The sequence below is a fragment of the Fringilla coelebs genome (genome assembly GCF_963513975.1).
Source record: "Fringilla coelebs genome assembly, chromosome: 22".
In the NCBI taxonomy this organism is placed as follows: domain Eukaryota; kingdom Metazoa; phylum Chordata; class Aves; order Passeriformes; family Fringillidae; genus Fringilla; species Fringilla coelebs.
In genome coordinates, this window is record NC_140048.1 from 5,995,694 (window position 1) to 6,117,589 (window position 121,896).

General features: G+C 48.0%; 1 protein-coding gene across 2 annotated transcripts; it reads left to right on the forward strand.

The window, feature by feature from the left end:
• Positions 1-31,800: 31,800 nt before the first annotated feature.
• KAZN (kazrin, periplakin interacting protein) lies at positions 31,801-121,578 on the forward strand. 2 transcript variants are annotated; one of them, XM_084220145.1, is made up of 8 exons: positions 31,801-31,833; positions 109,579-109,770; positions 117,377-117,513; positions 117,884-118,054; positions 118,338-118,527; positions 119,716-119,846; positions 120,110-120,160; positions 120,769-121,578. In XM_084220145.1, the coding sequence occupies exons 1-8, from the start codon at positions 31,806-31,808 to the stop codon at positions 120,934-120,936; spliced, it is 1,068 nt and encodes a 355-aa protein (XP_084076271.1). In that variant the 5' UTR covers positions 31,801-31,805; the 3' UTR covers positions 120,937-121,578. The 2 variants fall into 2 exon arrangements, with proteins under 2 accessions (XP_084076271.1, XP_084076272.1); XM_084220146.1 differs by lacking the exon at positions 31,801-31,833 and adding an exon at positions 102,421-102,535.
• The last annotated feature ends 318 nt before the right edge of the window (positions 121,579-121,896 follow it).

The following is a 121,896-nucleotide window of genomic DNA, read 5'->3' on the forward strand; positions in this document are numbered from 1 at the left end:
TCACTCTATTCACAGGAGACATTATTACCAGGAATACAAGCAGGTTATTATTACTCATGCTCAGCCTGGGTTTTGATGGGTCTCTCCAGGATCTGTTTCTATTCACTGTTTATTTTCATTAGTGGTTTGAATGATAGAAGTGATGATATGCTTACAGAACCTGCAGCTGATAAGGGTGGGAGCTTTTTCCAGCCCTCTGGAGTGCAGGATTGTGACTCAGGTTGACCTTGGCTCGTGGTACTTCTGCTCTGCACAAGATGAAATTCAGTATCAGGGGGAGCAAAGTCTTTTTCTGAGTAGGGCAAAATCAGCTCTGAAAAGTGGGGGAAAGTGGCCTTGGCAGAAATGTTTGCTCTGGATCATAGTAAATCCACTTTAGCAACCCTCAATAGGTGGTTCAAGGCTGTGGTCAGTCTCTCCTGGGAGCCTTGTAGTTCCTTTGTGGGATCTTTAGCACTGGAATAAAGGAGTTCAATGGAAATTATGAAGGTCCACACACTGAAAAATGGCTGCAAGCTTTTGGGTTGGATTTTAAAGCTGAATTTAGAATTCTTATTTATTATTTAATTGCATTGTTGAGGTATGAAGGCTATTTTCATGAGGTGCACAGTGGGCCAGTGCTTCTCTCAGAATAAAACAGGATTTTACTGCATTTCCTAGCTTCAGCCAGTTAGACAGGGTTTCATTTAATCATGGCAGGACTGACCCTATTATTAGGCAAGTCCATTTTTGTTAGGTTTTCACTGGAATAAAATAATATCTGACCCCATAACAGATTCCCTTTCAATGAACTACTGTCCAAGCTCCTTGTGAAGGCTCTTGTTCGAATAAATTCTTGGCAGAGCTCTGGATAATGAGATTTCCATTGAATAATCTGTTAGCAGAGCACCTTTTAACACAATTCAGAGGGTTAGAGAGCAACCCTGAGAGCCAGGACTGCCCAGTTTGGTCTCTGGCAGAGTCACTGGGTGAGCACTCTGTCCCTGTTCCCAGGAGCAGGACACTGCCACCTCCATGTGAGGCTTGGAAATTCCTCTAAAATCATCAACATATTTTATTGACATGGCTGTTTGAGGACAAATATTCCTGTCCCCATGAGCTGAAGATGGTTCCAGGTTTACTGTCTGAAGTGGGGTGAACTTGAGTATAAATTTTTGGGTAGCATCTCTCTGTATAACTCCTTTAAAACTCTTCTTTCCTGTATTTCTGGAGATACTCAGGATTATTCCCTCATTTGTGTCACACCTGGAGAGGTGGTAGCAAGTGTCCAGGCAGAAAACAGAAAACAGGTGAACAGAAAACACCTCTTCCTCTTCCCAAATATCATTTGTTATTCCAGCTTTCCATCTGAGTTTGGGATTATGAGTGGTCAGCTTTCATGCTACAAATCTTTGTAATGGGATTAAGAGGATAAGGACATGTAGAAAATGATTAGTGCTCTCCTGGGAGCCATTAATGGTTTGTAAAGTTCCTCACAGCAGTAACACCTACTGAGGTGGGTTGTGCAGGAAGAAACTTGCACTTCCTTTAATACTAATTTTAGAGAGGCTGCAGCTCTCTGGGTAATGAGTATTGATTCCTTGGAGATCTGCTGAGAATTGTTAAGCAGATAGATTTAATCAGAAGTGGGATTCTGGTGGTAGTGCAGATAATACAAAGAAAATCACACATTTCATTAAGTTTTTTGGGGATGAAGATAGGCAGGGGAGATGAAAAGCCTCCATTCCCTTCCTTTGGACCCTGTGCTGTCTGCTGCTCTGCAGGACCAGAAGCAGCCTCTTCCAGATAACAGATTTTTGGGATAAAATGGACTCCAATTTCCTTATTTGAGGTCCTTTTCAGCCACACTGAGGGGGCTGCACTGGGGCACCTGCACTGCAGAGCATCATCTGACACGGGTTCAGTGCTCCCAGTGCAAACCAACACAACAGGAATGTGATGGGGGGAAAAGAGCTCCTCCCAAATCCTTGTTGGACAGCCCAGACACTGCAGCAGGAGCCCTTCCTCTGAAGCCATCCTGCTCTGCTGCAGATAAGAGCTGCAGGATTAGCTCCCCCCAGGGCAAACCCTCCTCTTGCTCTGAGGTTTTGGTGTTTGGCACCAGCTGCTGGGTGAGATCCCTGCTCAATCCTGTTTGTGCTGCAGCCAGCAGGGATTTGGGATGCTCGTGGAACATGTCAGGGATCTGTGTCTAGCTGAGTTATGGCTGTGCTGGCTGGGAATTACAGCTCAGGCAGAGGGACAGGGACCCCCTCTCCCTCCCCATCCTGACAACTTCCTCAGGCTTGTGTGAGCTTTTCACAGAGATTCCATGTTCTGCAGGGAAGTCACATTATCCCAATGGAATTTAGATATCTCACAGTTTAAAACTGAATTTGGTTATCTCGAGCTTTACACTTTTTATACTCTTTGCTTTATGGTGAAGGATGGATGCACAGTAACTCATAGAACATCCTGAGTTGGAAAGGACACAGTGAGGACCATCTAGTCCATGTGAGTTGGTGAAGCAGGAAATGCTTTAAAACTCTGAAAAGTTCCCAGTTTGGAAACACTAAACTCAAGTGCAAGGCATGAGAAGAACAACAATGGCCAATGATGAAGAGAAAAAAATAAACATCAGCCCTCCAGGATGGGTCCCTGATGCTGAGAGTAGAGGCTCCTTGAGGAAATTACATGGCTGGCAGCCAAAGGAGCTCTTGCTTCTTCAAATGCTGCCTAATTAAGTTCTGGCTATTAATCTGTATTCCTGGGTCAAAGTTCTTCTATGAAATAACAAATTAATATGAATCATCTTGAGGAAGAGGCAGGAGGTTGGTTTGATTTGAAATCAGGTGTCACCAGCCCACGTGAAGGGGGAATGGGCTGGTTTGTGGCTGAGGCAGAATGAAGGCTTTGGATCTTTTTTTAATTGTGGGCTGTATGGGCTGCCCTGTTCTCCAATGATTAAGGGTGACTATAGAATTATCTGGAATAAAAAAATACAGTTGGATGTCATTGCCATGCAGGGATGCTCCTGTGCTCCTCAGTGCAAGGCTCTAATCCTCAGAGTGGCTCATCCCCTCTGATATTTTTCATAAAGCCACTGCCCTGGCATTATTTACCCCCATAACTCTGCTCATGGCAGAGGAGAACATCTTCTCTACCACCAGCAGTGCCCAGGCAGGAGAGCTTTGGTGAATGCTGGGCTCAGCCTTGTGGCAATCATCATGGCAAAGCTGATGGGTGAAACTCAAGCTTGAAATTAGAGACTTGCTGGAGCTGAGGGTTTGGGACCAGGTCTTTCATCTCCTTTGGTACAGAGTGGAGCAGGATCTTGGAGGTGCCTCCTAGTCACAACCATAATTTGTAAGGGTGTAACGTGACTCCTGCATAATTTGGAGTGAGGGAGGTGGTTAGGAGGGAGTGATTCAAATATCCCAGCCTTTCATGGCTCACCTGATGCTCTCTGCCCTGTTCCAGCACAGCAGCCCCAGCTCTTGTCTGTGTGCCCATCCTCACCTCCCCTCTATCCCAGTGCATGAAAAAAACACCTCCCCAAAGTTAAGGAGGACCTGTGTGAGTGCAATTTTCCCTAAACACCTAATTTCTGAGCAGGCCAATTGCACCTCTCCTCTAATATGCAGCTGTGACACTGTAATGACTTGTAAAGCAGCATTCTGGCTGCCCTCCTGTCTCCATGGGAGCAGCCAGAGCAGCTCACCACTCTGCTCTGCCTCATCTTCCCTGCCCCAAACCTCTCACAAAGTCCAGCTTTATTAGGCCAGAGAACCTTGCAGTTTTTCAGTCAGGTGTTTGTTGTCCATTGTTGTCCACTTCACAGAGCTGAGCTCTGCCTTGCAGAGTGGCTGATCCTTCTGAGCAGTCACTTTGATCAGTCTGAGATTTGACTTGGGGGACTCAGGAGCACCAAAATGGACTTTTTTTCTTAGGGTTGAAAGTATGGATGGAATTCAAAGCAAGTGAGGAAAGACCTTGCTGTTATTCACCTCTATGGGGCAACACACGTGATGAAAATCAGGGAGGAGGAAAATAAATCACTGGTAATTGAGACAAGCTGTGTGAAGAGAGGAACAGACAGAGGCCAAGAGAGATTCTCATGCTGGATTCAAAAAGCAGATAAAAAACACCAGCAGAGAAATGAAATTAGAAGTAGAAGAATGAAGGGTGGAGATTTATACATGTCTCATTAGAAAAAATGAGCATTAAATAAGATATTCTGGGCAAGTAAGCATTGGGACATTTAACAGCAGCTTTGTGGGGTGGTTCATGGAACTCGTGGATCCAGTGACTGTCCAGACTGTGGGACAGAAAGGGGGTTTGTGGCTTCACCAGGTGGAGTTACCAAGGAAATCCCAGCTGGTAACTGAAGAGCTGGCTCTGAAAATCCTGCTTTTGTCTCCTCACCCCTCCAGCCCAGCCCCTAGAAGAGAGGGAACCAGTCCACTTCTCCTCAGCCTCAGAGGTCACTCCACACCAGGGTAATCTCATCTTGGCTGCCCACTGGCACAGCCCCCATTTCTCCTCATTTTTCATGGGCAGGAGTGAGGACATGTGTCCCCAATGCCTGAGTGCCACCTCCCCTTTTTCTCCATCTCCTGCTGCTGCCCCATCCCTGACTGAGATCTGCTGAAGGAGGCACTTTGGGGGAGGTGGGTGGAGATGGTTTTCACCAACACAGCTGTGGAAGGTTCCTTGTGTTCTCCCTAATCCTCTGTTTGCCCTCGTTCTGTATCAACTCTGAACACAAGCCATCAGTTTAATGGGCAGGAAATGGAGGAGCAGCAGCACAGAGCATTGGGGAGCTTCCCCTCCTCGCTCTGAGCAGATCACTCCAGTCTGGAGATGTGCTTTGAACTTTGGAGCAGGTGGTGGGAGATGGGATATAATGCACTTCACAGAATTCACTGAGTGACCAGGTTGGAAGAGACCCTCAAGACCATCGAGTCCAGCCCAGCCCCAGCCCCTCAACCCAACCCTGGCACCCAGAGCCACATCCAGGGATGGTGACACCACCACCTCCCTGGCTCCTGTAATTCCCAAAATTTCCCTAAATTCACAGAATTCCCCCAAATTCTCAGAGTTCCCAGGTTGAGAGAGACCTTCAAGACCATCGAGTCCAACCCAGCCCCAACCCCTCAACCCAACCCAGAGCCACACCAGGCTTTGTTAAACACACCCAGGGATGGGGACTCCACCACCTCCCCAGGCAGAACATTCCAGAACTTTATCACTCTTTCTTTTTCCTGATAGCCAGCCTATATTTCCCTTGGCACACCTTGAGGCTGTGTGCTCTGGTTCTGTCATTCCTGGAGACAGAGCCCAGCCCCAGCTGAGCACAGGCACCTTTCAGGAGCTGTGAGAGTGACAAGGTCACCCCTGAGTCTCCTTTTCTCCAGGCTGAGCCCCCCCAGCTCCCCCAGGGGTTCCCCACAGGGTTTGTGTTCCCAGCCCCTCTCCAGGTTTGTGTTCCCAGCCCCTCTCCAGTCCTGCTATCAGATGCTGCTTTTATTTTCCACAGCAAAGCTGCAGGACTGGAAGGCTTCAACTTGGGCACAGCTGGGGGCATGTGGATGTTCATGATCATTCCCTTCTGCTGGAATTTCATTTTGCAGGATATACCCCAGGAATGTATTGTTGCAGTAAAGGCAAAGGCTTGGGAGCCAAGAGAGGGGATGGGAGTAGTTCAGAAATTCCCTTTATGGCCCCCTGATTTTGGAGTGGAAGGAAAAAGCAGGGAAGGTGGGTGGTGAACCCATGCCCAGTGCACTTCTCCTTCTGCTGCATTGATGTGTAAATAACAGATAAAGGTACTGGGTAGAGTTTTCCTGAGAAAAAGGAACTTTCAAAGTCTGTGGTGTTTGGCTTTGATAACCATTCTTTAGCCTATGCCCAGAGTGTCCAGCACCACAGCATCTCGCCAGCTTTAGCCCAAGGTGTGATTCTGTGATCAAAGTGCAGCCTTTAACCAGCCTGTAGCAGCAAGTTGCTTCTCAGCATCTCAATCCAAGAGCACTGCCCTCCTCAGTGTAGCTTTGTGATTCCATCCATCCTTGCAGCAGGAAAAAACCCAGGTCAAATGAATGCCTTTGACCCCCTGCATTCTCACCAGCAAAAGTCCTGTAAATCTCTTATAAGTAGAGTTTCCTCCTGTTCATTAATCCTATAGTTTAAAATTACTTTGTAATGAAATTTTTAGGATTCAGCTCATCATGATCTTTTGTTAAAGAACCAAACAAACCCCCTCCTAATTGCCCCAGCACGTTCTGACTTGAACCACAGAGGTTCAATCCAATGGGGGAAAAAAATGATTAAAAAATATCCCTAAAGGTGTGTGTGTTAGAGCTCACTTGTGGGTTTGTTCCAACTCAGAATATTCTGGAAATCAAGATTCAATATTTCAAGCTCTGGAGCTGTAATTTTTTCCCCAAGTAAATCATTTGACCAAACACATGTTTCTGGATCTGCTCTGGCACAGAAAGCACGTGGGCAGATGCTTCTTCACAGAGGCTCACGTGGATGGAGAAGGGTTTGTCTCATGAAATCCCACTCTCCTTCAGATGCTGCTCAAATGCCATTACAGACAGCACACAATTAGTGCTCTGACTCTGAGCTGTCTGGGTGCAGCAGGATAATTCCCAGTTGCCAACTTTTTTCTCCAGTTCCAGGCTGGCTTTCAACATCTCTTTGTTTCGTGCAGCACGACTTTCTGAGTAATAAGGGATGATTTACTGGATGTCACATCTAAGCTTTGATGAGCTCTAAGGTGAATCTTCAATAAATTAAATGTTTTTCAAGAGCACAAAGCTACATGCACAACTAAACAACCAAAACCACCCTGGGTTTGCTGCCTGCCAGGCTCTTGACTTCCAGAATGTCAGTCCCTCAGCAAAATGATTTGCACTACACAGTAATGAGCTTAGTTGTTGCTTAGATATCCAGAAATGTTTATTACAGCTAAAATGTTTATTTCTCATAGTTATAAATATGCAATATTTATTTATTTACAATTATAAATATGCAATATTAAATATGCAATGTTCTATTTATTCTATCTAAAACAATACATTGTTCTATGTAGAATTTATCATGGTTATTTAATATAATAAACAATATAAAATATTATTTGTTCAGGGTTGCCTGTCCCTCTTGGAGACACCCAGGAGTGACATTTTGCTCCTTACAGCCAGTGTGGCTTCAGCATCTGCCCACTGGTTTTTCCTATCTCCCTTTTCCTGTCAAAGCCCCTGTGCTCCAGTCACTCCTTGGTCTTTCTGGCATAAATTGAACAAATTAAGTAATTTAAAGTCTGGATGAGCCTTGATTAAGATTTGCAGGATCAGGCCTCAAATATCCTCTCTCTTCCTTCCCAACATACCTGTGCTGGGCACTGTGTGTGGGATATTCAGTTTGTGTAGAAAGGGACCTTCAGCATCCCTTATTTCCAACCCCCAGTTCTGGGTGGGTTAACAGGGTGGCAAATTAAAATAAAGGGATCGATGTGCCGTGTCCATGTGGAAGGATCAGCCTCTTCCCCTCTGTGCTTGCACATACAGATGAGGTGTGCTGCAATAAATCAATGGCCTCGATTCCTGCAGAGGCACTGGAGGAATGGCAGGACTGCAGGGATGGATGAGGCTGGGGTTTTATCACCCTTTCATCAGCAAACATTGCAAGTGATCGATCAGACAGGGAAATGTTCAGGAGAGGTTTTGATTATCAGGTTGTCAGGTTCCTCAGCCTCCCTGGACTGCACTGCCAGGGATGCTCCAGCTGGGAGCACCTCATCCCTTGGCACAGACCAAGGGCTTCCACCCCTCACCATCCCCTGGGCCAAGGCTGGGGTGTTCCTCTCCTTCTGTTGGCATTCAGGAACACACAATCACAGAAGGATTATTGCAGAAGGATTATTTTATTGGAGAGCTCTGGGTGTCAGGGGTGCACAGACCCAAATCTGACCCACCATGGGTTTGGGATGAACATGTTTTATATTCTATCATTATGTAACTTACATATTAATTTTTAAACTTACACTCTTTGGTTGTATACATTGATTTCATCCAAGCATGGATTTCTTGTGATCCCCCTCAAACCCCTAACACAGTTTCTCATGATTCTTTAAACAATAATTGGATCTAATCACATCTAACAATTATATCATTTATCACATGATCTAGCAAACACAAGGCCTAACATTTCCTAACATTTCCCCAGGTCCTACTAAGCCCAGCTTTCTTTCTAACTCCCTGAATTTTTCCATGATTTTAAAAATTTTTACTATCACTCCCATCTATTCTGGGGCACGCCGCAATTATTGAAATCAAACAACTGGCCAATATCTCAGCAAACAGCCCAGATTTGGAATTAATCACAGCTTTAATTTGACAGCAAACCATCCCACTCTGCTCTGCCACGTCTCCCCTCCCCTCCCACCCACGGAGCCGCTGCAGGGTGTCTGAGGGAAATGAGATGTGCAGCCTGCCCTGCCTGGTAAAAGCCTCTTTAAGTGATCAGCCATAGACTTGGTTGGAATATTAGGCAGTAAAACAGGTTTTCTAGAAAATGAGATTGCCCCTGGCACTGGTAAATCCATTCAGGGATTCACGGGAGTCGGGTGGATACGGTGACATTTGGGAGGCAAGAGGTATTGTGTTTTTCTTTCTTAATAATTCTGATATGGAGGGATTAGAAATTAAGTAGTTTTCAAAGGCAGGACCTGATCCTGCTCTTGCTGTCGCTTTCTACCTGTTTTGGTCTCGCTGATTCCATAGATTTTAATACAGGGAAAGAAAGCTGGGGTGTCATTTCTGATTTTAGTAACACTGAAATCCAAGCATCTCTCCTGCTTTCTGGTAGGGTCCATGTACATGGAGAGTGACTGCCTCTGCTCTATCAAAACCCTGATGGTTTTATGGGAGGAAAAAGAACAAATGAGTGTTTTACCCCGGCCAGGGCGTGACAAGGGCGATGCTTTTGGCCTCAGACATCTTTTGGGAAGGATCCTTATCCTGGCAGCACATCTAAGACCCCTGGGATAGGTCTCTATCCAGGCTGGCTGGTTTACCCCAGCACTTATTTCTCTGAATGAAGTGAGATGGGAGATCTGTGCAATGTGTCTTTTTAGTAAATTAAGCGTTACAAACGCTGCTGCCACCCTTCCCCCCTCACATATGTTCTCTCTTTCCCCAGTATTAAAAAAAAACAAATTGTCTACAGAGCAAAACTGAATCTTTTGGCTTCATCCTCTGCTTCCCAGCCCAGGAGAAGTCTTGTGTTGGAGATGCCAGCTCTTGGTGCTGGTGGCACAGAATGGGTCCATAAAAACAAGATTCTGCATGTTTGCTCCTCTTCCTTGCTAGATTTGCTTTTACATGTTGTTGTGTTCCAAGAGGAAGAAACAAATAAATGCAGAGCTTTTCCCCAGGGCTTCAACAACAGTTGGGAGGATTTAGATTATTGTTGGCTGGGATTAAGTGTCTGGTGTGGGGCTTGAAGAGATGAAGCCCAGCAGTGGCAGAGCACGTGGCTCTGGCAGCCTCCTGGCCCTTGGGTGCAGAAGGGATGAGTCTGGGAAAATCTGGGTGTTTCCTTCCTTACATCCAATATTTTATTCAGAACTGGGGATGAAGAAGGTAAAGAGAAAGCTCCAGTGAGACCTTAGAGCCTCTTTCAGTGCCTAAAAGGGCTCCAAAAGAGCTGGAGAGACAGGACAGCAGGGAGTGGCTTCCCGCTGCCAGAGGGCAGGGTTAGGATGGAGATGAGGAAGAAATCCTTCCCTGGGAGGGTGGGGATGCCCTGGCACAGCTGGGGCTGCTCCTGGATCCCTGGCAGTGCCCAAGGCCAGGCTGGGAGCACCTGGGACAGTGGGATGTGTCCCAAGTTGTGGCAGGGTGGAAGGAGATGAGTTTCAAGGTTCCTTCCTTGGTGATTCTGTGGCTATCCAAGCAGGGAGGGAGGAAGGCAGGGAGGAGAGGAAATGGTGCATGGCTGCAGGAGCAGGGCAAAGGAGCCCTCTGGACACGAGGTGGATGCAGAGAAGGTGTGAAAGGCAGCTCAAGGCTCCAGCCTTGCCCAGGGGGAAAAGCAATTCCTTCAGGCATTGCCCCCAGCTGGCTCTGCCTTCCCCACTGGCAAACCCAGGGGAGATTCAGCAGAGAGCAGAATTGGCACCCCTGATGCTCCAACAAAGCTGTCAGAGCACCTGACCTGACTTTTGGGAAGGGCTGAAGCGTTCTCTGGCTTCCAGAGCAATCCATGGGTGTTTGCATCCCTGGGGCTGACAGAGGGAGACCTGCTGGCCCCCTGTGCTTCCTTCCAGAGAGATGAAAAGGCTGCTGTGAAGCAAACTGCTCCAGCATCATCCTTGGGATGTGTGCCAAGGTTCAGCCTGGTGCAGTCTGCAAAGGGAAGATAGAGAACCTGGGGAGTGGAGATCCATCAAGGAAGCACTGACAGTTGCTTAACTGAAATATTTTCAAGCCCTGATGGCAGGATAATTTTGTATATCTGACTTTATTTTTAGAGTTTGATTGATAGTTGCAAAGAGGGAAGAGGAGAGCTGGAATTTTCTTCCAAAGGAGTCTGCAAGCCCAGGTTTCCTGTTGTGCCACGTTACAGTCACTTTCAACACGATCCTTGCTCCTGATTAAAATAATTCACCATGTTTCTGCAGCCAGCAGGAGGCTGGAGCAGTTTGTGCAATGCAAAATGTAATAAATATTTCGGAAGGCAGGGAAAAATATTTAGCAAATCTGGAGTCGAGTCCCATCTCTCTTAATTTGGCTAAACAAGGCAGTAGATAAGGTTTTTGCTTTTGCAGAGCAGGAATTTCAATTACTTGCAGGAAGTTTGCAAATTAAGAAGAAGGAGGTTAACAATGAAAATAATTTCCTTAGGTTTGGAGCTCTGCAACATGATTTAGAAGTGATTAAAATGATAAGCAACTCTGTAGTCTTTGCCAGTGCCTGTGCACTCCAGTTATTTATGGCAGGGAGTGCTGGGGAGCAGGACTCTGTCCTCTCCCAGCAGCTGGTTGCTGCTGTTTTGGTGCCTCATGTAGCCTGAAGGAGTGTGGAAACCCAGGGCACAGGAATATTTCTGTGTCTGCTCTGGGGTGCCCTGACCCCCAGGGCAGCACTGACTCTGACCCTCATCCATGGAGAAAGTTTCCCAGAGTTCAGGATAGACTGGAATCCACAAAAGTGTGAAATAGATTATAGAGAGCAGTGCAGGTGGATCACTGGGTGAGAAATTGAGGGTTTGGGGTTTTTAGGGTGTTGTGGATGGGAGCAAGGTGGAGGGCACAGGGTGCTGTCCTGGGTTTCTTCTTCATGCTTCTTCTTCCTCCTTCTCCATGGGTTTGGGTGGCATTTTGTATTTGGGCAGAAAAGTCTGCACAGGTCCTGGGTTTCTTCTTCATGCTTCTTCTTCCTCCTTCTCCATGGGTTTGGGTGGCATTTTGTCATTGGGCAGAAAAGTCTGCACTGCAGCTCTGTGGGATCAGTTCTTGGGGTAAAAGGGAAAATAATCTGGGTGTCAGCTCTTAATTGGATAGTTTAGTCTGAAAAGCCCTTGTACCAAGAGACTGTTGGCCATTCTGTGCCTTGTAATGAAAATCTGCCAAACTCAGGGTTGTGAGACTGTTTCACTGATAAATAATAAACACCTGAGTGTGAACATGAACTGCTGTCTGCAGTGCCTTCAGTCCAGACCAGAGGAACCCACAGCTGGGACCCCCACAAAGGAGCTGTTGGTTCCCATTAGGATTTGGGCCAGAGCTGGGCAAGCAGAGAGAATATTTTAAAAGCAAAATATTTAGAGATAAAAGCTGCAGGAGTAAGACATGAACCTGTGGGAGCAGGTCTGACCTCCTGCCAACTCCTGCAGGGGCAGGAGCAGCACAGGGCAGCTCAGGGTTGGGGGCAGGATTAGGGAGACAAAGATTAGAAGGCAGGAGGCAGATAATGCTGGAGTTATTTTTCCTCTCCCACATCTTCATTCTTCCTGAGCTCTCACCATTCCTGATGCTCTGCCCAGGGCTGTCCCCATCTCCTGGCAGATTCCTTATGTCCAGTGGCAGAGCTGGGTGGTGCAGATGAAGCCAAGAGAAGCAGGGATCTCAGCTCCAGCGGTGTCTAAAAGCAGGTTTGTTTGCTTTTTCTGGGCTACCACCAAACATGAGAACCCACCTCTGCCTGTGGATTCACTCAGGCACTGGAGGGCAGCCAGGCTCATGCCCTTCCAGGCTCTGGGAGATGTCATCTCCAACTCTTCTGGAGCCTCCTGGACTCACCTGGACATATCCAACACTTTGCTCTTTCCAGGGAAAAACTAAGGACATAAGATGTCAGGGGTGACTGTGTACCAACCTTGCTTTAGTGCCAGGTCAGCCCAGGTGGAGCTGCTGATACCAAAGAGACTCTGGGGGAGCTTGATCCCAGCCTAGATCCAGCCAGGGAGCTCAGATTCTATTTGATCTGGTAAAGAAGCTAAAATAAATATTCTTCCAAAAAGCTAAACATGAGCCATCCCATTTAAGAAAAAAATCACCAAAAAAAAAGGAAAAAATCACCAAAAAAAAAGAGAAAAAATCAGTATTGATTTCCATTGAAATGGAAATAGGTGATGATAGAAATGCTACAGGATGGGGTGCAGGGTGAAAGTGCTTTGTTAGAACCCAAAGGCCAGATTAGTCTACATTTGATTCCTCTGGGTGCTCCCAGCAGCTTTTTACAGGGATGAAGCAATCCAAAGGGGGCTGGGGGTCCAAGAGCTGCCTTGACCCACTGTGGTGACATCTCCAGCAGCAGCAGCAGGATTTTTAGGCATCAGGTTTGTGCATAGAGCTCAGGGATAGAAAGCTCACTGCCAAATTAAATAAAGTTACAGGTGTTTTCAGAGTTGTTTTATTTATTTTCTGTTCTGTTTTTTCTCGCTCTCTCATTAGGCAGCAGCTATTCTGTGGCCACTTTTCTTGTCTTCCCATCAGTTGGTTGCATTGATAATCAATCTTTTGAAGCACAGGGTCTTTTCCAGGTTTGAATCCTTTGGATTTTATTAAATAAATGTGCATTTGTGTAGAATGGAAACTTTGCTCCTTATCAGGATCATCTGTCTTGGTGAAATGACTTGGAACAGCTGTTCCATGAAGCAAAATCTGATAGAAACACAGGGACTGGATATAAACACAAACATTAGTCACTATGGAAACTAAAGTTACTGCAAGATGCCTCCAAAAAGCTGTGTTTCTATATGTTTCTCATCCTCACCAAATATTCCCAGGGGATTTTGCCAGCCACTTCATTTAAAGCCGTCTGGGAATGTTCTGCTTGCTTGCATATGGATCACTTGGGAGCAGCACCACAGCTTTGGGTACCACACAGCTCTGCAGTCAAAATTGATGGGTTATTGATTTATCCCAATTCCTGGAGGCTGGCAAAGGACAGAGCAGCATTTAAAAGCATCAAAGAGCAAAGCTGAATCTAGGGACTTGTGGAAATGAGGGCTCGAGCTTCGGGCTGTGGGTTTAACCCACTTCCAGCCCCATATCCCATATCCCATATCCCATCCCAGCAGGGATCTCTGTGCTATGGAGGGTCTGGGCTGGGCTGTAATCTGGATAATCAGGGGGCTTTGCTCCTCCATCTGCCAGTCCTGTGACTTCTCCATGCATTTAAAAAAGATATTGATGAAGGAAGAAGCTCTCTCCCCTGCCAGAAGGGCTGTAATTAAAAACCAGTTTCTCTGTTGACAGAGGAGCTGCATCTTTAGACAGCCCTTGGAGACTGTAAGAATAAATGGGATTGCTGGATGAGACTGGCACCTTGCAGAGATGAGCCAGCACAAAGTTTGCAAGGACCAGAAATCAACACCAGCTCTGTTTGAAGGGAACAACGTGGGCAGCCATGGGTGGTGTGATGGCCCTGGGGTCTGAACACAGCCCTAAACCCCTGCAAAGGAGACATTTCCCCTCTGCTTTCTTGGGCCTTCTTCTCCTTTTTGCAGGAGTTTTAAGAAAATCCTTGGTCTCCATGGCAACTGCTGGCTCCGTGGCACGTGTGGCTGCTTGTGGGGACTGGGGACCTTCAAGGCCAGGTGTGGGCTCAGCCCCCAGACAGAAACAGAGCCTGGGGTCCTGCCTGCTCCCCCTTTCAGCCTGGGCAGCCACAGGGACTCACCCAGCTGGATCCCCTTCTCCCTCCTGTGAAGGTTTGGGTGCCTGCAGGGAGCAGAGAGGCAGTTCCTCATCATTACCACACTTCATCCACCCAATCCCCATCCTCAGGCCATTGCCTTCCTCCCTAATCATCTGTCTGGGGCAAGGTGGGGAAATTTCTGCATGAAAGGATGCTCAGGCATTAGAAAGGCTGCCCAGGGAAGTGGTGGATTCACCATCCCTTGGAGTGGTAAAAAATGAGTGGATGTCACACTTGGGGACAAGGTTCAAGACACTGCTGGTGGAACTGGGTGATCTTAGAGGGCTTTCCCAACCTGAATGATTATTTGTTGCTGAATTCCTCCAGTGGAGCTGCAAACACACCCCGGCAGAGCAATGGCTCAGGCACTGTGTGTGAAGCTCTTGTGGCTGCCAAAATGCAATTCCCATTGGAAATTAAGATGGTGGGGGTTTTTCTCCCCCTGTAATTCTTCATAATTATCTTATCACTCATTAGCTCTACCCAAAATCCCCTTTTGAACCGAGCCCCTCCTTCGCCGATCACCCACACGATTTAGCGGCGCTCGAGCAAACAGAAAACCCGAGAAGGAAAACAATCCCAAGCTGGCTGAATGGCCAGTTCCTGCTGAATCCAGAGAGATTTGGGTGTCTGATTCACTCAGACTCCTCCTCCTCCCTGCAAACCCCAGCCTGGCAGCTCCTCTGAGCCTATCCCATGCCAGACCGAGCCGCCTTGGCAGGCACTGGGCTCAGCAGAATAAATTATCCTGGTTTGTTCAGCTCCTTCCCCCTCTCCTTGCAGGGATTCATCATTTCTGGGGAGAGGAGGATGCTGTGCTGGTGTAACCACGGTGGGCTTGGCCTGGGGGATGGTGTCACCACCCCCACAGCAAAGATTTTGGATAAATAATCAGTGTGCCACAAAGTGAGCAGCAGCAGAAACCAGGAGTGGCTCCGAGCCAGGGGTGCAGGGGAGGTTTGGGCCATTCAGAGTCAGAATGGCTTTGCTTGGAAGGCACCTCGGAGATCATCTGGTTCCAGCCCAGTGCCAGCCTGGGGAGATGCTTCCTGCATAACTAAACGTGTTCTCTGTGCCTTTGGGATGCCTGAACTGCAGGGACACCGTGTCCATCTCCCCTCCAGCAGCAGTGTGGGATGGGCTGGGAATTCTGCTTCCTTTGCTTTGCCTTCTCTCTCCATTTACTGGCCCTTGGTACCCCCAGAGAGCTTCCTTTACAAAACAAAAAACAAACAAAAAACCAACCAACCAACCAAAAAAAGAAAAAAACCCAAAAACTTAAGCTTACAGTGTAATGATAATTATAATATTATCAAAAATAAGGGTAATTATATTTAAAAAAGGGGTCTTATTCATTGATCTCCCTTTTTTTTTTTTTTTTTTTTGGAACTTGAGGATTTTTATTAAATCCTCAAGCACTGCAGTGCCTATTTCAGTGCATCCCTAAGGGCATGTGCCTGCAGTGAGCTTCCAGGTAGGATCACAGGTAATGAGGCAGAGGTGAGAAACATCCCCTGGTACCTCAGGATAGAAGAAAACCCCACAGGAGAAGGGAATTGCTTCCAAGAAAATGGTTTCACAGTCATGGCTGGTGACCAGCACAGTGGCTGAACTGTCTGGGGGCTCCTGAGTGTGTGATCCCAGGGTTTGTGATGATGGATTCAGGGTGGACAGGAGGCAGCTTCCCCAAATCCAGCATTATTGGGGCTTTAATCTGCTCACGAGATTCCTGAGCTGGATACAGACATTATCTTCTCCTTTGGGTGAGGGATGGTACAAAAAGGAAAAGGAGGGAAAAAGAGGCACATGATGTGAATTTATTTGCATCTTCCAACAATAATCCAGTCATTCTACCCGGGAAATGCCTGTCCTGCTTAATGCCCCTTTATGCAATTTGTTTTTTTTCATGGTGCCCAAGAATTTGTTTATTTATTTATTTATTTACAATTTTCTTTCACTGGAAGATGGAAAATGAGGGGCAGAAAATGCCATTCCAATTTTTTTTATTGGATTTTATTGTGATTTATTTCATAAGCAGTGGGGCTGTCTGAGCCCCCAGGAGGTGGGAAAATTCCAGGTCCTGAAGTCCCAGCTCTGCTGCTGCAGAGATCCATTGGAGCAATTCCCAACAGCTCCAAAGCAATTTCATTTCCTACAGCAAGAAATGGCAGTTGTTGGGGTGGTCACTTCCATCCCACATTTATACCAGCCAAGACTCCAGCCTCAAATGCCCCCAGGCAGAAGAGTGCATGGAACATTTTGCCTCTTTTGCATAAATTTCATCAGGAAAAGGCAGAATTGTGAGGATTTTGGAATGGCAGCCTTATTTCAGCTTGGCTTAGAAACCATCCTGTTGCTCTGAGTAAGTGCATGATAAATTTGTGAGACGTGGTCACTAAACAAACAAACAAACAAACAAATAAATAAATAAATAAATCTAATTAATAAATTATAATAAATTAATAAATTAATTAATAACGAATATATTTTTTGGGGTGGTCACTTCCATCCCACCTTTATACCAGCCAAGACTCCAGCTCCATCCTCAAATGCCCCCCAGACCCCAGGCAGAAAACTGCATGGAACACTTTGCCTCTTTTGCATAAATTTCATCAGGAAAAGGCAGAATTGTTAGGATTTTGGAATGGGAGCCTTATTTCAGCTTGGCTTGCTAGAAACCATCCTGTTGCTGCGAGTAATTACACCATAAATTTGTGAGAGGGATATAAAGCCATAAAAGCAGTGGTAATGGTTTGCAATTTAATAGCTGAATTGTAAATGAATTTTCCTATAGCAGCTTTAATGCAGCGGGCTGCTACAATTAAGAGAACATTCTTTGGGGTGCCTTTAATTTTTTGTTGTTGTTGTGAAGTTCAGTGCCATTAATTCCCTGCTTTAAAGAAACCAAATCTTTAACCACTTCAAACTGTAAAAGCCAACTTTGACTTCCTCTGCAGCCAACAGAATTTCATCTTGGAAAAGGTGTTTTTACCCCATTTGGCTTTGGTTTTTACCCCATTTTACCCCATTTGGTTCTTGGATTTTCTTATAGTGCTGAGTGTGGGGTGTCAGCATTTATTGTGTTTATGCCCTTCATCCTCTATTCATCACCACCCATCTTGCTCCTGTGACATTTGACATCTCCTGCCATTAGGGTGGAAAGATCTGGCCATGCAGGGAGACCCTGCTCCCAGCATTTAGCATCTCTTCTTAATTCATTATTTGATAAATGATTATTTAAATGGGATATGTGTGTATTGCAGTGTGCCCCCCTCTCCAGCTTTAGGGCTCTCTGGGCACTGGGGGTCTGTATTTATATATCTATTTATATCTCTATTTATATCCCTATTTATATCTCTATTTATATCTCTATTTATATCTCTGCCCCCACTGTGAGGATGCTCTGTGCAGCAATGGACCCCTCTTATCCCCTCATGCAAGAGCTCACCCCATATCCAGAATTCCCATTCCTTCCTCTTTCCCTTTCCAACCCTCTGGATTTCAAATGTCATTCCCAAGCAGCCCAAAATTTTGGAAATAACCTCCCTGGGGTAGCACTGCCCCTTCCCACAGCAGTGCCAGTGGCAGCTCTTGGTTTGGCTCCTCTTCTCCTTCTCACACTCCCCTAATTACATCTTTCCCCTTCCATACCAGCATCCCTCTGGTGGCCTGTGTTTGAGGGAAATGCCCTGAAATTCAGCATCTGATCTTGGAGGCATCTTTGGGGCCACTGAAATTGTTGCTAATTAGGGATGGTGTGTAATTACCTTGCCAGTCCACAGAGGAGCAGGGACTGGTGCACCAGGGTGTGTTACCAGTGCAGACTGACACAGGCAGCCCTCACCTGGCTCTGGTGGGTGATAATTAAAAGGCACTTTGTGGGTAAAAAGCTGATGGAGACCTGAACCTGCTCTCAGGGGTGACTCCAAATCCCCTCCTCCCATCCAGATTAAGGAGAATGTGTAAAAACAGTGCATGTCCTGATGTAATTTTCTCTCCTGTGCATCCTTAGTGCCATAATTTGAGCCTCAATTTCACAATTTCAGGGTCTTTTTCATTCCCCAGCCCTTAGATATTTGTGCAAGGAGGAAACTTGTAACTTTGGTTTTTTGAGATTCTTTAAAGCCTTCTGATGTTGACATTCTCGTGGGGAACTTTCTCACACACTTTCTGTAAACAACTCATTGTTTTTGCATTCCTCTATAGAAGAGGAAAGACTTGATGGACTGTTGGTTAAACCAGTGTCATTGGAGAGGTGTCACTGTCCACTCCAATCCACTGTCACCTTTGTAAAACTATAAATGTTGGAGTCAGAAAATAAACTACCTCTTCTCTTCTTCACCCTGAGAGTAGTGTGTGTGTGTGTGTGTGTGTGTTCTTTCATGTCCTACAGCGACAGAAACTCCTGCCCCACTCCCAGCAGGGGTTTCACCTTCAATTATTCCTCCATATCCATAAAAAATCTGCTCCCTCATTGTGCTCCAGTGAGGATTCAGTGAGGATTGCTAATCCTCACTAACAAACCCTGGGAGTGTGACCAGCCAGTGCTGGGGTAGCCTGGCCTTGCTGTGGGGCACAGATTTGTGGGGTGCTAAGAGACACCCCCCAAGCAAATCAGGGTGTCCCTGTGGCAGAAACTGCTGCCCTCCTCTTCCAAAAAACCCCAGGGGTGTCCTTGGGTGAGCAAATCAGGGTGTCCCTATGGCAGAAACTGCTGCCCTCCTCTTCCAAAAAAACCCCAGGGGTGTCCTTGGGTGAGCTGGGAGCTGCACTGCCACGGAGGGTGGGAATGTGTTAACTGCCCTGGGGAGCAGGGATGGGATTCCTGCTGAGGAATGGAATCTGCTGGGGGAGGCAGGGCCGTGGGTGCAGCTCCTGGAGCAGCCAGGGATGCAGAGGAGGAGCAGGGGAAGGCAAGGAGGGAATGAAGGATCCATTGTGAAGCCCCAAGGCGCTGCTGGAATCCGAGCTCTGAGCGAGGGATGGAGCCTGTGCCAGAGGACTGCAGGCAGTGAAAAAGCTTAAAATGATGTTCCTGATGAACTTTAAGCTCTGAACTTTAATTTCTGAACTTTAATTTCTGACTCCATTGCATTTCTGACTCTCCTGTGTGGATACACCCATGGGAGGTGCTGCCATTCAGTGGGTCCACTCAACATGCTACGAAAAATGAAGAGAAACTTTTTGTTTCTGTGCCAGAGGACTGCAGGCAGTGAAAAAGCTTAAAATGATGTTCCTGATGAACTTTAAGCTCTGAACTTTAATTTCTGGACTTTAATTTCTGACTCCATTGCATTTCTGACTCTCCTGTGTGAACACACCTGTGGGAGGTGCTGCCATTCAGTGGGTCCACTTAACATGCTAAGAAAAATGAAGAGAAACTTTTGGTTTCTGTGCCAGAGGACTGCAGGCAGTGGAAAAGCTTAAAGTGATGTTCCTGATGAACTTTTAATTTCTGAACTTTAATTTCTGACTCCATTGCATTTCTGACTCTCCTGTGTGGATACACCCATGGGTGGTGCTGCCATTCAGTGGGTCCACTCAACATGCTAAGAAAAATGAAGAGAAACTTTTGGTTTCTGTGCCAGAGGACTGCAGGCAGTGGAAAGGCTCAAAATGATGTTCCTTAAAATGATGAACTTTAATTTCTCACTCCATCCCAAGCACCCTGTGTGAACACACCCATGGGAGGTGCTGCCATTCAGTGGATCCACTCAACACACTAAGAAAAATGAAGAGAAAATTTTTTTTAATTTTTCACCCAACTCTTGTTGACCTTGAAATTTGCCATCAGCCACATCAGCCAGCCTGGAGAACCCTGTCCCACCTGAGTGTTTGCTGGGGATGGAGGTGATTCCTGTAGCCTGGGACAGTGTTTGAGCATCACAGCCTTTTTATCTAACAAGTGCTTCAAAAATATAAATATTTAAGTACAATAAACAATTATGATCAAGTTTCTTGGGTGACTGCACACAGCAAGTGAATTTTAAATTCATTTCCCATGGGTATTGAGTCTTCACATTCACTTTCTGTGGATGTTCATGCTAATAAAACTTCATTGCACAGAAAGAGAACACAAGAGGGATGCAAATATGACAAGGGCAAATTTGCTTAAGAGTTCAAATGAATATTCACCAAGTTTTTATTATTTTTAAGTATTCATTCCTATTTGCTATAAAAAGATTATTTTATCTTTACTCTCCAAGCTCGGTGAAGCATGTTTGAGGTATAATATGTATTTTCTTGTACTAATGGAAAGTTTTGTTACCAGCAAGAACAGAGTGCATTTCAAATGTGCTTTATCTCCAGGAAATGTCACTACTGAACCCACATGAGTTACCTCTATTCTGATTTAACCTCTATTTCAGCACATCTTGCACCCTAAGGCTGGGATCTCCCTGGTTTTTCCCTCCTTTCAAGCTGCAGCTCTCAGATCCAGATCCTGACACCATTATTTTCCTCTGATTTTTCCTGCTAAACTTTCATCTCGTGCTGCCCTCAGTTTTGAGGATGCTGGAGATGTTTTTCCTTCACACAAACTGAGATCCCCTTTGGAAGGACTTGGGGGTCACCACAGCTCCATTTTGCCTGAGGCAGAGGGAGCACAGTTTTGACATCTTCATTTGATTTCTGTCCTGGAATTGAAAGAGATGCAAATTAGCAATAATGAATATTTTCATTAAAAGTGTCTAGACAGTACATCTGAGAACAGGATAATCATACTTCTGCTGTATATAAAAAATTCTGAAGTAGACCCAGGATGATTTTTTTTTTCTCAGAAAAGATAACATTTATTTTTTAAAAAAAATGTAATTTATTGTAAGTGAAATTAGGGTAATTGCTAATTATGTAACTGCAAATGAGGCAGATCTTTATCTTGAGTCAAGCTGCTCTAGTGCAGATTATGAACTGTTACTTTCATGAGGTGGCATCAGAAGGCAAAAAATATCAGCAAAACAGTCCTAAGTAATTTCTCATGTTTATCAAGAGGGTGTGAGGCATGAGGGATGCAGCACCACCCCCTCTCATTGCAGAGTTTTATCACAGAATGGTTTGGGCTGGAAGGGACCTTAAAGCTCATCCAGTTCCACCCCTGCCATGTCTCAGGATGCTCCAAGCTCCATCCAGCCTGGCCTGGGACACTTCCAGGGATGCAGGGGCAGCCACAGCTGCTCTGAGCACCCTGTGCCAGGGTTTCACCACCCTCACAGCCAGAATTTCTCCTTAATACCTTCCATATAGATTGGTATCTTTTCCCCTTTTCAATTTGTCTTCTGCTGTGTCAGCCCTGCATTCCCCACACTTCAGCTCCATCAGGTTTGAAGCCCCAGATTTTTCCAGGCTTATTGTCCCACCCTGAGCCTCCAGCAGTGTGACAAACTGCACTTAACACCCAACAAAACTTCATCCCAGGGAGTTCAATGGGAACAGGTTTTATTTTCCACGTGAACTGGAAGGAAGTTAATAATACAAAACCCACCCTGGAGTCAAGTGCTGCAGAATGAAGTCAGGAACCTTATAGGATAAACACATTATCCTCATACAAGCTGCAGTAAGTGGGTATTGGAAAAATTAAATGCACTTGAATAGCTCTGCAGATATATCTCTGTCCCCATAAAACCTACTGACAGTGAGCAAACACAAGAGCTTGGCAGTTGTCCTGCTTGGTTTAATTGCCTTTGGTGGGTTTTATATCCATCACCTTCTTCAAATCCCTAAGTCATCAACCCTGGCAGCTTCTTGTCCTGAACACTTTGGGGTGATGGTGATGCTGGTACCCACAGAACCTCCTGCATCCACTGGATTTTCCCAGCATGCTTAGATTTTTATAAGGAATCCATCCAGCTGTGCTTTAAAAAAAAAAAAAAATTAATTTAGCCTTTGGGGGAGGGTGAGGAGGGTGTTACATATCTGCCCTGGCTTTCTCTGAGACCACTCACAGTGATCCCTCTCTCCACCCTTCCCTGGCAGGGTGCTGGGGCCCTGGCACAGGGTACCCCTGGATCCCTGGAAATGTCCAAGGCCAGGTTGGATGGGGGCTTGGAGCAGCCTGGGACAGTGGAAGGTGTCCCTGCCATGGTAAATAAGCTTTAAGATCCCTTTAAAGGACTTTAAGGTCCCTCCAGTCCAAACCACTCTGATTCTATGATAAAAAAAATCATCTTTCCCCTGTTTCCCTGCTGCTCCACCAAGCCATCATTTGAGGGCATCTCCCTGTTCCCTGGAGAAAACTCCCCCATTTTCATGACAAGCCATTAATATAGATAATATGAATAAACCTCACCTGCATTAGCAGAAAATAATGCCCCAAGCCTTCCCTGTGAGAGATCTGAGCTCCTCCTGGCACTGCAGCTGGTGACCAGTGCAGCCCATCTGGGAGCACAGATTGCTCCCAGCAGCAGCTGGGGATCAGCTGGAGGGGTTTGGATCTGCCTGTGGAGCTCCCAGCTGATCAGCCTTTCCTACCATTTCTCCCCAAAGTGCAGGAGGTGAGCAGGGAGCTGTGGCAGCCTGGATTTCCCTCCCAGGCACAGCTGGGGAGTGATGCTGCAGGCTGGGAGGTGGCTGGGATGGAGCCTGGGCCCTTCCCTGGGGCAAAAAGCAGAAAATGCAGGAGTAATGGGAACTATCTGGGATTATTTTAACTGTCAGATATCAGAAGCAAAGTAAAATGCCCAAATGAGTTGACAGCAGCTCAGTTTGATCCCTGCCATGAACTGACTTAGAGCCCAAATTTTTCAGAGGCTGATAATCACCTCGGAATTGATTTTGTACCGAGATACTTTATCACATGGATTTGGTTTGATGGGGTTTTTTAAGAAGTAATATATGTCAAAGTTAAATAGACTTTATTAGAAGACACATGTTCCCTGTCCTTCTCTGGCTGGGTGTTCCTTTAGGGTAAATCATGGTGAGATGAAGGAATTGCTGGGTGTTGTTCCTTTAGGGTAAAATCATGGTGAGATGAAGGAATTGCTGGGTGTTCCTTTAGGGTAAATCATGGTGAGATGAAGGAATTGCTGGGTGTTCTTTTAGGGTAAATCATGGTGAGATGAAGGAATTGCTGGGTGTTCCTTTAGGGTACATCATGGTGAGATGAAGGAATTGCTGGGTGTTCCTTTAGGGGTACATCGTGGTGAGATGAAGGAATTGCTGGGTGTTCCTTTAGGGTAAATCACAGTGAGATGAAGGAATTGCTGGGTGTTGTTCCTTTAAGGTAAATCATGGTGAGATGAAGGAATTGCTGGGTGTTCTTTTAGGGTAAATCACAGTGAGATGAAGGAATTGCTGGGTGTTGTTCCTTTAGGGTAAATCACAGTGAGATGAAGGAATTGCTGGGTGTTGTTCCTTTAGGGTAAATCATGGTGAGATGAAGGAATTGCTGGGTGGTGTTCCTTTAGGGTAAATCATGGTGAGATGAAGGAATTGCTCCTGATTTAAGTGGAAAGCCTTGCTCTGTTTCATGGGTTACAGGTGCCCTGTCCCACTGGACCTTGGTCACACCCTGCTCCAGCCCTGTTGTTCCTCAGTTTCCCCATCTCTGAGGTGACACCTGCAGTATCTTCCTGCCTAACCCAAGAAAAAGAACAATTGTGAATTATCTGATGTAGAATTAGAATCAGAATTATCTGATTTCTCTCACTCCTGGAAAAGTGCTATTTTTCTCAGGGTAGCCAACCTGTGGTACAAACCCTTCAAGAAATGCACATCAGGACACTCCATGCCCCAAATTCACAGAATCAAGGGATCCATACTGACACCTTAAAACAAGACAGTAATTAAAGTAACATGTATATGTAGAAATATAATGCCAAATTTTCAGCTGCCTTCTCAATGCTGACACTATCTAGGTGTATTTTTAGGTCTTTCACAGGTTAGTGGGGAATGTAATTACAGGTTTGTATGCAATACAGGATTAGTCCACCCTGCTGGCAGCATTTTGGCTAAAACCAGGGAAAATGGAGGGGGAGCAGGGGAAGGGAAGGTTGTTTTTATTGTTCCACACTCCCAGCACAGTCTTGTGAAAATATTGTGAGACAGACTGGTTTGGCAGTGGGGTGATCCCCAAACCAGGTGAGACCCAGGGTTGGTGCCACTGACAGACCAAGGGAGGGTGATGGCACTTAGAGCAGAACCTGAGTTCTTTCACCTGAAAGAAAAGGGAAGGGCTAAATGAAGTTTCACTCTTGTCTGGATTGGGCTGTTTTGTCCCTGAAACGCCAGTGGGAATTTTGTGGATGCTCGTGTGCTCCCTGCCTGCTGGGTGTCAATGGGGGACAGTGTGCTGTACATGTTAAAACCCCTCTCTGTTACAATCTGGAGTTCTCCATTGCTGAATTAAGTTTAGGATTATTTTAGAGGGCTGAACCACCCTTGAGGTCTTGTCTTTCGGTTGCTTGATAAATATTGCAATAAAAAAACCACATTTTCTCTGATGCTATTGTATTTGCAGGGTGCCCCAACAATGGAAGGAATTATGAATCTGACTCCATGTTCTCTGAAGGCTAATTTATTATTTTATGATACTATATTATATTAAAGAATACTATACTATACTATACTATACTATACTATACTATACTATACTATACTAAAGAATACGGAAAGGATACTTACACAATGCTAAAAAGATAATAATGAAAACTCCTGACTCTCTCTAGAGTCCTGACACAGTTTGGCCCTGTTTGGCCAAAGAGTGAAAACAACTCACAGAAACCCAGTGAAACAATCACCTGTGGGTAAACAATCTCCAAAAACATTCCACAGGTGAGCACAACACAGGAGAAGCAAATGAGATCAGAATTGTTTTCCTTTTCTCTGAGGCTTCTCAGCTTCCCAGGAGAAAAATCCTGGGCAAAGGGATTGTTTAGAAAATGTGAATGTGACCTGATGCTCCAGCTGACCCTTCCCACGTGCTCTGCCCTGTGGCCCCTGTTCCCAGTTCTGTTTTCTGGGAAGGGAGCTGCTCTTCCACTGGTTCTGCCCGTGGTGTTTATTGCCACAGCTGGGTACAAATATTTATTTCTGCCTCCTGCCCTAATTAGGACAGTGATTCTACCTGTAATCCATCAGGCTAAAGCATTTGTAGAGTAATGAAAATGCAAAAACTCTGAGTTTCACCGTGCTTCTGCTAATGTCAACTCTTCATTGGAATTGGCTTCCCAGGACAAAGGAGCTGTCAGCTGAGTGCTGATGCTCCATTAATGACAGGGTAGGGTGACCCACCCCGGCGTGTCAGCATTGTTGCTGAGGGAAACACGGAGACAAACCCATAATCACCTTTCCTGCATCTCTCCCACTAACACCTCATTTAAGTATATATTTGTCTGCTGATTGATCACAGGATTTTTTTCACGGCACACATTATCCTGCTGAGTGCTTCGCATCCTCACTATTCGTGTGAGTTTCCACATGATGCTCCTCACAGCAGAGCAGGAGGTAAATTGGGGCTGCAAAGATCATATCTCCAGAGAATCCCCATTCCCACCTTCCCAGAGATGTCTTGGGGGATCAGCAGGATCTCCCAAATCAGCCTGGCAGTTCTGAGAAAGCCCAACCAAAGCTCCCTAATTTGTGATGGGGAAAAGAGGGGAAAGTGGAATTTCGTTCAGACTTCACCTGAAATGACAGGACAGGGGGGAATGGCTTCCCACTGACACTGGATATGAGGAAGAAATTCTTGGCTGTGAGGGTGCTGAGGCCCTGGCACTGAGAAGTTGTGGCTGCCCCTGGATCCCTGGAAGTGTCCAAGGCCAGGATGGACAGGGCTTGGAGCAGCCTGGGACAGAGGAAGGTGTCTCTGCCCATGGCAAGGGGTGGAATGAGATGGTCCTTAGGGTCTCTTCCAGCCTGAAGGACTCCAAAACTGCTCCTGGAGTGGAGACCACCATAAATCAGAGGCATTTTGCAGGAAAGCAAAATGATCCCAGCACATCATCACTACTGTTTCTATCTGCCATGAAAGGGAGCACTTCACACATAGTTTGCAGTGGATAACATGTTAAAATAGGAGGGTGAACCAGAGTTAATTTTTTGTCAGGGTTTATAGATTGACTGGTGAGGTGAGAGTGGGGTCATCTTGGAGATGGCTTCAGCACATCAACCTTGCTGGAATGTGTGAGTTTTAATGGCTTAATCCACCCTTCAGTCACAGGGACCAACCCCAGGCAGGGGGGAGATGCACAGCAGTTCATCATCAAGGAGAAAACACCCCAAACTGGCACTGAACCCAAAAGGTTTTGTGTTTAGCAGAGACCCTGAACCTCCTGGGTAATCTTGGATAAGAAAGCAGAACCCAAAAACAATTTTGGGTCCATTGCAGTGAGAGGTCATCACTGAGGCTGATACCTGCTCATGCAGAGCTGGCTGCTGACAATAAACATGTAAAAACAGGCTGAGCACACCCAGATTCATGGACTGCTGTAATTCATTAAACAAATGTTGGGTTTAATAGCCCCGTGTCCAAAGCTGGTGCCATGGATGTGCTCAGCTGTGAAATATGCTGTGGAAGTCATTGGTTTGCAAAGGGGTCTAGAAATCTGCTTTCTATTAACATAAAATGGGTTTACTGCAGAAAAATCTCTGGGATCACATTTTTCTCTCAATTATCCCTTCTCAGTGGGATTCCTTGAGGTTTGTGCCGGGTAACTGAGATGTGTCTAAGCTGGGGGGTTTGGAGCTGGGGTTTGTTTTGATCCATTAAGCTTGTATCTCGCCACAGTGATGTAATTCCCCCAGTCTGAGACACTTTATAAACATTAATGGGTTTGTTTTCATGGTCCCCAGGGATGTGCAGCACAGGAAGGTCGCCAAGACCATTTTACCCTCACAGAGAAAGAGATGGGGAAATGTGGCAAGGGGAGAAACAGAATATTCACTCATATTTTTAACCTGTCCATCTTTAGCTCTGTTTAATTCAGTTTTAATAACTTATAAGTTAGTAACTATAACTTAGTTATAAGTTTTAATAATTTATAAGATATTAGTTTTAATAACTAATAAGTGATTGCAGCAGTACCACATCAGCAAGGCTTGAATAAAGATGCTGCTGAGGAAGCTGAGGAAGGAAAGAGTTGGTGCTCCATATTTTATGAGGGAGAGGGGGGTAAAATGCAGTTATAAATACACCTTTGCAAGGGGGAAAAAAAAAAAGAGTAGATCTTAACAACTGCTGTAGTTTTGATGGGAATTATTTAGTGGAGATGTGCTGGAAGAGACTCTGGAATGTGGGCCAGGCTGTGCTTTTCCTGGGGACTGCTGCTGAATTTGCTGGTCTCTTGGACTGGATTTTCTTGGTGAGAAACAGCCACTGAGATGCCTCTGGTGATATTTGGAAGGGGCCAGTTGGAAGCTGGCCCTACAGCATGCCAGGGCACAACAAACCTGAGGCACAGATCAAAAATCCCACTTGGGAGATCTTTTTCCCATCACAGAGGGTCCATTTTTGAGGATGTACTGAAAGAAGCTGGTGATGCTCACAGCTCTTTCAGCTGGGAATTGTTCCTGCAAACAGAGATACATGGAGCAGATGAGAAATTAATGTAAATATACAGACAGAAGGCAATTTTTTTTGGAGGAAGTGAGGCAGAGGCAGATAAAAAGCGATCAGCAGAATTTACATAAGCCTTCCCCATCACAGAGGTCATCATTCTGCAGGATGACACATGGAAATTCATTTTTATTAAATTCTGGATGATTATTTAATTGGAAAAAGAAGGATTTAATTGAATCAAGTCAAAGGGCCCTATTAGATTACGTTCAACCTTAACACAGAAGGCTTTTCCCATTTAGTTAAACTGGTTCCTTTGCATATTGTACATATTAAACTATAAAAAGTGGTAATCTGAATAGCAAATTAAAGGGTTTGGAAGGCCTGAATGGTACTCATGTGCTTCTCAACCCTTTTTCATCTTCTAAATCTTCTCATATTGCCTTTACTGTGCTCCTTAGGTTGTAACAAGAGCAAAGATGAAGGGTGGAACTCTGAAATCTTCCTCTATCCATGTTTATTCCATGTACACACTCTTGAGGAATGGCCTGCCTGGATGTGATGGCACTGCCAGAACACATTGCCCAAATCTGAGGGTGTTTCCCAGATTTTCAAGGCTCCCCTTGCAGCACCTGAACAGATGCTGAGTGTAGTAAGGTTGAATGAAGATTTGTGACTTACTGGCATTGACTCAGGTTTCCCTTGTGTCCTTAGGAAATATTCCCAATCTCTTCATGCCTCATCTACATGGCCAGGGACTCCCATCCCTTTGGGACACAGACTCCTTGCAGAGCTGTCAACTTCCTGCTAAAAACTGGAATAAATAAAATAAAATTTTAAAAAATCATCAAAGCAATTTTAGGAAATAATATGTTTCTAATTTTGTGTCTTTAATTAGCTTTTAATTTCAATTTTTTTCTTCATTTAAAACTAAAAGGAGTAAGGGATGGAGGCACAATTCATTTCCTAAAGTTTCATTTCATCCCAATTTTGAGGATTCCAGCAAAGGCTTGGCCTTCTGACTGGGAGCTGGCACAACCCAGCTGGGTTGGGAATGCTCCATCCTTGTGCCTTTCCTCTGGCTGATATTGCTGGAATTGCTGGGACACTCTGTGCTCCTTCCAGGAGGAAGCTCAGAGAAATCAAATTCTGCTCTGAGAGACCAAAATCAATTTTAATGGATCCAGCTGTTCCCCAGTAAGGATAGGAGGAGGCACGGGAAAAGGGAGAAAATCTTCCAAGATCTCTTCAGGGGATTTCAGGAAGGCTTGAAAGTAGTAAGGAGAGTTTTTAGAGTGAGGTTTTTAACTTACCCATGAGGCCACAGCCAACTTTAGGACACATTTTTTAAATAACCACGTGCTAATGTAAAAATTCTCTTTGTCAGTAAATTTAAAAAATTCCAGTTCTGACAGTGCAGCAACTTAACCAGTCTATTATTAAAGTTAGATTGAGTAAGAAACATCATTTGGAATTTGCCTTAGCAGCTAAATGGGTTCTTGGAAGGTTCAAATCAGCTTTAACCTGATTTTTTTTAATGATAAAAAAAATGTGCTGGTGCTTTAAAGCCAAGTTCCTTTTTGCTGAAGCTTTGCTTTTATTCAAGTGCAATGAGTAAGTTTTGCATATGCAGTACTGGGATTGCACACTCAGGTTATCTGGTTACATTCATAATTCTCCCATTTGCAAACACAGTTTGCAGCACATGCTCATGCAAATTAGGTATGAAACTGGGCATTTATCTTGATTGGAATTCAGTTGCTTTATGTACATACAGAACTTTATATGATTCAGGGATGGCTGTAGAGATGATGGAGAAAGAATTTCAAAAATTGCATTTATTCTCCTTGTGGGTTGTTTGCTGGCCCTCTGGGAATTCATTAAGGAAAATAGACCTTTCCACTGATATTCTGAGTGCCCTGGTCCAGCACCCAGCTTGGGCTGCAGACACTGCTGGAGACTCCCTGCCAGAAATAATTGTCCCTTGCAAAAGCCACTGTACCATTTCATGGAATAAATGCTAAATTTTCTCTGTTTTACAATATCCAGATGGATTGATCCAGATGGATGTAAGGACTAGATGCCACTTGCCAAGGACTCATTCCTTTTGACTCTTGGAGAGCTGGTGGTACCCAGCATCCAGATCAGACCTGAGGTTTTGGGGGATCCAGGCTGCTCTTGATATTTTTCAGCTCTTGATATTTTTCTGACACAGCAGATTTTCCCCATTTCTGTCCCCAGAAGCTGCCTGGGGACTCTGCACACCAGAGAGCTCCTGCAGAGCCCCATCCCCTCAGTCCCTGGGTGTGTGGGATGGTGATGTGCTCCTGCTTTTCCTCATGTCCAGCCTCTCCTGGAGCCACCCCTGCAGCTCTCAAGAGCAGGAGCCCTTTTCTCTCCTTTTTACTGCATTTTGAATCAGGGCTCTGCAGTGCCAGTGCTGCACAAGGACACCCTGAAGTTCAAAGAAGTGCCCCAAATTCTCAGCTTGTTCAGCCAAAAGCCTGAATTTAGGCAAATATCAGAGGGTTTAGCAAATTGTGCTGGGCTGTTTCTCCCCCTTTACTCACAGATCATGATTTTCTCTGACTTCCCCCTCCTTGCTCAGCATCCTGGCTCTTCACTGTGCTTCCCACACCACTCCTGTTCCTGTCAGGCTGCCACCCCACTGCCATGGGGGCACTGCCTGGTTCCTAAACTCATTTGGGAACTTTTCCAGATACAGGTAACAACTCACAGCACGGCTGCCTGCGGATTTGGGATGCAGGGATGGAGTGGGGAGGTACAGCCACGTGCACCGTGGTCTCCAAAGCATCCCTGTCTGTGGGGCTTGGAGCAACCAGGTGTGGTGGAAGGTGTTGGAATGAGACAATCTTTAAGGTCCTTTCCAACACAAATCATTCTGTGATTCTACAATTTCACTTGAGTGAGGATGAAGCCATCTGCACGGCTGCCAGGGGCAGGGTGGCAGCTCTGCAGGCTTGCTGCAGCCCTGGCAAACACACAAGTGGATCCCTCTGAGGGATGGATAAGGCACAGGGAAACATCCGCGCTCCCTCTAGCAGTCGCCAGCGAATGGATGATACCAATAATTCTCGATTTTTCACCCTGGGTTCGTGCCACGTGAACCGCCGCTGTAAGAGCTCCTGCACTAGTACTGCTGCAGTGGTGACAGCGCTCAGGTGGCTCTTTCCCCCCGCCCCAAAATCCTTCCAGGGCGATTTCTGGAGCCCGTTTTCCTCCACCTGCTGCGGGCGGCTGCCGGGCACGGCCACGCTCGGGGCGAACCGGAGCGCAGTTCGCAGAACGGTTCTTCACTGGTGCCATTGTGAGCTCACGGCGAGCACTGCAGCATCCCCGCAGCACCCCTGAACTTCCCGGGGGGCTGCGGGAAGGGGTCTCGCTCCCGGCACGGTGCGGGCACCGCAGGCTCCCCCCGCACGGGAGGGACCCGCCCGCCGCAGCCGCGCTCCCACCGCGGATGCCCTCGGCCGAGCTGCCACCGCCTCCGTCGCGGCCCTGCCCGGGCTGCCGGGAGGGGCAACAGGTAGGGGGTACCCCCACCCCCAGCACAACCTGTGTCTCTTGTACCCCCTCTGCACAGCCCCTCGCAGAGCCCCTCTCCCCCTTGCGCTCGCCTCGCACAGCCCCCTCCCCTCCCTTTGTCCCCCTTTGCAAAGCCCCCTCCCTTTGCACCCCCTTGCACATATCCCCTTCCACATCCCCCTCTGGGAGTCCCCCTCCCCCGGCACAGAGCCCCCTCCCCTTTGTCCCCCCGGCAGAGCCCCCCTCGCACCCTCCCAGCCCCCTCCCCTCGCGCCGCCCCCTCGCACCGCCCACTCCCCTCTCGCTGCTCCCCTCCAGCAGCCCCTGCCCCCCCTGCCCTGCCCAGCACAGCCCCCTGCCCGCCCCCCCGCCGCTCCCTCTCTCACCTCTCTCTCTCTCTCTCTCCTCCTCTTCCTCCCTCCCCCCAGGCCAAAATCCTGCACATGATGGACGACAACAAGCAGCTGGCGCTGCGCATCGACGGGGCGCTGCAGGCGGCGGGCCAGGAGGTGACGGCGCTGCGCGCCGAGCTGGCGGCCACCGGCCGGCGCCTGGCCGAGCTGGGCAGCGACCCGGCCATGGAGCACGGCCCGCACGGCGCGCAAGGTGGGTCCCGCCGCGGGCAGGGGGCGAGGGGGATCCGGGCGGCCACCGGGGGACACTCCCGGCCGCCGCCTCCGCTCGGTGTTATTGTCCATTGTTTATTTTTGGGGGTGCCCGGCGCGTCCCGTCGGGCCGTGGTTGCGGGCTCCCCGCCGGGTTCGGAGCTCGGTCCTTCCGTGCTGCGGCTGCTGCCGGCGCCGCGCTCGGCTCCAGCAGCCCCGGCATGAGGAGGGACCCCCCGCCCCAAATGCTCAGTGCCCCCGCATCCTCCCGCCGCCGCCGCCACCACCATCACCGCCCCCTCTGTTCCTATCCCCTCGCCGCACCCCGCCCCGAGGTTCCCCCTGGCCGGCTCTCCCCGGTAATCCCGCGCCCTCAGCCGGTTTCGTAATTCGGTAGGAAAGCAGCCATGTTACCGCCGCGATCCGCGATCCGCGCTCCGGCCCCGCACGGAGCCCCGGCCCCGCCGCTCCCCGGCTGCCCCCGGCCCGGGGCTGGGGCTGCGGGGCTCGGACCGGCCCGGGGCTGGGGCTGCGGGGCTCGGACCGGCCCGGGGCTCGGGCTGCGGGGCTCGGACCGGCCCGGGGCTGGGGCTGCGGGGCTCGGACCGGCCCGGGGCTCGGACCGGCCCGGGGCTGGGGCTGCGGGGCTCGGACCGGCCCGGGGCTGGGGCTGCGGGGCTCGGACCGGCCCGGGGCTCGGACCGGCCCGGGGCTGGGGCTGCGGGGCTCGGACCGGCCCGGGGCTGGGGCTGCGGGGCTCGGACCGGCCCGGGGCTGGGGCTGCGGGGCTCGGACCGGCCCGGGGCTGGGGCTGCGGGGCTCGGACCGGCTCGGGCTGCGGGGCTCGGACCGGCGCGGGGCTGGGGCTGCGGGGCTCGGTCCGCGCCCGGAGCCCACCCCGAGCACCGGCACCCACCCCGAGCACCGGCACCCCCGGGTAGGCTCGGACAGCCCCCGTACCAGGCACACCCCCCCTCTGCCCCCCGCATCCCTGAAAAGTTGTCTCCGTGCCTCGGGACCGAGCGTGGAAATCGGGGTGCAAGGGGAGCGGGAAGGGACTTTGTGTGGTGGTTAAGGAACTGAGCCCGAATCGCTCCTGTAGTACTACTCGTGGTGCTCTCGCCAGGCTGAAAATCAGTTTCCTGGTAATCGAAGTGTGTTGCCATCAGTGATACGTTTTTATTTGAATGCTTCTGTATTTTAAGGTTTAAATTTCCCCAATAATTACAGGTTTGCATGACAGTTTACCCCGAGCAGCCTTGATGTCAGAACAAAAATAGTGCGAGCCCTCCCCTTTCCCGATAACCGAATTTACACCTGTGTGATAAAAACGTCAGTAGCTGTTATTTACTCGTTACTTATTTACTGTATCTCTTGGTAGGGTGGTTCGGCGCTATTTTAAATAACAGCATTTCGGTGAAGCTCTTTAAGGGTAGCATCGCGTTTGGCGGGGCATAGTTGCTGCCGGCAGGATGTAATCATGGAATTACAGAATCATAGAACACTTTTGAGTTGTACAGGATCATAAAGATCATCTTGTTTCAACCCCCCTGCCATGGCTGGAACTGATGGGATTGCATTGCCGGTGTGTTGTTGGTGGTGGCAAACTGATTTAGAGGGATTAATTGGTGGTTTTATTCCATCCAGTTTGTGTTTCACTGTTTTGGTAGTGGGGGTGCGGGGTGTGAATTTCACTCACCCAGCTGAGCTCCCTGGTGGCTGTGGGGATGTAGGAAGTGAAGTTACCTGCGTGGCCAGGGATTTTCTGAAATGCTGGCAGAGGTTGGGATAATCTCAGCCACCCTCTGCCATACACCACAGCCAGGCTACTGAGACTCTTTGCTTTTATAAAAATCTGCTGAAAGGGCAGAAGGAGGATGCCAGCCTCCATCCTCCCCTGTGGAGCAGGGGCATCAGGAATGCAGATGGTGACACGATGTACAGGGCATGCATGTGGAAATGCAGGCTTCCAGCCAGGAAAGCAGGTAAAACCCTTCAGCTGCTCGTGCTCACACTGATTTCTGTGTGTGTGTGTGTTCAGTGTTCGGTTTCGTTTCCTCTCCAGGACACTTCTGGGGAGATGCACGTTTCTGCAGCGTGTCCTGGCAAGGGACACAGGGATGTGTTCTCTGAGGTTAGGGCTTTTTTTGTTTTCCTCAGAGATTTTCTAATCTGTTGAGTGATGAGAAAAAACTCCTCTTTGTGTTCCTTTACTATCAGCATGCTGGAAAACAGTTGGTGCCCTGTAAAGGTGCCAAGGAAATGTGCCCTGTTCCCCAAAGCCTGTGTGTTTCTGCTTATAACTCCGATTACACGTGCTTTGGAGTTGTGGGGTCCCTGTGATGGGAGAAGGGGGAAGAGTGGCCCCACCCTCAGCTGGGTGGGAGAGTGGTACCTGCCCTGAAGATGCTGGAGGGTTTGGTCCATCTTCCCTCTCTCTAAGCTGAGAAATTTGGCTGGGCACGCTGATTAGTAGGAGTGAGGAGAAAGGACGCTTCCGCAGCAAGGTGTGACTCCGTGGCCTTGTGGCTGTGAATGAGTCTTTGTCTTTCCCCATGAATTTAATAAGCTGTTATTAACACTGTGATGTATCCAGCCCTGTGCCACCGGTGTTGTAACAGAAGTCAATCATTCAGTGTAAAATTGTATCTAAAGAGTGTTTTGTCTGTCATGCTTAGGAAGGAAAGGGGGGAGAGTACTTGATCTCTGCAAAACCCACCCAGCAGATTCACACTGCTTTGTGTTTCCTCCCTAAGTTTGGTACTATTGTTTATATGCTGCCATAAATGCTCTCCTACATCACTCTGTGTTTGTGTAGACAGGCCCAAGATATCTATAGTGAGCCATATGCTTTTCCTCAAGGATTTTGAGACGACGTTCAGAAGGATGGGGTGAAAACAAGAATCTCTGAATAGCTCTGCTGTTGTGTGTCTCCTGAGTAGGAGGGCTGCCAAGCTGTTTGATTTATGCAAATATATTAAAGGCAGGCAGGAGGATGGGGAATAGGGTGGCAGCCTGCAAGTGCAGATTTGGGGTGTGCTGGTGGATGTGTGGTGGAGTTTGCTTTGGTCCAGGAGGAAAAGCCTGTGGTGAAATCATCAGGTCCCTTAGCTTATAGAATCCCAGAATGGTTTGGCTTGCAAAGAACTTTAAAGATCATCCAGTTCCAGCTCTCTGCCACAGGCAGGGACATCTTCCACTACCCCAGGGTGCTCCAGTCCCCATCCAGCCTGGCCTTGGACACTTGCAGGGCTCATGGGGCAGCCACAGCTTCTCTGTGCCAGGCCTCCCCACCTCACAGGGGAGAATTCCTTCCCTGTGGTGGGAAGGAGCTCACAATCACAGAGCTGCAGGCAGCTGCTCCAGGTCAGTCCCAAGCTGTATGGAAGGAGGTGAATGTGTGTCTCTGTGCCACGCTCAGTCGGTAATTAATACTGAGTATGTCAGATGTGTTATTTGTGTAATTATGGTGCAGCTTGAGACAGCTGGAGGTAATAACTCTGCCCCTTTTGTGCACTCTGAGACTTTTTTCCTGCTACAATGTGCTATTTTTGCCGTGGCAAGGTGTGTTTTGAGGGCCTCTTTTCCTTAATTTTAATCAAAACTGAAAGAATTCTGCGAAGAGGGGGAGCAGGATGGTGGGTGTGCGTAGGTAGGGAGGAATGGAACTTGTACATTGTTCCAGTCCTTAGCCTGAGTGTTAATCATTCAAACCTCTCAGCCCTGACAATCTCTTTTAACCAGTGAGTTAGCTGGGAGAAGTATTTTGGCTGCAGCCTCTGTCTAAACTTGGATGCAGATCAGGGTGGAAATCAATACTTCATGTCCCCAGCTTTTAGCACAGCAATTACAGGCAGCACTCAGTAACATCTCTGCAGCTGTGTGTCAGCACCCTCGTGTTGGAATCCCTGCTTGAATTTGTATTGGTGGAATTGATTGTGAGCAGAGATGTGCCCAGTGCTCCGGGGTGGGATGCTGGTGCTGAGAGGGGGATGCAGCAGAGCATTGCTGTGGTGGGGCCAGGCTTAGCTGTGACCCCTGTCCATGCTGGCTGTGCCTCTGGGCTTTTGGCTTCATGGCTTTGCCCAACCTACAGAACCACTGGGTTGGAAGAGACCTTCAAGATCATCGAGTCCGACCCAGCCCCAACCCCTCAACTCAACCCTGGCACCCAGAGCCACATCCAGGCTTTGTTAAACACACCCAGGGATGGGGAATCCACCTCCTCCCTGGGCAGAACATTCCAGAACTTTATCACCTTTCTGTGAAAAGCTTTTTCCTAATATCCAACCTGTATAATACACCTGTATGTTCAGCAGTTTGGTTTAAAGCAATATCTGTGTGGAAAACTGAAGTTTGGTGATGCCTTGGTCCGTTCAGCCTCGTGTTTTTGCTTTAGTCTCCTTCCTACATTAAATGGAAAACACCTTAATTAATTAATGTTGGTAAAGTGCTTGAAGATGTAACACGCAATCAATGGCTAAGTGTTGTTAATAACACCTCTCTCAGTGTTTGGCTTATCTCATTTCTGATTTCAGAGTGGTGCTGGCGCACTGTGATCACTGTCTCCTGGCCCGTGGTGCTGAGGATTGCTGCTGTTTGCCATGGATGCTGCCAAAATTCAGCTGGGGATGGGGCAGGAGCTGCACCCTGCTCCTGAAATAAATAAAGGCTTGCTCCTTGCTGTGATCTCAGCACGTGCAGCCTAAGAAAGATTTCAGTTGTATCTTGGTATGTGGTGATGCCAAGGGGCTAGGAGGACCTTTCTGCTCATGACAGCCTAAAATAGGGTTTTTTCTTTTTCTCTTTGATCTCAGTATCCTTTCATAGCTACAATGCAAAGACTTTGACTTTTGCCCGGGAGGCAATCAGTTACCTCTGTGCTGTTGCTATTTTGTGAGTAATCATCTCTGGCTGTTGAAAATGTACCATTTTCATCTCTTCAGAAATCTTCCCTGCTATTTGTTCTTCCAGAGCTGGAGAGCTGATACTGTAAAGAAGCCTGAGGAATTTGGATACTGCTGCCCAGTTGGGTATTGGGAGCATTTTTGTACCATGCTTATCACCAGATCAAGGTCTTGCTGTACTATTACTCTTTCTAATAATTTCCTACTTTGTTTCCCTTTGTCCTGCGTAGTTCAGGGAGCAACTTGTTTCATGCTCTAAAACAATTGCCTGTTCTGGGAAATAAATCTGTGCTTAGCAATGTTCCCATGGCTGCTTTAGACACTGGGAACTGCCTGCTGATAACACTTCAGGCCCCTGCTATATCTTGGTCTTTGAAGATGTTAATTTAAGTATCTTTTCTGGAGCTTTCCTATTCAAAAGCCTCATCCAGCATGGTTAGCATAATATTTAGATTATCATTGCTTTAGGCTTTGTCCAGGGGAGTTAAAATGAAGCTTCTAAGGATGAGTAAGCTCAAATAAACTGAAGTTGAAGGAGAAGTTAATCCAGGGCTTTTGACTCACCAGTTTGAAATATAACCATGAAAATGGTGTTGGATTTGCAGGTGGGCAGAGGGACATAGAAATAAATCCCAGTCTTAATTTGGGGAAGATTAGATATGATTTTGTGGGTTGTGTTCAGGCACTCTCAGATATTCACTGGGTGTCATCCAAGAGGACAGTCTGTCCTCTCATGACTTCTTCTTTTTCCTCCAGATACAGCAGTGGACTTTGTGTTCTCTGTCCCTGGGGCTGAATATGGAATTCTCTGAGATGCCAAAAGAGGCTTTTCAGCCTTGAGCAGGAGCTCCTGGCCCAGCCTTGGGGTGCAAACACCTTTCCTTGAGTGCTCCCTGCCCCTCTCTGTGCTCCAAGAATCTCACTGTGCACCAGGTGCTGAGCCCCAGCACCATGTAGAGCAAAACTTCAGCCTCCAGCTTGTTAAAATTCAATCCTCAGGATTCCTCCTTGCCAGCAAAGCATGAGATCAGTGCTCTGCTCCTGACACAGCATCTGCAGAACCCCGTGCTCATAACACAGCAGGCAGGGCAGCAGCTACACAGAAAAACCCAGGGAATCAGTCACCCAGAGGGCTCATTTTTCAGGATACATCCTCACCCTTGGGATACTGAAGGCTCAGGGGGTTGCTGCTTGTTGCTTTGCAATCCCTTCCTGTTTTTCATTTCTGTGTTATTTTACTTGAGCCTTTATGTTTTTGGATGTTTTTGGATATTGAGATGGATTTGGTGGAACCTCCAGCTAGATTATTTTGGTATTTGGAAATGTGTCCTGTGGTAGCAGGAGGTGGGATGTGTTTTGCTTTTTTTTTTAAGTAAGCAGTCCCACTAGAACCTGGGAGTGGAATAAATGCTTCTGAAAGCTCTGAAGCCTTTTCTGCAGTCAGTTTGTCTGCAGGAGTTGCAAAGGTGAGGAAAATCTCTTCCTGAGGTTTTCCTTCTGCACCCATGGCCAAGGTGGGTAATTGGAGGCTTGGAAATGTGATGGGGAGGGTTTGGAGGTGTCTCCCCAGAGCAAGAGGGAGTGATGGGGATGGGTTTGGATCTGAGGGGAGCTGAGGCAGCAGAGGCTCTCCAGGAGGAGGATAATGCATCCCTGCAGAACAGCTCTGCAGTGCTCTTGGTCATGATTGAGCATGACACTGGCTCCCAGGGGTATACTGTACCCCTCAGCCCAGCTCCAGCTTCCATAATCTGATAAATTCCTGATTCCCTAATCTTGTTAGTGCTGTCCTTCCCCAGATCCCTGCAAGGAGCCTCTGGGATGGGGACAGAGCTGACCACAGGTAGTGCAGGCTGCTGCTTCCCACCCAGACTCGCTGTGGGTGGCTCTTGGGTCAGGTTTCTGATTTTCAGCTGGGCTTGATAAAGTGATGTGTCTGTGTCTGAAAATTGCTGAACTGCAAAGACCTCTGCCTTGGAGTGCAGGAGATGAGCTGCAGCAGAGAAATGTTTTTGCACAGAGCAATTAGTGAGAAATGGGTTTTTGTCAGGAGGATTTCTGACACTTGCTTGGTGGGAGAGCTGCAGTGGGCAGGGCTGTGTTTGCACAGAGAAATGGAAAAAGCTCTTTTGCTGTTGCTTTTCAGATATGTGGTCAGCCACAGATTTTAAGTATATGAGGCTGGAATTTGCTTTCAGGTCCCTTGGACAATGGGAAAGGAGCAGAGGTGCCTACAGAAAGGTGAAGGGGAGCATGGTGGCATCCTGGATCTCCTGTGGGCTCCGAGACTCAAGAGTTTGGGAGAGGATCACCCTTCCCATTGAGGAAGGAAGAGGGACTGAGGGATGCTCTGCTATCATATGGTCCAGGTCTGGGCTCATCACAGTCTTGGGGAATCATCCTTGTCCCTTGCTGCTTCTGAAATGTTTTTTCTGAGAGGAGCATCTCTTCTGAGGGCATCCATAAATCCATTTCTCATACTTTTTGGTCCTTACAGAGTCATTCTGACTCACATCTTTTCATGCCACTTCTTCCTGTAAATTAAGATTTCACAGATTTTGGAGGCTGCATCTGGGAACTGAGCCTTTGGGTTTATCTGACAGTGAGCTGATGTGTCACAGCCTCTCCTGCTGCTGTCCTGTGCCATCTCTTCTTTGTTGTCTCACTTTGCTGGGTGGCACCTGGGGGAGAATCCCAAACCTTTCCATCACCACCTTTCTCATAGAAAGTCTGCTCTCCCTCAGTGGGGAGTTAAATCACCTTTCTGCAGAAAGTAGCATCTTTTGGAGGTGGGGGAAATTGTTGTTTGGTGGGAATATGTGGGATGTAAAGAGAATTAGGGAGTACAATAATGTCCTGATGCCTATCTGCAGGTTTTTCTCTGACTCTTTTTTGCAGCAGCAATGAAACCACGAGAGCTGACATGGCAGGGAAATAGTTTTTGCAGGAAAGGGAAGCAGAGTTTGTACCTCTGCTCCAGCAGACTGAGGCCATTGCCCATGTTTGAAACTGAGAACCTGAAACTTGAACCTTTTGAGTTTCCTTTGCCTTTTAATTCTTATCAAATCATGATGTTTGCAGAAGTGGACTCTCATTACTCTTTAATTCCAGCCAGAACATGAACTTGCTAACTATTCCCTCAGTCACTGTACAGCTGGGGAGTTTTCCAGTGGTGAGTGCCTGTGAGAGAGCAGAGCACAGAGAGGATGGAGGCTGGCAGAGCACCCACATTGCTCCAGCCTGTTGCTTTTAACTAAACTGCAGCATCCTCCCTGGAAATCCACTGGGAAAAGCAGCACAGGATCACTGTTGGTCATCATCAGCTGAGTGGGGACCCAGTGCTGGGACTGGGCAGCAGCCATGCCATGGCTAATTCCCCAAAATCAGCTTCCCTGCTTTCTTTTAGCAGTAGAATATCCCAAAATGCTTAGCTTTGGCCTTGCCTGCTTTTTCAGCTGTGCACAGGAGTATCTCATAAACTTAAGGGCTGAGTTAAAAGGTATTTGTAAGATTCTGCTTTTGGTCCTTGAGTGTTTGAGTGGTCTCTGCCCTCCCATCATAAGATGGTATTTTTTTCAGGATATTTCCAAGTGGTGTAAGATGTGGCTGTGGGTCGAAATTTGCTGCAGGCACACAAGCACAGGAAGTGTTTGCCTGTTTTCCAGGGAGATTTGCTCTATTAGGGGTGGAAAGCAAAGCAAATTGATTTGAGGAATAGATTTGAGGGACTTGATTTTGATGCTAAAGATTTAGATGGTCTTGACACTCTTAAGCTGCAGAAGGGGAAAAACAACATGTTAGAAGAAAGCTGGAGGACTGCTGTAAAGGTTTTAGTGGCCCATACTGAGATTTTCAGCAGGAAAATCTCCAAATGCAGCTGCCTCTGATGTGGGAGGCAGGAGGGCACAGGCAGTGATGCTGGAGGAGACCCTGGGGGATCTGTTCCCATCTTGGAGCCCTGTCCACACTCTCCAGTTTCACTGGAGTCACTCCTCAGCAAGGGTGTGAGGATGAGCAGAGCCCTGCTTGGAGTTTCTTGCTGGGCTTTTGATTCTCCCTTGGAGCTGAACAATGTCTTTGTGTGATCTGGTATAACAGCAGCACATTCAGAAAACAGATTCCTCATCCTGTGATGGTAAAATATTCTCTCTCTGTGTGTTCATCATTGTTTGTTCTAGCCTTAAATGCACCCAATTATTTGCTGTTATGTTCATCAATTATTGCATTATCTGCTCCAGCAGAACCTGTTGTTTTATCCACCACAGATTCTTAACATTAATTCCTTGACCTTTTATATCCCCTATAGTATATCCAGAGCTGCTAAATGGCTTTGCCCAAATCTGTTTTTTTTTTTTCTGCTGGAGTGATGGCTCAGGCAGGAGCAGAGGAACCATTTCAGGTGTGCTCCCCACCACATTTGCATTGTGTAATTGAATCTGCAAAGATCGTTTTTGTCATCCTTGGGAAGGGAGCTTGTTTTAAAGCCACACAGGGTTTGCTCAAATGAGCTTCAGTTTCCTGCATGATCTCGTTTCGTGGTCAAGAGAGGTCCAGAACTGACAGCTCAGGGTGAAAGGGCTGATTAATAGGGTTCTTAAATTTCCATGAAAAGCAGAGGGAGGTGGTGAGGCCAAAGCTGTGCAGCTCCTGTCGGGGAGGGAGGAGCTTTGAAGACATAAAGCTCACAGTGAAACCACAGAAATGCCACATATTTAGTGAAAAAGCCATATTTAATACCAAAAACTTCTGGCTTGAGGTAGCACATTGTAATATAAGCAGAAACTTGGCAAGATTTATTAACTACAAAGTGCCCAGGCGGCTGTGTTGGCTTCAGGATGGATTCCTGCAAGGTGTCCTGATGCTGCTGGGCATGGATGCTGTGGGTGGGTGAGGCAGAAGTGGGACTGGGAACAGAGCAGCTGAGTGCATTGTCACCAGCTGGTCCTGAGGGTCCCCTGGTGGGATGTCCCCAGCTCACTGCCCCAGTTTAGGAGCAGCTGAGGCATCCAAGGGAGGGACTGGGGTGAGCAGGGCGTGCTGGAACAGGGCTGACTTGCTGCCACCTTGCCTGCTGGCCCATGTTCTCATGCCCTTGTCAGTGCCTGGCTTGGCTCCAGCTCTGGGACTCCTTACTCACACTCCCAGAAGTTGCTCAGGAGTTGTTTGAGGCTCGCTGGAGTTGTGGGAAGGTCTGCAGGCAGCTGCCACGGGTGCTCTGAGAGTGGCACCGACAACAATCTGCTTCTCAAAGAAAGCACTTTGCCTTTTGCCACCTTTGCAGAGGTCCTTTTTATGTGCTTCTCCTCCTTGGACATGCATCATTTCCAGCGGATTTGGGTAAATGATGTCATTTAACACATCTCCTGTGCCCTGCTTATCGCTGTCATTGCTGAGTGCACTCATTAGGGAGCAGTTTGATTTTGGGTGTAATTCCTCTGACAGGCACATTTACTGAACATCTTTGATTCAGCATTTCACGTGTGGCAGGATTAATGGAAAGCACTTTACTAAAGAGGTTTGAATACCTTGTAGGTTCCTTGAAGATTTTTTTTTTTTTTCATTTAAATGGAGCTGTATTATCTTGGGCTGGGTTTTTTTTTTTTGTGGTTTGTGGACTGAAGTGTTTCCTCTGCTGCCATGGACACCCCAGTCCCAGACACTGTAGGTCCTGGAAACAGGATGCAAAAATCTGAATGTATGATGACAATTATATTTGTTTTATTTTGGTTGCATAAAAAAAAGCCTTGAGAGCTCTACCTGTTAATTAGCATGACAACACCGTGGCAACGACCACTTTGCAGGATTAAAACCCCATATTCAGATAAGCACTAACTGTGCTTGTTGGCAGATGAACAATGCAGATAATTCCAGAGGAGCAGTGACAGCCTGTCCATACTGTGATGTCAGCACAGGTGCTTTTGACCTCATCACAATGTTCACTCAAACCTGGCTTTGCACAGACACGTTTCCCAGTGGATTGGAATATTGTGCAGGGAGAAATCAAGTAAATCCTCCATGGTGAGACCCTTTAAGGGTAGCCTTGGGAGCAGAAAAAGCAGCATTTGCACCCTTGAGATGTAAATTTGCAGGGCTGTGCCTATTTTAGGGCCCTTATCAACCTGCTGATACACCTGGTCCCTTGTCAAATAAGGGGCTTTGGCTGTTGGTTTGGGATTCCTGCTGCAAGAACCTGCCCAGAGTCACCTCAGCTGCGTGCTGGAAGTCACCCAGGTACTTTCAAAACTGCTGGTGTTGGATCCTCCAGTGTGCTCCAAGCTGGGAGCAGCTGAACTTTTGGATTCTCTCAAAGGAAGAAAATTATCCAGGCCTTGAAGACTTGCTGTGATTTATTCCGCTTCCTTTTAGTTGCAGCTGTGCATAAGGACTCCAAATTGGGGGATATTTTGCTGAACTGCAGTTTTTTGTGAGGTTAGCTCTCATTTGTTAATTCTTTTTTGGTTGTTTCTGCCGATGTAAGTACACAAGCTTATTCTGCAGAGATGTTTTTCATCTTTCCTGGACTTGAATCAGCCAAGGAGTGCTGATATCCTTGTGACAATCTGGTGAGGAGAGGGGAAGCAACAAAAACAAAGTGATGCTCTGAAGATAATTTTGCTCATGGTTTTTTATATCAATGGCCAAAGCCACTTAGCAAACTGAGTATCCTGAGGAGAGATGGATATTGTTGGCTTCAGGTAGAAGGATGTTGTGCTGGAGGTAACTGGTAGGAATTATTAAATATACTCTGGTTGCTTTGCAGCACTTTTTCAGCTTATCTTAAATTTATTTAAGTGTGTGTGCACAGTTTAGAAGGTAATACCATTAATTAGAACAACAGGAAAGACTAATGTAAGAGTATAACCCTCTTTAGTACACTGGGTTTATCCCTGATTAGCAGAGCTGCTCTGATCTTATGGAAATCTTGTGTACATGTCATTAGGAAAGTAGGATTAAGTGGGTAATTAATGACACCAAAAAGTTGAAAATGAGTAGAAAATTTTAAGGAAAATAAACTTGGATTATGGATAAAAACATGAAGTTTTTTCTTTATTCCAGTTTGACAGGGAACAAGGGTGGGAAGGGGAGGCATAAGTTACCACATGTGAAAAATGCCAATCACTTGTTTTTAAAATTATAAGTGTTTAATAGTATAAAAATAGTAATATAATTAGAGGAATAAAAATTTGGACAGTTAGGATTTAAGGCAGTATGAGACAATAGAAACAAAGAGTTAGGGACAGTCCAGGTACCTCTTTCAAAGGCCCCACATTAACAGAGGATTAACCCTTAAAACAACAGCCTGTTGCATATTCATACACCTCATCCATGATGCATCAATTCCATTCACACACAGGATTCTGTCTGGGCAGTGTCAGCTTCTTCCTCTGAGTCCTGACGGCGTCTGCAGGGCTGAGTGAGGCAGGAAGAAGTTCATTTCTCCTGATAATGGGGCAATAAATTCTCTTTCTCTGAAAGATTTGGGTGTCCTGTGGCTGCTGTTGCTCTGCAAGTCCATTCTTTAGCAAAAAAGTATCTTACATAGCATAATTTCTATTTTAACCTTATGTTAAAACCTTAACTATATTTAACACACTAATTAAGAAAATGAATACAGCATAACTTTCTAACATAACACATATAATATCCATTTTAATAGTCGTGAAAAGCCATTCATAAAACACACATCTTTCACACACAGATGCTATAGCTGAGGCTCAGAGTAAGCTGAGGAGGATGCCAAAGTATTGTCCTGGGCAGGATAAAGCCAATTCTTTCAGAATTTTGCCCAAAATTTGTTCTGGGTGAAGCTGAGGCCAGCGTGTGTGCACTGGGCTCCCCGGGGAGAGGAGGGGCTTGGGAGAGTGGTGTGACCTCAGGAGAGTTGTTCTGGGTGTTATTAAAAGTATTCTCACCATGAGGTGCTGGTCAGGCACTGAACTCTGCAGGCACAAGCACGGTGTCCGTCTGTCTGTCTGTCTGTCTGTCTGTCTGTCTGTGTGACAAGTGCTGCTGCCAGCAGAGAATCCTGATGAGGATCCTGCCTGGCTGGGAGCTGCACACAGCAATTTCCTTCCTGCCTGTTTATTCAGGCAAGCCCGGGCTTGTTTTGGGACTTATTTCACCTCTTGTAACTGATGGCTGGCAGGGAGGATCTTGTGATGAAATCTTTAATGTACACCCATATTTTATAGTTTTAATTTTTTTTTTAATTTATTTTTTTTTGTGATAGAGAACAGCACAACCAGGGCTTGTCTTGGTAGTTATTGCACCTCTTGTAACTGATGGCTGGCAGGATCAGCTACTTTGTGATGAAATTTTTAATGTACACATGTATTTTATAAATTTAGCTTTTTATATTTATTTTTATGATGGAGAACAGCACAACCAGGTTTTTGCAGAGGATGGTACCTGTGCAGGAGTTTTAATCTTTGCTCTTCAGCATTTCTTTCAAGCTTCCTTGCACAAAGGTGGCACTTCTAACCTGTTGCACAGCTACCCTGTGCCTCTCCCTGCTCTCCTGCTGTGAAAATGAAGGTGGATAACTGGGAGCTCCTGTGGAAATGAAGGTGTGAAAAATGCCAATCACTTGTTTTTAAAATTTTAAAAGTTTAATAGTAATAAAATGGTCACAAAAATAGTAATATAATTAGAGTAATAGAAATTTGGACAATTTGGATTAGGACAATATGAGAGAATAGAAACAAAGAGTTAGGGACAGTCCAGGTGCCTCTTTCTGGGCAAAATAAGCCCCAAAAGGACCCACGTTAACAGAGGATTAACCCTTAAAACAACAGCCTGTTGCATATTCATACACCTCATCCATGATGCATCAATTCCATTCACACACAGGATTCTGTCTGGGCAGAGTCAACTTTTTCTTCTGAATCTTAACGGTGTCTTCAGGGCTGATCAAGAGGGAAGAACTCGATAATCATAAATAAATAGCTATAGATTGAATAGAGAGCAATAAATTATTTTTTTCTGAAAGATTTCGGTGTCCTGTGGCTGCTATCTCAGTGCAAGTCCTTTCTTAAAAAAAGTATCCTACATAGCACAGTTTCTATCTTAACATTATGTTATAATCTAACACTCTATTTAACACACTACTTAAGAAAATTAATACAGCATAACTTCCTAACATAACACATACAACATTCATTTTAATATTTGCAAAAAGCCAATCATAAAACCCACATTTTTCACAGACACAAAGCAGCAAGGTCCTTATCAGCGCCTCGCCGATAAACCCGGGCACAAAAGCCTTGGCGGGCACCCACATCTCCTACTTATTTGGAGATTAAAAGCTCTTGAGGCTTTGGGTTTGTTGTGAAAGTTAATTGCGAAGCCCTCGAAGCTTGGCAGGGCTCCCGCGGCGAGACTCATCACGCCGGAGCCCCGGGCAGGTGCGGGGCCGGTCCGGGCCGGTCCGTGCGGGCTGGGCAGGGACCGGCTCTGCCCGAGGGCTTTTCCTGGACCTCAGACCCGGCAGAGGCGATGCTTGGAGCTGGGGTGATAGAATCTGTCCACGGGCAGAGGAGATGCTTGGAGCTGGGGTGCTGGTATCTCTGCACGGGCAGAGGAGATGCTCAGGACTGGGGTGCTTGAATCTCTCCATGGGAGAGGAGATGCTCGGGACTGGGGTGCTGGAATCTCTCCATGGGCAGAGGAGATGCACAGAACTGGGGTGCTGGAATCTCTTCACAGGCAGAGGAGATGCTCGGGACTGGGGGTGCTGGAATCTCTCCATGGGCAGAGGAGATGCTCGGAGCTGGGGTGATAGAATCTCTGCACAGGCAGCAGGAGATGCACGGGACTGGGGTGCTGGAATCTGTCCATGGGCAGAGGAGATGCTCGGGACTGGGGTGCTGGAATTTCTCCACGGGCAGAGGAGATGCTCGGGACTGGAGTGCTGGAATCTGTCCATGGGCAGAGGAGATGCACAGGACTGGGGTGCTGGAATTCTCTCCACAGACAGCAGGAGATGCTCGGGACTGGAGTGCTGGAATCTGTCCACGGGCAGAGGAGATGCTCAGGACTGGGGTGGTGAACTCTCCCCAGCGCCAGAGGAAGTGCGCGGTACTCAGCCCCTGCCCTATAAAACAGCACGAGGTGGGGAGGGAGGTGAGGGACACTCATCAAACCTCTCCCTCAGTGCTTGTGGTGTCCAGCTCTTCATCCCATGCACAATGAGGCATTTCCCCATCCCAGGGCTACTCAAACCAATGCTTTTGGTGAAACGCACCCTGGAGTGCTGGAATCTCCCCCCAGGCAGCAGGAGATGCTCGGCACTCCGGGTGCTGCCGGTACCGGGTGCTGCTCTCTCCCCCCGGCTGTGCCTGAGCCAGGGCAGCGATCCCGCCCCATTCCCGCCGCTTCAGGGCCATTCCGGCTGTGTTTGGGAAGGGCTGCCCTGCTGTGCTGGCATCAAATCCCATCTGGAGGTGCCTGCAGGCGGGCTTGGTTCCTCTGGGATGTTCCAGCACTGCTCCTTGCCCAGTGCCCCTCCCTGGCAGGCTCAGGGAGCCTCTGCTGCCAAGCCCTGGTGTCCCACCACGACCTCCTTGGGGTTTTGGGGTTGTGACCTACACCCAGAGCCTGATCTTTGAGGTGCTCCAGGTGAAGGAGGTGAGTGCTGGCGGGTGTCTGAGCCCAGCCTGGCTCTGTTCATTAGCATTTCAATCAGCTCACCATGGGAACCTTCCACAGGGCTGCTGCTCTCAGAGCAGCACCTTCTCCTCAGCCACAGCCTGCTCAGCACAACCCAGAGAGAAAGGCAGAAATAAAAGTCAAGCCACGTGATTGCAGAGGGACAAGGTTTGTCGTTTTTATTTATTTATTAACTCCCAAGACGCTTTCTCATAGCTGCTACCTGTGCAAAGCCTTGCACCAGGCAGCTGAGGGACCTGGTGGAGCACAGATGGTCTCAGGTCCCAAATGTCCATGCTGGACATCTCTGGAGGACACCAAGGCTCACTGTGGTGGGGCTGGTTTGGACAGGTTGGTCCAAAGTGGACAGTAGCTATCTGTTGCTTTGGGTTTTAGTTTTCATCCCAACTTTATGATACTTTTCTTTTGTTGATGATTTTGTTAATGAGGCTGTGTGTGATGTGTATTGGGAACCACATGGGGACCAGCTCAACCACAGAATCAGAGATTGGTTGGGGTTTTAAGAGACCTTAAAAATCATCCCATTCCAATCCCCTGCTGTGGGCAGGGATACAGCTTCCACTAGACCAGGCTGCTCCAAACCCCATCCAGCCAATTCACATAAGAGGGGCCAAAAGATCCCAAACAGTCTCAAGGACAACAAACAAACAGAGCATTCCCTATTTTAATCTCCCTTCTTCATTTAAAATCAATAACAATACTGCCCTGGTGGTATTTTTCTACCCAAGCTCTGGTGAAACAAAAGTAAATATTACTGACCTGCCAGCACAAATGAAAGGAGAATGAGAAGCAGTGTATGAAATGAGTTGTCAGCCAGTTTTTGTTTTTCTGTATGGGTCTTGTGGCATTTCTGTGGAAGAGGCCAGACACAAAGTTCTCTTGCATAATGCTCACATCACTGGAGTCTGATTGTATCCGACTGTCACAGATGAGGATGCTATATTTATGTCTCAGTGAATTTCATCCCTCAGTTTGTGTGTCCTCTGACCTCTGGGGAATATCACAAATCCACTGTTATGGAGTACAGTGGCACATTTGATATATCAACTCCATTTAATGATCTGGTTGAAGGGAGAAACAACACATTAATTAAATTCACAACTGGTGATAACCTGGTGTTGCAAACATCAGGCAGGACAGTGATTTAGGATAGAAAGGCAGGCAAGGGATGGCAAACTGGGAAGAAAATGCCACCATGCTTGTGGCAGCTGGCAAAAATGTGGAGTATTGTATTTGTGGGGTGCTTTGATGATGAATCTGACTCCATGTTCTCAGAAGGCTGATTTATTATTTATGATACTATATTATATTAAAGAATCTCAACCTATATTATACTAAAGAATGCAGAAAGGATAATTACAGAAGGCTAAAAAGATAATAATGAAAACTCCTGACTCTTTCCAGAGCCCTGACACAGCTTGGCCCTGATTGGCCAATAAGTCAAAATAATTCACAGTAGAAACCAACCAAACAATCACCTGTGGATAAACAATCTCCAAGTCACACTCCAAAGCAGCAAAACACAGGAGAAGCAAATGAGATAATATTGTTTTCCTTTTTCTCTGAGGCTTCTCAGCTTCCCAGGAGAGAAATCCTGGGCAAAGGGATTTTTCAGAGAATGTGAATGCCACAGCAAAAATCTGGAGATTGGGGATTTAGTGAGAAAATAATTCTTAGAATAAATGAGGGTGTTGAGTTGTCTGCAGTCTCCACGGATTGTGGCCAAAATCAGTGTTAGTGTAGGTGCTGCAGACTTTATTTACCCTGGTGTGCAGTGTGAAAGGGGCAGTGCTGGTTCAGGACAAATTAATAGCTGTAAAAAACCCCTTACCCACAGGTTGTCAGGCACTGAGTATTTTGGCACTGCTCTGTTGATGGTATTAACATAAATTCAAGCTGACCTAAGTGCACTGGGATAAAAACAAACATTTACCCTTAGAAAATCCTCGGACTGAATGTGAATTTCACCGTTGGCTTTGGGCTCTTTGGTGTTTTGCATTTCTTTGCTGTGGGTTTTAGTAATGAAAACAAACCACTTGGCTTCACCTTGGCTTGGAGCTAACTTCTTCTGCAGTCATTTTCTCTTTCCCATGCTTTGACACACTCGGTGGTAGAGCTGCAAGTAGGCAAGAAGTTGTTCATTTTCAGCTTGGATAGAAAATGCTCATTTTCTACTATAGTGCAAAATGCCTGAATTAAAGGCTGACTCATTTCTCTGGAAGGATCCACACATCCAAGCATTCCTACATCAAATTCTAAGTGCCCCACCAGTTGCAGGCTTTGGTGTGAGCAGCCACATGCTCCAAATTAAATTAATGTATGGTGGGGTCTCAGCCCCTGCCCATGCATCACCCCCTCCCCTCTGCTCTTTGGGTTGTGTTCCTGACCTTCTGAATTGTCTCCAGCTGAAATTCTCCCTTCAAAGTGAGCTCAGATGAAAAATATTTTTGTGTGAAGTGTTAACACATTCTTTTGAGGGAAAAACCTCTTGTGAAAGGTGGAGCAAGCTAGGACATTAAATTAAAAAAATGCTTTATTTTAATAAAGGTACCCGTTGATTTCCTGTGAGGAGAAAAATTCTGTAAACTCAGCTGTGAGTTCCAGTGTATTGACCACTACAAGGGACTTTTAACCAAAAGCCTCTTTTTCTTCACTTAAGTTGGTGCAGGTTATTGGAGGGAGACATTTGGGGATGTGTTTACAAGGAATGGCATTAGTTATTGAGGGCTGAGCTAAATAAAATTAATTTTGAGCAGGAAGTGAGTTACTCTGTCCTTGTCATAACCTCTAGTCCACATGAACAGCACTCAAGTTATTAAAAGGCTGTTTTAAGCTGAAGAAGAATTTAATCATCTTTCTTCTGGGTTGGAAGGAAGATGTTATTTTAAAGATCAATGACCTTTGTTCAGGTGCTATAATACCATCTCAAAGACATGTAGAGTTTGGGATTTCTTTTATTTATTTAAAAAATATTTTGCAATCAACAATTTGGGTGTTTTTTTTTCCCTCTAAAGCTTTTGGTTTCTTTTTGTGCTACATCTTTTCTTCTGTGCTATACCTTGGGGTACAATTAGGAGTGTGTTCTGCAGCTGAGTGGTGTCAGGACTGCAGCAAGCATTAAAGCCTTAGAAAGGTAAATATTGCAGAGGATGGAACAGCAGTAGTCCTGGTGAAACGAAGAAAGCCAGCAGCATTTTTGGGATTTATTCACCCCTTGGTGTTTGAGGACTGCAGGGGGAGGTTGAGGACTTGGAGAATCTTGTGGATATCTGTTGGAGAATCTCTGCAAAGATCCCAGGATCTCAGAGTGGTGTGGGTTGGAAGGAACCTGAGAGCTCAGCCCTGCCATGGCAGGGACACCTCCCACTGTCCCAGCTGCTCCCAGCCCTGTCCAGCCTGGCCTGGGAGACACTTCCAGGGATCCAGGGGCAGCCACAGCTGCTCTGGGCACCCTGGCCCTGCCAGCCAAGAATTCCTCCCCCACAGCCCATCCAACCCTGCCCTCTGTCAGGCTGGAGCCCAGGATCCCTGTGTGGTGTTGGTGATGATGGCAGGGCAGTAAGCAAAGGGCTGAACGAGGCACCAGGGTGTGTTTCACCAAAATCAGAGGTTTGAGCAGCCCTGGGGTGGGGAAATGCCTCCTTGTGCATGGGATGGAGAGGTTTGATGAGTGTCCCTCACCTCCCTCCCCACCTTGTGCTGTTTTATAGGGTGAGTCTGGGTAATGTGCAGCACCAAGGGGCCTGGTGATATTAAAGGAAAGCTGATAATGCTTCCTGTGTGGAGTGCTTGGAGGCATCCCACGTTCCCCTGGCTGTTATCTGTGCAGCATCCCTGTCCCCCACCCCTCCTCCTCTCAACAAAGGGGTGGGCTCTCTCCCAGTAATGTCCAAAGCAACTCTCAGCAGCAAAGACAATGTCTTCATATGAATTTCCAGCAATTTTAAGGTGAATTGCATTGGCTGGTATTGTGATAGGCTTCAAAAGTTCCTGTTGTTTGATGAGTTGAAGGAGATCAGTCGCTATTTTGGAGCATTAATTTATACAATTCAGATCACACTTGTAGGGTTTTTTTGTTTCCCAGCGTTTCTTGTTTTACTAATTGCAATTGTTTCACATCCTCTAATCTATTATACTTTTTAATAAGGCATATAATTCATTATTTAGGTGGTAGTGTTCTGATAATTAGATGGGTTATTTTTGTCAGTGCTGATTAGTTGGTAAGTACAGATTAATATTTGAAGACTTGATGTGGTCTCTTGCTATTTGAGTTTCAAAGAGGTGATGTGCCACTTGTTTCATGATGTTCCCAACAACTCCATCCCTTCCAGCCTGAGGAAGGTGCTGACAAATTGTAAAGAGGCTTTGAAAGCCTTTGGATCTTGTTTCCCCTGTAAAACTCATATTAGAAAAACACCAGTGAGTGTCAGCTGGGGGTGAGACACAGAAAGTGCAGCTCCCTGAGCAGACAGCAGCACCAGGAGCCACTGGGGTCTGTACCCTAAACGATTTTAGGGGTGCACAAGCAATATCCTGCACACTGCAGGGCAGGGACCTGCTCTTTGCTGGGTATGTCCTAGAAAAGCCTTGCCCCTTCACAAATAGAAAGCCTTGGCCTTTTTTTTTTTTTGCCTGGAGTTAATTGCAGTGTGGGACAATGTGGCCTTTGTGTGACTGTCCCTGTGCTGGGGACGGTTTCTCCTCTCCCCCACCCCTGGCAGGGATTCCAGTCTCTCCCTCACACAGAAGCTGTTTGCAGGATTGAGGATTTTTGAGGGTTGACAGACTGGTTAGTGAAGGGTTGGGGGGACAGAGGGGGCACCTGCAGGCTGTGAGGGGCTGGGTGGGGATGTCTGGGGGTGAAACACCCCAGGATTCCTGCACCCCATGGACCAGACTGAGGGAGGCTGCAGTGTAATTGTGTGTGCTCTGGAGCTGCAGCCTTCTGCCTTGGCCAAGGCAGCATGAACCACACTGCTGGGAGAGGTGATGCTGTTGGAGCTGAGCCACTGCATTATCTGATACCACATCTCTGGGAAGAGGGGATAAACTGAATGCTTTTTAGTCACTTGGTCACCCCTAGCAAGGGAACCACAGCTCTCTTTGGTGGCTCCTTGCTGTGGGCTCCTCCAGCCCTCCCTGCTTCAGCAGATGGCTGCAAACACAAAAAAGCCTCAGGGATGCCTGTCACTGCCTGTGACCCTGGGGAAAGCAGAAACCACATCGGAAATGAGCAGGGATAAGGAGATGCCAAACATTTTTCTTGAGCAAATAAATGTGGCAGAGGGAATGTCAGGATAAGCTCTGTGCATTTATCAGTGCTGTGAGCACACCTCAGGCAATCCCTCTGCACCACCCCACCACATCAGGGGGGTTCCTGCTCCTTGGTGGTTCAAGGACACTTGTGCTGATGGATGATCCCCATATCCACAGGGATGTTGGGGGGTTTGCATGCATTTCCAGAGCCCCTCTGCCTGAGGGTGGGAGCTGAAGTGATGGAGATGCTGCCCCTTGAGCTTGGCACTCCCTGTGCCTTTCACGTGGACATCTGTGAGCAGTGGTTGTATGGATTTGGTGATGAGTTCACAGCCTGGTGAAAGAGCAGGGCAAGGAAAGGATTTACTGAAGTACAAACAGAGGAGGGATGCTGAGAGCTTCCACTCTGCCCCTGGTTTCGAGTCTGTCAGGCTGTGGAAATAAATGAGGGGCTCAGCAACTGAGAGTGGGGGGCAGCAGGGTCTGCCAGGAGGGCAGAGCTGGAGCAAGGAACACTACTGATGTCTCCATTGCCCCACTGCAGCTCTGTCAGCCTGGGAATTCCTGCCCCAATTCACTTGGGCTGTGGTGCTGGAGTTGGCACATCCCAGGAGAAATGCCTTGTGTTCCTGCAGGACCTCCCTGCTGCTGCTGGGGAGGAGGGTCAGAGTGTAAGTTGGTTAAGCAGCTGGATTGCCCTGGTGTGTTTGCCACAGGATAATGGAAAATTCCTGTGAGGAGCTTGTGCTTGATCTGGGGCCAGAGGGAAGAGGATGAAGTCGATTCCACCAGAGAAATTATAGAAGGCTGCACTGTGCATCTTCCGGCGCCTGCTGCCAATGTTTTTATAGGCTTGAGATTTTCCTTTGGAGAAGAAGAGTCTCTGCATGCAAGGCCAGCCTGCAGCCATGCCAGCTCCTTGCTGTGTGTCCTCTCACCCTGCCTGGGAGCCATTCCCCTGGACACTTCTGCAGATCCACATGCAAAGAGCCCGTGACAGTTTCATTTTCTGCTCCCCAGGAGGACGGGAGGAATTCAGAGCTGTGGGGTCCCCGTGGTCCTGACACAGCACAGGAGCTCTGCCAACACACACAAGAGCTGCAGTAGCCTTCACACCCTCCTGCTTTCCCTCTGTGAGTTTGGGTCCATCCTGCTGCATGAGTGTTACTAATTACCATCAGAATTTGTAGAGTTAAAGGGAATCTTAGAAAATTGGTATCTGGCAAAAGCCTATGCAAGGGAGGTTTAACATCTCTTAGGACTTAGTGGCATCTTTGTGTTACAAACCCATTTGTGCTGCAAGGCTTTAGGCTGAAGGATTCAACTTGCTGTTCTTAGACTGTTATCACTAATAAAATGACTTTGCACTTTGATATCCTTTCACTACAGGATCTAAAAGTACTTTAAAAATGCTAATGAATTAAGCTTCTTGATAGCTCTTGAGTGCAGCTCTTTGTCCAGCGTTTGGTCCAAAGCCTAGTGAAGTCAGTGGAGAGCTGTCTGTGTCATTAGCTCTGGCAAATCCCTAAATTTTTCTGTCCCTGCTTGTCCCATCCTCATCCAGAGCTGATGGCACAGAATCCTCTCATGCCAGTAGCCCTCATCCTTTCCTCATTGTGATTTTTTTATTGTTTTTCTGCCTGGTTCCACTGCTGAGGAGCATGTGGGGTAGCAGTACTTTGAAGGTAAGGGAGGGTGGCATACAGACTTAGGGTTACCTGCTGTGCCTGATGTTGTGCTCAGAGATTTAGGAGCAATCTAGGTTGGAAATAACATAAAATAATTCTGTAAGAGAAGCCCTGTTATCCCAGCAGCAATGCACAGCTCTGTGCTCTTCATTTCCATTGTGTGCCTGCCCAGGGAGTGGTGCTTTCATACAGGGGAAGATTTCCAGTCCAAGACCTTCCAGTGGGCTTCATCCATTCACCCATTTTTAGTTTGTTGGAGGTTTGCATTGGTGTAAAATTTGGGGATCCTGCTTTGGAGAAGATGCTCCTTCTGCTGTGGGACATAGCAGGTGACAGGAGCAGGGGAGGGCTGGGCTGTGGGGAGGAGTGGAGTGGTGCTGGTGGAAGCTCTTTTGATCCCATTCATGGCTGTCAACTGATCTAGCAGGGGAATTCTACTTATTGCTGTATTAAAGAAGATAAAAGCAGTTCTGCCCCTGGCAGAGCCACAGACACAAGGCACTGTGAACATCTTGGCTCCCTTTCCTCTTCCAGACGTGTGATGGGTCGTGTAATGGCCTTATGTCTGATCAGCCATGACAATCTGTATTTTGTGGATTTTCACTCCTTGTCACCCTGCTACAATCTCCCCTCTCCCCTACCTTTCATTAATTGTCTCTCAGAACTATCTTGTCACTGCTCTGATGATTTTTTCCAGTGGATAAGCCTGTTAGAGATAATCTGGTTTGCTGAATTTCCTTTTTGCTGGGCAATCTCCTTAATAGCTGCCTCAGAGGATTTCATCCTGTTTGGTTCAAGGATGTGGCTTCAGATAAATATTCTGTTTCTCCATGGTTCTTCTGCTGATTAAGGTCTGTTCTTTCTCCTGAAATACTTCTGAGCAGGAAGAGTTTCATGGAGACTTAGTGTGTGTTTGGTACTTCTGAGCAAACTGTGTTGGCCAAGATGGTCAAAATTCACTGTTGATTTTGGATGTGTCAACTTGGACAGTTCAGGGGCCAAAACAAAGGGAAGAAGAAAGATGAGAGAGAGAAAAGAGTTTTAATCCTTAAATGTGACATTGCTTGTGCAACAAAGTATGTGATTGTTGGGGTTTCTCCCTGGGGTATTCCAGAGGGGATAAGAAAGTGGTCAAAAGGCACATGCATCCTCTGTTTATCCATTCCCCACCTACACAATAATTAACAGCACCATTTAATCTCTTTCAGAATTTTGTCATGCTTCAGACATTTGCTATGACTGCTCCTTTTGGAAAAGCTCATCTTCCAAAAGCAAACCCTTTTCATGCCTGCTTCAAGGGTGCTTTTTCTTTTCCCTGTCCAAATCAGCTCTGGATGGAGGGTCAGGAGATTACAGTTCTTTTCCCAGAGTTGCTGAATGATCTTCAGCAATTTGTTTGATCTTTCTGTGCCTCATTCTCACAAATAAGGATGCTGGTAATAACTTTCTATTGTTAAAGCTCTGGTAATAACTTCCCATTGTTAAAGCTCTTAAAGCTCTCCTATGGAAAATGCTGTATGGGGACTTGGAGTAATTATTGTCATAATTTGCAAGTGAAGGTGCTGGAAATAATAGTTTTTGCAGTAGAGGACCTTGGTTCTTGTTGGAGGGAATTATTAGAATAATTTGGGCTGGAATGACCAATGAAATGTGAATCAGGCAAGTGCCTTTATTGATTTAATAGTTGAGCTGCTGGGGAGTGTGTGGGTTTCTATTTGAGGCATCCTGGGAATAAAGGAAAGCCTGTGCTGACCCCAGCTGAATTTGGTCTTGCCTACCCTCTAAACAGTGCATGAGTTCCTTGCACACAATGTCACTGTGCCATTATGGCCATTATTAATGAAAACAAACCAAACACAGCTCCAGCAACAACTCCAAAACCCCAGCAAACAAACCCAAACCCAGGGGGGTTTCCCCCACCACTTCTCCTTTGTGGTTCTGTGTGACCTCATGTGTGAAGGCACCTTGCAGGAGAGGCAAATATAACCCTGCCAGGGACTGTGCCTGTGGTATTCAGCAGTCAAAGGTGCATTAGGATAATGAAGATGTAGGTAAGTTTGCTCTGCACGTTTCTCAATGCCTGGCTCCCCACCCTGTCCCTCATTGCCTCTAATTTTTACAGCTTGCTAAAAATAGGTCTTGGAGAAGACTTGGAGCTGTTGAGATGGAGACAAAGCAAGACCATAAATCACTTGACAGCTCATTTCCTTACAGCAAATATCCCACTCTTACAACTTTATGTTTAGATTCACGAATTAATAAAATGGAGGGAGAACCTGGTTTGGTTACTCTAAGTTTCACTTGTGTTTCTTTTTCCTTTAATAACAGCAGAAGAAGATACTAGTGGCACAAATCTTCCTGGAAAGGGCTGGATTGGCATCTGTTTTTATCTTTTAAAAATGCCAGAGCAGGGTGTTTTGGGTGCTGCTGTGGGGGTTGGGGTTGGGTTTGTGCACAGCTCTGTGTGAGGAGCAGATGCCACACTGAGTGCCACAAACAGGACTGGGTGGATGTGCCTCATCTTGTGTCTGCCAAGTCCTTTTACCCTTTGTTGTCACTGATTCTGGGCTCTGAAACCTTTTCAGTCCTATTCCTGCAGCCAGTGGGAACTTTGCCAGTAATTCCAGTAAGGAGAGGACTGAGGCTCTGAGGGTCATTTCCTGTCCTCCTGCACACAAGGCTTTCCCCAGCTCTGCAGTGCCCCCTGATCTGAGGTGCTCTCATTATCCAGTGGCCAGGTTGGGTTTATTCCCTTGGGATATTTGCTTTGCACTCTGGCTGGGGATGAGAGCACAGCTGGGGCTGCATTTTTGGGAGGCATGGGCAGCTGTTTCACAAGACCTACATGTCTACCTCAGTCCTCTGCAAAAGCTGTGTTTCAGAGGGATCTGGTGGAGGTTATCCCTGTTTTTCTTTGTGCTGAAATTCCCCAGCACTGCCCTCTGCTCTCTGCTGTTCCCATTCTCCATCCCCACAGCCTCCAGCCAGACCAGCACAGATTGTGCCAAAGCTCCATCCTGCAAATACAAGTCACAGGATCAAGGCTGTAATAGAAGACTGCATCTTCTGCTGTGGCAGTCTGTGGTTCAGTTCTGTGAAATCAGAGCTCTGCCTTGCTGGATGCAGCTCTGCATAATCAGATCCATTATCCAAAGGTTGTGCTCGTTGATCAGAGCAAATATTTTGGTGGTGTTATGCAGGGCTGGGTATTAGCAATGTTTAATGGCAGCTTGGGAGGGATGAGTCCTGACAAGAGCATGGACAATGCTCTTCTTTCACCTGAGCTGCTGTTTCCCAACCTCAACACCTTTGCACGAAAAAATGCTCTGTGGCAGCCAGGGGTTAGAACGTTGCCTTAGAGTTGTTCTATCTATTTGGCACAACAAAAAGAAAAAGGAGTCATCATTGTCCCAGGAGGCAGAGAACAAATTTAGGTCCTGGTCTTGCATATGCTTATCCAGCTAATTAGCTTTACTCAATGGAGCCCATTCAGCCTGTAGCACTTGTCCTTCATCTGTTCAGGACCGTGTGTGTGAATGCTCATTGAAACACACGGTCAATTGTGGCATTGTTGCACGTACATTATTGCTTATGTTCTTGTTGGAAGCCAGGAACAGTCTCTCCATTATTGTAGAAACGTTTTTTTTTCATGTAATACAGCTCTTGCTGTGAAATGATGGGCTCAGGTAAATTTATTCTTTTCAGTTCCTGGGTCTGAAATTGCTGAGCTGTGCTGTTTAAACAGGAAACAATATTTGTCATCGCTTGGGTTGATGTGGCTCCAGATTTGGGTGCTGTGCCAGTTCCAGGACTTTGAGTAATGCACACATAATGAGTGATTACCTGATTGTTGTCAGGTGGTTGTGTATCAGGACCTTTCTGTCTTGGCAATTAATCTGCTCGTTGATGAACGCTCGACCAGCTCCTGGCGGGGTCTCTTGTCATTTCAGTCACTTGGCAGCAAAAATTGCAATGAGACTTGTGTCACATCTTGAGCTGGATTTTTGATGATGCTGTTTAAGGATATAGGGGCACATAAAAACGAGCAAATCTTCCATTCAGTGGCAGAGAATGAGTGCTGAGTGTGCCGAGCCCGGGTCAGTGCACCAGCTGCTTTTAGTTTGCTTCCAGATTAAAACTAACTTGTGATAGCGACAACTGAGCTTAAAAACCAGAATTTACATAATGATTCTGTGTTAATGATATTAAACATAATGGCACTAACAACAGCCTGTTAAAGGCAAATCCACAGAGATTCCTTTTTCCATTTGACCTTGAGTGCTGACGTTGGACTGGCTCGGCATCACATTTTTTTCCCCATGTTTGAACTTGAAAGGTTCTTTAATACTCAGCTCAACGTTCCTGTTTTGCTTTTTAAATTCCTTATTATTTCCCATGGCTGCAGTGCAAACTGATACCCCGTGCCAGGTCATTTCCAGGACTTGGACCTGAATTAGATTCAGTAGCTGGAAGGAGCTGGGCCTCAGAAATGTTTGTACATGATTCAGTTCCTGGAGGACAAAGACTCATCCTTGGCCGTGGAGCATCCTCCACTCCTTGTGCTTGCAGGCACTGTGAGAAGAGAATTGTGGAGGCACGCTGTTCCCAGGATAGTCCTGCTTAAAATTTCCCGCCTGCATGGCTAATTTCGAGTTTTGTCTCCTTTCCCAGCCAGTTTCTCTCTCTGAATCTTTATCAGATGCTAATTAGCATTCATTCCCACCCAGCCCCAGGATGTTTATTAAGGTTTTGGGGAAAGCTTTGCTCCTGGCGCTGTTGCAACCCTGTCAATGAAATCTCCCATAACCTCTTCACACCTCAGCTCCACCCCTTGTGTCCAGGCACCCTGAATTATTGAATTTCAGCCTTGCTTAGCTCAGGCTGTGATGAGTAAGACTTTAGGATCAATAGGGGCATGGCAGGATCTGCAGCACTGGCAGAACTTCCAGCTGGAGATGCTGCAGGTCGTGCAGAGCCCAGGAGCCACCAGTGGTGCTTGCAGACCAATTTCATCCTGTAGTTTGAAGCTCCACCATAAGCTGCTGCCTGCAGGGTCTGTTCTGTGTGTTACCCAAGCCAGCAGAAGCCAACAGGCACTTACTGGCTGTTGCTCCCCAACTATTTTTTATTTGCATGCCTGGAATTCCTGCTTTCAGCTCGGCAGCAATAAATGAGCCATTTGCATAATGAATGGTTTAAAAATCTGCATCCCTGCAGTGGCTTGAGCCTTGCCCTTCAGAAGGGCTTGTTTGCTGGGAGAAGGTGGCATAATTTAAAAAGCTAAACTCCTCTGGGAAATGAATGTTTGGATGGGCAATAGTAATTTCTTTAGTGGCTGCATAGTTTGAAGCAAGCAGAGAAAAGGCAGCGTGTTGCCCTCTGATACTGGAGCAGTTGGGTGGTGTGCAGGTGAATGTGAAAGGGGCAGGTGGGAAGAAGATTTGGGCTAAAAAGGTGCAAATAGTGCACCTGCAGAATGGTGGGGGAACACCAGGGGCACATGTGCTGTACTGGGGCCTCCTTGGCAACTTTTTCATCTAGTCTGCTGGTGTCCAGGAGCACAGTAATGCACTGATCTTCAGTGTTTGGGAGGTGTCAGTCCCTTCTGATTGCAAAAGGAGGAACACCCCTTGCTCTGAAATAATCCAGATGTGGTGTGAGCTCAATGGTCCTGTGGATCATTTTGGGATGACCCCACCAAGTGTCCAAGACCTCCATGTCCCCCACCTGAAACTGGGGCATCTCCCAAACACAGTCAGGTGCTTCACTCCTCCCCTTCACTGCGATTATGGAGCAGGAAATGGGATTAGGAAACCCCCCAAAGAAGCAGAAACCCTTTTGCACAAGGAGTTTTCTGCTGTGTTAGTGCTGCCAAGAAGCCCTGCAGCTCTCTGGGTGATGGGTTTCCTAATAATTCCTAATAAATACAAACCAGGAGGATGAATAATGCACAGCAATAACTCTCCTGCAAACATTAGCATCCCACTCCTGGTGATAAGAACGTCGCTCTCTTTCAACTCCCTTAAAATGCTTTGCATGTTTCCAGGACTCTTGTTGCAAAAATTCTGCAAGGCATCAGTTTCTGTTTGTTTTCCTTTAAACTGCTTTCAAATTCTTATTTGCCGAGCACGCAGCGAGCTTCACGGGAGGAGGAAGAGGAGATGAGTGGAGCCGAGTCCTTAATGGAAAATAAATGTGAATCAAAATCCAGCCCAAACCCTGTAATCTCTGCCCCACACAAGAAAGCTCCACTTCAAGGAATAGAAGCAGGAAAAAAATAGGTTGGATTTAATTGCTTTGGATGCTGTGGAACAGCAGAAGTGCGAGAAGGCGATAAAAGCTGCAATTTAGAGCTCGGCAGCGGCGGGTTGGAAACGCTGGAGCTGGTGTGCAGGGAGATGGATACTTTATCCCTGGCACATCTCTGCTGAGTTAAGATAAATGTTGAGCTATTAAGTTCCTGAGAGCATTAAGAGGCTGGGAGAAGGTCACGTACTGCTTCCTCTGGTTTGGCTTCGCCTCTGCGCTGCTCCCGTTGCTGATCTACGAGGAGGATTCCTTTCTCCTCTGAGGTTCTCCCAAACGAGCCCCCCAAAAATGCAGGGGAGCTCAGCCAGCCCATATCAGGGCTCACAAAATTCCTTCCTCCCATAAAAGCTCACAAAATTCCAGCTGGAGCCACGTGGGTAAAAGTGGGGTAACAGCTGGGATCTGTCTGTGCTTGGTAGGTGCTTTTGAAGGGGTTCAAAACTTCTGTTCAGCTTCTCTGAGCAACTCCTGGTAGAGTCATGATGGTCAATGTGGTCCAGCCAGGAGGAAACAGAGTGTGAAGTGCCAACAGCATCCAAAAATCCTTTGGGTGTCCCCATTTCCTTGCTGTCTTGTCCCTGGAGGTGGAAGGAGGCAGAACGGCGCAGAAGTAAGACAGGAGGAAATGACAGGATGTGAGGAAATGGCCTCAAATTGCACTGGGGAGGTTTAGGATAAATATTTTGAAAAATTTCTTCACCAGAAGGGTTGTTCAGCCCTGGCACAGCTGCCCAGGGTAGTGGTGGAGTCCCCATCTCTGGAGGGAATGAAGAGACGTGTACATGTGGCACTCGGGGACATGGGCTCGTGGTGACCATGGCAGTGCTGGGTTCATAGCCAGACTGGAGGATTTTGGAGGGTTTTTCCAACTCAAATGATTCTGTGACTCTCAGAGTCCATGGAAAATGCATAGAGGCCAAAAGCTCTGCTCTGTCTTCCTGCTCAAATCCTGATTTCTCTGTCCTTGGGAGGTTGGGCCAGATAAAAGACTGAAGTGAGGGAGGACAGAGGAGGGGAAGAAGATGAATCTCCTGCATTCGTTATTCTGTGTGCAAAGAACATCAAAAGCACTAATGGAAAAGCCTTTTTATATTTTTCATCAAAGCAGTGGTTCAGATTTGGCAGGCTGAGTTGGGATTGGTGAAATATTTATGAATGGAGCAGCTGCTGGGCACTGCTTGAGGAGGACAGTCCCCCCCTCCTCCTTCCCTCCCTCTTCCCTAAATATGTTTTTCCACTTGGTCCTTTTTTCTCCCCATCTCCTTTAGCTGTGTTACTCCCATTAGAGGAACTTGTAGATGAGTCAGGACTGAGTTTGCACACAGGAGAAAAAAGGGGAAAGGGATAAACCAAACCCTAGGAGTGGATGGGGAACAGCAGTGGAGGTTGGTCTCTGGTTTCCCTCTGCTGCTTCTTGCATGGCAAACCTGAAAACCTTTTGAGTTATTTCTATAGCTAATAATTCATCATGGTTTGTTGTTTTTTTCCTGCTAAGAAAGACAGTTGCACTGACCCAAATGAGTTTTATCTTTTATTCTTCCCTAGTAATTACACCCATCCACATGTAAGGAGCATGACCTTATTCATGAAGATGTTTTAATCCCAGTTTATTAACTCCTAATCTAGATTTATGATTATTCTTCCTAATTTTGCATCATCACTTGTTGAGTAAGGTAGTTCAGAAACCACAGAAGAAGAGCTAATACCAAGTTTGTATTGAAATATCAGGTAGTTGGAAATAGCAGGATCACAGAGGGAAACCTGGAGCAGTCCTGTCCATCCAAGGGGGTGGGAGAGCAGCAGCTGGGGTTGGTGTACACCAGTGTGTCCATCTCACAGGCAGTTTAATAAAAATAAACTGCTTTTCCTTCTGGCTTTGTCCAGAAGCTGGTAAACCCAGGGCTGTTATAAATCTGTGTTTTTCACTGCTGGAGATGGTGGGCAGGTAGCCAGGTGTCACCAAGGATGCTCAGTTTGAGATGCAGGATGCTGAGGTGGAGTGGTGGCCAGGAGCTGCTGTGGTTTTGAGGAGAATATGGGAATTCTGGAGGACCTCTAGTGACTCTGTGTGTGTGTAATGTGTGGGGAGGAACAGCTATTTAAAATTTAAAGTTGCATTTCCATCAGGGTATTGTGTTCTTTAAATATAGATCCTTTGAAATGTGATAACTTTGGTCATTGAAGGATAGTAGCAGTAATTGTATAAATATTTATGTCATGTAAAACAGCACAAATCAGTGGTGCAGAACTGGGATAGCTCTTTGCAATTTTGAAAAGTTGGCTTGAAAATCTCATGTTGTGACCAGATGTGTAGGTGATTCAGCCCATAAAAATAGGAACCATTGTCTGAGCTCACTTCTATTCAAAAAAGTGCATTAATGCACTTGAAGAGTGTGAAGTTCCAAGCCTGCAGAGTTGCAGGCTGAGGTTCACATGGGGACAGTGCTCCCCAGTATTCAGAGTGGGCACCTGAAGCATTCTCTGTGTGTGAGTGGAAAGCCCTGTCTGGTGTCCTGAGGTGCCACAAAGCCCCATCTCTGCATGGCAAACAGGGGAAACATAATGGCACTTTCTGTTTGTTTGCTCTTTTAAGGTTTCTTTTTCCTTTTCTGTTGTATCCTAATATTGCAAAGCCTCCTAGCAGACTTGCTTATTCTGTTCTTGTGTTGATTTGTCATCTGGTCCAATCTCAGCATCTCTGGCTGCTCACAGTGACCCCGAGATTTGTCACAAAGTCTCTTTTCCCAGCCTGGAGTCGAAGGAGGAGTCAGAGCTCTTCAGTTCTCAGTCTCAAGGTTGTTTATTGTTCCTTATCTATAAAATTCTTTCTCCTGTCCAGCTGAGGTCCGTTCAGCAGGACACTCTGCCTGCCCCCAGGGCAGTGTTATCTTTTTATACTAAAAACTACATGTACAATATTTACAGTAACTTCCCAATACCCATCACCTATGTTAGCTTCTACACTAAACCAATCCAAAAGCCAACATCACCCAGAAGATGGAGGCCAAGAAGAAGAAGGAGAAAGGCTGGACATGCCCAGATTCCTCCATCTTGCCCCCAGAACCCCCATTCTAAGAACCCCAAAAATCTATTTTTCACTTTGTGATAAATTCACTATCATTCTACTTAAACTTTTGTGGCTTGTAATTCTTCATATAAGGTTGGTAATTGTTTTTTCCAAGGGCTAAATCAAAGGCACAGGGGTCTGGGGCTCTGTGCCAAGGTCTCTGAGCCCCCTGACAGGGTGTCACATCCTCCAGGGCAGCCAGAGGAATTTCCTGGGTTCCCACAGTCAAACACCCTGTAACCACTTGCCCCTGTCCAAATCTGCTTTGTTAGGATGAGTTCTCCTCTGAGGGGCTTCCTCTGGCCTCAGTGACACCATCAGACCTGTTTGGTTCCCTCAGTCATGGTTAAAATTATTCTTGGTGATCCTTTCCCAGGTGTGAGGTACCAAAGGGGGATCACAGGTGGTCATCCCATTCCCAGCCTCTCCTGGTGTGAGTTGGAGCCACCCCTGGTGTCACCACCGTGGTCATGGAGAGCAGAAATCCTTCCCCCAGCAGCCCAGCAGTGGCTGGTGCTTAATGAAGATGTAAAACCTCACACTCTGAGCACTCTGAGCGCTCTGAGCATCGACTCTCCAGTCCCAACACGGCTCCAGCGGGAAGGAGCAGGGCTGTTAATCCTCCTGACATCCCCTTTGAACACCATCATATTTCAGCCCTGTTAAGCTGTTGGGCCATTGTTTATGGGCTTCGTGCTGAAAGGAAGAGCTGTGCTGAGCCTGCAGAACGCTGCTCTGCTTCTGGAATGCTCGTCCTCACCGCGGCAGCCCGATCCCAAATCCTGCCCCGTGGCCCATGCAAATCCTCACGTGGTAAAGCGAGGAAATAATCAAAACTTCACACAGATCTGCTTGCTTGAGGGAAACACCAGTTTGTCAGGGGTAACCCTGTTTCCCCTTCCTTTTTGGGCTGAAAAAGCCAAGCCAGTGTGATCTCTGCCTTCTTTCTCCCAGCTATTGTCTCGCTGTGTGTCCTTCAGGAAGAGATTGATTGAATTTGATTTTCTGTGGAGTCGTGGGTTGGTGTGTTCATTAACCTGCACGCTGCTCTTCTCCCTACCCTTGCACCCTTTGCATCCATAACATCTTCCACAGCCTGGGCTTTATTAGTCAAGTTTTATTTCTTCCAGTTGGCATTCCAAACCCCAGGGCTTTCCCATCTTGCTTGCACATGTTTTCCTTACCCTCTGGAGAGGAAAAATACCTGTCTGCTGGTCTCTGCCCTGTCTCACTGCCAGCTTGGACATCTGTGCCAGGGAAACCAGGGCATGGTGATGCTGGTAGGTGGAAGGTGCTGCATGGGCAGTTGTGTTACCAGAGCAAAAGTTGCATTTAGCTCAAAACCAGATTTTTCAGCTGGGACCCAATGACCCAGCTGGCAGGGTCTGGAGTCACCAAGGTGCAGCCACATTCAAGTCACATTTTTGGCAAGAATTTTGCAGTGACTTTGAGATATTGCCCACATAAAAGGTGGGAGAGGTGAATCCCAGTCATGGCAAAGTCCTGCCTGCTGAATTTGAGGGTCCCTCCCCAGGCTGCAGCTCAAGCTGCTGACAGGAGCTGCTGGCAGTGATTTGTGGGGCAGGGAATTTTCCTCCTCCCCCCTGCACAGTCTGTAATTCCCTGGTATTATAACATGACATTTTCCTAGCATACCTGAGGAGCCAGGAAATAATATCCAAGCCTAGAGGGACAGCACTGATAGAACCTCCAAAGATGGAGAGATTAGAGCAAGAAACAAAGCTTGTAATTTATTTCCCTTCTTAGCCTGAAAAAGTGGCCGCATTCCTGGCGATCCCTTTATTTTACAGCTTTGAGCTTGTGGGTTTTTTTTGGTTTTTTTTTCAAAAGGCAGAGGATGCTGCCAGTTCCCATCACCTAATCAAAGCTGCTGTGTGGAGGGGCTGCCTCGTTATTCCATCCCATTATAGCCTCGGGCAGCGGCTGCACTTCATAACAGCCCAGGAAAGCTGACAGGTAACCAATGAGATGCATATTCCAGTGACATCCTCCTGCCCCCAGGGAGCCAGGACCCTCTTCTGCACCAGAGCTGGGCTCTTTGTGGCTGGGTGCTTCCCCTGGAGCAGCTGGGATTATTGTCTGCCAGGCCATGGAGCAGCGAGGTTTGCTCTTTTGTTCCTTTCTAATTTCATTGTCCTTGGGGTAGGGATTGCCATGAAATGCCTCTGTGTGATGGGAAAGAGGAGATTCACCCAGGGATGGGGGGATGGCTGAGCCAGAGAGGTGGAGAAGGAGGTGGGGGGAGCTGGGAGTCTGGGGAGGGATTGGGGTGGGGGGGACTGGCTAAATAATTTTAATAATTTTATCATTGTAGGTTGGTTAGTGCTATTGTAGTGTAGGTAGTGCTAGAACTTAAACACCTTTAATCAACAAAAGACAAATTAGGTGTGATCAGTACCTGGACTTAAGAATTTCATTATTAATTGGAAAATACTTCTGGTGGATCACAGCATATCGCTCTCAATCATTTATTTCTCATACCATTCTCTCTCTCTCTGCTATTCCCATATAATTACAATATTTCAGGTCAATTTGTTTTGATTTTTAAGGCATACTTTCATATAGGTATTCATATATAAGGATTCATCATCTCTTGTAAAACACCAGGATGGGGTTGTTGGTGTGGGTGTCCTCCAAGCCCCACTATTTTCATAGGTGGAAGAGTATTAATTCCTACTTCATTTCACTGATGGGTCCTGCCTGCAGCATTCTGAGCCCACTTTTAAATCCATATAAGCCAATGCATGCCAGGCCTTGGGCACCAAAGGAAAAGGAATTGTGCTGGTTTGGAATCAGTGTCTTCCCTGTGTTTGTTTCTTGTGTTTTATTGCCTGTCATGAATTATGGAGAAACTGAATTATTTGGGTGGTTTTTATTTTTGGGGCTCATGTCAGGGGCAGGGTGAGAGTGTAGTCTGGATGTAGAGGGATGAGGGATAAACTGGGATTGGAAGGGATTTTGGAGTTGGCTGGAGTGGACTGTGGCATCTGTGACAACTCAGTGGATTTGAGTCATTTTTTGATTTATTACTGACTGACTTATTGGTTGTTTTTCTACTTATTTTTTTCTATTGCAAAAAATCCAAGCAATGCTGAGCGTGGCTGGTTCAGGTCTGGAGGCAGGTGCTGGTACATCCAAGGATGGTCCAGGCCTGGGGGGCAAATTGGCTGTGGCACCTCATTCTGCAGGGAACTGAGATGTCATGATAGCAGCCCAAATAACTCTTGGTGAGCCCTGGGCAACCTCAGATGAGACCTGTGCATCTGTCTTGGGTGGTTTTGAGCATCCTTTGGTCTGTGTGGAGGGCTGGGAGTGTGTGGATAAGAGGAGTCTTTCTGCCATGGAAGTGAATTTTGCCTTCTCTGTCATCCTCTGTCTCTGGTGGATGTGACAGCTGCTAAATCACCTGTTATTATGCAGAGAACAAAGCTGTCCTCCAGGAACAAAGAAAGGAGAATGGTTTGTGACTGAGGGGAAGGCAGAGCATGGCTGTGGGGAGGAGATGAAGCCAAGGGACACCAGCAAAGCTGCCAGGACCCAATGGGTGGGCAAACCTCCCAGTGTGGTAAATAAAACCCCAGCTGATGGTTGAAACAATGGCTGGATCCATCAGCACTGCTCCAAACGTTGCCTGGCCATGTGCTGCAGCATCTGAAGACCAAGGAGGAGCCACATCCAGGCTTGGCTGCAATTGCTCATCTTCTTCAAGCCCACCCTGTGTGGCAGGAAGGAAAAATGGGGCTTAGACCTGGATTTCCAGCTGTTGTGCCTGGCTTTGCTGGGCTGTCCTTCAGGGCTTTGCTCACAGCCTCAGCTCTCAGCAGATTGACCCAGACAGAACCCAGCCCTGATTTCCCCCAGCAGCAGGTTTGGTACCAGAGGCTCCTCTGCCAGCTCAGCAGCAAAGCAGGGGATGCCTTTTGATGCTGGGAGGTGAATCCCTGCTCCCAGGCTGGCATGGACACGAGCACAGAGCCCAGCAGCAGTGCAGGAGCTGCTCCAGGCCACAGGGCTTGAGGCTTTCTGTCTCACTTCTGCACGTGCTGTCTAAATATTATTAATAATTAAGGGCTCAAGCTGGGCTGGATTTGCTCGATTTGTGGGGGCTGCACTTAAGCAACTGCACCCAAGCTGGCAGGTGCCACCTGCTCTGCTTGATGGCCTTGGCCATCCCCAGCAGTGGCACGTGGGCTGAGAGGAGCAGTGGTGGCAGCAGGAGCCCTCCTCAATATTTAAAGATTATTGATGGGCCGGTCGGGCTGGGGTGGTACAAACACAAGTGTCTAGACATAGCAGAGAGCAGAGAGGCTGCTCTCCTTCGGTGCAGGAAGTCCAGCAGGAGGAAACAAGCTGCTTTATTAAATTCTTCCTTTCTTTTTCCATGAAAAACGTTGTGGGTTTGCTGTTGATGCTGGGGGAAGGGCGTTATTTTGCAGGAAAACCTGGCTGGTGACTCCAGGTGCCTTCAAATCCCCATCTTCCCCCACCCCAGCAGCAGTGGGACATCTATCCAAAGATAGAGAGGGGAGCACTTCACATTTTGCTGTTTTGTCAGTAATAATTAACTGAGGTGTAGGAGGAAGACTTGCAAAATAGTTCTGGAAGCTGAGCTCTTGAAGGAATTAAATGCATTGATGGAAAGAGAGAATCATTAGTCTGGAATAAAAATAAACGTCTCTTCCTGTAAATCTACATTTCAGGGGCAAAGGCAGATTGTAAATTCTTCTGCCACTACTGGAGCAGACAGTGTTCTGAAATAAAGCTCTTGCAAGGGAAATACTGTTTGTGACCACTGTAATTTAGATTATATATGTTAGGGAGGAGAGGGAGGCAGCTGCTGAAAACCTGGTCTAAAAGTCACTGCTGAGTATTCTCTGAAGAAGAGGCTTTTTAAAGTTGCTGTAAAACATAAGGATAAAAGCAATTGAGCTCATTTTTCTCCAAGGACCATAACATCCTTTAAGGCTTAATTCTGCTTAATATTTTGTCTGTCCTCTCTGGGCTGTGTTGTTATGGTTTAATCTGTTGCAGTGCAGTTTGGTGAATTCAGAGACATTTTGAGATAAATTTCCTTTCTTGTTGCTGGAGGTTTTTTTTCCTTTTGGTGCAGCAGCAAGAGGCAGGATTTTAGTGTAAATATTAAATGATGAGTGGTGTGTCCTGCTTGGGTGACTCCTGCCTGCCCCGAGTGGCCCCTTGGCTTTGATTACCTGCTCAGTTATCCTGCTTTATTCCCTTCTCCTCTCCCCCTGTTCAGATGGTGCTTGACTCTCCCTGCTATCAGGGCAGGGAAATGAATAAATTTTATGTATCTGTCTCTGCTGTCAATATTTGTGTCAGGAAAGCACTTGTGGCATTTCTGAGAGAAGTCACTGTCTCTCTTCACTGACCTTTTATTTCTTCTGTCGGTGGAGAGTTTCTTCTCAAATATCCTCTGCAATCTCTGGTTCAATCCCTGCTTGCTCTCTTATCACTTTTAATACACTCACTATCAATCTCCCCACTTTGCACCCACAAGAGCCTCCCTGCTCTTTAACCCTTGAGGGGCTGCCCGTGGTTCCTCTTGGGGATGGTAATAGGGCACTTCTGCTGGAGGGCATCATTAACACCTCGCAATATTCATTTATTTTAAAACTGTTTCACTGCCTAATTGCACTTGGAGCAAGGTGTGTCCTGCCTGAGAGCAGCCTGGGGAGGTGAGAGGACACCCTGCTTTATATGATGTGGAATCTTGCCCATCCCTGAGTCACTTGGAGCTGCTGAAATTGCCAGGCTGGGGTGGTGGAGTGGCTGGGGCAGGACCACGGTGTCTGTGCAGCGCTGCAAACCCGGTGGCACTGCTGCCCTGGAGCCTGGTGGGACACACCTGTGCCTAAAGGACACACCTGAGCTGTGTCCTCAACTCTCAGAGCAGCAATTTCCTTGTAGGTATTTTTGTTTCATTCTCTGGTCTTTTTTCTCAATTATTTTATTCACTTTATCCCTGCCCTTCACTACCAAGTTGGTACTGAAGTACCCCAAGTTGGGGTTTTTTTTGTAAACACTGAAGAAAGAAGGCATGAGAGATTGTACACAACATTTTTGGCAGAGAAATGTTTGAGGTCTCCTTTGGTTTGTCTTTTTATTTCCAGAAAAAGAGAAATGATTGGCTCTTCATTGGAATTTCAGAGCAGCAATAAGGGTCAGCTGCTCTGGTGGCCATCCACAGGAACCAAGTTTTCCTGCATCTGGGATGGCCCTTTCTGCCCCCTGCATGCCACACATTCCTGGTGTCCAGATGAGATGGGCTCTGGGAAGTCTCATTAGTTCCTCGTGACCCCCCCTGGCTTTCTGCCACTTTCCCAATACTCCTGACCTTGGAAAAAAATCCCCTTTTCTCTCAGATTCCTCTGCTCAGCTTTCAGTTTAGGGAGACATGTCCTGACACGGGGCAATGGGAATAACTTTCTTGACTTCACTGGAATTTGAGGAGCTGACAGGGAGTTTCCTGGGCTGCTGATGGGAACAGATCACTCCCTTCTCACTCAGAACCCTGACTGAACCCACCCCCAGTGACCACTGCAAGGGTAATGTCCTCTCTGGGGTTTTGTGAGCAGCCTTTGAGGTGGTTCAGGTGGCAGAGAAGCACCAAGGGAAGATGATTTGTCCTTGAGAGGCTCCGTGGGCGGCTCGTGAGGAAAGGGGAGATGCATTGACTCGGACAGCTGCTTATAGAAAACAGATGTGCAAGTTAGGAAACACAAGTGATAAATCTGAGCAGCTCTCTCACAGGCATTTAGAGGCACAGCAGCCACGAGGGCCACTCAGTTCCTCTCCTGAAAGAAGAATTTGGCATCTCCTTGGGGTGGGTGTCCTCCAAGCCCCACTTCTGCTGGAGAGCTGCACCCTGTGCTGGGTGGGGAAGGAGGAGCAGGGATGTAAATCACAGGCTGATGTTGTTTCCTTGCCAAATGCCAGGACTGAAGGCACAAACAAGGACCTGTGCTGGTTTGTGTAGCTGCCAGGTGCTTTCAGCACCACTCACAGGTTGGATTTTAAGTCTAGTTTCTCGAGTTTCCTTCTAGTTTCCTTCAAAAGAAGGAATCTCTTGCTGTCTCAGGGCCCTCCAGAGGTTCTCTGCAAGGCTGAGGGATTTCTGTCCCTCCCTGCCAAAGCCCTTCAGTGAGGGATGATGCCTCAGGAGGTTCTGTGTTCTGCTGGGTGGCATTTCAGTCTTTTCCCTTTCTTCTCCCCTTTCCTGAGCTTGTAAGAAAGGCAGTTTCCAGCTGGTGGAATCTAGCTCTGTATCAATCTAACTCTGATTCTGTTCTTTTTCTCATACCCATCTGAAAACTGCTTTTCAAGCAAGTTGGGGCTTAGTGGGCTGGGTAACCTCCTCTGCACTGGAAATCCTCTTGCACAGCCCTCCACCTCCTCTCCTCTTGTGGCATCTCCTCCTCATCAGCTCCTCTGAAGTCCTTTGTATGGGCATCTCTTGGGTTTTATTGGCTATTGTCTTAAGTGCACAGTTCATGAAATGAGAGTTCTTCCTTCACCATATCCTGAGGAGATTAGAAAGAAAGCCCAGATTTATGGGAAACAGAGAGTAATCCATTTAGAACCTGAAGAAAGACTGCAGAAATGTATCATGAGGAGGCATTTTAAACTCTGGATCCCACTTTAACCCAATGATTACCATGGGTTCCTTTGGGTTTTTTGTTTTCTGGAATTTGTTTTACAGAGATGACTGTGGTGCAGTTTCCATGGTTTTTATCATTACCATGGTCTTGCTGCTGATCCCCTGACCAGCTGAAATTCCTGTTACAGCAGGGCTGGGCTCTTGTTTTATTTCCATCTCCTTTTTGATATATTACTGCACCCCTAAATTAATTTCTTACCAATCACATTTGCAGCCCTGTGAAGTGAATGGGTCTCTGGAGGGGACTGCATTGTTAACACTGACAAATTTCATGAAATAGCTGTGCACAAACAGGCATAGCCAAGGAAAAGAAGTAATTAAGGAGCCTGGTGCTCTTTGCAGCCTGGCTGAAGCCCATGTCCTCTCCCAGTGCTTTCAGAGAGTCCTGGCTTAGAAGGAAAACCACAAAACCCTCACTGAGGCCACAGGTAGGAGGAGTGGAAGGAGGTCCCAGCAGAGCTCTGCCTTGCCAAAATTCATGATTTCCCTGTCAGACCTTGCTGGGGAGCTCCCAGGGCTCCTCCAGGGCTCTCCACTCTCAGAGCAGCAGGTCCCTGCTGTCCTTCCCTGGAGAAGGGCTTCACCCTGACACAGGTTTAGATGAGATACTGGGAAGGAATTCCTCCCTGTGAGGGTGGTGAGGCCCTTGCACACATTGCCCAGGAAAGCTGTGGCTGTGCCATCCCTGCAAGTGTCCAAGGCCAGCTTGGATGTGGCTTCCCAATCCCTTCCAGCCCAAACCATTCTGTGACTCTCTGATACGTTTTTTTTCTTAATCCATCTCTTGGTCTGCTGCGAGTCCAATCTGCTGCCACTGCTGTGCCTGCCAGCATTGCCCTGCCTGCTCCTCCTTCCCTGCCACCCCTCAGTGTTAATTTGGCATCCCACACCTCATCCCAAGTCATTTGGAGAGCAGCCACCTGCTCGTGCCCTGCTGGGGGGCGGAATGTTGGCGCCTTGCGCTCGGGGGTGGAATGTTGGCACCTTCCACGTGGTCCTGGGATGCTCCAGAAAATCCCACCAGGGCTGCTCTGGGGGCTGGGGGGGAACACTGGTGTGTGGCACTGTGAGTGAAGGCACATTGAACTCAGAGGTGGTGACAGCTCTGCCAAATTACCTGTTGAAATGATCTCAGTAATTATAACAGGAGAGTCAAATGAGGATAACAGGCCATCTAATAGCACAGGCAAGGCTGTAATTACTGAGTGGAAGCCCTTCAGAAACTTGCAGGGCTGAGGACTTGCCTGTGATAAAGCCTGGGAGAGCTGTTTAATAAACTTGGTGAAGCCCTGTCAATTAACATATTTTTAAAGACAATTTAGTGTTCACTTCAGCTAAAGGTAGCACCATCCTCAAGAACTGCTTAACCCTGGGTTTTGCAGATACATTTCTGGCATTGCTGAGTTTTCTCAGGGTCTGAAGTAGGATTTTGTAGTGTAAGGGGAGACTCTTCTCTTGTGCTTTGCTGGAGTTAAGCAGGCTTAGTGCTGACTCTGAAGTATCCCAGGAACCAAGATGATCCAGGAGCTCAGATTGCCCCAGCATCTTTGGAAATCCCAGCTGCTGTGCCTCCTGCTGAGGAGAACTTCAGATGATTTGCAGATGGCATGAAATCAAAATTCCTGTGGTCATTCCTCTCGGGCTCAGTTTGTCAGTGGTTCATGTAAGGGCAGGAATAACTGGGATCCTCTGCATCCTGCCTGGCAGCAGAGCTCCCAGGGCTTCCTTGTTATTATTCCAGCCAAGGAAGAGAGCTGGGCTCATGCAGGGATTGGTGTCAGCTCTCTCCAGCCTTTGGAAGAGCAGTGGCTGGTGGTTGATGTCCCGGGCGGTTCCACATAAATCTTGGCTCCGTGTCACTGTCACGTTTTCTGAAAAATCCTCTTTGCCCAGGATTTCTCTCCTGGGAAGCTGAGAAGCCTCAGAGAAAAAGGAAAACAATATTATCTCATTTGCTTCTCCTGTGTTTTGCTGCTTTGGAATGTGGCTTGGAGATTGTTTATCCAACAGGTGATTGTTTGGTTGGTTTCATGTCAATTGTTTTAACTTCATGACCAATCACAACCAGCTGTGTCAAAACTCCTCCGAGTCACGAGTTTTCATTTTTATCTTTTTAGCATTCAGTAAGTATCCTTTAGTATAGTCTTAGTATATTATTCTTTAATATAATATCATAAAATAATAAACCAGCCTTCTAAGAACATGGAGTCAGATTCATCTTCCCTCCCCACAATGAGGGAACCCAGAAAAATCCCACAGCTCAGTTTGGATCAAAATCCTCAGCCACAGGGTTTGCTGGGCTCATCCTGGAAGCAACAGATCCAGGACCTTCTGCCTGCTTTCTTTTGCAGTGGGAACAGTAAGGAAATGTGGAAATGGTGCCACTGGGGAGGCAGCACTCGCTGTGGTGGTTGGCATTGCTGAGCACTGTTTGTATTGATTGGAGCAGAGGCAATTAAGAGCCTCCCACTGCTTTCACTGGAGGTTTTTCTACATAAGGAGGCTTGAAGCAGAGGGGAGGGCCATTACAGCATATAAACACTGCACAGGCTGGGGTCTAGAGGCATCTCACAGCCTTGTTGAAGTCTGAAATATTCTGTACTGCCTGGCCAGGGGGCCTCCTCCTCCTCCTCCTCCTCCTCCTCCTCCTCCTCCTCCTCCTCCTCCTCCTCCTCCTCCTCCAGGTGATGGGGTGGGGAAGTAGGGCTGCACCCTCCTCACTGGGCTTCATCTTAGGGGTCTTCCTCCAGTGCAAATTTCTCAAAAGTTCCTCATTCAAAAGTTACTCAAAAGTTCCTTATTCCTGGGCTTGTTCTAAAATCAGCCCATGTCCCATGAAAGTCTTTTTTTTTTGGAGGGTGGAAAGTTACTTCTGCCTGTGAGGAAGCTGAAGCTATGAGAGGATTGTTTGCACACAAGGGGGAGTCACATTGCTTACAAATTGTCCACGTGGAGAATTTCATGGTGTTGCTTCTTTCTGCTCCCTTCCATGCTCTGGGTTGGTGTTGGTGTTGGCCACTGGGACAGTTTCATTCCCTGCTGGGAAATAATTTCTTGTGTTCCCTAGCAAGAGTTCACAAGTGTGAAATGCAAGCTTTGGGATGGGCTGTAGGAAGTTAATTTGATCACTTGGCAAGAGAGTGGGGTGATCCAGTTCTGATGTGCCTCTTTTAATCTGGGAAGGAGAGAGTGGCAGGGAGGGAACTTGGCTCTCAGTGCATTAACACATCCCTTATGCCCTGGTTGAACATCTCTCCTTAAACATGATATTCTCCAGTGGCCCTTAGAGACCCCAAATCCTGTTTAGACAAAGTAAGCCTTGATGAACCTGGATATTTCTGATTCAGTAACGTGGCTGGGAGAGGGCTGGTGTGAAAATGCTGGAGAAAAGAGTAAAAACGTGACCTCCTCTCACTCGTGCTGCAATAGCCCTGCCCTCTTATGCAGGATTACTTGCTGGAATTTAAAAATTTGTGTTTGTTTTATTAGAAATGGGGATAGTTGTTTGTCTGACTGCTCCTGTGATGCTGCCAAAGGGCAGCAGAGCTGCAGGTGCTCCCAGAAATGTCTGTGATGGGAGATGGGCTGCAGCCCTGGGGCCCTGTGGGTGATGTCAGACCTGTGAAATCGGTGAGAGCTGCTGGTGATGGGGTGGGAATCAAAGAATCATAGAATAATTTGGGTTGGAAGGCACCTTCAAAGGTCATCTGTTCCAATTCCCAAGGGCTGGAGGAGGTGTTAATGAGGCAGAAACCTTCCCTGGCTTTGGGAGAGGAAACGCAGTTCCCATGTGCTGGGTTGGGCAGGTAGGATGTGATTGTGCCCTCCTCCAGGGAAAGGAAGTTTTGAAATTAAGCTGGAATTGCAAAAATGCATCTACATACTTGCAACAAAGCAAACCACCCAAGCTGTCTCTCATTTTCACACTGAAATGATGCCTTTGGTCTCAGCTCTAATTCTGCTGCCTCGAAGACTTGTTTGCTGTAATTGAGAAAAGGTGGAGGAAAACTCGTTTTTCTTTTGCTGTGCCTTCTTGTGCCACTCACCAACTTTGGGTACAGTATTCTCCTGTGAGTTTAGTGAGGGATGCAGAGGTGGGGGTGATACCTGGGAGTGCTTAAAACTCATCTTGGGAACCAAGGCCAGCTTGGATGGGGCTTTGAACAAGCTGGAAAGGTGTCCCTGCCCATGGGAGGGGAAGGAACTGGATGATCCCTAAGCTCTCTTCCACTTCAAACCACGATTCTATGAAAGTGAGGATGGCTCTGCACACAGGAGCATCTAATTTTATTATTTCTGCTTTGATCTGTGCCAGAAGAAACTCTGCCCAAGTCTACAGTGCAGCAAAACAAAAGAGAGGAAAATGCAGCTGGGTGACCCAAAGGGCTGAAACCAGGGTGGGGCTGGGCTTGGTGGCCTCAGCCATGGCCAGCCCCAGGCAGAAAATACAAAGTAGTGGCACACTAAGCCTCTTGTTTGCTCTGAGCTGTTAATTTTGCTGCTTAATTGTATGATCTATTTGTCTGAGTGGAAGCAGCCAGAAAATCTCATGCTCTGAAATTCCCACCTACCTGTGCTACACATATATCTCTATTTTTGTGTGTGTATATATATATATTTACTAAATGCATGTGTATTCCTGATGGGGAGCAGGGGGTGTTTGTCTTTGATAGCACAGGAACACAAACCCCAGGTCTAAGGCCAGGTCAGCAGAAAGCAGGAATACAAAAAGCTCTCTGGAAGGCTGGCTCCCATCCATTATAATATTACTAAATACCATAATCCTGTGAGCCTTTGCCTCATAATAGGATAATGAGCTATTAAAGCTAAGGAGGGTACTTTGGGGAGGGAGAGTTGGAGGGTTTGGGGTTTTTTTCACCTCCTGCCAGGTCTGAGCCATTTCTCTTGGTCCCTCTCCATTCATAAGAGAGTGGCTGCAGCAGTTTCAGAAGTGAACAATTTTAAAGGCTATAAAAATGCCAGTTTCTGGACATTGTGTGCCTTTTCCAGACAAGATGAACTGTTGTGCTCTGTTCCCTCAGCTCATTCCACAGCCCTCAGCTCCTCTCCAGGAAAATGCCCAAGGCATTAGCTAAGAAACAGCCAGAGTTGGAGATCACAGCAAGGGAAAAAGGTGTTCCCAGGGCCACACGTGTGCTCTGCCCACTGCCAGCACACAGCACAGGGATGCTCTTGGAATAAAAAACGTTGGAAGCATCTCTCACCCACCCCCCTGTCTCAGGTCTGTGTGTGTTTCCAGAAATTGTGTTGTGCAAAGTGCCAGGATTGTGGAGGGGGAAGGAGCTGGTTCTTGCTTGCTTGGAAAATACAGCCAGGATGAAAAAAAAAATAAAAAATAAATAAAAAAATAAAATCCAGAGGAATGTGCCAGCCATAATTTACAAGCTTGTTCACTTTGGTTTTGGGAGCACTTGGCAGCTCTGGGCTATTTCCAGAGCAAAGGCAGACACATAACCCTTCACCCCAGAGTGGAGAGAAACCTGGGTGCTTTTTCATTGTGAAATACCCTTTCTTTTACCTTCCTTCTCTCTGATCAAAAACAAACCCCTTGCAAAGTTCATGTCAGTTGCTGGTTTGGCTTTGCCTGGGGTTTCAAAACCCTTTGGATGAGGATGTGGCTGCATCCCTTGCACACCTCCTGCAGCCCAGTGCTGCACAGCTCTCCAAACACCACTGTCCAACAGCACAAGGATGTGCATTATTAACCATCAGTGGCAAGCTGGAAGCTGATAAAGATCTTTATTATTTTACAAGCACAATACTAACTACCTAGAGTTGTTTTCTTATAGTTTAAGTGCTCTCTTTCTCCTTTGGATATCCAGGATATACACATTTGTCCTCAGTATTTCTCCCAGCACTCTGAATATCAAAACTTCACCTTCAAGGAGTTTTCTTCTCCCCCTAAATGTCAATGAAAAAAATGAAAAAAATGAAAAAAAATCGAAGAAAGGGCAGAAGATGAGATTTGGCTTGATTTGCTCCAGTATTTGTTAATTAAAGTACTGAAGGATCCCTCCACTTTACCATCAGGGAGCAGACAGAGTGTCAGGGCAGAGCTCTGGGGGTGTCACAGAAGGAACCTGTACCCATTGTCTTCTCAGGAGGGTTGTCAGATGTGCCAGCATCACACAAGGTGTGTACCACCTTCCCAGGTGTTTGTGTGCTCCTCTTGGGGTGGGGGATATTCCCAATGGAAAAATGATAAAGTCATCAGTCCCAGCCTGGCTGCAAAGTGATGGGTGGGAGCTGGCAAAAAGCAAGACATATTAAAAAAAAATTAATTTCCATACTAAAAAATAATAATATTGCCCATGTAAGTGTGAATACACATTTAGAGGATTAATTTCCAGGTAAACCTGCCCAGATGCATCCCTGGCACAGGAGAGCAGTGGTGTGTGGGGGGAGGAATGGCAGAGCTTGGAGCACGTGGGAGGGAGAAAGAGAGATAAATCCAGGGCTTTGTCCATGGCAGGGCTGGGGAAAGGGCATTCCTGGGCATCACTTTGGAAATGTTTGTGCTTTGACCTGCCTCTCCTGATAAGGGAAGCAGAAAAGAAAGGGATTTATCCAGATGTGCAGCATGGAGGTCGTGTCTGGTCCCCCCATGCATGATGTCCCTTTGTGGTCACAGGGGCTCTGCCATCATTCCCCTCCCAGGCCATCCCCTTGCCCTGTGTGTCCTGGCATTTTGGGCAGGTACCTGGGGCTGCCCTGGGCACGGTGGAGCTGCAGGAAAGGTGGGAGAGCCCGTGCCAGGGGAGAGATGGAAGAGGACAGGAGCTCTGCAGAAGGTGGCATAAGGATAAAGATTCAATGCTCACATCAGGAGGGGGCAACACTTCCCCATCATGCCAATTTTCCCTTTTTTTTTTGGTTTGTCTTTTATTGAAGTCCCAGTGTGTTCTGGTTTTTAACCCCCCATGCCATCCTTGGGGCAGGGCAGGTGATGTGTGAAGGATTCCCTGCTGGGTTTGGCTGATGTAAATATTGACAACCAGAGATGAGGGGATGCACCTGAGCTGCTCCCAAGGCAGGGGGACACAGTGGGTACCACAGGCTGGGTGCAGAGGGGGCTCAGCTCCCTGCTTTGGTGCAGCTGAGCTGTTCCTTCCACCTCTCCAGCCTCTGCTTCTCATGGCACAGCCACTTGCTGGGCATCACCTGCCTCAGTCCCACCACCACGGTCCTGCCCAGCATCACTGCCAGTGTCACCACCCAGGTGACACCTCAGGTGCCCACTCCAGCTGAACACTGACATAAATACACCAGGAGTGCATTTTTCCCTCTGGATTTCAGAAATGTGGTCCGTGCTGTTGTAGCTGCCAAATGAGCAGATCAGAGTTCCCCTGTGGTAATGTATCTCTATCAATTTATTTCTCATTAAAAATCTTATGTGCTGCAATAAAGGCAATAGTGAGATAACAGTGCAGCTTTATAACCTGGTAAATCAGGCCTCTGCTCCTACACAAAACCATCTTAGGCTGTTGTAGGGGTTTAGAGGGGAACCAAATGAACCCAGGGTCCCCCATCCTGCAGCTGCAGAGGAAGGGGTAAATCCCTGCTAAAGACTTTGGTGAGGGGAGAGGGATTGATCTCTGGAGGATCTGCATTACAGACAGCTTTTTTTCTTTTTTTATTCCCCTCCTTTCCTTCTGTGCAGATAAAAAGCCAAAGAGGTTTGGGTTTGATTGAACCTATGGTGGAAATCTTTTTAATTAACAGTGGATTAGAACTGGAGCTGTGTTCTAGCTGGAATGGCAGATGCCTGGTTTTTTTCTGGGCAGCCAGGCAGGATTCTAATTATCACTTGTGAAGGCAGGAGGGTGCAGAGGGTTTGTCCCCCATCCCATCCCATCCATCCCATCCCATCCATCCCATCCCATCCCATCCCATCCCATCCCATCCCATCCCATCCCATCCCATCCCATCCCATCCCATCCCATCCCATCCATCCCATCCCATCCCATCCCATCCCATCCCATCCCATCCCATCCCATCCCATCCCATCCCATCCCATCCCATCCATCCCATCCCATCCCATCCCATCCCATCCATCCCATCCCATCCCATCCCAGCTCTGGATTCCCCCCTTGTGCTAAAGAGAATTTCCCTCCCCATTCTTATTTTGATCAAATCTCACTCATTCCCTACCAAAGTTCACTTGTGCCCTTTCCTTTTGGGAAGGGCTTTGCTCTCTTTAACTCCTTGACAGGACATTAGAGGCAGGTGGGGTCAATCTCTTTTCCCATGTGATAGGACAAGAGGAAATGGCCTCAAGTTGCACCAGGAGAGGTTTAGGTTGAATATTAGGGAAAATTTCTTCCCCAAAAGGGATATCCAGCCCTGGAACAGCTGCCCAGGGCAGTGGTGGAAGATTTAAAAGACATCAAATGTGGCACCTGGGGACGTGGTTTGGTGATGGTCTGGCAGTGCTGGGTTGGTGATTAGCCTGGGTGATCTCAGAGGGCTTTTCCAATTTAAATGGTTCCATTTCCTGTGTCTCTCCTCAGGGGCTCAGGGTGGGAGCTGAGCAGGAGGGACAGGAATGCCCTGTGCTGATGCCAGATGTCCCCCCTGTGTCCCCTCCCTGCCATCAGCTGGGCTCTGTCACATCTGGGGGCTCTCACCACAGCCCTGCCTTGCTTTGAGTGCAAAGGAAGGGAGAAAAATCAATTCCCATCAGCTGAACAGTGCCCTTTGATTTATTGCCAGTGGAGGAAGAAATCCTTTATCTGCTCCTGGAAGGGATTGCTTTGGTGTTTGTTATTAGGGAGCGTGGCTGGAACATCCCCCTTCCTGGTGTTTGGATAACCTTTGCCAGCCTGAGGACAGCAGTGGAAGGGGGAGGTGTTCACCTGCTCTGCTGGGGTGCTCAGGGCTTGGGCACTGCATTCCCCCTGCAGGTGGAATTACCTGGATGCCTTGGATCTCACAGTCTGCTCTTGCACCTGACTGGGGCTGTTTGGTGTGGCTTTTTTGGGCTGCAAATTGAAAAGAGCATCCCTGTGCAGGGCCAGGGCCACCAAACCCTCCTGGAGGCCACCAAACCCTCCTGGAGGCCACCAAACCCTGCCAGAGCCACCAAACCCTCCTAGGGGGCTCCTAAACCCTCCTGGGGGCCACCAAACCCTCCTGGAGGCCACCAAACCCTCCTGATGACAACCCAGCCCTCCTGAGAGTGACCAAACCTTGCCAGGGCCACCAAACCCTCCTGGGGGCCACCAAACCCTTCTAGGGAGCTCCTAAACCCTGCCAGGGTCACCAAACCCTCCTGGAGGCCACCAAACCCTCCTGGGGGCCACCAAACCCTCCTGGGGGCCACCAAACCCTTCCAGGGTCACCAAACCCTTCTAGGGGGCTCCTAAATCCTGCCAGGGCCACCAAACCCTCCTGGGGGCCACCAAACCCTCCTGATGACAACCCAACCCTCCTGGGAATGACCAAACCTTGCCAGGGTCACCAAACCCTCCTGGGGGCCACCAAACCCTTCTGGGGGCCACCAAATGCTCCTGGGGGCCACCAAACCCTTCCAGGGTCACCAACCCCTTCTAGGGGGCTCCTAAATCCTGCCAGGGCCACCAAACCCTCCTGGGGGCCACCAAACCCTCCTGGGGTCCACCAAATCCTGCCAGGATCACCAAACCCTCCTAAGGGATCACCAAAACCTCCTGGGGGCTATGAAACCATGCCAGGGCCACCAAACACTCCTGGGGGCCACCAAACCCTCCTGGTGACAACCCAACCCTCCTGGGAGAGACCAAACCCTGCCAGGGCCACCAAACCCTTCTAGGGAGCTCCTAAACCTTGCCAGGGACAGCAAATTCTGGGGCCACCAACCCTGCCAGGGCCACCAAACCCTCCTGGGGGCCACCAAATGCTCCTGGGGGCCACCAAACCCTCCTGGCCTTGGTGCTCCTCACCTCCAGAGTCACCTCTGCCATCTGTGTGAGTCCTTGTGCTGTTGCAGGGAATAGATGGAAATTCTCTGATCTTCACCCCTGAGAGCTTCCCCCATCCTTCCCCTCCCAGCTGAGCCCCAGAGCAGCAGCAGGAGATGGGCACAGCAGGAATCAGAATGATTCCTGGTGTTTAATAAATGGTGTTTAATTATCTGTAATTGCTAAAGCAGGTGAGTGGCCAAAGGAGCAAGGGCAGCTGCACAGCTGGCCAGATGTGCTGGCAGGGAGGGTGAGCTGGTACCATGACAGGCTGACCTGTGCTGAATTTGTATTTCTGCCAAAAAAACAAAAACCTCTTGGCTTTCTTGAGGTTGCTTCAGGTCTCAGTTCAAGATCAGCAGTGGTGGGAGAGGGGTGGCCATGGCTTGGTCTCAGTGGAAACACAAATTGAATTTCCTGTGCTGAAGTTGTTCCAGTCAAGCCCTGTCCTGCAGGGTGACTGGTTTGCAGGTGGTTTTGGACATGGGTTAGACCAGGACTGTGTGATTTGGGGAAGGTGGAGAAAATCCAGACCATCTTGATCCATTTAGTGTCAAAATCCAGACCATCAGATCCGTTTCGTGTCAAAATCTCTCCTTTTAGTTACTCTGATAACATTTATTTGTGCAGCTTCCTAGGACATCAAGGTTTTACATCATCCACAATCCATCAGTTTAATTCCCTCTTTAAAGCACTGATCATAAGTCTTAAAATTGAAAAAAAAAGCTAGCAGCCTGATGGGCAGAAGGGAGCTTGTTTCCAGCCTCAGGCAGTGCAGCCTCAGGCACCAAGTTCTCCTGGAGGGGAACCACCTGGGCTGGTTTTGCCACACCAACAATCCGAGATTTTGGGGGAAAATCCCAATTTTTTTTGAGAAGAACCTCAGTGCAAATGAACTCCAGGGCTTTGTGAACAAAGAGAATTTTGTTATGAGCCACCTGTGGGTTGGTTTTGCATAGCTGGAGGTGATGTGCAACCTCTAACCCTGTCTGGGCTTAGATGGAGCTCCTGATTTCCAGCAACTGCTTTGAATAACTTCCCTGGGGTCTTTCCTCATTGTTTGTTAGCAGGGAATGGGGAAGGTGGGAGCAGGGAAGGGAAGTTGGGTTTTGGAAGACCTGGCTGGCAGAGGATGCTGCCCAGAGCTATGGAAGTGAGCAGAGCTGCTTGAGTGCTCCCCTGTCCCTGGCCAGAGGTCAGCTCAAGGTGGGTTTGTGACAAAATCTCAATGTTTTATGAGTTAGGCATTGCAGATTTTTAATAGAGTTGCCAGTGAAGATAAATGGAGCACATGGCTGGTGATCCCAGGGGGCCTGACCATCACTCTGGGTTGTGGTGGTGAATAAACCTCAGAAAAAACACCAGGGCTGGTCTTGGATTGGGCTGGATTTCTGTTTTAGGGTGAAGGTAGCTCAGTTTAAACTGTTGCACCTGATTTAATCCAGATTTTTTTTTTTTTTAAGTGGGATTTCATGTGATTTTTGCTCTTCAGGACATTGTATTGAGGTCTCTGTTGTTCCACTGATGCTTTCATTCCCTGTGCATGAAATGTGCTGAATCCTGCTAGAGAAAACCCCAAAAAAGTAAAATTTAAAGAGGAAAAAGGCCAGTAGAGTCCAATGGACTTGTGCAGAGCTCAGCCAAGGACCAGAACAATATCAAATGTGCTTCAGGGCAAATTTTTTTCTGTGAGATTTTACAATGTAAGGCAATTACTGAGCTGAACAGCATTCCTTAAGAAGATTATAATTCTGCATCCAGTGTGGACCAAGGGCATCCCAGCTGGCTGCAGCAAGCAGCTCTCCAGTGGATTGGAATCCAACCAGGTCGTTAGTGGTGTTGCAGCATTAATTACTCTGAAAGCAAAAGGTTAATTTGAAGTTTTGTAGGTTGCAGAAGGAGAGCAAGGCCTTTAATTTCATGCCATTGTGTAGATGGAATAGGAAAATTCCTGTCTTTTTGCAGGAATGATTGGTGGGAATGGTTGGACGTGCTGGGTGAGAGGAGATGCAGGGTCTGTGAACCCTGCTGCTCTCTGGAAGATAAAATAAAAGCAAAACTTTGTGTTTCTTGTATCGATTTTCCTAGTGTATCCTGGATTTTAAAAAAGAGGCAGGAAGGATGGAGACTTGTCAAAATGAATTATTAACGAAGTCATACTTCACACTTCCTTCCAGTCTGAGGAAGCAAAGCATGTCCTTTGCTATGATAGAGCCACTTTTTCATCTCTTTTTTGTTCCAAGGAAACATTTCCAACCAGTAGGCATCCAGTTATTTTTCTGCAGTAACTCAGGAGCCTTCAGCTTTCTGCCAGAAATCTTCAGAGAACAGTCAGAATCAATAGATAATGTTTGTTTATTTTGATACAGCCAAGCAAGAAAGGAAGAAATAATCAGACAGGTGAGGGAAAACAGGAGCTTTAGCATATTTTGTTTATATAAAGTTGTTTGGCTTGTTTTGGAAAAAATAAAATGAAGGCACCCATCAGATTGGATTCAGATTTCCAGCACAGATTCCAAAGGCACACCAAGCTCCTGAGCACAAAGACTGCCTTTCACATGCAGCTCAAAGGGAAGATTTGTGCTTTCCTTGCCAGCACTCCCCAATGAATATTTGAATTATTACCACCCCCACCTGCCAGTTCTGGACCTGCAGAGGTGCTGAGCAGGTGAGCAAAGGTGGGGAGAAAACACAAACAGGGTGGAAACCCTGGAGAGCTGGCCCAGGGTGTTTTGAGAGGGGTGGTGAGTGCCTGTGCTGGTGCTGTCTAGAACTCAGCCCTGCTTGCTGGGTGCAGGAGGAGCTGCTGTGGCTCCTTCACAGACATTTTGGGGGGTCCTGTGGCTCGTTCTGCTCATCCAGCCTCAAACCAGCACACCCCTCCTTGCAGAAATCCAGCTTGGGGAGGAGGAGAAGGCAGAGACCTCAATGCCATGGAGCATCATCTGGCTGGGAGGTAATTAAAGCTGGCTGAGTGAATCAAGAAATACAAATATCCCATAAATTCAGCTCTCTCTCTGTGTGTGTTTGTGAATTAATCACAGCCCCATTCAGGTTTCTGGCTGGTTGCAGCTCAGGGATGATTCCCAAACCCTCCCTGTCAGCTCTGGGGGCTCCTGTGTTTGCTCCCTGGTCAGAGGGAGGGAGAAGCAAACAGCAGGATGTGAATCATGCTATTGATCAAAACATTGCAGCCTGGAGGAGGTGATGAGGAGCTGTGCATCCTCCCCTGAGCATCAGGCTGCTGTGCCTGTGCCTGGGTAAAATGGGAATGTGCCCCCCCAAGGGCTGCTTTGGGGTCCCTCCCATTCAGGGAGAATATCCCCAAATCCCTTACACTTATTAAAACAGGAGTTTGCTCCCAGATTGGAGTTGAGTTTAAGCATCTCATGATGCTTTTGGGAGAGCTGCCCTTTAAAAGATGATTTTTATTTATTTTTTTTTTTATTCCCACTGCTCCAGCCCCTTGGTTTTAATAGCAGCTTGCCTGAGGAAGATTAACCTGCAGAGCAGAGAGGAGCACACAGGGTTCATTTTCACCTGGATATACCAGGCAGGCAGGAATTATCACCAATTAAAATGCATTTGACATGATAGAAGCCAAACACATGCCTTGGCACGTTCTTTCCCTGCATTATCACAGAGGTTCTAAAATGGTTTGAAAATGCAGGAAAGAAATTGGGAGGGGTCTGCACCCCCAAGAGCACTGCTGGCAGCTGCCTCCCCTCTCCTTGCACCTCAGAAAGGTAAAAATCCCCCCAAATTTGGGGTGTTTGGCTGGGGGGATTGGCAGTGGGTGTCCCTTGGGTCAGGGGTTTATCCTACACCAGGACAGGGCTGTGTGGAACAGGAGATGCAGGGGTTTGCTGTACAACCATTTCCAAGGGGGTTTGTAGACAGTGATCTCTGCTTCACCCCATGCTCACCCAGACAGAGCAAGAGGGGGGAAAAAGGAGAAACCTGAACTCCCAGGTCAGGCAGGAAAGGGTTGGGGGAGGAACAAGTTGGAAGTGCCCAGATGGGGATTCCCTGCCCACATATTCCATGTACTGCAGGGATGGGGTCTCTGAGGTTGGGGTGACCCCTGAGGTGTTAAAGTCTCTTTTTCCCAGCTCTCAGACTGGAGAAGAAGTTGAGATTGGTCAGTTCTGCTTTTCAAGGTTGTTTATTTTCACTTATCTGTTCCATTCCTTCTCTGACCCCCTGAGATCTGTCCAGCAGGTCAGGTTGTGGCACAGTCCCTGCCCTTGGGGTGCTGTTGGCTTTTTATACTTTGAACCACGTGTGCTTTATTTACAATAATTTTCCAATACCTATCACCTATGTCAGACAGTCTGTCTGTGCTCTAAACCAATCCAGAAGTGTCACCATCCCAGCAGAAGATGGAGAGAAGAAGAAGAAGAAGAAGAAGAAAAGAAGAAGAAGAAGAAGAAGAAGAAGAGGACACACCCAGATTCATCCATCTTGCCTCTTGAACCCCCATTCTAAACCCCCAAAATTCTACTTTTTCACCCTGTGACAGATTCACTGTCATTCTACTCAAACCCTTGTGGCTTGTAACTCCTCACCCAGAGTTGGGAATTGTTTCCATGGGCTGAAATCAAAGGCACAGGGGTCTGTGACTCCGTGCCAGGGTCTCTGAGCCCCTGCCAGGGTCTGGAGTCCTCCAGGGCAGCCAAGGGAATGTCCTGGGCTCCAAATTCTCCAGAGGGATGTGCTGGGCTCTGACACTGCAGGGCTGGGCTGGTGATGCTCAGCAGCCTCCCTGGGATGTGTGTGGGTGGCTGATGACACTAAAGCCAGCAGGAATTCAGGAAGGTGGCAGCATTCAAAGGGACTCTCAGTGGGATTTAGGCACCTAAACAGCTTTGGTGCTCTGAAAATCCTGTGAAATCCTAAATAGCTGCTGAAAGTGCTCCCAGCACCTCCAGGCATGCAGCTTGCAGGGGTGAAAGGGGGGGTCATTCTCTGGGCCCCCCAAATTACCTGTCTGCTCCCTGCCTGCCAGCCTCTTCCAGAACCACCCCATCCTCAGCTCAGACAGCATCCTGGGAGCAGATGCATTCTTAATTCTTAATTTAAAATAATGGGTTTTCTCTCCTTATGCCACCCTTGGCACAGCTTTTTCCACTGAGTTTCACTCCCCTGCAGCATCTCCTTTTCTCCTGCCTTTGGGCTGAAGTGGAACTGTTGCAAAAAAAAATTAAAAATGCCAAACAAGCAGGAATTTTTTGGGATAAGCTGCAAAATTGACCTGGGCTGAATGCAGGGGGAGTGAGAGGGAGACAGAAACGATGCCAGAGATTGCTGTAATTAGGTTAATGTCTTCAACTGAACTTGGAAGCCAAGGAAAGAGGGGAAAGGTTGCTCTGGAAAGGAAAGGTGGAACTGGATGGAAGTTGCCAGTGGGATTTGGGAGCTTCCCAGGTGCAGGTTGGTGGTTTGTGGGGCTGCTGGGGAGGGTGAGTCTCCCAGTAAGGGCAGTGGGAGCTGTCCTGGCTGTGCTTTGTCCCTTGCTGGGGCTCCAGGCAGGCACTGGAGCTGCTCTCCCATAGGAACAGCCCCTGGTGCAGGTTTGGAGTTTTGTGTGGGAGCGTGTTCCAGCTGGAGGAGCAGAATACAGGCAGGAAATGGGGGAAAAATTAAATTAAATCTAGTGGGGGGGGGAGGAAAAAAGGCTTTTTAAGCTGACTGAGGCTGGATGACAGGACTTTGTGAGCTGGCTGCTCCCCTTTCCCAGCATCTCTTCCCAGAACTTCGCTTCTGCTGCACTGGGGGTGCAGGAAAGGCTCAGCTGTGAGAGCTGGGTCAGAGGAAAGAGAAAATAACTCAAACAAGCCCTTTCCTCTGTCTGTTTTTTCATGTGTTTGATGTGCAGATCACCAAGGGGAGAAAAAAAAAATACTTGTGGAACCACAAATGTCTGCTTTGGGCATTTTCAGGGAGTTTTGTTTAAATTATAGCCTAGGCAAAGGAACTGGGGCGTGAGCTGCAAGCAGCTTGGTTTAAACCCAGGCTTACAGAGTCCAGGAGCTGAGCTGAGCTTGGGCCAGAGCTGCAGAAGACCAAACCCCAGGGAGCTGCAGGGACCAGCACTCACTGGGGCAGCAGCACAGGCTGGGAGGGCTTTTCCTCTTCTCCATCCCAAATCCAGTAGGAGCTTTTTCACCCTGCTCCAGAGCAGCCAATTTTCCCCTTATTCCCCCCACCTTTTATCCCAGGAGAGGGGCTGGGATGCCACCTCCCACCCCTGTGGGAGGGAGCTGGTTCAGGTGGGGTTTGTGGGGCTCCTTTTGCAGGAACAATCCTCATACCTGCAGCACAACCTCGGGCACGGTCCTTTATGGGTTTTATCTGGCAGTGGATAAAATATTCCTTTCCAATGCACTTGGCAAACAAATGAGGCAGGCAGAAATACAGATTGTGTTTGCTAATGGTAGCAGGCTGCCAAGGAATGTATCACCCACTGTTCACTGGGAGGGAAATTCCTCCCTTCCATGGGAGATGTCAGAGCTGCAAAGGCTGGGACTGAAATGTTGCTTCTCACTCTGGGTTTTGCTCCAGTTTTTTTTTTGGTAGGGGGGGAATTAATGCTGTGATGAGGGGGCAGAGCAGAGTGAGCAGAGCCCTGGCTGATGCTGATTCATGGTGAGATCCTCAGCAGATCTTTGGGCAGCAGAGATAAATGCCAGGGGTCTGTTGCACGGGGAGGAATCAGGTCTGAGCGTGCTGCTGTGGTGCCCTGGCTGCTCTGGGGAGAGCTGCTGCTGAGCTGCAGCTCCAGAGATGAGTTTGGAGCTTAATCCAGTTAGATGGAGCATTCCCCAGCTCCTCACATCTTCCTGGGGCTTGTTTCTGGGATGCTGAATGTCTTGCAGTGAGGACCATGAAGTTCCCTTATTGTATTTGCATTTTCCCCAGATGGAGGAAGGAATGATGGATCTGACTCCATGTTCTCAGAAAGCTAATTTATTATTTTATGATACTGTATCATATTAAAGAATACTAAACTATACTAAAGAATGCAGAAAGGATACTTACAGAAGGCTAAAAATATAATAATGAAAACTCCTGACTCTTTCCAGAGCCTCAACACAGCTTGGCACTGATTGGTCAATAAGTCAAAATAATTCACATGAAACCAACCAAACAATCACCTGTGGGTGAACAATCTCCAAACACATTCCACATGAGCAAAACACAGGAGAAGCAAATGAGAGAAGAATTGTTTCACTTTTCTCTGAGGCTTCTCAGCTTCCCAGGAGAAAAATCCTGGGCAAAGGGATTTTTCCAGAAAATGTGAATGCCACGTCCCCTGTCATGGGCAGGCTGTGCTCCCTGGCATTTCCATGGGAAGATGCAGCAGCTGGGGCAGGGTGTGTGTTTATTCTAGTGGGGATTTCAGGGTGAGTGATCCCTGAGGAAAGGGTCTCACCAGCTCCTGGGACAGGGGCTGAGCATCCCGCTCAGCTCCCCACATCCACTGGGGACCAGTCCATGGATTCCCAGCCAGAAATGGTGTTTGGCTTTGAAGTTAACATTTGCAGCTTTGGGGATAGATAAGAGGAGAGCTGGAGGATAGGGAGATGATGGAGAATATTCATGTGTGGAATTATCTCTTGCAAATATTATTTTTTTGGAGTGTGCTTCCTTTCCCCCCTCATTGAAGGTATTCATGTAAAAAATGCCTTTGACTTCAAATTAAGCAGTTCACATTAAAAAGGCCTCCATGGATAAGTGAGCAGTGTTAGACTGCAATAAATTATTTTTGGGAACCCCTTCAGGAGAGGGAAAGGGCAGAGTTTGGGGTGCACTGCAGGATCCAAAGGGGTTGGTGGGGAAGTGCACATGAGCTGAGGGTAAGGATGAGTATCCTGGTCAGTAAAATCCTGCACAAGTGAGTCCAAAGAGCCAAGAAATAATTGTTTTGCACAAAAAAATTGGGGAACAATCCATTTTCAGCCTTTGAGCATCCCCTTGGTCAACCTTGGCAGCCTCCCTTGCTGGATGTTGCAGAGTATAAGGGTCTGTAATTATTAAAATGATGTGTTCAGGAGAATTTATCCTCTCATTTGCTTTGTCCTAGTGACCCTTCAGCAGCTGCTGGGGGAGGTTTTGTGGCAATTACCTGGCCTGGGAACTGCCCTGTGCAGAGGGTTGGGGTTCAGGCTGGGACTGGGATGGTTTTGGTAAGGCACAGCTGCTCCCTAAAATATCCTGGCAGTGCTTGCAGAGCCATCAGCCCATCTCCCCTCCTGGGCTTTGCCTCCTCCATCCCCCAGTGCCACACTGGGGCTCCCTGTGCTGAGGGAAATGCTGCTGGCACCCAGCTCTGGGCTCCCCTCTGTGCCCCATTCCTGCTGCTCCCTAAAAACCTCCTGGGTCATCTAAAAAACCTCCTGGGTTATCTAAAAAACCTCCTGGGTCATCTAAAACCTCCTGGGTTATCTACCTCTGGGTCATCTAAAAATTGGGGGTTTCATTCACATTTGCAGCAGGTGTGCAGTTCCTCTGGGTTTTCCTGTCTCTTTCCTCTGTTCCTGCCTCACTCTGTGTTGTACCTGGTACCACCAGTACAGTCCAAACTCATGATTTCCCCCACCTGGCTCTTTTGCTCTGCTTTCCCTCCCTTCCCCTCCTGAGATGGCAGAGACCATGAGGAGTGGCTGGAGCAAATACCCTTTGTCTGGTCCTTGGGTCCAGACAATTTGGATTAAAATATGCCTTAAAATTTAAAACCCAGCCCTTAAAATGCTGTTATCTTCCCAAGGATGTCCTTTTCCTCCATGGGGTACATTTGGAGACTCCTGCATGTAAATCCCCTTCTGCTGCAGGGTGGGGAAAGCCTTTAAACCCCTTGAAGGTAGAAAAGGGACCTGGTGGCATTAACTGAGCCCAGATAATGACAGCTCCTAAGGAGGGTGGGGAGGAACCTGCTCCCAAACCTGCAATTCCCAGAGGAGAGCTGCCCCTGGGGCAAACCTCACTGTCCTGCCCCACATCCCCATCTCCCAAAGCTTTGTGTGCTGCTGCCAGGCTCAGGGCAATGAATGCCTGCAGGGAGCCTGATTGCTGACCCCAAATCTAAAAATAAAATGGTATAAAATTTTAAAAATAAAACTTTCCTCAATTGCAACTCATTTCCCAGCGGTTCCCAAGTGAAAGAAGGTGCAAAGCAGCACAGATAACTCCACAGATAACTCCACTCCTGCCCTGTTTCTGGCTGGGGAGGCACAGGAGAGTTTCTTTTGGACACATTTTCTCTGGAGGTGCTGCCTGGCATGCTGGAAGGATTTCCCTGGAGGGCAGCTGGTGCTCCCAGCCTCCCCCCAGGGCTGATTTCAGCTCGATTGCATCCACCAAGGAAGGAATTTATGGCACCTTGCAGGTTTATGGGTGCATTTCACCATAAAATAAACCTAAATCACAGCACCCCCAATTTCCAGGTGTCTGCTCCCAAAACTCCCAGCATGCAGGTTCCCCTGGCCATCTCTGCTGCTGTATTTTGATTTTCTCTGCAGTGTCAGAGCTGCCAATGCCTGGAAAAACTGCCTTTGCTGAATTCCCCTGGAGCCCTGCTTTCTTCCCCTGGCCAGAACTGGATCAAATAATATCTCTGCCACGCTTTGGAGATAAGGCAGGAGCTGAGCAAACCTGCCACTATCTCTGCTTTAATTTTTCCTTGCAAATAGTGTGGAGCCAATGCCTCTCTGCCCAGATCAGCTCCTCTTATCAGAGGGATAATAACTGGCTCACTAACCAACATAATTCCTCTATAACCCCCAGCAATCTTTTGGGAGGATTTTGCAAGTGGCTGAAGAACAGAAGAGAATCTCTGGCTGTAGGATTAATTGGTACAAAATCGAGGCAGCATTAAAAAAAATAATAATTTAAAAATCAAAATACTCTGTGTGTATAAATACAGCAGCTGCATTTCCACTTGTTTCCTCTTAAGTGGTCCCTCAGTGGCTCCTGCAGATGCAGAGCCTGGCTGAAGTGTGCAGGAAATGAAGGTGCACAGGATCATGATCAAGTTTGGGATTTCAGCTCTCCAGAGCTCCCAGGGCAGTGCTGCAGGTCTGGGGGAAGGATTTTGTGTCTTGCTGGGGATGCTCTGGGGCTCTTCTGCAGCTGCATCCCCTCCTGTGCCACTGTGCCTGGGCAGCTCAGCTCTCACAGCCCAGGGGATGATTTTATCTCCAAATCTCTGTTTTTTTCTACCTTTTTCACTTCAGTTTGCCAGCACTTTCTGCTTGCTGAGCTGTGGGTGTGGAGAGCTGGGCTGATGCTGCTGAAGAGCTCAGGGTTTCCTTCTTGATCCTTCTCCCTTATTTTTTTCCCCCCTTTCCAATAAAATCAAATCAAATCAATATCAGCCAGCAGCACCAAATCTCTGCGTGCTGCACAATCGGATTCTTGTCCCAGGAACCAGCTGGGATTATCAGCTCTCTTTGCACTCTGAATTTTAATAGCATTAACTCTGGCCTGGTCATGTTCTCCTAAAATCCCATTTCAAGTTGCCTTTGGAAGGCAGGAGCAGACACCACTCTGTGTTTTATCCTCCTCCCTCGCCCGCAGAAATCACAACCAGAATTAAGAGACAGATTTTGAAGGTTAAAACTTCCCAGATTGTTTCCCTCTCAGTTGTCATCTTGGGACTGTTTTGTTTGCTTTCTGATTGCATCAAATATTTGTACTCCTGTGGGGACTGTGGTGCGAGGGTGAATCTCCCTTAAGAAAATAAAGGGATTTTTTCCATCATTTTTGTGGTGGAGCTGGGGGGAAATTGGTGAAAAGAGCAGTTACCAAAAAGTGACTCAACATGGGGCTGTGCTGGGCCTCTCCTAAAGGTTCTGAATTATTTAAGGCCTTGCTGAGACTTTTGTATTTCGAATTATTGAAATGGAGACCCTTTCACCCAGCCTGAATTTTAGATACTTTTTCTTCTAATCTCACAGGCAGCCCCTGAGAGAGGGGACTTGGCCAGCATCCTGTCCCAGCACAAAACAGCTGGATTATTTTTTAAAAATCCCTTTTTTACCAAGTAAAAAAAGAGTTTTGAAGAATTTGGACGTTTTGAAATCTTTTGGGTGTGCTCAGCAGGGTGGGGGGTTTGGGGTGTCAATGATCAGTTATTTCTTTAATATCTTTTTTTAGTGGGTGTCTGGTGTTTGAATAATCAGCTATTTCTTTAATTTTCCCAGCTATAAAACTAATCCTGGAGTCATTTGGCTGCCCCTTCTCCCATCTTTGTTCCCCACATTGCTGCTTGCACTGAGTAGAAAGAATTGCATTTGCCTGTGGCTTTTTTTTATCTCCTCCAAATCCCCCCATTGCTTTGGGTATTTTATTTTTTTGTTATTATTGGCCTCATTTATTCAGTACAACAATGTTTTTTCTGGGAAAATGCCCAGTGCTGGGCACAGCTTGGGAGAGGTCCTGTGAGGGCAGTGCAGAAAAGGTGGATGAGTGCAGAACCTTTATGTGAATAAAGAGCAGGAAATAACATCTTTTTTGTCTTCCTCAAGTACCACATTGAAAACCCATACTTGAATTATTACTCTTGATCATATTTAGCTTTGAGTTAATACAATTGCTTCTTGGCCAGAGTGGCAGGAACGTCCCTGGAAGCATCCAGGGCCAGGCTGGGCAGGGCTGGGAGCACCCTGGGATGGTGGAAGGTGTCCCTGCCATGGCAGGGATTGAAACAAGATGAACTTTAAGGTCCCTTCCAGCCCAAACCACTCTGGGATTTTATGGGCATGGGAATGTTTGAGAGCTGTGCTGTGATGTTTAGGGTGGTAGTCACATTTTAGTGGGAAAAAAAGTGGTTTTAAAAATGAGCTTTTAGGTCTCTCCCAGCCCAAACTTTCTGAGATTCTGAAAAACAGGGCATGCAAGGGTTGGTACATCCCCCTGTGACCTTCCCTGAGCTCTGGGTGTTTCCTGGGGAGCTTGGGGAGGCATTTAGTGCAGCTTAAAAAATCAAAGTGATCCTTCAACCACCTCTTTCCAGCCACAGTGCAGCATCTGGGCTCACTGGGATGGAGCTGGGTGTTCTCACCTGCTCCCTGCTCACTCACCTGCTGCAGGAATTGCTCTGCTCCACTTCTCTGGGCTCTCCAGACAGAACAGAGAGTGGTTTTCCCCAGGAAGCAGAACTGGTTTGCTTCATCTGGATGGAAATAAAACACATGATTTCTTTTTCTCTCTGCTGAGTTGGGTTTTAGTACATCCTCACACCTCCTCTGGGATGGTTTTTCCACCCTACCAAGAGTTAATCCACAAAGTGTTGAACTCATTCCACAGGGATCCAGCCCTACATGTCCCCACCCAGACAGAACTTGGGTTTCTGCTGCTGGCTTTGACATATAGCTTCTGTGCCTTCTGCTGCTCCCTTTGGGTTTTATTTTATTTTATTTTATTTTATTTTATTTTATTTTATTTTATTTTATTTTATTTTATTTTATTTTATTTTATTTTATTTTATTTTATTTTATTTTATTTTATTTTATTCCATTCCATTCCATTCCATTCCATTCCATTCCATTTATTTTATTTTATTTATTTTTTATTTTTAAAATAAAACAATTTTTAAATTTATTCTATTCTCCCCGCCCCAGGTTTCATTTTACTTTAATTTTATTTAATTTAAAAAAAATAAAATAATTTTTTAAAAATTTATTCTATTCTCCCAGCCCCAGGTTTGCCTGGTGCAGTGCCCTGATAACTCCATAGGAGCAGCTCCCTGCTGCCTCCAAGCACTGCAGCACAAGGCAAGATGAATAAAAAGCTGTCACTTTTATTAACTTTGCTGCCTAGTGTGGTGTTTAATTCCAGGCAGGCACCCAGTGCAGCCCTCTCAGCTTTAAATGGCTTTTCCTGCCTTTGGGAATGTGTGTAAAATGGATGGGGCAGCATTACACCCCCCACTGCCACACTCCCATCCCAGCAACACTGTGGGTATTCAGAAAAACAAGATATTTTTGGTACTGGTTGGCAATTTTCTCCTCATTTTCAGACTGAAAAATCTCATTTCCAGCACTGATTTGGGGTAATTTTGGAGGTTTTTTTTCCCAAAGAGGGCTTGGAGCAACCTGGGACAGTGGAAGGTGTCCCTGCCATGGCAGGGGTGGAACTGGATGAGCTTTAAGGTCCCTTCCAACCCAAACCACTCTGTGATTTTATAGGAATGGGTTTATTTATTTCATCACAGTCAGGTGTGCTGTGAAATTTACTGTGGTAGTAACACTTTGGTGGAAAAACAGTGGTTTAAAACCTGCAGGTGTCTCCTGAACCTCCTGGCAGGGTAGAACAAACTTTGCAGTGAAAAGTTTTAATAAGCAGAGAGATTGGAAGTTCATTAAGTGCTGCATATGAGGTAAATAAAATATTATCTCTCTTGATGCTTAGGAAAAACCTTCAGGTTTATTTCATTTATTTTAAAAAAATATTAACAATAAGAGGGAAAAAATACTATTGGGCATCATGAGAGGCTCAGCCTGTGGATTCACCCCTGATAAATCAACATCAGCCCCCTGAGCAGCAGAACTGGGGGAGTTTTTTAAATTGCTGCCTTGCAGGTTGGTGAGGAAGGTGGGGAGAGATTTACCCTCCTCCTCTGAAAAAAAAAAACCCACGAGCTCCAGCTCTGACCTGGCAATTTTGTTGAGTACTACTTGAAAAAAGGCAAGAATTGCACTGAAATGCTGTGTGGGGCTTCCTGATTGAGATGCCAGCTCTCAGGGGGGATCCCACAGCACTGGGAGAGGCTGCCAATTTCCCCATAAATTTGGGAAAGCTCCTCACAGACATCCCCAGGGTGTCACAGCCAGGGGATGCCGTATTTTTTTGGATTCTCCTCAAAAATTAAGTGGCAGCTTCAGGAAGTTATTTTGGCCAAAAACACCCAGTTCTTAATGGCATCATCATGGTGGTGTGGGCTGGATTAAGGCCAGCCCTGGTGTTGGCATCTTTTGGGTGGTAAATAAATGATTATTGGCAGCAGTACAGCCTAGGAAAATGCTGCTGGTCCTACCCGTGCCCAGAGTTTGGTGTGGAAGGATTAGGGTGGAAAAATCTGTAGGAAAACTTACAGAAAAATGGCAGAAATGGTGACTGCCCTGCCCAGAGGTTAATTTTTCAGCTGGCAACCAAGCCAGCAATATATTTAGCCCTGGCTTAGCCAGCAAGGAGCAGGTTGGTGACTGGCAGGTTACCATGGGATACCCTGGGTGGGCAATATCAGGATTTAAATCCCTCCTCACATTTCTCTGTTGTTGTTCAGAGCTCAGCTCCAAGGTTTGGGCACTCAGGTGAGCCCAGCAGGATGGTGGCCCTGTCCAGGTGCCAGGGGATGCAGGAATGTTTGTGGGGCTGCAGCTGTGCTTTATCTGCAGGTCCCCCTGGTTAACAAACACGGCTGCTGCAGGTTTTTAGAAGCTGTTAGCATGAACCATTAACTCTTCCTTTTAATTATTCAGGTTGCCTCTTTTAAATTTCTTTTTTAAGTGGAGCTAATAGGCTTTGCAGAGGAGGCTTCCAACCACAGCAGCTCCTCCCCAGAGGAGCCCTGTTTGTGCATCGCCAGCTAATCTCTTTTCTTCATTATCCCTTATCTTTCTCTAGCTGATTAATTGCTTTCAATTGATTTATAAATATTCTGTTGATACATACAGTGGCAGGAGGGGAATGGGATATGGCCAGGCTCAGGGGTCATTGATCCATGCAGCCCTTTGGGCTTTCCTAACCTGCCTCACAAATCCCAGCCACCCCAGCCAGGCTTTATTCCCAATTTTTTTTTTTTAATTTATCTTTGCAATTCCTGCAAGCAACCAAAAATTGGGCTGGAGCATCACTTGGAGTCTATGCACGTGCACAAGCCTAGTGCCAAGTGAGTGTCAGGTTTTGGGTGCAAAGAAATGGGGTTTGGGTAAGTTTTGGTTGTGTTGATGAATGCAGCAGGTTGTGTGGGTGTCATAAAAACCTCTTTTCTATACTGAATTCCCAAATACACATTTATTTATATTTATATATTTATATATATATATATATAGGTGGAGTGGTTGATGAAGACAGAGCATTAGAAACTCTGTGGAAGCTCCAGGGCAGCTTAAAAATTTTTTTAAAAGGCAATAATAGCTGGTTTTAAAGATAGTGGCCAATATCAGAGTGGAGCTGCCCACCTTCAGCCCCATTCGAGCCACAGGTGGCACTGAGGCTGCAAAGCCATTTTTAGAAACAGCAGCACATTTATACTCAGGGATAAATCATTAAGCTGTCCCAACAGATTTCCCATTTCCCTGCCATTTCTCTGCATGCAGCCTGTTCCCTCCAAGTGCCCCCACGGTCCCTGCAGAGCTGGGCTGGGCTGGGAGGCTCTGGGGACACCCTGGCCCTTGCAGTGACATTCCTGGATGTGCTCAGGGGGAGATAAGGCTTCAACAAGAAAATGTTTCCCCAAGTTTGAGACCCACCATGCAGATCTGTTGCCTAATTTATGAATATTTTGCTATTATTATTATTATTATCATCATTATTATTATTAGGCTTCAACCAGAAAATGCTTCCCAAAGTTTGAGACCCAGCACACAACTCTGGGGTTTGTTGTTGCCTGATTTATGATTATTTTCCTATTATTATTATTATTATTATTATTATTATTATTATTATTATTATTATTATTATTATTAAACCAGAAAATGCTTCCCAAAGTTTGAGACCCACCATGCAGCTCTGGAGTTTGTTGTTTCCTGATTTATGATTATTTTTCTAGTAGTAGTAGTAGTAGTAGTAGTAGTAGTAGTAGACTTCAACCAGAAAATGCTTCCCAAAGTTTGAGACCCAGCACACAGCTCTGGAGTTCGTTGTTGCCTGATTTATGATTATTTTTCTATTATTAGGCTTCAACAAGAAAATACTTCCCAAAGTTTGAGACCCACCATGCAGCTCTGGAGTTCATTGTTGCCTAATTTATGAATATTTTGCTATTATTATTATTATTATTATTATTATTATTATTATTATACCAGAAAATGCTTCCCAAAGTTTGAGACCCACCATGCAGCTCTGGAGTTCATTGTTGCCTAATTTATAAATATTTTGCTACTACTATTATTATTATTATTATTATTATTATTATTATTATTATTATTATTATTATTATTATTATTATTTCCCTTCTTTTTCCCTGTACTGGCACTGGCTCAGCCCCAACATGTGGCAGTGTAATTACACGTTGCTAATGAGCAATTGCAGCTCCTTTAGCAGCCCAGCCCGACGCTTTATCGGGTATTTGCAGGAGTCATGTAATTTTTGTATCATCATATATGGTAATATATTCACTGCAGCATGACATGGGATGAGGTTCAATGAATAATGTAAAACCCAGAATAACACTGAATCTATATGAGATGTGCTTTTCCCCCCAGCATTGTTTTAAAAAGGAAAATATTGATTCTGGTGGGGTTCAGCGGTTCAGAGCTCTCGGGGAACTCAGGTTTTGCTGATCCGTGCCCACCCTGTCCCTGCAGGGCCACAAACCTGCAGCTGTCTGTGCCATCCCTCCCTCATTAGGGCTGATGAAGCTGGGGAGGGCAGGGAGGAGTCTCTGACATTTGCAGCTGGATCCAGATGTTGCAGAAGCGCAGCAGGTTCTGTTGGGTTCAGGTGAAACCTCCCTCTCCATAATACATCGATTTTTTTTTTCCCCACTTACCATCTCTGAATGCAAATTAAGATGGATAATTTCTATTTGTTTTCCTTTTTAACCAATTTCCCCCTATTCTGATCTCTGTCATTTATATTTGCAGGCCATTATCTTAGACTCATTACAGCCTTTTAGCATTTGAATGAAAATATTGTAAAGAGCCCAGAAGTTAGGCATAAAACGTCTGTGATGATAAATATAATCCTAGTGATAAAATTAAAAAGCACAATAGAAGGAACTGTGATGTGCTCAGGAAGTTGTACCAAATGAGATTGGAACCAACATGATAATGTTTGCCCTTTCCCTGTTGCTTTTTTGCCTCTTAAAAACAGCTTTTGCAGGGATGTTTTAAAGAAGGGGGAAATGCTGTGTATGGCCTGGATAGGGAGCTAGCAAAAAAATTCAGATTTTTCTCTCTATTGAGGCTTTCATTAATAACTGCAAAAACTCTTGGTGATGCACGTGTGATTTTCAGGAGCTTAAAATACTCCGACAGCACTGGAGGAGGAGGAGGAGGAGGAGGTGCTAAATGGTGCCAAGTTCCTCAATGAAAATTACTCTCAGCGCCTCTGGTTTTGGAGCCAGATCGATGTTAATGAATCCTTGCCTCACACATTACCTTCCCCAGCCCCAGCACCGTCGGGTTTTAACTCAGGAGGAGCAGATGGAGGTTCCCAAAGTGCCTCTGAAGATCCCAGCCGAGCGCTCTCCTCCGTGACAATGCCAATTTGTCATGAGTGAAGTGTTTGACAAAAATCTGTCATTTTTGAGAGAAGTTTTTCCTTGAAGGAAAAACCAGGGGGAAAAAAGAAATCGGCTCTGTTTTGAAACATGTCCTCGCTGTGTTATCTTTATTTTGCAGAGAGGGGGATGGAGAGGGGGGTTTCCATGGCCGTGGGAGGGAAGTTTTAGTAACTTTTCCTGGAAGCAGGGGGGATTTTGAGGCAGAAAACCTTGTATGAGGTCTCCAGAATTTTCTGTTCTGGTGGTTTTTGTGGACAGCTCTGTCCTCCAGGTCAGATGTGGCTCTGAAGGATGCGTGGCTGGCCTTCTGCAGGGATTCTCCAGCAGGGCTGAGGTCACTCAGCAGCGGCTGCAGGTGCCTCCAGGGCAGTGACACACAGCACCAGCCAGATGCTCAGGCTGCATTTGATCAGCCAGCAGCTCCTGTTCCGTGCTGCAGGGAGGGAGAACTGTTCCCTTTGGAGCAGCAGTGCTGAAGTTGAGTTGCCTTTTCACACCATCATAAGATCATCAAGGTTGCAAAAGCCCTCTGAGATCATCCAGTCCAACCAACACTGCCAAGGCCACCAGTAACCCATGTCCCCAGGTGCCACATCCACATGTCTGTTAAATCCCTCCAGGATTGGGGACTCCACCACTGCCCTGGGCACCCTGTGCCAGGGCTGGACGATTTTCTGACCCCAACTTGACTCTCTGTTGCCAGTCTCTGATGGGCCCTGCCCTTGGGGGTGGTGGTTGGGATTTTTGGCAGAGCTGGGACAATTTTTGGTGGTGACCACCTGTAGCTTGCTTGCCTCAGAACCATAACCCTGGTGAGCCCTCCGAGCCCAGGAAGCTGCAGATGAGACACATGATGCAGATTTGTGTAGGGGTTGTCAAGTTTGGCTCAGCCTGCAGAGACCTTCAGAGCCAGGCTTGGCTGGGAAGGGTCTCTCCTGACCCTGAGGATCTTGGCTAGGGAGGGCTGAAGGAGGCTGGCCGATTTGGCAAGAAGGGCCAGACCCATCTGCACTGACACCAGCACTTGTCCCTTTCCCAGCACCAGCAGCAGCCAGAATCCACAGGGAGTGACCCCAGGGACAGAAACACCTCCCTGGCCTCAGCTCCTGCCTGGCTAAGGCCAGGGACCACCACTGGCCACAAAGCAATGGCTGATCCAGAGCAAGGAGAGGACAACAAGACCTCTGACTTCAGCAGCACCATTTTCCCCTTCTTCCAAAGGGATCATTAATCACAAAGGAAGGGCCGGGGGAATCCGTGGCTGGGTCAAAGAGCAGCAGTGTCTCAGCACGGCCGGGTGCTGGGTGTGAGTGGCCACCATTAGTCAGCAGAAGGCAGCTCCGAGCCCAGCCCAGCGCTCCCGCTCGCTCCCGGGGAGCTCTCGGGGAGCTTCGGGCTTGTGCAATGCCCGTGACGTGCAGAACCGCCTCCCTCTGCTTTTCGGGGCGCTGAACTCAGCACCTTCCCGAGCCGTGGCAGGTCACACGGCTACCTTTGCTCTGGGATTACGCAGCCAGCAGGATTAAACCCGCGGGTGCCGCGGTGATCCCGGCTCGCGTGGGGCGGCTCCGGCCGTGGCAGCGCTCCCGCAGCACCGGGAGCTGAGCGGGCACGGGCGCGCTCCGACTTGATCCCGGCGGGAGAGAGGAGTTGTGCAAACAGGCTGCCATGGGAGGGAGGTGACGCAGAGCTTCCCTGGGCTTCCCGGAGCTGAGGTGGGTGATGGCAGGAGCTGGGACACCGCAGAGCCGTGCCCGGCCATGTGGCAGTGCCAGCGTGTTCGTGCACTGGGTTTGCTGCGATGAGAACCAGCACTCGTTGCACAACAAAACCGACTCCATTCCCCTTCCCCTTCTTCTCCTTCCCCTTCTTCTTCCCGTTCCCCTTCCCTTTCCCCTTCCCCTTCTTCTCCTTCCCCTTCTCTTTCCCCTTCCCCTTCCCTTTCCCATTCCCATTCCCCTTCCTTTTCCCCTTCCCCTTCTTCCCCTTCCCCTTCTTCCCCTTCCCCTTCCCTTTCCCCTTCCCTTTCCCCTTCCCCTTCTTCTTCCCTTCCCCTTTCCCTTCCCCTTGCCCTTCCCGAGCTCTTGGCGAGGAAGCAGCAGGGTAGGGAAGGGGCAATGGTCTCACCGGGAGGGCAGGAGGGTCACAGGGTGGGTGACAACCTGGTTTATTGGGAGGACACGAGGGTGTCACGGGGTGGGTGACAACCTGGTTTATTGCCCTTTGTGTACAAGGTGGCCATGGGTGCGTTCCTTCCGAGCCGGGACAGCTCACTCCTGCCGCAGTTGTATTGTCACCCACTTCCCCAAAACGTCAAAGCCTATGGACACGGGGTGTGCCTCAGTTTCCCCATGCCTGAGATACTGCTGCTGTAGGGTGGGGGAGCTGTGGCTGGCAGAGGCTCGGTGCTGTCGTAAAGTGGAATGTGGTGGGGCTTTTGTGTTTTAGGAGCTTTGTTCAAGCACTGCCTTCCTGGGCAGAGCAAGAGGGTGTGTGTGTGCAGTGTGCTGGGGCTGCCCCCAGAGCATCCCCGAGCCGGCGGCTGGCCGGGCAGGGCTCATCTAGTGAGGTTAACAGTGTAGAGACAGGTAAAAATTCATAAACACACAGGGCTTCGGCCCAGGTCTTCATCGCTTTGGCAGGTGAAAAAATGTATAAAGCAGGTCTGCTGTGGGGGGCTTGGAAATAGCCCAGGGAGCAGGGTGAGGCAGGTAACAGCGCACCGTGTACCGTAGGGAACAAAAATATTTGTATTCCGTAAAATTTCCTCGCTGAAGTAGTGGTCGAGCACTGGACCCGGCTCCTCAGGGGAAGTGGTGGAGTTGTCATCCCTAGAAGTGTTCAAAAAACAAGCAGATGAGACACTGTGCCATGTGGTTTAGTGGCCATGGTGCTATTTGGTTAAGAGTTCGACTTGATCTTGGAAGTCTTTTCCAACCTTGATGGAAAATCTATACCAGCGTGTTGGATTCAGAGAGTTTGGTTGTTCTGGTGTATTTTTACGTGGCTTTTATCACAGAAAGGCAGGTGGTCTCTGCGTTTTCAACGGGTTTTGCTTTGTCTCTGCTCACGCCATCCCGCATAAAACAAGTAACAACTGCATTGCGAGAAAAAACACCGCACGTGTTTGCCTTGCGAGGACGAGCTGGCCCGAGCCCCGGGGCTACCTCGCCACCCTCCTGCCTCAGTTTCCCCCGTGCTGCCGGCCGAGTATCGCGAGCAGCGCCGGCGACAGAGCCTCGGGGACATGGCTCTGGCCGCTCGGTGGGTGGCAGCGGCGGAGCGATGGATGATTCCAGCCGGGAATCATTTCCGCCGCCGGTTCCTGCGCGGCCCCGGGGCTCCGGGAGACTCGTGGGGCCCCCGTCCCGCGCAGCCGGGGCCGTGCGGGGCAGAGCCACTCCTCCGAGCCGTGACATCAAGCGACCGGCGAGGGGTCAAATTCCCGGCGCAGGTAGCGCTGGCCGCACTTCCGCGCGGTACCGGGGAGGAGCCGCCCACCGGGGACCCCCCCGCCGCCCCGGGCCCGCCGTGCCCCGCCATGCAGTCGGAGCGGGAGGAGAGCCCGGCGGGGACGTGCCGCTGCCGGCAGGGCTCGGCTCCGCGCCCGGCCCATTGTCCGGCCGGCCGGGCAGGGCGAGGGGCGGCCGCGGGCGGTGCGGCGGGCAGGGCGCCGTGCCCCCGCTCAGCCCACGCAGGTAAGGGGGACCCGGGGGCTCCCCGGCAGCGCGGCGTGCGCGGCTTCCCCTCGCTGGCTTTGTGCTTGCAGCTCGCTTCCTCCTGGCAGAAACGAAACAACGCCGGGAGCCGCCGGGGCCGCGGGGAGGGTGGCGGTGGTGGCCGTGCTGTCCCCACGGCCGCGCCAGCCAGGGGCAGGGGCAGGGGCGGGGGGCTCCGGGCTGCCGCGGCGCTGGGAGGGTCCCCGGTGCCCCCCGCAGTCCGGGCTGTCTCCCGGAGGGGTTGGAGGGCTCGGAGCCGGCTCCGGGGCTGCCGCGGGGGTCGCAGCCCGCAGCCCGTGGCTTTCTGCCGTGTGTGCTTCTGGCAGCCTCCACACCCCCCGGCCTGGCCCCCAAGCCCCTCTGCTCACCCTCCTGCCGCCGTGCACTGGGGTTTAGATGAGGTTTTATTTACTTACATCCCCTGGGAGACACCCACCAGAGACTGGGACGCTGCGTGGTGGAAATCATCCTTATTTTCTAAGTGGGGAGTGCCAGGACATGGGGGTAACTTGGAAAGGACATCCTGCCCCAGCTGGGTGATGGGGCACGGGTCAGTGTGTGTGGCTCGGGGTCCTGTCCCAGAGCTGTGACCATGTGGGCACACCGAGGCCAGGCTGGTGTCTGACTCAGGGAATGGTCAGAAGTGGTGTTTGCAAGGGTTTGCTCTCACTGGGTGAAAGCTTTACCCTGAAATTCTTACGGATTATCTGTGGCCAGGTATGACAGCTCACGCGTAGCACTGCAGCAGCAGCGCAGGGGGGAAATAAAAGCTTATTTAAAAGTAAGAGATAGGTGTGCAAAGCCAGAATTCATTTTATTAATCCAAGAGGCTCTGCTGAGCGCCCTGGTACCCACCTGGGAGGGAGCACTGGGTGTTGACAGCTCCTCTGAGGTCCTGGGGTGCACAGCAGGCTGGGCTGAAGTGGTGATTTACAAAAGTCAGGCCCTTGTGCTTATCCCCTTGAGTAGATGATGCTGTTTGGTGGAGGGGGCTCGTTTTGAGCCACTGTGAGTCCAGTGTGGTGCCCAGGTGTCAAAGGGAGAGGTTGGATGTATGGGCTTTGCCCCAGCAAGTCCTGGGCAGTGGCAGTAGCTGGGTACTCTTACAAATGGTTTGGGTTGGAGGGACCTTAAAGCCCATCTCATCCCACCCCCTCCAAGCCCTGTCCAGTCTGGCATCAAACCATCAAACCCTTCTGGGGATGAGGCAGTCACAGCTTCTCTGGGCACCCTGTGCTAGGGCCTCCCCACCCTCACAGGGAAGAATTTCTTGCTAAAATCCCATCTAACTGTGCCTTCTGTCAGTGGGAAGTCATTCCCCCTTTGGCCTGTCACTTCAAGATCCTTGTGAGAAGTTCCTCTCCAGATTTCTTCACTTTTGCAAGAAGGAGGTCCCAAGCTGAGAAGCTACTTAAAAATGAGAGGGGATGAGATGCTCTTTAAAATACAAACTCAGCTCATCCCTGAGTCTTCAATCTTTACTTTTTTTCTAATAAAATTCTTTATGACCCTTGCATTTCTCATCCTAGGACAGAAGTGTGTGTACATGTATATTTATCCTACTGATGTTCTGGATAAAAACACACCCTTGACTTGTGCCCAGCAAAGCAAAAACCATCTCACCATCAAACTCACCAAAGCAGCACAAAATGCAGCTTTCACCTGAGATACTGATTCACCCACACGAGCCTCACCGTTTGTTCTGCATCCATTTTTAATATGTCCCCTCCAAAGGCAGAAATGCGTGTACAGCAATCGTGTCAGCTGAGTTACATGGAAAAAAAAAGGCTTTTAAATGGATGTCTTTAAAGTGATGCCTGTTCCAAGGCCAGTAAAAGGCTTTGCTGCTGCATGGAGGGTTGGTCTGCTGCCCAGAGGAATCCAGGATGGGATTTGCAGGAGCAGGAGTGGAAATTTCAGCCCCAAAATGCTGTCTGGAGATGTTCACCACAATTTAAAAAAAAAAAAAAATCTCTTTGGTGTTGTCTGTTAACACCCATCAGTGGTTGAAGCATAAAGGATGCAGAATCCAGCAGTGTCATGGAAGTTTAATGTGATCAACTAAAATATAATTAACAGCCAATTATTTCAGTGGGAATGGTAGTTTTCATCAGTTGGTCTGGGAAATGTTTAAATTGCATTAATTTCATCTCTGCCCACTTGCAGCAGGTTTGGAAGGGCTTGGAATGAGTGATGGGGTTTGTTCATGCAAGGCAATATCTCCTCCTCTGGGTAGTCAGGAATTACAGAAAGCACCCAATTCTCCTCTCTTCCCCCCCAAAAAAAAAGGGTTAAAAAGAGGAGGAAAGATTTAAAAGGGACAAAAATACTGGGGGGAAAGTGCTGTGGAAGCTTTTCACATTGAGGTTGTTGCATTTAGGAGGCAATTCCTAATGACAGATTTAACTGTGCACCCTGGTATAGTGACACTTGCAAAAAAAAAAAAAAGCCTTTAAAAATATTCTCTTCTCCTGATTGCTTTTGCATCATTCTTGGGGGTGTGTGGAGCCCCTTGTGAAGGGGACTGAGCCTGGTCCCTGCTAGAGAGGGGTGATGCTCACTGCAAACTCCTCTGCAGCTTCAAGTAGAGGCACAGCTCCATCCAGCTGATAGGAATCACATGGAAATCCTCCCTCAGCCATCTGGATGTGGAAGAAGCAGAGGCTGAAATGAGGTTCCTGAATAATTGACCCCATTTTCCCAGCTATTGGAACTTTTCTGTAACCATCTCTAAGAGCTGCCTGCACGTTTCGGGTCATTTATTTAGGTACTTTCAACCTGGCACAGCAGCAGGGGTTTTCTCCCCCCTGTTTTAAAATCAAGCTAAAATTTCCCTTTCAAGCTGAGTCTCTTAATGCAAATTATGCCAAATTATAACATGGGATTTCTCCATAGGACACTCATGAGCAGGAGGTGCTGGAGGGTTGGGATGGAAGCTTGGAGAAGAGTGATGGAGAGCAGATGCTCCGTGCTGGGGGGGAAAGTGCTTTGAGGGGGAAAATTGGTGTGATTTTGGTGGGTAGAATAGCAGAGGAAGCATTGGAGGGATGGAAATCCTGTACATGAGTGTCATTACAGGTGTGTGCCCAGAGAATTTGTGGCTGCCCCATCTCTGGAAGTGTCCAAGGCCTGGTTGGACGGGGCTTGGAGCATCCTGGGATAGTGGAAGGTGTCCCTGCCCCTGGAAGGGATGGAACAAGATGAGTTTAAGCTCCCTTCCAACCCAAACCAGTTTGTGACTCCATGACATTGGCAGGAGCCCTGAGAGGGAGTTGGAAAGAGGGAATTTCCTATCAAACCCTGGCTGCAAGGACTGTGCTTTCCAATTTTAAATATATATATGTATTTAAACTGGATTTGGCTTTGCCATATATCTATAATAATGTATATGTAGCAAATATAACTATATCTTGCAAAGCATGACCCTTTTATATATATATATATGTCTATCTCAAATTATATGTCTAAAAAGCAAGAATTTTGGATGTATTTGGATGCCTCCATCCTCATCTACTGGTTCATTTTTTTCCCAGGAATAGCCCTTGATTAAGTGGCATATAAGGAAAGGTGAAAATAAGTTATCAGGGGAAAAAAAAATATAGATATATAGATCTATAAACCAGATTTGGCTTTGCCATATAGATATAATAATGTATATGTAGCAAATATAACTATATATTGCAAAGCATAATCCTTTTTCCTATATATATATATATGTCTATCTCAAATTATATGTCTTAAAACACCAAGAATTTTGGATATATGGCTGATCAATAATTCAGGTTCTCCATAGGGTTTGGCTTGCAGCCAGCAGCGTGAGGAGCATGGTGCTGCATGTTTCTGTCCAGATTACATCTGTAGCTTCTCATAGATCTCAGATTTTAATCCTTCAGCAGTTTCTGCCTGGATGAGGAGCTGAGTACTAAGTGGGGATGAAATTCCCTTGTTGCCTGTTTAGGAGGAGAGATGCTTTTCCCTTTTTTCAGTGTTTCCAGTGCATTTTGGGAGCGCTGCACTGGGCAGTGATTACAGCACCTTGGGCCTTGCCCAAACACCCCTCTGGAATTCTTTGCTTCAGAATTCCCCCCAGGCTGTCTGTCCTTGGTCTTGTTTCCCCTCTCCCTTGCCCAGATCACTTCCTGCTGTGCAGGGATTTTTTTGGTTCCCACCAAAATGTTGCAATTTGCAGGAATCCATCGGGATCGCTCAACCCCCGTGCAAGCTGCCCTGCCTCCCTCCTCATCTGCTGGTTCATTTGTTTCCCAGGAATAGCCCTTGATAAAGTGGCATGTTAGGAAAGATGAAAATAAGTTATCAGGGGGGAAAAAAAAGCCAATTTGTTGCAGCCAGGGGTATTTTGTGGGGCTGCAGGGGGCTTTCTGTGGCTGGGGAAGGCGCTTGGTGGGGTTTGCACACAAAATACTCACAAAATATGTGAGCCTTCACATCCTCTCAGGGTTTCCAGAGGCTGGAGGGGACACACTGTGTTCCTCCCATCCCTGGGGAAGATCCTGTTGGCCTTGGCCTCCTCCAGTTCTTGCTTTTTTGCACGGATTTCAAGAAATCACTTCGGGCTGCACCAAACCCCCCCAGCCCGGAGCTCGACTGTTCCTCATTAGTGACTTTATTGCTAAATAATTTACAGAATGGGGCCTTGCCAGTTTTCATTGGGGAAGCATTTCAAGTATGTGCAGCAGATTTTCTGCCTTCCTGGTGCAGCTGCTGGGGGGAGCTGCCTCTCTCTCCCTGTCCTGCTGCCTCTCCCTGTCCTGCAGCCGGCGTCACCTCCCAGGCCGGACAGGAAACTGCTCTGAGGAAGAACAGGGAGAAAATTCCCTGTGTTCCATGTCCAGTTGGTGTCCTCCAGGCTCACTGCTGCTCAGGGAAAGGACACAGCCACGGTGGTTTGGAGAGGAAGTGTTTGGGTTTAATTTTTGTTTCATTTTTCTGGTAACTGTGACGTTTGTGCTGATGGGGGCTTTTTTTTTCTCCCCGTATCCATGATGCCAACCCAAAAAGATGTGGATGTCTCAGCCCTGGAAGTGTTCAAGTCCAGGCTGGACTTGGAGCAACCTGGTCTAGTGGAAAATATCCCTGCCTGTGGCAGGGAGTGGGACTGGATGGTCTTTAAGGTGCCTTCCAGTCCAAACCATTCCATGATTCTATGAAATCAATAAGCCAATTTGGGATGTGAAAGGGCTTTTCTACACCTGTTTTTTAAAGGGGAGGGAAAGCAAAGCCAGGCTCAGAGGGAACATTGCAGTGGCACCTGCACAGCCTGGAAGTGTTTTGCAGGATGAGGGTGATGGGTGCAATGTGGAAATAGCAGAAAATCACTTTATTACACTAAACCGTGGGTGCAGCTGTAGGAAATGAGGTGCTGGAGCCTTCCTCCAGTGCCTGCTGTGGAGGGGATCCCAGCTGGGTTCTGCCAGGGTGCTCCTGCAGTGGGGCTGGTTGGAGGAGTGAGCAGTCACTGGGTGTAAATCTGCAAAATTCAGGATTTGAGGCTGTGGATGGAAACATCGTCTTCCCTTTCCCAGTCTCACAGTGGTTTTGTTGTGTGCCCTGAGCCTGTGGGTGGCAGGAGGCAGAGCTGAGATGTGTGGGAGCTCAAGAGACTCTGTTGGACCCCAGCCCTGTCAGAGAGTGGTTTGGATAGGAAAGTCATTCTTGGTTTCTTCTTACTATTACATACTAGCATCTACTTTTAGTTTTGAATGCAAAAGCCATCACCCAGTGGAGGCTCCCTTCCTCCCTCCTAGTGCCTTCCCATCACATCCCTCCTCCTCCTTCTCCAGTCCCAGGTGGTGCAGGTTTGGGCTGTGCAGAGCAGATTTGCCAGCAGGGAGGAGCCACCCTGTCACTGTCATATTTTCTGGAAAAATCCCCTTGCCCGGGATTCTTCTCCTGGGAAGCTGAGAAGCCTCAGAGAAAAAGGAAAACTATATTATCTCATTTGCTTCTCCTGTGTTTTGCTGCTTTGGAATGTGGTTGGAGATTGTTTATCCAACATGTGAATTGTTTCATTGGTTTCATGTGAATTGTTTTGACTTATTGGCCAATTATGGCTCATCTGTGTGGAGGCTCTGGAGCGAGTCATGAGTTTTTCATTATTATCTTTTAATTTTCTCTCTGTATCCTTTCTGGATTCTTTACAGAATCGCAGAATGATGAGGTTGGAAGAGACCTCTAAGATCATTGAGTCCAACCCATGCCCTGACACCTCAACTAGCCTACAGCACCAAGTGCCATGGCCAGGCTTTTTTTAAACACTTCCAGGGATGGTGATTCCACCACCTCCCTGGGAAGAGCATTCGAGGACTTTATTATTCTTTCAGTAAAAAATTTCTTCCTAATATCCAACCTGTCCCTTCCCTGACATAGCTGGAGGCTGTGTCCTCTGGCTCTGTCAGTGCTGCCTGGTGGAAGAGACCAACCCCACCTGTGCACAACCTCCCTTGAGGAAGGTGTGGAGAGCAATAAGGGCACCTCTGAGCCTCCTCTTCTCCAGGCTGAGCACCCACAGCTCCCCCAGTGGTTCCTCACAGGGTTTGTGTTCCCAGCCCCTCTCCAGCCTCGTTGCCTCCTCTGGATGCGCTCCAGCATCTCAGTGTCCTTCCCAAACTGAGGGGCCAGAACTGGACACAGCACTCCAGGTGTGCCCTCACCTGTGCCAAGTCCAGGGGCAGAATGAGCTCCCTGCTCCTGCTGGCCACACCATTCCTGACACAGGCCAGGAGCCACTGCCCTTCTTGGCCACCAAGGCTCATTGCTGGCTCATATTCAGCCGGCTGTCAACCAGCACCCCAGTATACTTTAGTTTAGTTTAGTATTCTTTAATATAATATAGATCATAAAATAATAAATTAGCCCTCTAAGAACGTGGAGTCAGATCCATCATTCCTCCCTTCGACGGGGGGCTCAGAAAATCCCACACCGCCCCCGCAGCGTTTCCCTGGGTTCGGGGCTGTGCTGGAGCCAGCTCTCACTTCCTGACATTGTGTCCCTTCTTCCTCCAGCGCTGCTGCGGGAGGAGGTGGCCCAGCTGCAGGAGGAGGTCCACCTGCTCCGGCAAATGAAGGAAATGCTGACCAAGGACCTGGAGGAGACCCACGGCAGCAAGTCCCCAGAGGTGCTCTCGGCCACCGAGCTGAAGGTGCAGCTGGCACAGAAGGAGCAGGAGCTGGCACGTGCCAAGGAGGCTCTGCAGGGTAAGTGTGGGGGTCCCAGCTGTGGGTTCCTCTGGTCTGGACTGAAGGCACTGCAGACAGCAGTTCATGTTCACACTCAGGTGTTTATTATTTCTTATCAGTGAAACAGTCTCACTGCTGTGAGTTCAGCAGCTTTTCATTAAAAATGGCCAACAGTCTCTTGGTACAAGGGCTTTTCAGACTAAACTATCCAATTAAGAGCTGACACCCAGATTATTTTCCCTTTTAACCCAATAACTGATCCCACAGAGCTGAAGTGCAGACTTTTCTGCCCAATGACAAAATGCCACCCAAACCCATGGAGAAGGAGGAAGAAGAAGCATGAAGAAGAAACCCAGGACAGCACCCTGTGCCCTCCACCTTGCTCCCATCCACAACACACTAAAAATCCCAAACCCTCAATTTCTCACCCAGTGATCCACCTGCACTGCTCTCTATAATCTATTTCACACTTTTGTGGATTCCAGTCTCTCTTGAAAAAACTTTCTCCATGGATGAGGGTCAGAGTCAGTGCTGCCCTGGGGGTCAGGGCACCCCAGAGCAGACACAGAAATATTCCTGTGCCCTGGGTTTCCACAGGTAAGGGCTGCACCTCCCTCAGCTGCACCTCTCCCCAGCACTCTCAACTTTCAAACTGTTCATTATGAGGAAAGGAAAATGAATCCTTTTCACTTGGACTCTGCAGAGTGCATCCATCAGGTGCTCCTGTGGGGGTTTGGTCTCCCTGGGACCCCCCTGCTCTCCTGCCCCAGCAAGGGGTGGTGTGGAGCTGGGAAGGACTGGGGTGCAGCAATGGGCTGGGAAATGGGATGTGAGGGCTGATTGCAGCACTGCAAAGGAATTCCTCAACAGCTGTAGAATAGAGCCAAGGCAGCAGCTGAAATGCAGCTGGTGATGGGGTTTGGGTTGGATTCCAGCCCCTCAGACTTGCAGGAGGGAAGCTGTGAGTTTCCTGGTGACTCTCCTTGTCCCACGTGGGGTTACCTTCAGGTGACATTAAGGGTCTCCTCCTTCCTTCATGCCTGCCTTTGGGGGCTTTTGTGGCAGCTGGGACTGTGCTCCCCCTTCCTTACCAGCACAGCAAACCCTGGGACTGGGGTGTGTGGAGCAAAATACAACATTGCAGCTTTTCTGCTCTAAAACCAAGCTGACAATAAATCCAGGCAGGATGGTTTGTTAGCTGGAGCCAGGGGATGATCCTGAGCGGGGAAGGCTCTCACTCGTCAAACCCTGGCAGCGCCGTGCCTCTAAATATCATCTGAAATCCCCAGCATACCGAGTATAACTTGCACTTGTCAGCTTATATTTGAGGATTATGAGGAGAAGCTGTCAAAAGTTTTCAGGCTCAGAGGCTGAGCAGCACGTGGGGAGCTGTGGGGCCTCTGCATCTCCCCCTGTCCAGGATGCTGAGATGCTCCGAGGCGCAGGGAATTGGGCTGAGTCAGTATTTGGGGAAAGGACGTCAGGAAATTTTGTTATCACTCTCTGATGTACAAAAACATCCCTATATATCAGCAACAGACAAAATACCTCCAAAATCCTGCCTCCCCCCACACCACCAGTGCAGCCTCAGGCAGCAGGAAATGCTCTGGGTTTATAGAACTGTAATTGGAGGAGAAAAACCTTAATTAGGGAATGTTTGCTCTGTGTGAATGGGGCAGGGGGGAAGTGCTGATAAATGCAAAATGCTGAAAAGCAGAACTACTATAATACTAGTTAAAAAAAAAATAAGAGTAAGAAGTCACCTCAGAAGCTGTAATGCTTCTGTATGTGCTTCTGTGGAGGATAGTCCAGAGAAAAAGGGAGTTTGACTTGAAAATTGTGAGTATTTAAGAAATATAATGTTGGGGTTTTATTGGGCTTTTATTTGCCAATATTCAAGCCTCTGAGCTTGGTTTCCCAGGGCTTCTCTGCAGGTGTGGTGGCTAGGAAGAGAAAATCTCAGCTGGCACTTGGATGGGCACACAGCAAGAAGCTTTTTTCGATTGATGTTCCTTCCCTGTCCTGCAATATTGAGAAGCTTTTGTGGTTTTGGGAAAGTTGTCCAGGCTGGATCTGGGCTGGAAGCTCTGGGCAGCAGAGCAGGCTTGGCAACAGTGACTCCACCAGTTCCTTTATTTCTGTCAGCATGTGCTTTGTGTGTCTTTATTCCACTTTTTTCCTGGGCTAATTCCATCTCTTGCACTTTTTTTATTCCATTAACATCCAATTAAAATCCCATCGTGCTACATCCTACCTCCCTCTCCACTTCTGCCACGGCTGGGACTCTGAATTGTGCTTCCAGCATTTGTGCAGTTATTATTTCCCCCATCCTGGCTGGAAAGGTGTGGATGTGGTCTGGATTTCTGGTGTGGAAGTCCCTGATGGGAGAAGTTGCAGACAGCTTTATTACTGCTGGTCCTGCTGTGGGCAGGGACTGTGCCCAAGTGCCTGGGGGACTCGAGGAGCCTCTTGGCTGGGAGACATCCATGAGCATGTGGGCTAATGGCAGAAACTCCATTTCTGGGAAGGTTCATCCAATATGCTGGAGCTTGCCTGCAGGATTATCACACTGAGAGCAAACCTGGTTTCTGTTTCCTTTTTGATGCCAGCCTGGAAACCTCAGGCTGGCTTTCCCTGCTGCTTGGAAAGGCATGAACCAACATCATGTCTGCTCCATAAATGGGTTATTCCCTGGTTTTCTCCTTCTCTCACCTTCAGCTCAAAGCTGTGACTCCCCAGGAATAATATTTGGGCTGGGGAAAGCCTCCTACAGAGATCCACAGCACCCTCAACTTGCTGCAGTGAGGGGGTGGGTAGCAAAGAAATGAGTGGACTGGTGTCCCAGTGGATGGATGACCCAGAAGATGAGGGTTGCATCAGGTGGATATCCCAGGAGGATGTGTGACCTGGCAGATGGGTGTCCCAGAAGATGGGTGTCCCACTGATAGATGTCCTGACTGATGGATATCCCAGCCATGGACCCAGCCAAGGAAGCCATCTCCACTATAAGGACCTGGATCTCTACAGAAAACCTGTTGTTCTCCTTTGAAGACCCACCTGAAGTTTTCAGAAGTCATTGATCAGCTCGTTGACTGCTGGGTCAGGTTTGGAAAGCCCTTGGCTAAACTCCCTCGTGGAGAATTGCCTCCCCTAACTTCTTCCTGAAATTTGACATTGGGCTCTAATTTCTTGCCTGCTCCATACCTCCACACCCCCAGGAGTGAGTGCTGGCTCTGCCTGACACCATGGAATGTTGATGTTTGCAGCATCAAGATCTTCCTGCTGGTGACAGCTGCCCCAGGGACCTCACGTGGCTCTAATTGTAAAGCAAGGAGCAGCACTGCCATCCTGATTTTATGGGTTAGTCATGGTGACAATATTGGATTTCATGGCTGCAAGGAAGAAACAGGAGAAATTAAGTAAATGTTAATGGGACAGGATGGGTTTGCACGTTCCTGTTGCACAGGGCATCTCTGGGGTTCCAGCCATGCTCCCCAAGGATGCCCTTCCCTGCATTATAAAATGAGTGTGTGATTCAGTAAGTGAGAAAGTCAGCTCTGATTCTGTTCCTGGCGTGAAAATTCACATTGTGTGGGGTGAGAGGAGGGCTTGGAAGTGGGTGGGAGTCATGGGAAGCTGCTCTTTGGAGTTCAGAGGTGTGCTGCATCTTCTGCCAGTGCCCTGGTGTGTGTCTGGGCATTGCTGCCTCATCCCAGGAGTGTGAAACTGGGCAGAGATGCTGCTTCTATGGCTCAAGCAGTAGTTTTTCATCTAATATCCCATTATCAAGGTAGTCACACTAATTATTACTCATATGTCCTGCAAGGGAACCTTGGCTGGATGGTGGGACCTCCACCTCATCAGGCCAGGGCTTGGACATCAGTGATCCTTGTGAGTCCCTTCCACATCAGGATGTTCTGTGATTGATATCCCCTCAATCTGACACTATTCATCTCAAAGAGGGAAGGCAGTATTTCGAGCAGCCCCCATCCTGGGGGGAGATGCCTGGGTTTAGGATACAGGAGCTAATTCCCAGCTGGAAGCTGTTGGATGATGAGATCAGACTGGGGCCACGGGGTGGTGACACTTCCAGTGGTGGCATCCTGGGTGGTTCCAGCCCTGCTGCTGTCCCAGACAGGGCTGTGCCTCCCCAGTGGAGCGACTGGATTTTGGCTCCTGACATAGAGTTGGGAATAAAAGGTGCTGAGGGGATGGATTTTTAATTGTTGTGGCTGCAGGAGGAGCCCAGCTCAGAGCTGGTCCCGTTACCTCTGTGTCCATCATTCTTCTCCCAAAGGACCGAGAGAGGATCGAGTGGCAGGAGGTGGAAGCTCAAATAACAGCAGGGCAGGGTGACCTGGTGCAGGTGGGGATGGTGGTGAGAGCTGGGGGGCTTCACCCAGCTCAGCCCAACCCATCTCCCCCACCCTTTGATGCTAAGGCTGGTGCTGAGCTGCCGAGTCCAAGAGGGGCTGCTGGATCCCCCCTCCCCTCCTGTGCTTTGGAGGGGAGGGGAAAATTAATAATGCAAGTAAGAGAAGTACTTTCCACTCATGGTCTGGGTTTAGGATTTCTTGCTTCTTTTCTTGGGTTTATGAAGAGGTCAGAGGTTTGAGCAGAGCCTGCTGTGCCAATGGGCTGGGGGAGTTTATTTGGACACTTGTGGGGGTTTGGGATACAGAAACCTGGATCATCAGATTAAAGGAAAAAGCCATTTCACCTCCTCAGATGGACACGATAGCCAGGGAAAATCTGCTTTATCCCTCCTTGGCTGGCCATGGATTGCAAAGGCTCGTTTTCCCCGACTGAGTAATTAGCTGGGCTTGTTTGCTAAGGACAAATTAAGCTGCTGCAGCAAGTGGGGCTCGGTCCAGGAGCTGCTGGCAGCCCTCTAAGCTCACTTCTGCCTCACTTTTTATTTTTCTCCTGCCTTTTTCAATTAATTTCCTATTAATTTGGCTTGGAATGAAGTTCTCAAATGACTGATAAATCTTCTTTAAGCTTAGGAGCTAATCGTTCTTGGAGGAAGGAGAGTAATAGAGGGGAGCAAAAAAAAAGTGTGTTAATTTCAGCAAATCTCTCAAATATGAAATGCAGTGAATGGTAAATTGTCCTGTTGGGTTAATAGAAAAAAAATCTGCTCTTTCAGTACCCAAACCTCATAATCTTCTTGTAATACTGATATATTGGCATAAATATTGGTAAATATTAGTATATCAGTACATATTCAACCTTGGGATATAACTACCCTTCTTCTAATAGTACTTCAGAGCATTTTCTTTTTTTTATTGGCAAATGATTAAGTGTTTTCTGTAAATCTTTAAGGGCCATGAACACTGCCACTAATTAAAGGAGTTTGTATGCTATAGGGGACTCACTATTTAATTAAGTTCATTAGGATTCTTTTTTCTTTTGTCGCCTCCAGCATCAGAGATTGGCAAATGTGACTTAAACTTTTATAAGAGCCTCTGAGTATCCTTGAGGAAATTAAATTTTACATATATAGATACATATGTGTCTGTGGGGTCTGGACCTCACCCCAGCATGGTTCGGTCAACTTATCATTAATTTTTCTTTTTTAGCAAGTTTTTAGTTCCTGTGAAAGAATTGAGCAGGGGAAGGTGGTGGTTAAGTACACACAGACAGTGGGAAAGGGCTTTTTCAAAGACATGGGTGTGGTTGTGATTGTTTTTAGAGGGTTTCTGTAGGAATTTCCTAAGATGGGAAAAAAGTAAGGGAAGTCCTGGTGTCGGAAGAGGCTGAGCTGTCCCAGGAGGAGTTGTGTTCATTGAAGTGGGCAAGGAAGACTCCCAAGAGCTCCTTGTCACAGGACAATGTGAATTTTTGCAGCATTTCCTACCTCATTTTCTGGTTTTTGGTGTTCTGATTTATCTCTAGTGCTTACTGGCAGAAGAGTTGGTCCAAAGAGTTTCATCTCTTGGATTTTAACAGTTAAAAAAATCTCTATAGTCCAAAACACCTCCCTCTTCCTCCACTATTTAGTCTGATTTTCTCCCTCATCTTTTTCTTCTCTCACCTGCAAACCCTCTCCTTTTCTTACAGCTCCATTCCAATTACTTGATTTACTGTTCATCTTCCCAGCACACCCTTAGTAAAAAAAGTAGAGTAAAAGCTGTGCACAGAAGTTCACACCTGAGTAAACCTCTTCTCAAGACTGTGGTTGTCACAAGCTGGGGTGGGATGTGGAGCTGCACAGAGCTGGATTGGGGGGCTGCTCTGATTTTGGGGTCTCTCCCAGTGTGCAGGGCTGGGTGATCCCTGCTCTCAGCTAATTCTGCCTGAGGGTGCCTGTGGGCTGCCCTGCACACAGATAATGGTGCTCTCCCTGCTCACACACAGGTGGAAATGCCTTTGGAGGCTTTCCAGCCAGAGGAGGTGCATGAAGGAAATTAATTCCCCTTTCAGAGTGCCACAGTCACAGTTTCCTTGTATTTCTTACATTGTTTTTATTATCCCCACGTGTTGAGAGGAGCCCAAATGTTCCTGACGTGCAGTTTAAGCCCCAGATGAAGTGATTCATTGAAGGGGGTAGAAAACACAGTGTAGGCTGAAACAGCTGCTGTGATTTCTGTAATCTGATGGAGAAGGGTTGGATGTGTGCATGGAGACCGGTCCCACTCATGATGCTGCATCATCTTCTGGCAGCTTTTGTGGTATAGACAGCCCCTGGTGGCTTTGGAGTTGTTTTTTTTCTGGAGAGTTGTGGGGGCATTTAGGATTTTTTTTATAATACAAACAGCAACTTGCAAGACTCAGTGATTCAATACAATGAGTGCAGGGACAGCTGGAGGGGCAGAGGGTGTTTCATAGCATCCCTGGGTTAGCAGCACTTGCTCAGGGTGGAGAAGCAGGAATATATAATGACATATTTGTGATCTGATTCCTAAGCTGGGCATTATTTTGGTGGGCTGGGGTGTATCTGGAGCAGGGAGCCGCAGGGCACTTCTGCAGCACTGCCAAGGACCAGGTTCAGTACTGGGTAAAGCACTGATGTACAGAAGTGACCAAAACTCCTTGTCCTGCATGAGATTTCTGTAATTCTCCCTGGATTTCCAGCCTTTCTTGGCTGTCCCGGGGTCGGTGGTCAGCGAGCATCCCTCACTGGTACAATGAGGAGGGAAAACATGAAGGTTTTGGGTTCCTCTCAGGGCTGTTGAAACACCCATCACATCCCATGTGCCTCTGTTCCATCCCCTCATCCCAACACAGCATCTCTGAGCTGGAAGGGGACACTCGGGGAGCCGTGCCCTGGGCTCGTGGGAATGCTCTGGAATCTGCCTCACTGCTAAAAATAAACTGGTTGTGGTTTATTTATCCTGGAAAGGGAGCAGCAGGTTTTCCTGCGCCAGGCCCCAAGGCTGAGGCTGCAGTTTTGCTCCCAAACCTCCTTTCCCAAGGTCTGAGCTGCCCCTTGGAGGATGGGCAGTGATGAGGAGCCACGTGATGGGCATTTTGAGGGGCGCAGCAATGGGGGGGAATTGGGCATCTTCTCCCAGCCCAACCCCCAGGATTGTCATTTTGGTGTTTTTTCCTTGAAAAATAAAAGAGATGGAGTCAGGGGGCTGCCATGCCTCCTGTGCTGGAGTGATCCTCTCTCCCACAGCCATGAAAGCCGACCGCAAGCGCTTGAAGGGGGAGAAGACAGACCTGGTGAGCCAGATGCAGCAGCTGTACGCCACGCTGGAGAGCCGAGAGGAGCAGCTCCGGGACTTCATCCGCAACTACGAGCAGCACAGGAAAGTGAGTGCAGAGCCCAGCACCCAGCTCCTGTGGCACAGAGGGCTGAGTGTGAAACACTCACAAAATCCCACTAAAGCCCCAGCTGGGCTCTTGCTGGGGTTGGGATGGACCACAGCAGTTTAAGGTTAAATGGAGGAAAGAGAGGCAGAGCTGGGGGATTTGGTGTAATTTTAACCAGGTGCAAAGTGAGCATTTCTTTTTGGGGACCAGTTGCATTCTGGACCTCCCCAGAAAAGGTTGGCACTCCTGCCAGCACAGGGCTCTTGTGACACCTAAGATACTGCTCCGTTGGGTGGTCCCCAGGGGGGTTGTGACCAAGGGGTTTTTAGTTTAGATTTTCCCGTCCTGATGGCCACCCCTGTCCCAGCAGGAGAGCGAGGACGCGGTGAAAGCCCTGGCCAAGGAGAAGGATCTCCTGGAGCGGGAGAAGTGGGAGCTGAGGCGGCAGGCCAAGGAGGCCACGGACCACGCCAGTGCCCTCCGCTCCCAGCTCGACCTGAAGGACAACCGCATGAAGGAGCTGGAGGCCGAGCTGGCCATGGTGAGCTGGATCATTTTTACAGATCTCAGTGCTTGTTGCAGTGGCTGCACTACTGCAAAAATGAGAGGAAAATATTCCATCTCTCAAAAGGAGCTTGATGTCCTTGGCATGGGGAGCACTCAAAAATATCTTGATATCCCTGGCACAGTTGGGACCTTTGCTTGCCCAGGGGAGGGTGGGTTTGCTGTGCAGTGTGTTGCTGCTTGTTCTGCTGCTCTGGGAGATGGTTCACATGGCTTTCCCACTCCACCACCACCACCACCACCTCAATGTCCTTCCCTAGGCCAAGCAGTCCCTGGCTACGCTGACCAAGGACGTGCCCAAGCGCCATTCCTTGGCCATGCCGGGCGAGACGGTGCTGAACGGCAACCAGGAGTGGGTGATGCAGGCTGACCTCCCGCTGACCGCCGCCATCCGGCAGAGCCAGCAGACCCTCTACCACTCACACCCCCAGCACTCGGCGGACCGGCAAGGTGGGCACCCGCAGATGGCAAGTTCTCAGTGCCAAACTCCTTCTGGGGAGGAAAGAAGATGGTCAAAACCACTCCTCCATGTTGTAGTGTGTTTTTATACTTTGTAATACTTTGTAATAGCTTTGGTTTTGTATCCCTGTATTTTTCCTAAATGGTTTACCCCCTCCTTCTACCTGTGTGATCCCTTTCTTTTGCTGAGATCATCCCCACCCTGGCTCTCTGTCAATCACTCAGCATCCCATCCCCTCCATCTAGAACTTTCTGTCTAGGACGTTGAGTGATTAGCCAGAGATTAGGGGTCAACCCCCCAAGTGTTTCTCCATACAGTGTTCTAAATATCTATCCCCCAGTATCCATCACTTAGGGTCATTTATTGGTTAGTAAAATGTTATCTGCTTTAGGTTTCCACCTCCCTTTAAACATTACCTTGGCACCTCTCCTGGGGCTCTCAGCAGGAAGCCCCCTGAGGTTTGTAGGGGCTCCCCAGAGCTCCTGGAATAAACCTTGGATTAACCTCTGCTAAGAGTTGATCCCTTCATCTTCCACTGTTGTTCCAGTGTCTCCTCTGCTGCAGGTGATCAGCCTGGCTGCCCTCTGTACCCCTGGGGATGGGGATCAGCCTGGCTGCCCTCTGTACCCCAGGGATCAGCCTGGCTGCCCTCTGTACCCCTGGAGATCAGCCTGGCTGCCTTCTGTACCCCTGGGGATCAGCCTGGCTGCCCTCTGTACCCCTGGGATCAGCCTGGCTGCCCTCTGTACCCCCAGGGATCAGCCTGGCTGCCCTCTGTACCCCCAAGGATCAGCCTGGCTGCCCTCTGTACCCCCAGGGATCAGCCTGGCTGCCCTCTGTACCCCCAAGGATCAGCCTGGCTGCCCTCTGTACCCCCAAGGATCAGCCTGGCTGCCCTCTGTACCCCCAGGGATCAGCCTGGCTGCCCTCTGTACCCCAGGGATCAGCCTGGCTGCCCTCTGTATCCTCAGGGGCACAAGAGAGTACCTCCCCCACACACTGTTCACCATCTCAGGGCTTGCTGGGGTTCCCTCAGTGGCACTCTGAGGGACCAGAACAGTCTGGCACCCAACATGGGGCTGAAACCCACGATGCTGGGATTAAGAGTCCCATGCTCTTTTGGAAGTGCATCAGAGGCTTTGCTGGTGTTAATTGCCTGTTTTCCCCCTGCCTTGCAGCGGTCAGGGTGAGCCCCTGCCATTCCCGGCAGCCGTCCATCATCTCCGACGCCTCGGCGGCCGAAGGTGACCGGTCGTCCACTCCGAGTGACATCAACTCCCCCCGGCATCGAACGCACTCGCTCTGCAACGTAAGGGCCTGCCTGCTGGGGCTGTGCTGCCCTGCCCTGGGGAGGTGGGCTCTGGGCATTCTCTGGGGCCTCTGCTTCCCAGAACAGCATTGGGTTTGCAGGGTGGGGCATGCTGGGGCTTGGCTGACCTGGAAAGCTGCTGCTCTGGGGTTTATCCCAGCCCCACTGCAGTTCAGCTGCACAAACGCTGCCTTTGAGCTGGGGGTGGAGGGTCTTGGGCTGTGTCAGGGTTGATTCAATGGATCCATCTCCTTGTGCCATAGGGGGACAGTCCTGGACCGGTACAGAAGAACTTGCACAATCCAATCGTACAGGTAGGGCAGAAATCCTCTCAAATCCTGCTTGTGAGACCCCTTTCTGTGCTAGAAAGTACTTGGGGGTGGTGGGTCAGAGGCATGATGACTTGGGATGAATGGAAGTCATCCTGAATTGTAAGGTGGGATGTCTCCTATGCCCATAATTCGCCCCCATAGGTATTCAGTGAGCTCAGGCCTATCAAAGTGTTGATTTTTATAAGGTCCAGCCAAAGCATGTTATTCTTCTGTATTTGGCCCTAAAATACTGGGATATTTTTGCAATCCAGACAGATGCTCTGACTATTTATTCCCAGAGCTGGAATCCTGATCCAGTTGAATTAAAGAGGCCAAAATCCCAGAGCTGTGGAGAGAGGGCCCAATTACACTGCAAATTCCACCACACAGGTTTCAGGAATATTATTGTAGTTTGGCCCAGGATCTTAACATTACTTTGGACCTGAATGAAAATATTTAGTGGCATCTGGCTGCAAATATTTTTTGGGAGCTGGACCCAAATTTTTTGGGACTGGGACCACATGGTCCCTCACCCTTGATGTGAGTGAAGGGGAGAAACGGTCAAGGAAAATCTGGATGCCTAAACTTGTGTCTTCTCCTCTCTCCCACAGTCTCTAGAAGACCTGGAAGACCAAAAACGGAAAAAGAAGAAAGAGAAGATGGGCTTTGGCTCCATCTCCAGGGTGTTTGCCCGGGGGAAGCAGCGCAAGTCCCTCGATCCCGGTCTCTTCGACGGGACGGCCCCCGACTACTACATCGAGGAGGACGCGGACTGGTGACGGCGCCAGAGCCTCTCCCGGCCCTGCACATGTACATATCCCTATCCCACAGCCTGTCCCACCTGTGGACCTGTTACCTGTTGTCTTGGGAGCGATGCAGCTGTGTTGTAACTTCAGTTTTTTCCCTTTTTCTCCATTTTTTTTTTGTTGTTTTTTTTTTCATCCCGGTAACTCCTTTGTTGTCGCTTCAGTTTGTCTGTTTTGGTTGGGTTGTTTTTTTTTTTTTTCTTGTTTTGGGAGGGTTTTTTTGTTCTTTTTTCTTGTTCTTTTGACAAAACTTGAAACTTGAAGGACTGCTGTGTCTCTGTAAATACGAGAAATATTGTGCACTTTGTGCTTGTGATGTCTCTTGTCCGAAACCGCTGTTTTCCGGAGCCCAGCCTGCGGGATGTCCTCGCTTGGGGACAAAGGACCTGCCCAGCTGAGGGATCTAAGAGAGAAAACACACAAAAAACAACAACAAGAAAATCTCCTTCGCTGTGATGTCTTCCTGGCCGAGCCCCGCGGAGGCGACCCGGGCTGGTTGTTACGCCTGCCGGTCTGGAAATAAGTGTTTTAACGTTCCTTTTTAGTTGTTTTAATTTATTTGCACAAACCCAGAGGAGCTATTCTAACTAAATTATTGCAGAAGTTTTGGGATTTTTATATTTTTCCACGTCGGTTGGGATGGGGCGGGGAGGAGGAAGGGGGTGTTTGTACTGTACTGTCCTGGGATGTTGCTGTTGGGGGAGATTGGGGCTGTGGACCCCCCAGCCCGGGCTCCCTCAGCTGCCCCAGGAGCACTTAACGCCTTGGAAAACGCAAACCTAAACACATGCCGGGAGATCAGATGGGGGCAAGCTGGTGGGAGCTTTGCCCGCTGTTTTTCCCTTCTTTTGGGGGGGTGCTCACCCTTTGCTTAAAGTAAAATTTAGGGGGATCCGGCACGAGCTGGGAGAAAGGTGATATCCCAGATATCCC

Excerpts from the sequence above, each read along its gene's own strand:
- KAZN (XM_084220145.1), top strand. The coding sequence starts at position 31,806 with ATGGAGCACGGCCCGCACGGCGCGCAAG. Across the intron at positions 118,055-118,337 it reads TGGAGGCCGAGCTGGCCATG|GCCAAGCAGTCCCTGGCTAC; the intron begins GTGAGCTGGATC and ends GTCCTTCCCTAG. Across the intron at positions 120,161-120,768 it reads TGCACAATCCAATCGTACAG|TCTCTAGAAGACCTGGAAGA; the intron begins GTAGGGCAGAAA and ends TCTCTCCCACAG.